At 42.8% G+C, this 144179-nt stretch overlaps 3 protein-coding genes and 2 pseudogenes across 24 annotated transcripts; 3 read left to right on the forward strand and 2 right to left on the reverse strand.

Annotated features, from left to right (window-relative positions):
• Positions 1 to 15264: 15264 nt before the first annotated feature.
• On the reverse strand, positions 15265 to 15832 carry LOC307052222 (large ribosomal subunit protein uL30-like; annotated as a pseudogene). The gene has a single exon. The product of its transcript is annotated as a large ribosomal subunit protein uL30-like (transcript).
• A 12270-nt stretch (positions 15833 to 28102) lies between these two features.
• CBY3 (chibby family member 3) lies at positions 28103 to 30106 on the forward strand (the record flags this gene model as incomplete). The annotated part of the gene is given in 4 exon segments (XM_079702854.1): positions 28103 to 28152; positions 29425 to 29500; positions 29504 to 30028; positions 30032 to 30106. Coding segments are annotated over 4 exon segments (726 nt in total).
• A 24753-nt stretch (positions 30107 to 54859) lies between these two features.
• On the forward strand, positions 54860 to 63387 carry HNRNPH1 (heterogeneous nuclear ribonucleoprotein H1; the record flags this gene model as incomplete). 20 transcript variants are annotated; one of them, XM_079703743.1, is made up of 12 exons in its annotated part: positions 54860 to 54970; positions 56273 to 56428; positions 56638 to 56781; positions 58271 to 58409; positions 59362 to 59540; positions 59620 to 59691; positions 59747 to 59880; positions 60030 to 60165; positions 60549 to 60608; positions 60701 to 60790; positions 61451 to 61547; positions 62641 to 63387. In XM_079703743.1, the coding sequence occupies 12 exons, from the start codon at positions 54874 to 54876 to the stop codon at positions 62753 to 62755; spliced, it is 1419 nt and encodes a 472-aa protein (XP_079559869.1). The 20 variants fall into 20 exon arrangements, with proteins under 20 accessions (XP_079559869.1, XP_079559858.1, XP_079559873.1 ...); XM_079703732.1 differs by having other exon boundaries at positions 61451 to 61543; positions 62637 to 63387; XM_079703747.1 differs by having other exon boundaries at positions 60701 to 60760.
• Positions 63388 to 65660: 2273 nt separating this feature from the next.
• On the reverse strand, positions 65661 to 120748 carry RUFY1 (RUN and FYVE domain containing 1; the record flags this gene model as incomplete). Its single annotated transcript, XM_079704025.1, has 18 exons — positions 65661 to 65807; positions 66950 to 67027; positions 68741 to 68789; positions 71828 to 71922; positions 73833 to 73962; positions 74649 to 74768; positions 79957 to 80054; positions 87941 to 88108; positions 88508 to 88624; positions 89361 to 89462; positions 93568 to 93637; positions 96346 to 96411; positions 99501 to 99562; positions 104401 to 104524; positions 105919 to 106020; positions 109681 to 109798; positions 111191 to 111364; positions 120475 to 120748. The coding sequence occupies 18 exons, from the start codon at positions 120746 to 120748 to the stop codon at positions 65661 to 65663; spliced, it is 2094 nt and encodes a 697-aa protein (XP_079560151.1).
• A 14239-nt stretch (positions 120749 to 134987) lies between these two features.
• LOC307052736 (CCR4-NOT transcription complex subunit 7-like) lies at positions 134988 to 135846 on the forward strand (annotated as a pseudogene). Its single transcript has 2 exons — positions 134988 to 135308; positions 135462 to 135846. The product of its transcript is annotated as a CCR4-NOT transcription complex subunit 7-like (transcript).
• The last annotated feature ends 8333 nt before the right edge of the window (positions 135847 to 144179 follow it).

Genomic DNA, 144179 nt, shown 5'->3' on the forward strand with positions numbered 1-144179 from the left:
GACAAAAATAAATAAATAAAAATTAAAAAAAAGAGAGAAGCCACCGCAATGAGAAGCCCGTGCACCACAACAAAAAGTAGCCCCCACTCGCTACAACTAGATAAAGCCTGTGTGCAGCGACAAAGACCCAACACCACCAAAAGTAAATAAATTTATTTAAAAAATTAAAAATAAAATTTAAAAACTGCTGATTCAGTAGACGTGGGCTGGGCCCAGTGGGCTAGGACTTCACATTTCTAACGAGTTCCAGGGGATGCAAAGGCTGCTAGCTCAGGCATCACACTTTGAGAACCACTGATTAGGGTTTATGAATAATCAATTTGTGCTTTGTTCTTCAGTTAATAAAAGCACTTTCACATAGGCACACTGTTTCGCATAAACCTCCCTTGAGGTATTACTCTAATTTTGCTTTACATATTAATAACAAAGACTTAGTAAAATGAAAATAACCCAATCATTTACTCATTATCACAACCAATAAGAGTCAAAGAATTCATATCCCATATTTCTATTACGCTAGACAAAATGTAGTTGAATACTGAGGAGGTGTGATAGAGACAGGACAGGAAGACTAGTCAGCAAGGGTACTAAAGGGAGTGGTCTGGAATAGGGGATTCAGGTAGGGTTTAGTGAGGGAAAGTGCAACTGCAGAACAGCTAGCCCTGGTTGGTGGACCAAAGATCCTGAGAAAGGAGGCATCTGTGTGGGGGAGGCAGAATGACCCAATGAAAGGAAAACAGTTTTCAGGTAGCAGAAGGCTACCATCCCTGTCAGGAACAACAAAGGGATAGGGAGTCTCCAGCAAACTTCAGGAAATGCACTTTGCTCCACCACCATTTCCCCTACACCCTGAGTTGCAGGACCCAGTTTTTCAGAAGTCTTAGGCACATATCTGTTAACTTTCACATCATCCAGAGGGTTGTTAAAGCTGTGGAGGAACCACTACTGCCAAACCATGGTAAACCGATTCTCATAGCTGTGCACTGATGATCCTAAGCCACTGCTAGTTTTACATATGCTATTTCAACATTTGTAATTTGCCAATACTCCCGAGAAATTGCTATAGCAAACAGGTCTAGTTCCAAGAGCCACTATGAAGCCAGCCCAAACATTTCAAGTTTTGTTAAAGACCTGGTCACACTTACAAATAATTCAAGACAATATATTTTAAGGTGATCTTAATTCTCTGCTTCATTAATGAAAACCCAATATTACCAAGAAACAAAATCCACCCTCTTTTCAATCCTCCTACCCACACTCCTTATATCAAATGGAGTCCAAAAAGGATGTTGCACTATTATGCTTTACAGCTGAAACATAGGAGAAATTTTAAGTGATCTTGGGTTTGACAATGAGCTTTCAATACAACATCAAAAGCAAGATACATTATTTGCACAGTATATCTTTTCCAATTCTTTTACTTTCAACCTTTTTGTACCATTATTTTTTGTTTTTTTAATAAATTTTTAAAAATTAAAAAAAAAGGGCTTCCCTGGTGGCGCAGTGGTTAAGAGTTTGCCTGCCCATGCAGGGGACACGGGTTCAATCCCTGGTCCAGGAAGATCCCACATCCCGCAGAGCAACTAAGCCCATGCGCCACAACTACTGAGCCTGTGCTCTAGAGCCCTTGAGCCACAGCTACTGAGCCCACGTGCCACAACTACTGAAGCCCGCGAGCCTAGAGCCCGTGCTCTGCAACAAGAGAAGCCACCGCAATGAGAAGCCCGCACACCGCAACGAAGAATAACCCCCACTCGCCGCAACTAGAGAAAGCCCGCGCGCACCAATAAAGACCAAACACAGCCAAAGATAAATAAATTTTTAAAAATAAATAAAATAAAACAAAACAATGAGATACTATACACCTATTACCATGGCTAAGATAAAAAAAAAAACTGGCAAGGATGTGAAGTAACGGGAACTCTCATTTCACTGCTGGTGAAAATCCAAAATAGCACAGCCACTCTGGAACACAGTTTGGCAATTTCTTACAAAGCTAACTATAGACTTACCACAGGATTCAGCAATCATGCTCACAGGTACTTGCCCAACTGATCTGAAAGCTTACGAATGCACAAAAACTCGCACACAAATGTTTATAGCAGCTTTATCCATAAGCACGCAAAACGTGAAGAAACCAAAATGTTCTTCAGTAGGGGAATGAATAAACAAACTGCAGTACACCCATACGATGGAATATTGTCCAGAAATTAAAAGACGAGCTATCTAAAATGAATCACTTTGCCATACAGCAGAAATTAACGCAACATTGTAAATAAACTATAAACTATACTTCAATTAAAAAAAAATGAGCTATCAAGCCAAAAAAAGACTTGGATGAATCTTTAATGCCTATTGCTAACTGAAAGAAGCCAGTCTGAAAAGGCGACATGCTATAGAATTCCAATTAGATCACATTCTGAAAAAGGCAAAACTCTAGATACCAAAAAAAAAAAAGTCAGTGGTCGTCAGAGGTTTAGGGGAGGGGGTCAGGTTGAATAGGTAAGCACAGGGGACTTCCTTAGGCAGTGAAACCATCCTGTATGATGCTATAATTATGGATACATGACACTATCCACCTTTCAAATCCCATAAAACTTTATAGCACAAAGAATGAATCTTTATGTATGAAAAAAAATTTTTTAATATATTTTTTAAAACATTTTTTTTATTTATTTATTTTTGGCTACATTGGGTCTTCGTTGCTGCATGAAGGCTTTCTCTAGTTGCGGCGAGGGAGGTTACTCTTTGTTGCGGTGCACAGGCTCCTCATTGTGGTGGCTTCTCTTGTGTGGAGCATGGGACCTAGGTGTGCAGGTTTCAGTAGTTGTTGCACGCAGGCTCAGTAGTTGTGGCTCGCGGGCTCTAGAGCACAGGCTCAGCAGTTGTGGCACACGGGCTTAGTTGCTCCATGGCATGTGGGATCTTCCCGGACCAGGGCTCGAACCTGTGTCCCCTGCATTGGCAGGTGGATCCTTAACCACTGCACCACCAGCGAAGCCCCATGTATGAAAATTTTTAAAAAATCATTGAAGAGGTTGAGTGATCCAAGGATGGCACACAGGATGTGACAAAACAATCTAACTGTATTATGAATATACAAAACAACCTCACTGAACGGGGTGGAGGGGAAAGATGTTAACCTAAGTAACTCTGGAAATGAGTGGAGTCTGTAAAACCAGACTGTACAAAAGCACTGTTCAAGTTGAGTAAGTTGTTTCACATGAATATACAGGTTAACAATTCGGATACTGCTATATATGTATATCAAAATTTAACAACTCAATAAATGGATTGTGGGAGCCACTTTCAGTGTTGGGTGTGTGAATTTTACAGATAAGCAAGGGAAAGAGGCTAAAATAATCCTCATGGTAATGGGCGAGAGAGACTATAGTATGAATTCATGTTTATCTTAATATACAGAGGGTTACACAGAGAAGTATTTATAGATATGTGTATATATACCAGTTAGTATACACACATATATTTCCTTGCTCTGTCAGCTAAGAGGGCATACAAGAAACTGCTACACCCCAGTAGCAATAAATACACCCAGTAGCAAGGACCTTGGTTTCCAATATCATCTCCAATAAAAGGAAACAGTGTTCCTTGGCTGACTCTAGGATTAGGGCAGGAAATATACAAGACGAGCCTGGAGCATCTTGTAGTGCCACAAAGGGAAGTGTTCAAAGCAAAAACAAAACACCCACAGTGATGGGGGCTATGTCAAAGGAACACAAGAAAAAGCAATGGCCAAAGCTGGAACAATACAAGCAACAAAATAAGTGGTACTGGATTATACCTCAAAGTATAAAATAAATGCCCATGAATCTATACAAATATATTACTGAGTAAATAAATAAATGAGGAAGAGACAAATTTCCCATGAAGAAACATTCCAAGTAACGGATGTATATACTCCACTGTCAAGGAGGTGGAACATAACCCCCCACTCCTTACGTGTGGGCTACACATAGTGATATTGATATCCTTCCAAAGAGCACAGTATGGAAAGGGGGAAAAACAAGAACTTTACAGTGGAGAAACCTAGCAAACACTACCTCAGCCAGGTGATCAAGGTCAACATCCAAAGTAATAGGTCATGTTGATAGTATGTACCCTTGATACAATGTGATGAAAACAGTACTTTAACCTCTGTGGTCTTCTTCCCAAAAATCCATATTCCCTCTCATCATGAGAAAAACATCAAAGAAATCCCAAGAGGGACATGCTACAAAATAATCTGACCAGTAGTCCTCAAAATATGTCAAGGTCATCAAAAAACAAAGAAAATCTTAAAAACTGTCACAGCCAAGAGGAGCTTAAGGAGACATGATGACTAAATGTAATGTGGTATCATGGAACAGAAAAAGGGCAGCAAGTAAAAACAAAGGAAATCTGAATTAAATATGGGCTTTAGTTGGTAATTATTCATCAATATTGGTTCATTAATTATAATAAATGTACTATACTAATGTTGTTAGTAATGGCAGAAACTGGGTATGGGTTATATGGGAATACTCTGTACTATCTTTAAAATCTTTTTGTAGATCCAAAACTATTCTGTAAAAATTCGTTTATTGTTTTTCTAAAAAGATGTTCCATTATTATGCACCAAATGTGATTGATTTGCCAAAAACCAGTTATTGGCAGAATCAGGATCAGAGGCCAAGTCTCCTGTCTCCCAATACCTTACTTGGTAGTTCTATACTGGTTTTGTCTTAGAAACACAAAATGATTTTTCGCATTTTTAGTGTCTAAAAAGATTTCAGAAGCTTTTTTCTCCCTTTAAAACCCTTCATTTGGGGACTTCCTTGGTGTCAAACTGGTTAAGACTCCATGCTCCCAATGCAGGGGGCCCAGGTTCAATCCCTGGTCAGGGAACTAGATCCCACATGCATGCTACAACTAAGAGTTTGCATGCCACAACTAAGGAGCCCACCTGCTGCACATAAGACCCAGCACAACCAAATAAAAATAAATAAATACTAAAAAAAGAAAACCTCTTCATTTGTCTTAACATTTACAGACTCCTAAGCAGAGAGTGTATTTCTCTGTTGTCACCCACTATTTCTAAGATTATCAATAGGAAATACGTAACAAGTAGCTCAACAACAAAGCAATAATGCTTTTAAAAAACAAATAGCACATCTCCCCCACCCCCAACTTGCCCAAAGCCACAGAGCAAGTGATTCCTAGATCCAGAATGCTCAGGAATAAAGGTGAATAAAGAAATTAGGTACCTTTAAACCGAGTAACTTTCCAGCAGTAAATAAACATTTACCACATTTTCTAAGTTTCTTCTACTTCACAGTTCATGCTCACTAAGCTACATTAGCTCCTCTAGTACAAGATTTCTCATATTCCTGAATGCCATTATAGCAGTTTCTCCCATACTTTTACTTTCTGCTTGAAAGCCATCATTTTCTTGGAGCACTTCATTTCCTGGTTTTCTTCCAAGAGCCATTTTCTCGCTCTAATTTTTTTATCACTGCAAGACTGTTACTCTACAGCAGTGCCCCTTTGAGCTAGGGTGCAAATGCTGGGTGGATGTCTAACTCATGACTAAGCTACTTAATGCCACAAACTGTCTCACAGTAGGCCCATTTAAATTCCTGTCTTGGCCAAATTACAAATTACTTACAGGCATAGACTTCCAGGAGAGCCAGCAATTAAAAATCAAAACCACGAACAAGAAAATCTTTTAATATTTATGAGTCTACTAAAGTGAACTTTTCTTAAAAATACCTCAAGTTATATGTAAATTTGAGTTTTGTGTGGCTTTATCCGAAGATATTCCTTAACTAGAGCAAAGGCTAAGTCAATAAGACCAATACTATGAGGGCCAACACTATATAGTCCAAGTTCTGATTTCTGTTGATCCAGAACTTGATCTACAAATAAAACTTACAATTTCTAGGCTCTAGAGAAGTGAACAGACTGCACTTCCTTCAAATACTCATCAATAAATCCCTCAGCTGGACTTATCTTTTTTTTTTTTTTTTTGGCCGCACAGCACAGCGTGCAGGACCTTTGTTCCCCCACCAGGGATCGAACCCAGGCCCTAGCAGTGAAAGCACCAAGTCCTAACCAACGGACCACCAGTGAATTCTCTCAACTGGACTTTTAATAAATGCTGGGTGGCAGAGTTCAAGGCTGTTTTCTGGCAGTCACAAGACTGAACTGTCGGAATTCTGTGTTACAAAGTGTTAAAGGAGAATATATCTGATGCACATCAGAAAACCCAGCACATGTTAGAAACTAAATGAATGTTTGCTGAGAGTGTCAACTAGTTACCAAGGATTAAAAAAAAAAAAAGTCTGACTTTCAGGATCAATCTATATAGGGTGTCCTTAAAGTCTGGAAACATAAAAAGTATTTGCCCATGTTTTCAGAGTTTATGAATATTCTGTAGTATTAGTTCTATTAATCAAATGTTGGGGGTTTTGGGGGGATAATATCAAAATAAACTCATAACCTTTTAACTAACTAGGAAAAAAATGAGCATAGGTATGTTAGTACTACTTAACGCTCTAGCTTGAGTATTTTCCTTCTATTAAAAAAAAGTCAAAAAAGTAAAAATTTCAAAAATGAATTAGTGTCATGATAAAATTGCACATAACTATGTACACACAAGGGCATATAAAACCTGGAGAAATCTGAATAAGGTCTGTAGACTGTACCAGTGCAATTTTTACCTAGTTTTGATATTTTACAATAGTTATCTATCTATACTACTATTGGGGGAAGCTGGGTGATGGGTACAAGAGACCTCTCTGTACTATTTTGCAACTTTCTGCGGGTCTATAATTATTTCAAAATTAAAAGCTTCTTTTAAAAAATTTATTACTGGATCAGTATAGAAGGTTCTTTAGACTTGATCAAAGTTGTCTAGAAAACACCTTTAAGTTCTAAAGAATAGAAGTACAGAGGAAGACTCAGAAATGAGTTGGATTAGAAATACGAACCTCTTACTCCCTTCCTTCCAGTTAATAAGTGTTTTGTTTTTAATAATAAAATATAATTATCAACCTATATCCAAGTCAGAGAAGCTCTACCCCCTGGGATCACATAGACAAATGTACACAAAGCCAAGAAAACAGGAGCTAAACATATGCACATTTGTAATATACATTTATAAATAATATAAATGATTTCTGACTTGTTTCTCAGTTTCCCAAGGACAGAGCAAAAAGCCCAGTTCTCAAAATCTGAGTCAGAAGGATTCTTCAAGAGAAACTAATCTACTCACTTTTAATGTTTCAGTTCACTCTTTTAACTTTTCAAAGAGTGAATTTATCTTGAATTCTAGAGATGGAAGTTTTCTATTTTAAAAACTGATGATTCAGAAAATGAACTCCTTATACAAAAGGCAGTATGGTGTATGTGATGGTGTAAACTGTCAAGTCAGAGAAGGCTGGGTTCTAGACTTTCCTGATCCTCTTTGTGGCCTTGGTCAGCTTATTGAATTTCCATGAGTCTTTTTTCCCTATTTTATAATGTAGCTAGTAGTATTAGTGGCTCGAAGGCTTGCTGTGAAAATATAAAAAGATAATACAAAGTCTATCAGAGTCCAGTACTTCATAGGAGTTCCCAAATGGTTTATTCTTTGATACAAAATTAGTACAACCACAGTGAATACATTTTCAATTCCCAGAATGGGCCAAAAGGTAACTGTGCCCGTACACCTCCTATATTTCAACGAAGCTGAATGATTTTATGTAACAAGAAACACTAGCTTTCCTCTGATTATATTCTATGATTTCGTCTTTAACTCTTCCTTGCAACGGTGTACATACAATTATAGCATTTGGACAGGGAAATATCCCTATTTATCTGTGATTTTCTTTTTTCCTGCTCTGCCACCAATTTTCTTTATGAATTCTCCCAAATTTAACTTATTTTTGGTTAATGATAATTCTGTTCTCAGCACACATTCTAAAAAAAGTCCATATTATTTTCCTATACACATTTAATAAGGTACATGAGACTTCAGCTGAACACAAAATATTCTATTTAACGGAAACAGACACATTCTGCATTGAATGTTAACAAATCCAAAACTGATCAACTTTATGAATGGGCAAGCGCTAAAGAAATATTATATTTGTCACCTCTCATTGGCAGAATCTTTATGCTCAGTAAGGGTCCATTCAGAAAAAAAATCTTTAAAACAAAGGGAGGCTCAAATTAGTTTTAAATTAAATTTAAACTTTAATATTTTCAAGTTAGTCTCGTTTTGCATCTATTTTCTTAAAAGATATTGGTCTACGGTTTTCTTATGAAGTCTTTGTCTGGTTTTGGTATCAGGGTAATACTGGCCTCATAGAATGAGTTGGAAAGTGCTCTCTTGTATTTTTGGAAGAGTTTGTGAAGGACTAGTGTTAATTCTTCCCTAAGTATTTGGTAGAATTCACCAGTGAAGCCATTTGGTTCTGGGCTTTTCTTTGTAAGACTTTGCTTCTTAAAAGTAGTTAGGAAATTTCACCTCTAATTCCTTTAATCCATGAGTAATTAGAAAGAGGAACAGAAGGAATCCCACAGAAGGGATTATTTGTCTCTTAAGAGGGCTGAGGAAGTTCCTTTCTATTCCTAGTTTGTTGAGTGCTTCTATCATGAAAGGGTGTTGCACTTTATCAACTGCAATGATCATGTGGTTTTTGTCCTTTATTAATGCAGTATATTACATTCTTTATTATAGTTTGGTGAACCAACCTTACATTTCTGGGACAAATCCCACTTGGTTGTGGTGTATAATTCTTTTTTTTTTTTTATAATTTTTAAATTTTATTTATTTACCTTTGGCTGCATTGGGTCTTCGTTGCTGCACGCGGGCTTTCTCTAGTTGCAGCAAGTGGAGGCTACTCTTTGGTGCAGTGTGCAGGCTTCTCACTGCAGTGGCTTCTCACTGCAGAGCACAGGCTCTAGGTGCTCGGGCTTCAGCAGTTGTGGCCCTCAGGCTCAGTAGTTGCGGCGCACAGGATTAGTTGCTCCACGGCATGTGGGATCCCTCCAGACCAGGGCTCAAACCCATGTCCCCTGCATTGGCAGGCAGATTCTTAACCACTGTGCCACCAGGGAAGCCCTATAACTCTATATGTTGCTGGATCCCATTTGCTAGCATTTTGAGGATTTTTGCATCTATTTTCTTAAGGGATACTGTTCTATGTTTTTCTTTTCCTGTGAAGTCTGTCTGGTTTTGGTATCATGGTAATATTGGCTTCACAGAATGAGTTGGGAAGTGTTCCCTCTTCTATTTTTTAGAAGAGTTTGTGAAGGATTGGTGTTAAAACCATTTGGTTTGGGGCTTTCCTTTGTGGAATTTTACCTCTTAAAAGTAGTTAGGAAATTTCACCTCTAATTCCTTTGATCCATGAGAAATTAGAAAGAAGAACAGGAGAAGTGGCCTAGCTGGTGTTCTAGGTTTCTGGGGTTGGGGGGGGGAAGATTTTTATTTTTTGGCCACGCCGCACGGTTTGTGGGATCTTAGTTCCCCAACCAGGGATTGAACCCCGGCCCCCTGCAGTGGAAGCGCCAAGTCCTAACCACTGGACTGCCAGGGAAGTCCCAAAAGTGATTTTTTTAAAAAGGCAGTGTGTAATAAAAAATGAGAGGCAGTCTTTCTTTCATGTAGGCTATCCATTCATCTATTAATATACACTTTTTTAAAAAATATTTATTTATTTATTTATTTTGGCTGCAGCAGGTCTTAGTTGCAGCATGCAGAATCTTCGCTGCGGCATGCAGGATCTTTTAGTTGCGGCATGCATGTGGGATCTAGTTCCCTGACCAGGGATCAAACCCGGGCTCCCTGCATTGGGAGCACGGAGTCTTAACCAATGGACCACCATGGAAGTCCCAATATACTCTTTAAAAATGTTAAGTCTTACCTTAGGTTGTCTAATTTAACCCTCAGAAGAACCCCAGGAAGTTCTATCATCCCCATGTGACACACGACAAAACTAAGGCTAAGAGAAGTTACATAAGCTGTCCAAGGTCACAGTTAGACATAGAATATAGAATAGTGTTATGAGCAGGAACTCAGAAGTCACAATCCCTAATCGGCTACTTAATAACTTCAGGGCCTCAGTTTCTTCACCTCTAGAATGAGAATAACAACACTATGTACTTTTTAGGATTGTTATATAAACAAAATGCATGTTAAGTGTTTATGTCAGTACTTGGCTTACAGTAAGTGCAACATTAGCAGCGATTTCTACTATTACTAGGTATTGCCCAGTGACACCATTTAAGTTTTGATGGTTCTAAAACTCTGAGTTTTAAGGCAATAAGAAATTTGAAGTCTTAGATTGAAAAGGAACCACTTAAAAGGAATTTGATTCCAGTCACAGATTACCATTTTAATACTACTACTTTCTGTCCCTGTGACATTACTACATGTGCATCTAGTCAAAAGACAGAAGCACTTAAAGGGCGAAAAAAGTACATAAAATTCAAAGTGGTCTTTATTGTAAATGATCATCCACTTAAAAACAGATATATACTACTGCCTAGTTTACAGTTTTGAATTTTGCTTTTCACTGACAGGAACATTAAAATCTATTTTTCCATAGCACTTTCTTTTCTCCTATAAACTAAGTAGGTTTAAGATGTGGATATGCAAAACATTGCTGAAGATTCTAAATTATTTAAAAAACAAACTTCTCCAAATAATTTTCACAGCTCACAGTTAAGCTTAACTTAAAGGCACATCTGTTTTAGTTAACAAAGCATTCAACCTGCACTTTACTGACAAAGTTCTACGGTAAGCTATATAGGTTATAACTATGTTCAGGCACTTTTATTATTTCCTAGGAGTTGTTATGAGCTGCCAATTCTTCTATTTGCACCGTTCATTATGCCATTCAAAGTAATTTCATGTTCACCATCTTATTTGTCCTCCTGGTAAGGTATCCAGGGCACTCTTCATTCCCATTTTAAAGAGGTGGAAACCAATGTAGTTCATTAAGCTAGTTACCATGTTAGGCCTGGAATTCAAGTCTCTTGAGCCTGCATTTATGCTTACCAACTGTCACTTCATCCCCTTAAGCTATCTCTCAGGGCAAAGTGAACACTGTAACTGAAAGGATGCAAGAGCATGATTGCCAAAACTGCAGCAACAACTTCCCTCAAAACGTTTACCCCTCGAGGTCCTTGAAAGATAATGTGCTAGTTGAAACTGCTGAGCTAAGATAGTAAGGTAGGGAGGGATGCTAACACCCATTATCAGAGAGGTCAGAAAATTTGTTTGTTGTGCGACACATTTACTCCAATACAAAGTTCATTCTGGCCGTCTCATAATCCAGTTCCCCCGCTTATTTGCTTGGGTACCCTGGGTGGTGCACAGAACTCCCCACACCATCCTTTACCTCTGCTCTAACTATAGCAAATGTACAATTCAGCAGTGATTTTATTCATGGCCCTTAAACAGCACTGTCAAGACTGAGATACAGAATGATTTTAAGATCAATACAGTTCCTCCCTTAAAAAAAACTAAACCAAAACAAATCAAATCCTCCCCCCAACCCACCAACTCTACTTATTAAAAAATTAAGCAAAATGTTCCATTTCCTAAATTAGAGGAAAAGAGCCTAACTGTGGCTCACCTTTGTCCTCCCAACCTTTTAATATTCAGCTCAGTTTAACTTCCTTCAACCAGCATTCACTTGTGTCATGCCCAGCAGTTAATCCACTAAATCAGTTTCTTCCTCCCATTTCCATAAATGTGACTTTACGTCCCAGGACTTAACCAACTCAAAAAGTAGGATGCTGGTGTAGTGGACCAACATCATTCAGACCATAACAATTTATTTCAATCGTTTATCAAGCAGTTAAAGTCCTTTTTTATACACAATTTAATTCTAACAACTCCACCAGGTATTATATCCATTATTTGGAGAGAACTGGGGCACAAAGGGGAAGTAAACTATCCAAGTTCACATAGCAACAAACTGCTGATGAAGGACTTGAATCAGAGCTTAGCCTTAACAACTACACCAAGTCTGCCTCAGCAGTAATTCCAACGTGATCATAAAATTAATCGCATGACCTTGAGCCAATCATTCAGAGCTCTGGGCCTCAGTTTCCTCCACTATAAAACCACCTGCCCACAGAGAGCTTTTGGGAGCTTTCCTGCTTTAAAAATCCTGTGAATTTACTAGCTTACTTATTCCCCATCCCCGAATAGATGTAAATGTTAGGACTGAAATTTTTCAACCACTGCGTGTTCTAGCACATTCTCCATACTCGTCGGGCTGCCAGAGTCCAGTCTTCACTTTGTGGTTTTAATTTTCAAATACTGAACCTGTAATGCTAATCCTGAACACTCTCTCTCGGCCCACTATCACCCTTCCCCACTACTAGGGATACCGACTAGGCCCGGTCCTATTCCAGACCTTTACCCGGTTACACCAGAACACCTCGCAGCTTCACAAGCAGCCAACAACACGCTTAAGAAAGCCCTAGAAGGAGAAGTTAGCTTTCCCAGAGGTCAAGAGAGGCTCTAGGGCACCTGCCACGCCTCCCGACCCCGCCGGCGCGGCTTGGGCCCGGCTCCCCAACTCAGGCGGCCCAGGTTCGGGCCTCGCCCTTCACGGCCCGAGCGTCCGCCTGGGCCTGAGCTCTCGAAACCCGGCCGGACCCCTCGGCCCCGGCCACACCCGGCTCCTCGGGCCCTCGGCCGCGGCGCCGCGTACCCAGGCCCCCAGGGGTCCTCACAGGCCCGAGAACACGATCAGGCCTCCCGTCTCACCTCGAGCCTCAGGGGGACCGCCGGCGGCGCCCGCGTCTCCTCCCGCCCGCACACCCGGCCCCACGCTGCAGTAAAGACAGCGGCTGAGGCAGCACAACCGTCACGTGCTGCAGAACCAAAAGGCCTTGACTGCCGCGACCGCCGCGCGAGCGAGCCCCACTGCACGAAGCCCGGCCCTGCGTCCGCCCCTCGCTCCTGACTAGCTGCGGCCAGCGCTAAATCCCGCCCCCCCGCGCAAGCTCCGGGATTCGGTTGGTCGATGAGACCATCGCTCTCTGCACTTTCCCATACGCCCCCTAGGGCTATTCTTCGTGGAGAGTGGGGATTGGCTGGGAGTGAGGCAGGAAGTGGCCGTTGGTTGGGCGGGAGGGAAGGGGTCGGGCTGCGGCGGAATGGAGTACCGCCCGGGGCGCGCGCCCTGAGGCGGGGCCGGCCGGGCCGGCGTTCTCGCGCCCTATTGCTCTCGTTCTTTATTGGGCCCGCTGCCCGGCGTTGCATCCCAGTCTCTGTGGTTCCGACCCTTCCTGGGCCTGGACCTGGGTCTCGGGGTCTGGCATCACGTTTCCTTCTCTGGAGGGGCAAATGGCAGCTGGCAAGAAGGGGTGGGAAGTCCGGTGAGATATCGGGAAGGGCCTGGTCCCCAATGCAGCGAGTGCGCGGCGCTGACGGAACCCGTCACGGCTCCTTAAGTCTGACCTGAGGTCGGCTGCACCACGCTGTGTAACCAGGCGCCATCGTTCCTGCAGAGTCACTGCTCTGGGCCCAGCAGCCTGAGGCCACCCTGTTACCCAACATCAAATACAGTCCAGAACACTACCCTCCAAGGTTATTTCAACTTTCAATTTGTGATGTTTCCTTAAGTAACATTAGACAAAGAGGGCACAAAGACACACTGACAACAGGATTGAAAGAAAAGGATGGTGCAATGGAAAAATTTCAAACACACCACAATTTTTGTAACTCACTTTTAGCACATCTTCAGTTTTCAGTATACTGAGAACCTCAGAAAATGGAAGTGGTCTATGGTTTTTCTAGACCTTTATAGGTCCTGGTCTCTGTCTTCCATTGGTTTGGATACCCAAAGGCTGAATGCTAGGCTGGGAAAAACTAGACTCAGTAGGCGTATCAACTACCCCAGGAGCCAGCTTTATTCCCTCCCATCTGGAAGGGAAAATGAGAAGTCAAGAGTTTGGTATTCTCCAACTCTCATCCCCCAAATTTGTGTTAAAAGCATTTGCTTCCTTTTTATGTGGGGAAGTGGATTTTCGAGGCAAAATGATGTTCTGGATGTCACAGTTTCCAAACAATGAGCTTAAAGTGTAGTTACAGGAACTGTATGTGAGCAAAAGAGCTACTGCAGCAAAGGTAACTGCTAAAAGATGGTGGTACTAAAGAGAATTTAATGGGATTTTGAGTTGGGAGGAACTGCTTTCATCTAGAATGGACAGGGAAATAGGTAAGACTTGAGCTGGGCCTGGTAGGATATGCAGGATTTCTATAGGTGGAGACTTGGAGAAAGGCTTCTTTGGATGAGGGAATGGCATATGCAAAGGCAGAAAAATGGGTATTGTGTCTGGGGACACCATGTATGAGAGTATTTTGGCTGGAGAAAGGTGTTCAAGAAAGTAATAGGAGATCGGTCAGCTCCAGAGTTGGCTTAGGACCTAGCCAAGGAGTCTGTAGGGAGATAGTTTAAATTCTAGGTTTGGGTTATGATTTAGATATTTAGGGAAGCTTTTTTTTTTTTTTTTTTGGCCACACCACGTGGTGTGCAGGATCCTAGTTCCCCAACCAGGGATCAAACCCGCCCGGCAGTGAAAAAGCGGAGTCCTAACCACTGGACCGCCAGGGAATTCCCTAGGGAAGCATTATTTTAATATTATTCCAGGGCAGTGGATAAGAATCTGCCTGCCAATGCAGGGGACACAGGTTTGATCCCTGGTCCGGGAAGATCCCATATGCCAAGGAGCAACTAAGCCTGCGCACCACAACTACTGAAGCCCGCGTGCCTACAGCCCATGCTCTGCAACAAGAGGAGCCACCGCATGGAGAAGCCCGCGTGCCACCACTATGAGGCTGGTTAGGAAGCCACTTCTTGAAGTTGATTAAAGAGCAGAATTAGGGAATGACAGGGTGTATAGAAACAAAAGCATTGAATGTTGATGCTGAAGAATGCTCCACTGGATTTAGGAGGCTAGGGAAAGAGAAGAACCAAAGGCAACGATGAGAGTATGAGCCGGAGTGACTGGTGGTAAAGTATAGAGCCCCTAAAAAAAAGGAAATTCAGGTTTAGCTGATCTTGGGAATCCTGGGTCTGGGCCCAAGACAGAGCAGGACTGTAGGTCCTGCCAAGAATCTTGGAATTCTAGGGGTTTTTCTGCTAAAGCATAATGTTCTTAAGAAGAAGTTGAGGACAAATCCCTGCAGAATGAGTTTTTTATTTTTTTATAGTCTGAAATCAGTCACTGTTTATTAACTGACCAGATTACAAAAATAATCATGGTAGACACACCTCAGTTCATCCATCTAACAAGCCTGTTAGATCTGTTGATCTGGGCTCCTGGAGAAGATAATTTGAAGGGCCACAGGAAGCTGTATTTTCCAACAGTATGGATCTCATCAATAAGATCCTCCATGTAGATGATGCCATATTTACCAAGGGATGGAGCAAAGTGTTATCTGTCAGGGCAATTCTCTTCTTGTTGATTTTGCCATAACAATAATTGTAGATGCATTCATTTTCTGACTTCAGTTTCTGGTACCCCCATGAAATATGGTTCCACAATCCTCAAGTGTTAACTGAAGCCTTGCTGAGCTTAACAAAGGTGCCATTGAAGATGCAGCGAAAACGAAGAAGCTGTAACACCTTTCAGGTCTCTGGGCTCACACCATTGATACCTGTGATCCTGATGAGGAATGCCCATGTGGGTCCAGCAGGTACACCAAACTTGCCCGCTTTTCTTGTCATCCTTGCCATCTGAATCTCAGTTCTATCTGCCTACATTCCTTGTGACAGTGATTAGCTTTTTCATAGATAAGCTTCCTCCTTGCCTTTTGAAGCATCTTTTGGGCAAACTTCTTTCTCAGGCACTCGATCTCAGGCTCTGTAAAATCCCTCCACTTGTTTCTTAAGGCTTTTCCTTCTCTTCTACACCCACCATGGTTCCAGCTGGAAAAAGGCATAAGATCTTTTCTTGCTAATGCAAAAGGTACTTTGAGGTATTGGAGTATGTCTTTAAGAGAAATAATCATTTTATAATTCTTAGATGTCGAACGTGTGGGAGATTGGGTTGAATGTATTTTGACCTTAAAATCTGCAAGATGATTTTCAAAATAAATTATTTATATTCATTTAAAAATGCACATATGGGAACTTCCCTGGTGGTCCAGTGAGTAAGACTCTGTGCTCCCAATGCAGAGGGCCTGGGTTCGATCCCTGGCTGGGGAACTAGATCCCGCGTGCATGCGTGCCGCAACTAAGAGTTTGTGTGCTACAACTAAGAGTTCAAATGCTGCAACTAAGAAGCCCGCATGCTGCAACTAAAGATCCTGCATGCTGCAACAAAGATCCTGCGTGCTGCAACTAAGACCCAGAGCAACCAAAATGAATAAATTTTTAAAAAAGCTTAAAAAAAATAAAAATAAAATAAAAATGCACATATGCTTTGGCCCAGCAATTCTACTCCTGGGAATATATCTGTATCTATATCTAGGTTTGATAGAATATTCACATGATGTACTTGTGTTTAAAAATATACACAATGATGTGCATTGCAGCACTGTTTGTAGTATCCAAATCCTAGAAACAACCTAACCACCATCATAGAGAACTGGTTAAATAAAATATAGCTCATCCATATAATGGTTCTGCATTGGAAAGCATTCAGTGAACACATATGTGTATAGATATGATTGCCAAGATTTAGTGTTATGTGAAAAAGCACTGAGAAAAGTATGTTTCCTTTCATGTTGCCAAGGGAGCTATATTCTCATGGATATAAGCTTGGACAAACAAGCTTTCTGGAAAGATGCATGAGAAACTGCTAAGAGTGGTTGATGCCCAAGAGGTGGCTAAGACTTTGGAAATGGAAAGGAGATATTTTTATAATGTGTATGTTATTTTTTCAATAAGTAGTCAAATTTCTGCTTTTGTGCTTAGATTTTCAAAAAAGATAGAATGTATATTAAAAACCCACCGTAGGGCTTCCACCGCAAGCCTAGAGCCCATTCTCCGCAACAAGAGAAGCCACCGCAGTGAGAAGCCTGAGCACTGCAATGAGGAGTAGCCCCCACTCACTGTGACTAGAGAAAGCTCGTGCGCAGCAATGAAGACCCAACACAGCCAAAAATAAATAAATAAAATAGATTTTTAAAAAAAGTAATCTTTTGATGTTCCGACTACCTGGTTTTTGTTGCAAAACTCCCTATATATCTTGATTCCTACGTTACCTCTTTGGAGCAGTCCCTCCGAGCTATCTGAGAGGCTATCCCCTGGGCTTAAGTCCTCAGCAAGCCCACCAAATAAAACATAATTCTCAACTTTTAGGTTGTGCAATTTTTTTTTTTCAGTTAACAGACTGCTCTTCAGCCACTGTCGCTGGACCTCCTTGTACCACCTCCTGGGTTCAGATCTCCTGTTTCCTCAACTCCTAAACCCCACATTTTAAAAATTCAACTTTATTGTACAGTTCCATGATTTTGGTAATGTACAGCACATACCATGTAACCACTACATAATGAAGATATAGAACATTTCTATTACCCCATAAGTTTCCTCTGAAGTTCTTTCTTTTCCCCCGACACCAAATATGTGTTCTCTTCTGACACCACTTCTGTCAGTTCAATTCAATTTTGACACTAACTATCCAGTTAGTCTCAGACACCACAGGTTTAGAGGCTAAGACTGCCCCCACATCAGATGCCCAGCTGCAAATGAGGTGCACAGGCTACCCACATGTCTGCTTGACCAGCTACAAATTTGCTGGTTCCCATGACCCCTCCCTTCAGGTTCAGTAATTCAAGAGAATAACTCACAGAACTCAGGAGAGTGCTTTACTTGCTATCACAGGTTTACTAAAAAAGCTACAACTCAGGAACAAATGGAAAAATGCATAGGGCAAGGTATGGGTGTGTATGTGTGTGAATGTGCAGACCTTCAGTACTCTCTCTGGGCATGCAACCTCCCAGCACCTGCATGTGTTGACCAAGCTGCAAGCTCTCTGAACACCATTATTTAGGAGTTTTTTATGGAGGTTCCATTAGTAGGCACGATTGATAAATCGTTGACCATTGGTGATTGTACTCAATCTCCAGTCCCTCTCCCCTTCCTAAAGGTCAGAAGTGGAGCTGAAAATCCTACTCCTCTAAATCACTTGTTTTGGTTTCTCTAGCACCCTTATCCTGAATTGATCAAGGGGCCCAGCAATAATCACCTGATTAGCATAAACTCAGGTGTTGTTGGAAGGGGACATCATCATAATGATATGATGATATGATATTCATAATGATATGAAAAACAAAAGGCACTCATCACTCAGGAAATGCCAAGGGTTTTAGAAGCTCTGTGCCAGGAACCCAGAATAAAGACCAAATGTATATTTTATTATACCACAGTTTCCTCATATCCATTCCCATTCCGTCCCCACCACCAGCATCAGGCAAAAAATTGATCTGCTTTCTGTTACTGTAGAAAAGACTGGTCATTTCTAGAACTTAATATAAATGCAATTATATAGTATATAATGTTTTGTATCTGGCTTATTTCACTCATATTGTTTTGAGATCCTCATCTGTGTTGTAAAATGTATCAGTAATTTGTTGCTTTTAATTGCTGAGTAGTAGTCTATTGTACAACTATGCCACAGTTTGTTTATCCATTAACCAGGTAATAAGACAACTGGGCTGTTCTCAATTTTTGGCTATATGATATACAACTGCTATGGACATGGTGTACCACTCTTTGTATAGACATATATTTTATTTTTCCCTTAAAACCCAACATTTTCACTTTTTCTTGGTTTACTACCTCAATTAATAGTTACATCTATCCCAAGAAAGACTGTGTAGTAATTTTTTTTGAAATCTTGCACATCTAAAAGTGTCTTTCTTCTACCCTCACATAGTTTTTTTAACTTTATTGAAATATAATTTACATCCCATAAAGTTTTCCCACAGTAAGTGAATGATTCGTTGATTTTTAGTAAATTTATAGAATTGTGCAACCATTACCACAATCCAATTTTAGAATAACTCCACCACCGAACTTCCCTGGTGGCGCAGTGGTTGAGAATCTGCCTGCCAATGCAGGGGACACGGGTTGGAGCCCTGGTCCGGGAAGATCCCACATGCCGTGGAGCAACTAAGCCCATGTGCCACAACTACTGAGCCTGTGCTCTAGAGCCCGTGAGCCACAACTACTGAGCCCGTGTGCCACAACTACTGAAGCCCACGCGCCTAGAGCCCGTGCTCCACAACAAGAGAAGCCACTGCAATGAGAAGCCCGTGCACCGCAACGAAAAGTAGCCCCCGCTTGCTGCAACTAGAGAAAGCCTGCACACAGCAATGAATACCCTATGCAGCCTAATTAATTAATTTTTTTTAAAAAAGAATAACTCCACCACCAAAAAGTTCCTTTGTGCCTATTTGTAGTCAATTCCCAACCAACCCAAGGCAACCATAGAACTGCTTTCTCCCGCTATTGATCTCCCTTTTCTAGATATTTCACATAAATGGAATCATTATCTGACTTCTTTCACTTAGCATAATGTTTTTGAACTTCATTCATGTTGTAGCATGTATCAAGAATTGATTCTTTTTCCATTATTGAATAATATTACATTGCATAGGTATACATTTTGTTTATCCATGGCCACGCCGTGCAGTTTCCAGGGATTGAACCCAGGCCAGGTCAGTGAAAGCGCCAAATCCTAACTACTGGACCACCAGGGAACTCCCTGTATACAAGTCTTCATATGGACATGTTTCCATTTGAGTAGTACATAGGAATAGAATTGCTGACTTGTATGCTAAGTTTATGTTTAACTGTTTGACACTACTAAATTGTCTTCCAAATTGGCTGCTGATTTTACATTTCCCATGTAGGAGGATTTCAGTTTCTCCACATCATCGCCAATAGCCATTTTAGTAGATATAGAGTAGTATCTCACTGTGGTTTGCTTCAGATTCAGTGAGCCCCCTCTGGCAGTGAAGCTGTTGGTTTGTGCAGCCTCCCCAGGTCTGGGACAGCTAGCTTGCTGACCAAGCTGGGGGAATGTTAGCAGCCTCAGACAAGAATGCCACAGACTCTCACTATTCTAACCAGAGTTCAGAAGTTTTTCATGGGTAAATGCTTCTCAATTTCTCATTTACTTTTGGTCAATTTCCAGAGCCCTGAATCTATAAAAAAATCTTTTTTTCCAGTTTCATAATTGTTTTCTGGGGAGAAAATTTGCTGACTACTTTTGGTTGAAGATTTTTTTCTCTGTATGTTTTCGCTGTTTCCTGTTTGCTTGCCTTGGTCTCTATGTTTTACATTGCAAGGGTTTTTTTGTTTTGTTTTTGTTGTTTTTGTTTTTTGCCTTGTCTGCACATTGGAATTACCTGGAAGGCTTTTAAAATCCTAGTGCCCAAGCTGTACCCCCAGAACATTACATCAGAATCTCTGGGGGAGGGCCCAGCCATCTGAGAATCAAAATAATTAAATGAACTATAAACCACTGAAAAAGAGAACTGTAAACAAATTTTAAAAAGGAGAAGAAAAATAGAATTAATAAGTCTATACCTGTAAAGAGAAAACTTACACTCCTCTTGTGTTTCTTTTTTTAAAATAAATTTATTTATTTTTGGCTGTGTTGGGTCTTCATCGCTGCACGTGGGCTTTTCTTTAGTTGCAGCGAGTAGGGGCTACTCGTGGTTGTGGTGCGCAGGCTTCTCATTGCGGTGGCTTCTCTTGTTACAGAGCACAGGCTCTAGGCACGTGGGCTTCAGTAGTTGTGGCTCACAGGCTCTAGAGCGCAGGCTCAATAGTTGTGGCGCACGGGCTTAGTTGCTCTGCGGCATGTGGGCTCTTCCCGGACTAGGACTCGAACCTGTGTGACCTGTATTGACAGGCGGATTCTTAACCACTGCACCACCAGGGAAGTCCCCCTCCTGTGTTTCTTCTTTACTGTCACACTACTACCACATTCACATCACTTCCTACACCAGATGTGTGGGAGTTTTCCCCATGCCAAGCAATTCTGTGACACCAGCTGGGTGTCCTACAACTTAATTCTGACACCTGGAGATAGCTAGTGTCAGATCCCACAGGTTAAGGGCTTAGTTGTGTAAGACTGACCCCACTTCAGATGCTAATCGCAAGAATTGGATCCTCAGCTTACCCGCAATTTCTGTCCAACTTGGCTATAAATCAGAGGTTTCCATGACTTCCTCCCCCTTGGCTTCGATTATTTGCTAGAACAGCTCACAGAATTCAGAGAAACACTTACATGTATCAGTTTATTAAAGGATATGATAAAGGATACTGATGAGCAGCGAGATGAAGAGATACACAAGGCGAGGTCCGGGAGGGTCCCAAGCACGAACTTCTGTCTCCGTGGAGCTGGATGTGTCGCCCTCCCAGTACATGGCAGTGTTCACCAATCTGGAAACTTTTTGAAACCAGTGCTTAGGGGATTTTTATGGAAGCAGGATCAATCATTAACTCCATTTCCAACCCCTCTCCCCTTTGGAGAATGGGGGAGGGGAGGAGGGGCTGAAAGTCCCAAGTGTCCAATCATGGCTCTGTCCTTCTGGTGAACAGCTCCTATCCAGGAGCCCACCATGAGTCACTTCATTAGACCAAAAGACACTGCTATAACGCAGGAAATTGAGGGATTTAGAAACTGTCAGGAACCGGGGTCAAAGACCAAATATTAGAACAAAAGATGTGCCTAGTGCTCTTAACACCTAGGAAATTACAAGGGTTTTAGGAACTCTGTGCCAGGAACTGGGGGCGGAGATATAGATATATATATATATATATATTTTTTTTTTTTTTTTCTCTCTCTCTATTATCTCACCATACCAGCAGAGGAGAAAGAAGATCTCTTGCTTAGAGTAGAATGCTGAGGGCCAACTGATACGTATGTGCTAGTGTTGGAAAAGCATGATTTGGCAATCATAAAGATTGGATCAGGCAAGAGTCACCAGTGGATGCTAACTTTAGTGGGAATTTTGAGGAACAGGACATTTAAATGGTCTTAAAAGTGTCTTCCCACAGTAGGGAAGGTTCCTTTGCAACACTTAAATGCAATACCTATCCCTAGATGGGATTCTGTACTAGAGGGAAAAAATGCTATAAAGGACATTCTTAGTAAACTGACAAAATTGAAATATGGATGTTGTATTATATCAATGTAAATTCATAAGGTTGATAACTGTACCTGTGGTTACATAAGAGAATACACATTGAAGTATTTAGGGCAAAGGACTATGATGTATGTAAGGTTCATAAATGATCAAGGAAATAGGGTAAAATGCTGAGTGTAGGGGAATCTAGATAAAGGGTATAATGGTGTTCCTTGAACAATTTTTATTAAAAAAAATTTTTTTTCCTTGCACAATTTTTAAATTTACAACTTAAAAAAGAAAAAAAAAAAAGTTCCCTGGTGGTCTAGTAGTTAGGATTTGGCGCTTTCACTGCTGTGGCCAGGGTTCAATCCCTGGTCGGGGGACTGAACTGAGATCCTGCAAGCCATGCAGCGAGCGTGGCAAAAAAAAAAAAAAAAAAAAAAAGGTCAGGCTCTCACAATTCAAGACAATTGTTCAGAGTTGTTCAGATCCTACAGAGCCTATTTTGGAAGTTAGAAGCCCCCAAATAATTCTGTTTTCTGCAGAAAGCCTCAGATTTTCATTTAAATGATAACAGGTACCTGTATAAAAAGGAATATTCAGGACAACTATATATGGGCTAATCAAAATATTAACCCACCACACATTCTTGTTTAAATGTCTATAAACATAAGCCAACCTATTTACAGCTGTTACACAAATATAAAACCCCAATAAATTTATAAATTACCTATAAAGCATTTAAATTAACATTTCAATAGGACAACAAAAAATGTTTTTCTGCTGAAAATAAGTGCTATTTGACCTGTGATCTGCTCCCAGTGCCCTGAAGCAGATGTTTCCAAATTCAGCTGGCACACACTCTGTACTGTGCCATGACGCACATTCTAAGTCCACTTTTCACTCTTCAGAAGACTGAAATCTTCCATTCTCAGGGGAACTCAGTGCTCTCATGCCTGTCTGCTTACCTTCCCTTCTGGTTAGCCACCACCACTCAAACCCAAATGCGGACTCTCAGGTTCCAGGGCGCTTCCTGGTGGCTATCTAGAGCAGATAGAACATCATCAACACTTTTTTCCAGTTATTTTTTAAAACAAAATTTAAACATTTTCTATAGAGTATTGCAGATTCCAAAGAACATGCATGTAACTAATTTTAAGGCAAAATGGCTTGGGAACAGCATGGGTATGAGAGAGGAAGCAATAGCAACCCTTAGACCACCACTGTGGTTACCCCTCATGCTGCATCCCACCCCTACTGAAACCACCAAGCCCAAGAGGAAGGCTGAAGGAGAGCTAAAGAAGAAAAAGCCCAAGGGAAGGATGAACCACATAGGGGATGGGCATCCTTTCATGCATCCTAAAAAGGCACTGTGCAGAAAATGGAAGTACCGGGTGAAGCGTGTGCATTTTGTATAACTGTGTTCTTCTTGTGTTCCATGCTACTTGAATTACTGTTTTTATCAGGTCTTATACAAATGCAAATATTTGGTTTTTTTTAAAAAAACTATGTTAGCACAGAGAACCCCTCATTGTTTCAAGGAAGGTTAAATATCACTAACAGATTATCTTACAAGCTGGATTGAAATGGTCATGAGGGTAAACAAGATTTTGCTTCCTTGGTTTTGGAACTATTCCTCTTGGTTGCCAAGAGAAGGGATCCACTGACATTTACAGCCACCATGGCTGTAAAGAAATGAAAATTCTTTTTTAAGTCCTCTCTCCTTTCCTCTGTGCCATCAGAATGAGCTTTACATCCTTAAACTCAGACCTGTTGGGACCTGGCACTCCTTTCCTCACAGGCTCCAAATCTGGTCTTTTCAGTGACATTTAGATGGAGTCCCTCAAAGGAGCCAGGAACCATTGTTATTGACTGTGCATTTTTAAATTCTACAGTTTTCAGGACTTCCCTGGCAGTCCAGTGGTTGGGACTCCGCGCTTCCACTTCAGGGGTCATGGGTTTGATCACTGTTAGGGGAACTGGGATCCTGCATGCTGCACCGTGCAGCAAAAAAAAACAAACAAAACTAGTTTTCATTAAATTTCTTCAAAATCAAGGTCCGTTTGTGAAAGGAGTTAACATGTTAAGTGGGAGTTATTCCTCCTCTAAACTTTTCCTTTTCAAATCATCAAAAAAGACTTCCTTGGGTTTTGTAGCTTTTCCGCTTTTGTAGACCATGGAAATAGGGAAATTGAAAGTTGCTGAATACCATTCCTGATGATCACTCAGGACCTTCCTGAAATATCATGAGTGTTAATGAAAAGTAGCTTTAATAACATAGACACAATTGGGGCGGTGGAAGAGGGAGTGAGAGAGAGAAGGCGAATGTGTGATTGGCTGGGTTAAAATATTCCTGGGCTCTGATTCCATGTCCATTAGACAACCTTCTGAGGGCTGATTCAAGCTTATCCTGATGATAAGAGAGAGCTTTGAACAGTGAGCATAAAGGTTTATTTGCGGAAACTGACATTCTAATTCTAAAATTAGGATAGAAATTCAATTACATGGAATTGAAATTATATGAAAATTCCAAGGACCTAGAAAACCAAAGCAGTCTTAAAAAAATTGTTTGAAGATTTACATTACCAGACAAAGACTTACTGTAAGCTACAATAATTAAGAAAATATGGTATTGGTACAAGAATAAAAAGAACAATAAAGAGAATAGAGAGCCCAGAAACAGTCATGCATACACAGTCACATGATGAACAATAAAGACATAACGGCAAATAGTGGGGAAAGGCTAGTCTTTATAAATTGACAACCATATGAAAAGAACACTATCAACAAAAATTAACTCAAAATAGAACACAAAATGTAAAGCTAAAATGGTGAAACTTTTAGTTTGGCAAAGCGTTCTTTAATATGACATGAAAAGCATGACCTTTTGAGGGTCAAAGTAAAAATTGATAAATTGGACTTTATTAAAAACTTTTGCTTTAATAGGCAAGCCATAGACTGGGAAAAAATATTTGCAAAACATATCTGACAAAGGACTTTTATCTAGCATTAAAGAACTTACACTCAACAAGACAAACAATCCAGTTTAAAAAAGGTCAAAAGACAAGAACAACTTCAGCAACAAGGGTAACAAATAAGCACATGAAAAGACACTCAACATTATTAGCCAACAGAGAAATGAAATCAAAATCACAATTTAGACACACCCACTAGAATAACTACACTTTTTTAAATAAACTTATTTATTTATTGGCTGCGTTGGGTCTTCGTTGCTGTGCGTGGGCTTTCTCTAGTTGCAGGGAGTGGGGGCTACTCTTCGTTGCGTTGTGCACAGTCTTCTCATTGTGGTGACTTCGTTTGTTGCAGAGCACGGGCTCTAGGCGCGTGGGCTTCAGTAGTTGTGGTGCACGGGCTTAGCAGTTGTGGCTCGCGGGCTCTAGAGCACAGGCTCAGTAGTTGTGGCGCACGGGCTTAGTTGCTCCGCAGCATGTGGGATCTTCGCGGACCAGGGCTCGAACCTGTGTCCCCTGCATTGGCAGGTGGATTCTTAACCACTGCGTCATCAGGGAAGCCCATAGAATAACTAAAATTAAAAGGGTTTACCATACTAAGTGTTGGCAAGTATGTGGAGGAACAGGAACAGAAACTCTTTCAATGATGGTAGGGATATGGTACAACCATTTTGGGAAAACCCTGGTAACTTCATAAAAAGGTAAATACACCTACCATATTACCCAGCCATTCTACTCCTAGGTATTTATTCAAGAGAAATTAAAGCACGTGGCCACACAACGAGTAGTACACAGATGTTTATAGCAGCTGTATTTGTAATAGCCCCCCAAATGGAAACAGCCCAAATTTCCATCAACAGGTGGATGGAAAAACAAATTGTGGTATTTCCATATAATGGAATACTACTCACCAAAAAAGGAATGAATTGTTAATAAATGCGACAACATGAATGAATTTCAACTTAAAATAATTATGCTGCAAGAAGCCAGCGCAGGGACTTCCCTGGTGGCGCACTGGTTAAGAATCTGCCTGCCAATGCAGGGAACACGGGTTCGAGCCTCAGTCTGAGAAGATCCCACATGCTGCGGAGCAACTAAGCCCGTGAGCCACAACTACTGAGCCTGTGCTCTAGAGCCCACGAACCGCAACTACTGAGCCCGCGTGCCACAACTACCGAAGCCCACGTGCCTAGAGCCCGTGCTCCGCAACGAGAAGCCACCACAACGAGAAGCCCACGCACCGCAACAAAGAGTAGCCCCCGCTCACCACAACTAGAGAAAAGCCCACGTGCAGCAACGAAGACCCAACGCAGCCAAAAATAAATAAATTTATTTTTTAAAAAAGCCAGTGCAAAAATAAAAGTACATACTAAATAATTCTATTTATATAAAATTCTAGAAACTAATCTATATAGTGATGGGAGCAGAGGAAACTTCTGAAGGTAATGTGTATCTTCATTATCTTGATTTTGGTTATGATTTCTTACATCAAATTATCCAAACATATCAAAGTATACATTATAAATATAGAATATATGTAGTTTATTGTGTCAATTATACCTCAATAAAACTGTTACAGAAAAAGGTTTCCCAGAAGGTGGCACTACCACTTGGCTCTGCCCTATGTTGTGAGCTCCCTGGAGCTGGGTGACCCCTTCTAGAGCCATCAGGATGCTGGACTAACTGGGAGGCCCCTGCAAGAGACCCTTGGGGTCAGGAAAGCCAAGTAAACGTGATGGCAATTGATTGGGTGTGGCTGGCGAGTAAGGCTGACTTCATTTCCTTCCACAGCTCAACACAGCATTTGTCCTTCAAACGAGCCCAACTCCTTTGTACCTCTAGCCCCTGTCTTCATGTAGCTGGTCTCTCATCATTCAGGTCTTAGTATGAATATCAAGTGCCTTCATCGAGTTCCAGGTCTAAATTGGTTCGTACACCTCATTTTGTCCTAAAGTCACTTTCTGTATTTCTCTATTTTCTTCATGGCATGTATCACAATCATAAATTCTTATTCATTTAGTTACTTCCTTTCATTTAAAAAAATTATTTATTTTTATTTCTGGCTGCTTTGGGTCTTCGTTGCCGCGCGTGGACTTTCTCTAGTTGCGGTGAGCGGAGGTTACTCTTCGTTGTGGTGCGCGGGCTTCTCATTGTGGTGGCTTCTCTTGTTGCGGAGCACAGGCTCTAGGCACGCGGGCTCACCAGTTGTGGCTCGCGGGCTCTAGAGCACAGGTACAGTAGTTGTGGCACACGGGTTTAGTTGCTCTGCGGCATTTGGGATCTTCCCGGACCAGGGCTCCAACCCGTGTCCCCTGAATTGGCATGCGGATTCTTAACCACTGTGCCACCAGGGAAGCCCCATTTCCTTTCATTTTTATTATCTATTCTCTTCCTCCCCCTTTTATGCTGCTGACATCCTACAAATCCGTTTACTGGGGGTGCACCCACCCCATAGGTGCCTTAAGTGTTGGCTGACAACTCACAGTTGCCCCTGACAATGACTGACTGAGGGCTGGGTGGGGGAGAAGAAAGGCACAGAAGATTGGCTCCCTTGCAGTAAGGAGACCTAACTCTGTGGCACAATTTCTACAGTTCCCCGTGGGATCTGGCTAGAGCTAGTGTCCACTTGAGGCCACATTCCGGCTTAGCTTTAGCTCTTTTCCCTGCCCTGTCCTGCTTCCCTTACTCTCTTCTCCCAAGAACACTCCCCCAGTAAATCCCTCAATAATTCTTATCTGAGGCTCTGCTTCTAGGAAACCTGACCCATGACACCCTTGGTTAGCTTCATGAGGGACTATTTTGTTCAATCCCCTAGAACAAATTCCTATCTTAGGCTCTGCTTATGACCTTCTCCCCCTTAAGAATGATAGCTTGATGACGGAAGATCTTCCTCATGTTGGAAGAACAGTGTCTGGAACACAGAAGGCACTCAATAAGTGTGCTGAATGAATACAGGGGAGAGCCCAGGGGTCTGTTTTATAGCTTAGCTGATCTGGCCTAGAGGCATTGTTGAGTCATAGCCGGTAGACAGCAACTGAGTGGTTCAGGGATGTGGCCAGGCCTGGGACAGCAGCTTGGCACCTCCAAAACATCCTCCAGGTGAGGTACAACATGTGAGGATTATCGGGGAAGGATCCTCTGCAAAGATGCAACCTCAAGGGTGGGCTGGGTTCTAGCCTTGGGCTTCCAAGAGACATGTCCCTGAGCCAGGTCTAAGGGGTAGTACTGCCCAGCTATGTGTGAGGAGTAAGTGTGTGTTGAATTAATGAAGGCATGACAGAGGGAACCCTGCCCCAGGGTTCCTTCTCTTTTCACTCTCCATTGGGAGGAGAGGAATTCAAAAGAAAGCATACAGTCTTCTTTCTCACACAACAGAATCGGCACGTACAGGAATGGGGGGAGAAGGAGTATGGGACATGTCTGTTATCTGGACTTTAGTTTCCTTGAGCATGTAGTCTGCTTGGGATAAAAGTCACATCCAGTTTACGCAACCCCTGTTGGCTCAAGCCCTAAGCATAGGTCCTAGCCCATGGCACATGCCCCTACTGGACTGACCACACCAGACTGTGATCTACACGCACACATCTGGCTTCCCAGCTGGACCAGGAGCATCTTGAGGGCAGGCACAGGCTGTGCTGGCACCCTCTACCCAGACCAGGGCCTGGCACAAAGCAGATGCCAGTCAGTTCAAGGTTGTAAAATAACTGAATGACGAAGGCAGTAATGCTGTTGGGTATGCTAGACATCCACCAGATACTTTTCAGAATGCAGATCCAGCCCTGGCTTCCCAATGCTTCAGCAGCGCCCTCTAACCCACAGAAGGAAGTCTAAACTTTTAAGCCGGCCTGTACAGCACCCTCATATAGTGCCCTGGTCCCCCTTTCCAGCTTCCTCTTCTGCTATTTCCAGCTCAATACCCTACACCAATCCTACCCCAAGCTCTTTCTCACATGTGCAACATTCGAGCCTTGCCTAGCTCTTCACTCTGCCTAGGGGCTCTCCCTTATCCACCCCCAATCTACCTGTCCAATTCCTGTGCATCTTTTAAGTACCTACTTGTCTCTGCTATCATTCCTTCCTCCCTTAAGGGCCTGTTAACCCCTTCCAGCAGCCACCCAGCACTCAAGAGAGCAGGGTTCTGGCCCTTCACCTGCCTATCTATCACCAAAGCCTGACAGAGTAACCTTTGGGGAAGGGGGTTTCGGGGAGACTTCTGCTAGTGCGAGTGTGCAGGGATGGACTCCTCAGTGGCCAGCAGCTGGCTAACCCTGAGCGCCAGCTGCGGGCCTGAGCCCTGCCCACCAGGCCTCGCGGTTTGAGGGGGCAGCTCGTCCAAGCAGGTTGCTCACCCAGACTCTTGCTCCCCAGCAGTGCCCCTGGCTCGCCTTTATCATTCTGGACATCGAGGCTTGCGAGGCAAGGGAGCAGCCTGGGTCGCCTGCATCCTTGAGGTTCTGCTCCGGGTATCCGTGCGCCCGACGAGGTCCACACAGCCCTTACCCTGGAGGCCTTCGGGTGCCCGGCCTCGTGCCACGCGAGCCGCCTGTGGGAGCAGCTGCGGCAGTTCTGGGCCCACCATTTCTCGCGGCGCTTCTCGCCGCGTCGCCCTCCGCTGCGCCGCATCTCCTCCATGTCCACCTTCTACCTGCTGGACCACCCTATGCGCCAGGCAGAGCTAGGCCTCAGCTACGGCACGCCGCGCACGCGCCTCAGCGACAAGACCTTCGTGTTCCGCGGCGGCCGGTGGACCGCAGAGCGCCAGCCGGTGCGGTCGCGGCCACAACTGCCCTCGCCAACCACCTCGGGCTGGAAGGCGCAGGTGCAGCGGATCAAGACCCAGGTGCTGCTGGAGGAGAACAACTTCCTGAAGCTACAGCAGGAACTGCTCATGGACATGCTGACGGAGACCACAGAACGCATGCACCTGTTGGAAAAAAAGATAGACGAGGCAAGCACTGCCGCTGCGGCGCGCGCATGACAGAGGAAGATGCGCAAGCGCGAAGGCGCGTGCGGCGTGCTCCTGATCGAGCCGCTGGCCCCAGAGTCGCAGTGACGCAATAAAACCCGTGCGGCGCATGCGCACCTCGCTCCTCACCTTAGGCCCCGGCGCGTTCCTGTGGCCCCTCGAGTGCCCGGCCAGGAGAGGGCTCCGGGTGTGCGGGGGGTCCGCTGCGCGCCTTCAGGGACCATCACTCCGGGCCTGGTGTGGAGACTCAGCCAGCAGCCCGTCTCGGGAGGGTGCGATAGGGCGGTGGAGAAAGATGTTTGCAGCCCGTTGGGAACGCGGAGTGGGAAACAGGCTTGCAACAGTGCAGCAGGGGGCGGGGATGGCAGGCGATGAGAGGTAGTGGCAGCAATGGCTTTCTTGGCCCAAGAGACGGAGGGCAAAGTCCGGGAGGCAGGAAAACCTGGGCTCAGGGATGGAGGGTGCGGTTGGGCGGGCGGGTGGGGTCGGTGACCTTACAGTTGGCCTTTCCCTCCCTGAGGCGCTCCCGGGAGGGGTTTCAGCCTGAGTCCAGGATAAAAGTGTATTTTACGACCTGGAAACTGTTTCCCGAAAGAATCGCTCGAAACTTTGAGCTCTGCCTCCCCCTCCTGGCTGTGTGGCTTTTGGCGAGTCGCTTCTTCGTTGCGGGTTTCCTTTTCCTCTCTCTAGAATTATGGGTCGGGGATACAAACAAGCACTGTCCAGAGCTAATCCAGCGCACAGACAGGATTTGCTCGACCCACTTTATTTTACAATTTTGCATGAGTTGCCAACATTTAAGAGTTTGGAGATTTCACATTAAAAATCCAAATTTCCCGTGTTCTCCTGAAAACCCGGAAGACTCAGCTATGCTGGACCTTGGTTTTGCCCAGCAGCAGTTGCCTGAATTGTGGCTGTCAGCTCCTGCTCAGCTTCACTCCTTTCCTCCTATAGGTGTCTGATTTTGGATCTCCTTCTATATCCGTTCTAGATCGATGCTCTCTCCTGGGGCATAGGGAGCCCTGTGCCCAAGGTATCATATAAAGTGCTTTTGGTGAGGGTGTTGTGAGTGATGTGGCTGCACAACAAAGGTGATGACACTGGTCCTTGCAATCTGTAACCATTCCTTGGAATGTAGACAGACCCTTTCAGCACCCAGTGAAACTTAAGTCCGGTAGGATTCCAACACATTTTCCTAGAGCCATGTGAAAACTTTGAGAGAAGTGGGTGTCCTTCTTCAGCCTAACTTGCTTTCAGGAGAAAGACTAGGGATTACTAAACCACTACTTAAAATGTGACCTAATTAAATCAGCAAAACAACACAAAACGTCATTAGGCACTATGCTTAAAAACATTTCTTTTGAGCAGTGCTCTTTTGTATTTTAATAATTCTATATTAACATGGATTAAAATATTTTTAAATAGTTGTAAAATATAATTTCCTTTTAGAATAACTTAGAAAATAAAAAATGTATAGAAAAGGAAATGAGAAGGGAATCAAAACAATACCTAGAAAGAAAACAAAATAAGGCACTGATGGAGAAATTATACTAAGTGAAAGAAGCCAGATGCAAAGGACCACATATTGTATGATTTTGTTTATATAAAATATCCAGAATAGACAAATCCACAGCCAGGGAATGTGGGGAGGAAGGAGTGACTACTTAACAGGAGCAGGGTTTCCTTTTGGGTTGATGAAAAATGTTTCGGAGCTATAGTGGTAATGGTTGTACAACATTGTGAATGTTCTAAAAGCCACTGAATAGCACACTTTAAAATAGTGAGTTTAATGTGAATTTTACCACAATAAAAAAGATTTTTTTTAATGAGGAAAGTGCTTTACATTAAAACATGAGATAAAAACTATGTGGTATGGGGAAATAGCAAAAATCATAAAGGTGATCCAAGAGTACCTAAAGTTTAGGGAATATTGCTTTGGCCAGAGCACTTGCAAACAAATAGTTTATTTTCTAGAACAGAGAAAAGTATCTGCTCTGCCAGGTCAGCAGCAGATGGGGAGCCCCATGTTTAGGGAGGGGTATCCAAGTGGATAAAGGACCCAGATCAAATGGGGCAGAATGGTATTTTAAGATATCTGACTTTGTTCTCTCTGCTCTGGAACTTCACCCCCTGACTGAGGCAGCAAGCTCATTGCCCCGGGGGTGGGGGTGGGGCTGTGTGTGTGTGACCGAGCAGAAAGTAGGAACAAAGAACTCTTTGTGGCTTTTACCTTCTACAGCTCAGAACCCTCTGGGGAACAGAGCTTTGAAAAAATATTTTTTGGGCTTGAGGAGGGAGGTCAAAAAGGCTGTAGATTTGTCTCCAGCAAGAGGAAAGATGAAGGGAAATGGAAGTAGAGATCCTGGTAGGTCTTCCATCTTGGAGAGAAGTCCTTTCTTGACCCTACATTACTTTCCAGCTACTGCCCCATTTCTCTGCTTCCCTTTATAACTAAGCTCCAAAAAGTTGCTTATATTCACTGTCTTCAATTCCTCCCCTCCCTCTTTGCTCTTAGTTCCCCTCAGCTTTGGATTTCTCACCTCCAAGTCTCCCCAGTCTGCTCTTGTCCAGGATGACATTGACTCCAGTGTTAAGTCCTTTGGCTAATTCTCCATCCTCATCTTGGCCCATCAGCAGCATTTCATGCAGTTGACGCCTCCTCATCTTCACTTGTCTCCTAGGACACTACACTCTTCTGATTTCTCTCCTACCTCACAGTTGCTCCTTCTCAGTGTCTTGCTGATTTTACTTCCTTCAGGTGTCTACTTAAATGTCACCTTTTCAGTGAAGTTTTCCCTGATGATTTTATTTAAAAGAGCATGCATTCTCCCCACACCCAACCAAACCAGCACAACTTCTCCTCCTTTCCTGCTTTGTTTTCTAGCATCTGTCACCATCTGACATGCTATGTATTTTGTCAGTCTCCCTCCACCCCCTCTGCCCCAATTAGAGTGTAAGTTCCATAGGGGTTTTTTTCTGTTTTTATTTTTTTTCTCTGTATCTTAGTTAGAAAAGTGCTTAACGCTTACTAGGCTCTCTCCAGATATTTCTAGAATGAACAAAGGTCTATAAGAGACAGGCACCTGAATCCCAGGAGCAGATGGTGTTAGGCCTTTGGTATTGTCATAGGTATCTAATCCTCTAGGAGGCAGGGAAGGTGTATCAGATGCTTTTGGAACTTTTGGTTGCATCTGATAAGCCCACCTCTGATTTTAGCCGCAACTATGGTGGATGGCTCTGCGTATACTGTCAGTGCCTCATTTCAAGTGTCTACTGTGGGTTTCTCGGCCTTTCTGCTTCAGGGCTTTCTCCTAAGCCTCAGGAGCTCTCTCAACCCACAGACATAGCCTGGGAGTGCAGGAGAGTTAATGCCTTCTGGGGCAACCTCCAGTAGAGGACAGAAACCAAAACACACTTTGTTCAATTTTCCTTCTACCATTTTCCTCACTCCCCCTCTCTCAGTTCGAGGAATCATCTACCAGATAAACTGCACCCAAGTTCTAAGCTCAGGCTCTGATTTTATGGGGATTCAAGCTAAGGCAGTTAGTAGGAAGTAGCACTAGAAGGCAGGCCATAGGGAAAGGAATCTAGAACTAGATCACCCCCCATTCAGAAGGCAACAAAGACCTCTCACCACTGTTGGTGAGAAGGATGGTAGTAACCCCTAGTGTCCTGAAGCATAAGACCCTTACCTTTGGTGGATTGGAATGAGATAGAAATTGAAGGGGAAGTTTGGCTCATATAGTAGCTTTGGCACTCCACAGATATGGAGGCAGCTGTAATTACAAGGATTATGGAGGTGGTTAACTTTTCTAAACTGTCTTAGAAGCTTTGAGGAAGAATGAAAGGCTCTTCTTAGCCCACTCAACTGAGGGCATGATGTGAAAGCTGGAAAGTCTCCCAAGGCAACATGTAAAGAACTGCTCACTTCTGCTGCCAGGAAGCAGAGTGTGCTGAAAATAAGGCTCAAGATTTAATCTAGGGCAGTAGAGCTGCAGAGAAGACCCGTGCATCCTTAACAATTTTCCTGTACTAAAGTCAAGCGTTTTAAGGGGAAGGAACGGGACCCTAAGGCCTGGCATGGGGATGTTTGGGTGGATATACCTAAGAACCTTGAGCCCCCAGAGCCCCTGAACCCTTCTGGCCAGTAGCAGCTGCTCCTTCCCTTGATAGAGAAGAACAGCTTTATTTTTCCTGGAGACAATGCAGCGATCTCACCTGAGGTAGATGTCGTAAAATGATGCTAATCCTTCTGAAGCTCCACCTCTCATTGCCTCTAGACCAATAACTAGGATCGAGCCTCAGCATAGCCCAAGCCGTGAAGCACAGTCCCTACTCTAGAAGGAAATAGACTGATCATCCAAAAGGTTGCAGGACATGTCTAACCGCAGGACCTCTGGGGGAACAGACATGGGAGTGGATCTAGAGGGTGGGGGTGTATATAAGACTGGGTAGGAAGTTGATTGCAATGGAACATTTCCCATGACTCAAGACTAGAGTTCTGCCAAGGACACGTGGAGCTTGTCCTAATGTGCTACTAGATGACTCTGGAAAATTGGACACGATGGTGGCCTAAGGTCAATGAGGTGGAGATGACAGAATTGCCTTGGCTGAGTTTAAAGAAGGTTCTGAAGGCTACAGGGAAGTGGGAATATTAGAATGGGTTTATTACATGAGACCAGAAGATTCACCATTTGATTCTGTTCTCTGGGAGATGCCCAGAGGATGCTCCTTTGGCTAAAGCAGTAGGGAATATGACAGTGAGGGGGGGGGCATTGCATCATTGAGAAGGTGTTCATGGCTGTCCCCGGTATGCCAGGGTTGACAGCAGGACGTGCTGTCATGGAACTGGGCTCCCTAGTGTCATTGGGGATGATGGGATTCGGGAATGGCAGTTAACCATTCTGGATGGTGACATTTACAGATCAGAAGCCAGGAGGGCATTCTTATCGTACTTTGCAGCAAGAGTGGAATGGCAACTTGGGGGGCCTTGCTTCTCAGAGACCTGTGGTAATGATGATAATAGGCCACAGTGTTGTTAGGGGCAAAATAAATGGGCAACCAATGGAGGCAGAGAATAAGTGATAGAAAAGGTTGGGGAACAAGGATGAGAGACATGCCAGCAAAGACAGTCTTGCTATTAAAATGCCTTACTTAGTATTAGGTTAGCATTTAGATACATCCTAGGAAAGGTAGGTGAGGAATGCTCCAAATAGACTGAAGTTAAGTTTCCACCACTGCAGCAGAGTGGCAGGTTTGACATACAAATTGAGTTATTGAAAAGCAGTTAAAAACCGTGTTTCTTGAACACCCAAGAACATGGAGCAAGATCTGTACCAGCCACAAATACCAACAAGGAGACAAGGCAGTGTGAGATGCTGTTGTATGGCATGCAGAGAAGTGAATGTGACAGTGACTAACCAAATTCAGACCTTTTGTGGATGTCTCAGTTCAGGCTGCTGCAACAAAACATCATAGACTGGAGGACTTATAAACAACCGAAATTAGTTCCTCACAGTTTTAGAGGGTGGAAATCTTAGGTCAGGGTGCCAGCATGGTCAAGTGAGGGCCCTCCTGCCGATGGCTAACTTCTTGTGTCCTCACGTGGCAGAGAGCAGAGGTGGGAAGCCAGCTCTCTGTGACTCTTATAAAGGCACTAATCCCATCATGAGGTCTCCACGTCATGATCTATTCTAATCCTAATCATCTCCCAAGGCCCCACCTCCTAATACCATCACATTGCAGGGGAGGGTTTTGACATATGCTATGGACACATTCAGTCCATAACAGGAGGCAAATCCCAGAACTGGAATCAAGCTCAGCAGGTAGCAGGGATGAGACCAGGACCTCTACCTGCAGCCACAGAGCTCTGCACTTAACTCACCCCACCAGTCCAGGTGATAAATGGCAGCAGGGACAGTAACATGGGCCAGTAAAAATGGTCAGTGGTTTCACTTTTGCAAGATGAAGAGAGTTATGGGGATGGATGATGGTGATGATTGTACAACAATGTGAATGTGTTTAATACCACTGAACAGTACACTGAAAAATGATTAAGATAGTAAATTTTATGTCATGTATATTTTACCATAATAAAAAAAAAGAAAAAAATGATTAGTGGTGACTGTGTAGAGATTGGGGTCTAGAATAGAATATTAGCCAGAGGAGCATAAGAAGCAGCACAACTCTTAAGAGGAAAAACAGACTGTATCTGAAAAACAGTATGTGTCCACAAAACAACCTGCAAATCCCAGGACAGAAGTGCTTTCGAAAATACATGTAGGATAAAAGGGGAGAGGAACAGGATGTGACTGCTGAGCGGGTGTAGACAATGGTCATGTGTCCAGGAGAGCCAATGCATTGGCCTTGCGTTGGTTAGGTTGGGGCTGTGCCCTCTTGCCTTTTGTAGGGCACCCAGCCGTCTGGTGGTAGCTCATCTGGGGTGTCTCCCAGAAAAGCACCTGCTTCCCCTGTGTCTGGCCAGGACAGTGCTCACAGCTCCGCCCCATTTCTCTACTTTCCTGTCCCCATCTAGCTTAGCTCTGAACAGCTTCCTGCTGTCACTTACCGTTGCTCCTGCCTCACCTGCCAGTTCCAACACATGTGTCTCCTCCCTCATACTCCTGGGGCCACTCCTACCAGGACCGACCTCCTCACCTGGTCAGTCTGGGAGGCTGTCTGTGCACGGCCTTGCCTGCCTTTGATTCTCAGACATGTCTAGCACAGGGACCAGATCACTCAGAAGCCTGTGCCCATGGTGTTCCATGTGCATCTGCACACACGTGGGATGGGATCACCACAGAAGTCCGTGGCGACCAGAGAGGATGGGCAAGGACTAAAGGCCCACATAGCCTGCTTGGTCACCAAGAACAGTGCTGACAGGGGAGGAAGGGGGCCTTGCATGGGATCCTGGGAGCAGGAGTGGCCTAGGGCTGGACCAGCACCAGCTGCCTCTGGAGCACAGTTCGGGAGCTCTGGCTCCTGCCCCCTTGGGAGCCAGCGCCAGTGGTGTGTCTGCTGCTTTCTGTCCTCTCCTTATATATTGCACCTACAAAAGTTTAATAAAACTGTAGTATCAATATCTTCAAATACTCAGTCTGTTTTCCACTGGTCTATGTCCAACCTAGCTCTAATCAGCCAGGGCTGACATGAAGTAAGGGAAGTAGGGTCATGGGGCTTCTGTGCGTTCAACAGGGTCTGGGGATGGGTTTGGACTCTTGAGATCCATGTCCTGGGGTCATACCAGTGGTCCCACAGCTCTCCAGAGAGAAAGCACAAGGCCAGTCAATGGCTTGGGGTGTGGCCTGTGTGTAAGCCTAAGAAGTAAAAGGCAGGTGGGAGAGTGGAGCCTAACCCTCGAGCCGTGAGCAGACCTATTAAGAGACTTAAGAGATAGATCAGCTAGTTACAATGCATGGACATTATTTGGCCCCTGATTTTCAAGCAAACAAACTACAAACAAAACAACAATAGGACTTTCCTGGTGGTGCAGTGGCTAAGAATCCGCCTGCCAATGCAGGGGGCACGGGTTCGAGCCCTGGTCCAGGAAGATCCCACACGCCGTGGGACATCTAAGCCCGTGTGCCACAACTACTGAAGCCCGCGCTCCTAAAAGCCTGTGCTCCGAGACAAGAGAGGCCACTGCAGTGAGAAGCCCGCGCACCGCAACGAAGAGTAGCCCCCGCTCACCGCAACTTAGAGAGAGCCTGTTGCGAGGAAACGAAGACCCAATGCAGCCAAAAATAAATAAAATAAATAAATAAATTTTAAAAAAGAAAGAAATTTCTAATTAGATAGATGTCCTCCAAACACTTACAACATCCATTGTTTTTAAGTATTGTTTATTATCTCATCCATTTTTTGTAAACAATTAACTGCACATATTTAAAGTGTATAAATAGGGCTTCCCTGGTGGCGCAGTGGTTGAGAGTCCGCCTGCTGATGCGGCGGACACGAGTTTGTGCCCCGGTCCGGGAGGATCCCACATTCCGCGGAGCGGCTGGGCCCGTGAGCCATGGCCGCTGAGCCTGCGTGTCTGGAGCCTGTGTTCCGCAACGGGAGAGGCCGCGACGGTGAGAGGCCCGCGTACCGCAAAAAAAATAAAAATAAAAATAAAGTGTATAATTGGATGAGTTTTGACTTATGTATATACCCATGAAACCAACAACACAATCAAGTAATGAACATACTCATCACCCCCAAAAGTTCCTTGTGTTCCTTAGTAATTCTTCCCTCCTACCCCTGCCCCAGGACAACACTGATCTACTTTTTGTCATTATAGATTAGTTTCCATTTTTTAGAAATTTCTACAAATGGAATTATTCAGTATGTACTAAAAAACAAAAACAAAACCCTAGTTTCTTTTGCTCTGCATTATTATTTTGAGATTCATCTATGTTGTTGTATACATCATTTCCATTGTATGGAAACACCACAATTTGTTTATCTACTCGCCTTTCGGTAGAAATTTGGGTTGTTCCTAGTTTTTGGCTATTATAAATAAAGCTGCTATGAACATTTGTGTACAAGCCTTTGTGTGGATGTGTGTTTTCATTTCTCTTGGATATGCTAATTCTGTGTTTACATTTTTGACGAAGTCAGGCTATTTTCCAAAGCAGTCATTTTACATTCCCACCAGTAGTGTATGAGTTCCAATTTCTCCACATTCTCATCAATACTTGTTATTTTCTGTGTTTTTTTTTTATACCCACCCTAGTGGAAGAAATCTCAAAAATTACCATCCATACCCCTCTCACGCTATGCTTACTAAGACTGCAGAGAAATCAATTCAACTAACTCTATATTGATTAAATTTTAAAAAATTGTGCACACTTTTACATGTTTCCAGAGAAAAAACCATGAAGCAAGGTGTATACAGATATGTCTAGCTACACCCTGTGCCTTCTACCCTGATCATTCCTCCCCATCTAGGTAAATGTTTATATTAAATTTTTAAATTTAAATTGTTTCTACTGAAACATATAAAGCACATATATTTGCATTTCAAGGCCAGTTGCATTGACAAGTCCAGTCAATGGCTTGGGGTGCGGCCCGTGTGTAGCCTAAGAGGTTACTGTGTGCAGTCACCTTTCTCGGTTACTGCAGCATACAGTAAACCCTGTAAACCCTTTTGTATGGTCAGGCCACTCAAGATGGCTGTTCTCTTGCTCTCTGTACACTCCCTCCTCGACCAGTCCCTGCTTCACATACAGCCTACTCACATGCCTATCCAATCCTCTTAATCAAAGGGCTTAATTAGTAACCGCCTAGTGTTTGTCCCTTACCCCATCCACTGGTTTCCCTGGTAACTGATGAGCCAACCTAACGTCAACTCCCCCTTATAAATGGTATCCTCCTCCCCCCGCCCAGGAGCGAAGATTGCTGCCCTGTCTTGCCTGCCATCTGCCACCCACAGTGGGGTGCCACTCCAGGACTCTGCTTCAGACTTGTAAGATTCCCTATCCAATAAATTGTTGATGTCTCTGGGCTCTTTCTTTAGTCTCACAGCTGGGCAATTACAAGGCTTGGAGTCCTGTGGGTTACAGTCCAACACCCTTACTTTCTTCACTGAGTGACATATCCTGCAGGTCGCACCTCAGCAGGACATAGAGATACTCCTTATTCCTTTTTATAGCTGCAGTGTATCCCACTGGGTGAGTGTAGCACAATCTATTTCACTATGTATTCAATGTTTGGATTGTTTCTTGTCCCTTTTAAAATTGTGATGAAATACATGTAAAATTTATCATCTTAACCAATTTTAAGTGTACAATTCAGTGGCATGAAGTACATTCACCTTCCTGTGCAACCGTAACCACCATCCATTCCCAGAACTCTTTTCATCTTGCAAAACTGAAATTCTGTACCCATTAGACGACTTTCCATTTCTCCCTCCCCCCGATCCCCAGACCTTGGTACTTCTACTTTCTGTTTCTATGAATTTCACTAAGTACCTCATATATAGTATTTGTCCTTTCGTGACTGGCTGATTTCACGCAGCACGATATCCTCAAGATTCATCTATGTTGTAGCATGTGTAAGAATTTCCTTGCTTTTTAAGGTTGAATAATATTCCATTGTATGGCTGCACCGCATTTTGTTTATCCATTCATCTGTCAGTGGATATGTGGGTTGCTTCCACCTTTCGGCTATTGTGAATAATGCTGCTATGAACATGGGTGTGCAAATATCTCTTTGAAACTCTGCTTCTAATTCTTCAGGGTGCATTCCCAGTGGAACTGCTGGATCATATGGTAATCCCATGCTAACTTTTTAAAGGAACCACCATACTGTTTTCCACAGTGGTTGTATGATTTTACATGCCCACCAACACTGTACAACGGCTCCAATTTCTCCACATCCTCACCAATACTTGCTATTTTCTGTTTTTGCTTCGTTTAATAGTCATTATCCTAATGGGTGTGAGGTGATCTCTCATTGTGGTTTTGTATTTCCTGTAATTAGCTAATGTAATTAATATTGCAGTGAAGAGCCTAGTGCCATGAAAATCCTTGTGCATGAGCTGGGTGCTCAATCTTGCTCATAATAACAGAAATACAAAATGAAAGTGTACTAAGATGTTATTTCTCACCTGTCAGATCAGCAAAAGCCCAAGTTTTTCCAACATATTTCGTTGGCAAGGCTGTGGGGAATCTGGCACTCACATGAATTGTTGGGGAAAATGCAAAAATGGTACAACCTGCTGGGTATGAAGATTTGACATGTAGTAAGATTGCATGTGCCTTTACCCTTTAGCCAGGCAATCCCACTTCCCGGAATCTACTCCAAACTCACACCAACTTCCCCCTAGTATAAAGGGCCCTGAGATGAAGGGCTTGGTAGTTATTGTGAGTGGTTCCCTTAGGGGAACCTTGCTTCCTTTAGGTCCCTTTCTCAGGCGGGGTTCTGAGCGCATGTGCACCTCTTCAGACTCTCTTACCCTCGCTCACCTTTATTCCAGGCCCCACTGGGAAAACTTCCTGGGCAGGCTTTACACAGGTACAACTGGACAGAAGCTCCCTTTAGACCTGTGCTGGAAGAGGGGGTCAGGAGCCAATGGATAAATTCCTTTTCTCCTTCCCAGCAGGATGGTTTGGAGACATTTCATGATGTGCCCCAGAATGTCCTGGGGGACTGAGGAATGAGGGGTTATTTTGGTGCTCACATTCCTTACGGTCACCTGCTAAATCAATACCCCATAGGCTCTGCTTTCAGGGGCACCCAGGCCAAGTCAGATACAGAACATACACTCTATCAAAATGATACAAGCTTATAAATGTGTCAAACAGTATGTTTAGTATTTAAGGAGCAGGGGTCCTTATCCTAACCCAGTGCAATTCCACAATGGTAACAAGGGATAATAGTTTCCAACCACTTTCAATGCACTAACAGGGAAAGGACTTCCCTGGGCTGAATCAAGTCCCCAGGCCCAACCTAGCTTCAGGCTTCGGGTGGGAGCGTGGGGATGGGGCACCCCCTGCTGGTTACATGGAGTCTGGAGTGGCTTTGCCTCCTAGAGGGGCGGCACCTTTCTGGCTCTGGGTAGGGCTCTGGATTGGTTTGCACGTTGCTGCTCCTGAAACTTCTTTGAGATTCTGGGCGACTCCTCCTCCTCGGGTCCACCAGAGGCCTGAGGCTTCTCCCTCACAGCAGTCCTGGAGTGTAGTCGCACCTTCTTCACAGGAGCTCGCAGCTCCTCAAGTGTTCCTTTTGGCCAGGTGGCTCTCCCACTGCTTGGAGTGGGGGAAGGGGCACAGGCTTTGGACATGTCCTGGAGTCTAGTTCCACTCCGCCCACTCACTGGATCTCTGACTCTGCACATCTCTGAGCCTGTTTCTTGAAGACTTGGGATTGTTGAGAGGCCCCAGTGAGACAGAGATAGTGAAGTACCCAGCAATGAGGTCTGGTCCTGAAATAGTCATTGAACCCAATGGCCTGCACTTTCATAACCTCCCTCTAGTCTTTCCCAACCCTGGCCCCCCAGCTTGTGACCAGCCCTCAAACGCTGGTTCCTCTGCTCAACTGGAAACGCCCGACCCACTCCCTGTCATACCACTCCAAGTGACTTTGCGTAGCCCTTGGGCCTGACCATGGGCTTCGCTTTTCTTTTATAGTAGCCCAGGGTCATAGGGAAGTCTTACATTTCTCACACTCATGTGACTCAGAAGTAACTCAACACTAAAATAATGATTTATCAAATTCTAGGCCAAAACACTAGAGTCTTATCAGTTGGGAGACTTAGCCCTGAATGGGGAAAACCCAGTGGGGAGGGTATGGAAAGTGAGAAACACAAGGGCTTTAGTGTAACGTGGCTGTTATTGACAAGGCCATGCTCTCTGGCGATGCTGCCCTGTCTCCTGACTGATTGATTGATTGGGACAGGGTATTCACTGAGGTGAATGGTTCAAAAGCTAAATGAAACTTAGCAATGCCACAAAGCACATGCTCTGTTTTTACTGCAAGAGGCATTTCCTCTTCCATGTGTGTTTATAAACACCCACCTAATTGTTCACTGATACTTCTGGTTCTTCTCTTTCCAGGCTCGTAAGATTTCATTCCTGGTGTCAACTGGGGAAAAAAAAAACCCACCATACAAAAACAGTGAGTTTCAGTTTTATTTAGGGACCCTTACTGAGGACTATAGCCTGGGAGATAGCCTCTCAGACAGCTCTGAGGAACTTCTCAGAAGAGGTAGGGGAGGAACTAGTATATATGTGAAATTTTTGACTGGGAAATATAGTCATGCATACATCTTTTTAAAAAAAACTTATTTATTTATTTATTTGGCTGCACCAGGTCTTAGTTGTGGCATGCGGGATATTTAGTTGCATCATGTGGGCTCTTAGCTGTGGCATTTGAACTCTTAGTTGCGGCATGCATGTGGGATCTAGTTCCTTGACCAGGGATTGAACCCGGGCCCCCTGCATTGGGAGTGGGGGAGTCTTAACTACTGGACAACCAGGGAAGTTCTCAAGTTAAAAATTTTAGTGCTTTTCTATGTATGGGAAGATGCAAGAATCCGGGGTCATTGAAATTCTTCCTTAGATCTGCATCTTAACTGTCTAGGAGCCATATATCCAAGACACAGAATTCTTCACCGTTTTTCTCCATACTGAATTCTCCTCAGTGCACACTGTTGGTGGGCGACTGCAGTGGGTTGTGACTTAACCCTTTTTTTTATAAGTGGATGTTGGGCAAGACTCTTTGTTCTTTTATGTTTACATTGGCCTCCTGAGGAAAGGTTTGTCCATGTGACTTATTTGGTTAATGAACTGTTGGTAGAAGTATACGTGTCATTTCTGGGCAGAAGACTCTAAGGGCCAGAGTGGTGGTTCTGGATGGTGGAGGATCCCTCAGCCTAAGTCATTGAAAGAGGCAAAATGGAGCAGACCCCTGATCTAAGATGGACATGTAGTATGAGCAATGAGAAATCAACTTTTCTGTGTTGAGCCACTGATATTTTGGGTTGTTATTGCAGGATAACCTAGCACATCTTGACTAATGCATTCTAAATCCTTTCTGAAACAAAACAGTACAAACTAGAAAGCCAGCAGATTATTTCCCTTGAGATTGTGAGCCCTGAGAATACAGAATTTATTCTTGAACAATGGATGGTAGGTCAAAGTATCCTCAAATCCAAGCACATCTTTTTCTGAGCCCCATTCCTACTAAAGGGAAGCCGAGCAAACTTGCTCTTTAATGGTGACAGTCTCTCTGGATTTAATTTAGTCTTTGGGGTAATTCCTCAGTCTTTCAATTTTTCTTCCTTTCCCCCTTCTTATTCTGTAGCAGACACTGGGTTGCCTGCATTATCTCTATTCCCTGCTTCTTTGCCTACAGAATTGTGACGGTTTGGGTTCCACCCTTGGAGAAGGTACCTGTTATCGTGGTTCAGGGATAAATCCTGACTTGTCTAAGCCAATTATGGCAGAGCCATCTTCCTGCCCTTGGTGGGTTGGGGCTGAGAATGTGACCAAGTTCTGACTATGGAGACAGACAGGGGAGGTATTTGCCTTGGGGCTTGTTTTTTTTTTTTTTTTTTTTTTGTGGTATGCGGGCCTCTCACTGCCGTGGCCTCAGGCTCCGGACGCGCAGGCTCATCGGCCATGGCTCATGGGCCCAGCCACTCCGTGGCACGTGGGATCCTCCTGGACCGGGGCACGAACCCACGTCCCCTGCATCGGCAGGCGGACTCCCAACCACTGCGCCACCAAGGAAGCCCGGGGCTTGTTTTTAAAAAGAGACACAGGTTAAGAAACTGATTTTGTTATCCAAACATTCTCCCAAAGGAAAATCCAGGCTCAGATGATTTCACTGGTCAACTTTATTAAAGTAGAAATAAACCCCAATCTCATACAAACACTTGCAGAAAATAGAGTAGTGAGGAACACTGAAGAAACTCTTTTTCTGAGGCCAGCATTACCTAGGACAGAAACCTATGAAGTCATTACAAAAAGAAAATTGTAGACCAATAGCCCTCATGAATACAGACTTAAATATCCTTATAAAATATTAGCAAATCAAATCCAACATTATATAAAAATATAACACATTATGACCAAGTAGGATTTATCTCAGGGATGCAAGGTTGTTTTAATATTTGAAAATCAGTCAGTGCATGCTTCTCTCACTCTGCATCCTTGCCAGCCCTGGAGATTACAGATCTATAAGTTCTTATTCAAAATCCTCACATATGTTTCAGAATGCAGAATTTTTTGTATTTTAGGAAATTCTATGACACTCCCAGCAGGCTCTGAATCAGTATTTCCTAATCAAACTCATTAATGGTTTTGTAGCAGAATATAAGAAATATTCTCACCAAGCAAGATGAGTCAATGCTGCAAAGAGCCTCAGATTAGCTCAGGTTAAGTCTTGCTGCTAAATGAACTGGCCTCAAACTTACCATCTTTCTGGTTTCCAGGACTTTATGAATTTTGGATTGGGGATAAGGGATTGTGGACACAAATCGTTCTTTAATTTTAGCCCATCCTGCTGCTGCTTTACTTTGCATTTATCTGACCACTTGTTAGGTTGAACCCCTATTCGTAAGCTTTAGACCATTTACATATCCTGTTTTCTTATTGGTCTGTTAGAAATTGTAGGTACTTTTGACTTAGGGCTTTTGAATTTTTGTCTTTCACGTATTTTATAAATATTTCCTCGGCCTATCATTTGTTTATATATTTTATCTTCTACTAGGAAAACTAAAAATTTGCGTGCAGTCAAATGTATCTTTTTTTTTTTTTTTTTTTGGCTTTTTGGTTTCCAGACTTAGGGAGGATTTTCCATGCCAAAGTATTATAAATATGCTTGTTTTTTTCTTCTGCTATCTGGTTTTATATTTAAATATTTAGTATGAAATCTTTAACACGTCAGAAAAGTATTTTGGTGTTTTGTGTTATTTCAGAGCAAGGTTTCTAAACCATGGCATTACTGACATTTGGAGTCAGTGCTTTGGTGTGGGGGACTATCCTGTGCATTGTAGGATGCTTAGCAGCATCTCTGGCCTCTACTCACTACATGCAATAGCACCCCCCAGTTGTGACAACCAAAATGTCACCAGACATTGCCAAATGTCTGTTGGGGGTAAAGTCCCCCCTAGTTGAGAAAGACTGGGTTGGAGCCCAGCTTTTGTTTCTTTTCCCCATAATCATGGCCAATAATGTCAGCACCAGTCATCAAATTAATCACCTCTTTTTCCATCCAACATATATCTGCAGCTATTTCTGAATTCTTCTTGTCCTTTTCTTGGCCAGTTCCACTCCACTACCATTCTTCTATTCACAGTATTCTGGGATCTACTCAGGCATTTGTTCTTCCAATTGAACTTTAAAATCATTTAAACCAGCTCTAATCGCACGGTATAGCTAGACTCTCTTAACACAGTCTTAAGAAGTAGTGGGCATACTTGTCTTGATCTGGATTTTAGTGGAAACGACTTTGATATTTCCTTTTAGTTTGCTTTATACTTTTGGTTTTTGATAAATAGTATTTTCATATTTAAGTATTTTACTTCTATTCCTATTTGACTTATGATTTTATTAGGGATAGAGATCTATCCATCAATTCTATCTAGTGAGTGTTTATGGATTTTGGTAATCATATGATTTTTCTTCTTAATTTGCAAGAAAATGAACGATCCTTTTTATTTCCTGAACTAAACCCTATATTAGTTTCCTGATACTGCTATAAAAAATGACCACAAATTTAGTGGCTTAAATCAACACACGTTTATTATATTAGTTTCTAAGAAGTGTAGGCTGGTATTGCATTTGCCCTCAATCTTCTCTGCATTTCTAGTCTTGCTTCCACCCTTTCTGCTCAACCTAAACTGCTCTTGCTAACGGCACTAGAGACCTAAATTCTGGGGCCTCCGTTCCTCTGTCTTCTGAGTCCTCTCACCATAATTTGATGCTGTTGACCACACTGTTTCACCTGAAACCCTGTCCTTTTTTTCCTTTGTTACCCTAATGATTCCCAGGTTTGCCCATCTTTCTGGCCACCCCCTTTCAGCCTCCTTTGTTGTTTTCTCCCATTCATTCACTCATTCTTTCATTGTCACAAACTCCCAATCTGTCATGTGTGTGATACCTTGTGTTGGAATCTCTAAGATCCTCTTCTCAAAGGTCAGCCCCTTTATTCATTCCTAAGGTTTTCAATATCACCTGTATCCTGTGACATCCAGATATTACATCCAGCTTAGATTACTCATTTTGGCTTTAAACTCATAAAATGCCAGCTGCTTATATGACACCTCCACTTGGGTATCTTGGAGGCATTTCAAATTTAACATGTTTAAAATGGATCTGACATGCCCCTTCCTTTCTGCCTGCCTGCAGCTCTCCCCATCCTCACCCACTCCAGTGCACTGACCTTCACATGTCCTTCTGCCTCCTCTCCCTAATCCATCTCTCATCCAACACTTACTTGTTCATGCCTACTACACGCCAGGCACTCCATCCAGTGTTAGCAATATAACCAACATTCTAGTGTGGGGAACAGGAAACAAAAAGTAATTACATAGGGTTTCCCTGGTGGCGCAGTGGTTGGGAGTCCGCCTGCCGGTGCAGGGGAGGCGGGTTCGTGCCCCGGTCCGGGAAGATCCCACGTGCCGCGGAGCGGCTGGGCCCGTGAGCCACGGCCGCTGAGCCTGTGCGTCCGGAGCCTGTGCTCCGCAACTGGAGAGGCCACGACGGTGAGAGGCCCACGTACCGCAAAAAAAACCCCCAAAAACCCAAGTAATTACATAAATAAATAAGTTAATCACAGAGTGCAGAAACATTGTGAAGGAAATGAATAGAGGAATTTGATAGAGAAAGACCTGAAGAAGGAGCTAGTGAGGATGAGCATTTGGGGAGAGAGCTCCAGGCAGAGGAGACACCATCTGCAAAGGCCTACAGGTGGAAAAGAGCAGAAAGGAGGTCAGTGTGGCTGGGGAGTAAAAAAGGGGGAGGAAAAGTAATGAGGTGCTGGAGAGGTACACAGCATCACATCATGCAGGACCCTGAAGACCACAGCAAAGAAAGGACTTAACTTGAAGTGCAGTGAGAGCCACCGAGGATTTAAAGCAGGGGAGTTACATGATACGATTTGCAGTTTTGAAAGATGACTCTGGATAATGGTTATGGGGTTTCTTTATGGGGTGATGAAAATGTTCTAAACTTAGAATGTGATGGTTGGACAACTCTGTGAATATACTAAAAAAAAATTGTGTGGTATGTGAATTATATCTCAGAAAAGCTGTTGGCAGGGAAAAAAATCATTCTGACTGTGGTGAGGGTGACCAGATAAATGCCAAGAGTATAGCCAGGGAGATCAAATGCATTCATCAGATGACAGAGGGATGATGGCCATGGGTACAAGGCAGGGTGTGGTGAATGTCATATGGGGTGGGGGGAGGAAGGAGGATTCCTTATGAAACTATTCCCAGCACAGAAGCAAGAATAATCTTTGAAGGATATAACTTGGATCGTGCCACTGTGCACCTTGACCATTCAGTGGTTTCCTTCTGCAGGTAGAAGCAACCCCTCCCTGCCCATCTGGCCTTGGGGCTGCCACTCCTGCCTTGGAGTCTCCCAGCCTCAAAGCCTCCCCTCTGCCAAATCATTCTCTTCTAACCAGGCCCTGCCACCTGTCAAATCCCAGTTTAAGTACCACTTTCCAGAAACTTTCTCATCCCCCAAATTACATTAGGGGCTCCTGCACAGCACTTGCCAAAATCTGTAGTCATGGACTGAATTGCATATTTCTTCATTTTTTGTTCATCTCCCCCTCTAGGTTGCAAGTTCCTAGGGTAGGGATATTTTCTCCTGTGATCATGCCTCTAGGGCTCATCCCAGAGCATGGCGTAGGAATTGTACTGGAACATTTGTTGGGTGAGTGAATTCATGAATAGAATGCATATGTGAAAGCTAGTAAGCAGTGGGTGAAGGAAGCTTCCAAAAGGAGAATGAAATTAAAAAGACTCAAAAATGTAAGGGGCAACCCACAGAGTGAGAAAAAATATTTGTAAATCATATATCTGATAGGCGATTAATATCCAGAGTATATAAAGAACCCCTAAAACTCAACAACAAAAAAACAAACAACCCAATTCAAATATAGACAAAGGACATGAATAGACATTCTCCAAATGAGATATGCAAATGGCCAATAAGCACATGAAAAAAAATGCTCAGTGTCTCTAATCATTAGGGAAATGCAAATCAAAACCACAGTGAGATACTGTTTCACACTTTTTAGGACAGCTACTGTCAAAAAACAAAAACAAAGCCAGAAAATAGCAAGTGTTGGTGAGGATGAGGAAAGACTTGGAAGCAGCGTGAATTGCTGGGAGGAATGTAAAATAGTTAAGGTACATATCTAGGAATGGAATTGCTGAATCATATGGTAATTCTATGTTTAACTTTTTGAAGAACTGCCAAAATGTTTTCCTTACAGGCTGAAAGAATGGAAAGCAGGAAATCAAACAGATAGTTGCACACCAAAGTTCAAAGCAGCACTATTTACAATAGCTAAAAGGTGGAACCAACCCATTAATGAATTAATGGGTAAGCAAAATGTATTATATACATACAACAGTGTTATTCAGCTTTAAAAGGAAGGAAACTGAGGACATGGATAGACCTTGAAAACATTATGTTACGTTAAATAAACCATACACAAAAGGATAATTATTGTATGATTCCACTTATATCAGGTACTAGAATAGGCAAATTCCTAGAGACAGATAGTAGAATAGAGGTTACCAGGGTCTGGGGGACAGGACTGGGGAGTTAAGTGTTTAAATGGTACAGAGTTTCAGTTGCAGAAGATGAAAAAGTTCTAGAGATGGAGAGTGGAAACATTCGCGCAACATTGTAAATGTACTTAATACCACTGAACTGTACGCTTAAAAATGGTTAAAATGGGGCTTCCCCGGTGGCGCAGTGGTTAAGAATCTGCCTGCCAATGCAGGGGACACGGGTTCGATCCCTGCTCTGGGAAGATCCCACATGCCGCGGAGCAACTAAGCCCGTGTGCCACAACTACTGAGGCCCACGCACCTAGAGCCCATGCTCCTCAACAAGAAAAGCCACTGCAATGAGAAGCCCGCGCACCTCAACAAAGAGTAGCCCCCGCTCAACGCAACTCGAGAAAGCCCACGCGCAGCAACGAAGACCCAACAGATCCAAAAATAAATAAAACATTTTAAAAGGTAAGTAATGACACTAGTCATGAGTACATTTTGAACACATGGTCGAAGGATTCAACCACAGTGAGTGTCCCAGTTGAAGCTTTGGGAAATCAGGGCCAATACCCTGAAGGTTGAAAACCAATGGTTGTCACATTCTGCCTAAAGGAGATGCGCTGAGAGAACCGAAGAGGGCGTGTTAGGATCCCCTTTCCAGGTCACCCCAGCAGCTGCCCTCACTCCATCAGGAGCGCCAGCCCCTCCCCTCAGCCGCGTCGCCGGGCTGGCTGTGGGGACGCCTTTGTTTTTCTATTTCACTTCGGAAAAGTACGTATCAGAATTCACACTGAGCGGTTTAAATGGTTTCGGAGCCCTCACCAGGTGTCAGAGGAGCTCTTATTTAAGACAACCATGATTATGCAGCTGAAAGGGCCGAGCCATGCTGCACCGGGTTGGGATGGGCTTGGGACTCTGTACCCAGGTTCTAACCACTGAGCCACCGTCGCTGTGCTTCCAGTCTCCAGCTTCAAAGTGGGGTTCCTCGGTCCTCAGCACGATCTGGAGGCAGCTGATGCCGCGGTGCTAGGAGGATGGGAGGAAACCCACATTCAAACGTTCTCAATCCTTACTACTCAGAAAATTTTAAAGTTTTATAGCTACAAGTAATGTGTTCAGCATTAAAACAATTTAAAATACAGAGGAGAGTGAGTTCCCTGGCAGTCCAGGGCTTAAGAACACACACTTCCACTGCAGGGCACAGGGGCCCAATCCCTGGATGGGGAACTAAGATCCCGAGAGTGGTGTGTGGCCAAAAAAAAAAAAAAAAAAAAAGAAAGAAAGAAAAAGAAGAAAGAGAAAATAGAGAAGAAAAAAAATTTTTTATATATGTATAAGATTATACATATATCTTTTCCATATACGTATAATTTTTCTTTATGTATGTGTGTAATTATATTATATTTCCAGGAGGTTGAACCATACCGTATTATTGCTTCATAATAATGCATAATAATTATTGTTTCATTTTTTTTCTCAATGAATATTGTAAACATCTTTCCAAAAATATAATTCTAGTCACCATTTTTAAAAGCTGCAAAGTATTGCATTATATAGATCAGTTTTTCTCAACTTTTTTTTCCTATGATTGTCACCCAAAGGAACCTTTTTAGACAATTTGTTTCCTAATTCCCACGTGAAATGTTAATAGCATAGATATACTGTATATCTTTTTAGGTACCATGGCCAAAAACCATTGTAATAGCCTAGATGTATTCATTCTTCTCCCCACAATCAAGAACCAATTTTGCCCCCTTGGGAGGCTATATTGACCCCGGTGACAATGTATGATAAAGTTGTACTATAATTTATTCAATACACCATTAGACATTTAAGTTGCTTTTAAAATTTACCTATTTCACGCTGTGATGAACATTCTTACAAATTTAAATCTGTGCAAAAGTAGATGTGGAATGTATGGGTCCAAGGTAATGCATATTTTTAAGACCTTGAATATACATTGCTAGTAGCCCTCTAGTGTACCGATTTACAGTCCAATGGGCATGGCACTTCCCTGCATTCTTTCCAGCTCTATTATGACTCTTTTTAGTGGTCATTACTTTTTTTGTGTCAGAGCCACGTGGCTTGTTGGATCTTTGTTCCCTAGTTGTGGTGTGCAGGCTTAGCTGCCCCGTGGCTTGGGGGATCTTAGTTCCCTGACCAGGGACCAAACCCGCGTCCCCTGCATTGGAAGGCGGATTCTTTACCACTGGACCATGAGGGATGTCCCGAGGTCATCAATTTTAAGACACACCATGTTTTCTGTACCACTTATAAAAAAATTCCGCCAATTAAACTAGGACGCGCCACTGGTTCTTAAGGCACATCTCTATTTTGAGAGGTTAAACTGAAAAAAATGTGCTTCAGAATTGGTGAAAAAGATAATGAATAAATGTGCTTCATCTCTGTATAGGAAAGGGCTTGCTAAGCTTAAAGACAAACTCAAAGTATCCATGGCTTTGACTTCACCAAAATGAAATCCTCTGTATGTCTAAACATTAAAAACAACAACAATTAAAAGGTAATCAAACAGAAAAATGTTTGGGGCAATTATGGCCAAGGTAATAGTCTTAATAAAGACCAAAAGAGCACTGGAGAAAGAAGCTGAACTGACAATTTATATGAGAGAATCAGCATTAATTGTATATAATTTATTCTATTTTACTAATAATCAAACATGCAAATTAGAGATATGGTTTTTCTCAGTATTAAATTAGCAAAGATTAGAGGAAAGGAAAATTTCAACGCCAGCAAAACAAAGGGATACGGAACCCTCACGTGCTGCTGAGAGTGTTGTCAAGTGCGATAACCTTTTACTCTAAGTAGCCCTAAAAATATTCAGATTCTTTCGTTGAATAATTTTACTCCTAGAAATCTATCCTGAGGAAATTATCTAATATTTCTATGATGATTATACATTACATCTACTTATTATGGAAGAAAATCCTAGAAAACTTTAGGAAAAATAAACATCTTAGGGACTTCCCTGGCGGTCCGGTGGTTAGGACTCTGCGCTTTCACTGCTGAGGGCACGGGTTCGATCCCTGGTCGGGGAACTAAGATCCCGCAAGCCAGGCTGCCAAAAAACAAACAAACAAACAAATCTTAGAAGTGTAGCCGTGTTGTTAAAGGGCGAAAACATGATATACTGTGTATCTTTTTAGGGTTTTTTTGGCCACGCAGCTTGCGGGATCTTAGTTCCAGGACCAGGGATTCAACCCAGGCCACGGCAGCGAAAGCGCCAAGTCCTAACCACTGGACCACAAGGGAATTCCCGAAAACATGATTTTATAATGCACTACCAAGGGGATCAGGGTTTTTCCCTCATCTAATCAGAAACTAGTGTTCTTAGGTCATTTATTTTTTTTTGCCCTTGCCCTGCAGTTTCCGGAATCCTAGTTCCCTGAAAAGGGATGGAACCCAGGCCCTCGGCGTGGTGTCCCAACCACTGGACCTCCAGGGAACTCCCTTCTTAGGTCATTTAATTAGACCAGAGCTCTCAAATGCTGTAACCTATTAAGAAACCTTGAGAGATATCTTTGTGATGTCCTGGAGAGATAGCACCCAAGAGCAAAAACTGTTTTTGCTTTTGAGTCACTCAGAGATAGACCTTCAATCTGGAAGACTTGGGAATTCCCACATCTTGGTGACTTCAGCCAAAATGCCCTCTATTTCCTCTAGCTCTTTTTGCAATTGAGGGCAAGGAGCATCATTCACCATGCTTGTCCCGTCTGAGTCCCCTTCACACCAAGCAACAGAGTTTTCCTTTTCAAACAGGTCCTATTGCGCCCTGCTGAAGACCTGCCAAAAGCCTTCTCGTGTGCTTTGAGTTATCACACTTGCCAAGGCCTAAATGGCCTTTCAGGATCGGGCCTCGCCTACCTCTGCGACCTTATCTTGGATCATCTTCTCCCTGTTCCATTGATGTCCTCTCCAGTTTTCTCAAACCTGTTAAAACCGGATACGACTTCCAAACAATTGTAGGGGCGAAAACGTGCTTTACTTGCATCTTCCCGTGGTGGCACTCAGAGAGGCCTTCGCTGTGGTACCCCTGTGTTTATTGCATGTGTCCACCAGGCCGAGGTGGGGAGGACAGCCGGCATCAGACAAGGGGAGGACTGGAAGGCTATGGGAATGGTCCCAGTTTCCGCAGTGCTGCCGGAAATCACGAACATCACTAGTCTCGGGCCATATGCGCACGTGGGGTGACCCTGGAGTCTTGCCGAACTGAACGCCCCCACCTGGGGAATAGACATAACGGTATCTACTTAGCTTTGGGAGAATTAAGGGGGAACCGGCTTGGGAGAGCGAAGTCCGGCGTGCACCGGCAGCTCACCCTGCGCTCACGAGGCGCGACGGGACGCGCATCCGGCGCCCCCGTCTCGTGCGAGCGCCCAGCCGGCCGACCCCGGGGCGGGGCAGCGGGGGTCGCAGGGTGGGAGTTCGTTAGGGCAAAAGCGGGGTACGGGACTGGGGTCCGGGCCCCAGGCCCAACGGCGGCAGGTAAGGGGCAGTGGCAGCACGAAGGACTTGGACAGGCTCACGGCGCCGCGGGGGTGGCTTCGGGTGCAGGAAGTATGCAGTCCCGCAGCCCCCAGTTTGTCACGGGATGGCTCTAGGGAGAAAAGGAGTATAGGCGGCGCGAGGGAGGGGAGCGCTTGTACTTTCAGGTCTGCTAGGACTGCGGATAATAGGCTAGGGACACCTCATCACAACCCAGAGCCCGGTACGGTTCCCGTATGGAACTAATTGCCGCCATAACCCTTCCCCCTTCTGGCGGGTAAGTCGAGCGAACGGTTTGAAGGAAGACGCATGCGCGTGAAACTCAAACCGCTAAGGCTCGAATAATCGCGGTAAGGCGCAGGCGCAAAAAAGCCCGGCGGGTTTAAGGAGGGGGCGGGGCTGACCCAAACACGCATGCGTATAATAATTTACTGGCGGGAGGTGGGCCGACTCATGATATTACGCATGCGCCCGAGCTCTGCGTGACGCAAGGGGGCGGTGCGGGAACCTAGCTGCGCGTGCGCAGAGCTTGTTCAAAGGGCCTTATTTAGGTTGCGCAGGCGCCCGCTAGCCATTTCTTCTCAGCCGCGCCGAAGTTGTGTGTGCAGGTGAGTGTTTGGTGTTCCGTATTTACCACCTAGCGGCCCCCGACGATGCCAGTTTTGCGAGGACTGCTTGTCCCAAGGTCTCTGTAGAGGCTGCGGGGGCTTTAGCAAGGTGCGGGCTGCCGTTAGACACCAGGAATGGTTCGCCGAGTCGTGGCAGGGCCGCTGAGGCCTGCAGGCCGCGCCGACTCTATTGTGTGAGATGTCGGAGGAGGCGGAGCGGAAGCGGTCGCCGCCATTTCCTTGCCTCCACGCTGGCGCTAGGCCGGGTGCCCCCTCGGCTTGGGGCACTGGTACCTGGTGCGCAGAGCGGCTTCGGGGACCCGGCCGGTGGCCAACTGGGCGTTCGGTGTTGGAGTCGCCTGGGTCGGAACGTCCGCACGGGCTCGAGCTTTACGGAGGCGCCGCCGGCTGGCAGGGCGTTTCGAGATCGGAGGGCTGTTTAATTTTAACATTTCTCACTTCTGATCCTCATCCCCGTCTTGCAGGCTGTTTCGACGCCAGGACCCCCTAAGACGATGATGTTGGGCACCGAAGGCGGCGAGGGATTCGTGGTGAAGGTCCGGGGCTTGCCTTGGTCTTGCTCGGCCGACGAAGTGCAGCGGTTTTTTTCTGGTGAGTCTGAAGCGGAGGCGGGAGTTCAGCCCGGGCTGCAGGGCGGGCGGGGAGGCGGTGGCGGCGGCGGCGGCGGCGGCAGGGTGGGGGGTGGGGGTGGGCCGAGCTCAGGGCGCCCCCTGGTGGGGCGCGGGCGGCAGCGGTTCCCGCTGTCCCGCTCGCGCCCGGCCGGCCGCTGTTACGCAATGGAAATTGCGAAAGCCCCGCCCGCCCGGCCCTCTTCGGGGAATGCGGCCTCTCTGGCGGATTTTTTTTTTTCTTTAAGTACTAGTCATTCTGTGGATGTCTATTAGAAAGGATAAATGGGGATAGATGGGATTTCCCCTTCAATCTTGAGAACTTTGCCCAGCAGCTGAACAAATACAACACCTTTCCGGTTTTGGCGTTTATTTGAAAAGGGGCATTCTGCGTTGGAAGGATAAAATGTCATTTCTTAATTTCAGAGAATTTTCCTAACCAAGATTTTGTAACTGAAGAGCTCTTTCTCATAGTTCTTGATGTGGCTCACTTTACAGTTGAGGACACTGAAGCCCAGGAAAGTTTTCTTGCCTGTGTAGTTTTTTACCCAGTGTGTAGGTTTCCTGAATAACGTCTGCCAAATGTCCTTGTTCTCATTATTAGTGTAAGATTAGATTGAAAGACATATTTGGGAGAAATTTACAGGTTTTGGAAGGATATTTGTAGTATTGACTTACTATCTGAATTTAGCGTGTGTAACGGAAAACGACCTGTAAAACAAGAACCAAGTACACTGGAAGCCACCTTGCAGTGGGCAAGACTGGGTTTGGCTTCAGCTGTGCGACTTGGAGCATTTTAGCTTGGTAACATTGATCCCTTTTCAGGTGAGTATTGGCCCTGCAATTCGGATTCGAGCAAGAAATTGTAATGTTGCTGCTAGTAAGGTGAAACTGTCAGATACCCCAAATCAAAACTCCAAACCACGTTTATTCAGAAAATGTCATAAAATCACAAGGTCCAGACTTAAAAGTTTATTGAGGAGTTATAAAAAGGATGTTTAATGGACACTTAAGTAGTGAGGACTTGGAGATAACTTCATTAAGAAAGTGCTTTGAATATTGGATTTTCTTGATGGATTGGGAATATATTTAGGGAATAAGAAAGTTTGGTCATGAGAGGGAAAGTGCTTAATTACTGAAAGAGACACCGTAGGAGTTAGTAATACCTTGCTTATTTTAGGCTTTGCAAATGCTCTGCTTTGTAGTGGGGGTGTGTATAGGCATTTCATCACCCAGAGGTGGTTTTTAGTTTTAAATTCTGTATTAACGGTTGTTTTCTTTCCAGACTGCAAAATTCAAAATGGGGCTCAAGGTATTCGTTTCATCTACACCAGAGAAGGCAGACCGAGTGGCGAGGCTTTTGTTGAACTTGAATCGGAAGATGAAGTCAAATTGGCCCTGAAAAAAGACAGAGAAACTATGGGACACAGATATGTTGAAGGTTTGATTTACATTGCCCTAGTAACAGTAAATAAAACATTAAACAAATAGAAATCTATCTTACCCCTTCTGAATTTTAGGTATTTGACCGCATGGAAATGGTCATCTAAGAGTTTATGGCAGCTCTACCTAGATTATCTAAAGACCCAGGAAGTCTGAACTTGGTTTTCTAACTTTCCAAAGTTGACTAATTCTAAGCACCTCTTTCAGTATTCAAGTCAAACAACGTTGAAATGGATTGGGTGTTGAAGCATACTGGTCCAAATAGTCCTGACACGGCCAATGATGGCTTTGTACGGCTTAGAGGACTCCCCTTTGGATGTAGCAAAGAAGAAATTGTTCAGTTCTTCTCAGGTATGTAGTCCTGTTTGTTGCTGAGCAGTGAGTTCTGGCTAGCCTCTGGCAACATGTGATTGAATAGACCTTAAGTTGAGTAGCTTAGATACTTAAACAGGTTGTGAGTATATGAAGATGAATTAATGTTTTCTTTTTCCTGGAGACCTTCAAATAATTTAAGCCCATCTTAAAGGTGGATTGATTAAGTACTTCCAAAATGCTAACTGCCTATATTTAGTATTGTAGTTCAGAGTAGATCTTTGAGGATTGTCCTCAACAACTTAACTACTTTTCTCACATTGCTGTACAGCTAAGTACTTCAAGTTAAAGGTAAGATCCCTTAACATTAGATTAGTATGTTAGGTTGTTGTAATTTATGGCAAGTGTCTATATTGTAAGAGACACTGGGTCATGGGACCAGAAATTCTCTAATGATCTCATTCTGTTTATACAAAAAAAACTTACGGAAACAATTGGTTTAGCCAGGGAATTAAACTTACTGAAAGTCAATCTAATATAAGTGTAGGTTAAATGTAGTCTTAATATCTGAAGTACAGAAAGTGTTTTGAAATTGTTTTGGGCCTAAAGTATTTGAATGTTTAGCAGAATGTCAGAGCATATGTTTTAAATATTGTTGCTTAATATTCATGTTGTGATAAACTGGAATTAAGAACAAGAAATCCTTTCATGGTTTAGTGTAGTATGTGCTAAAATCTTGACTTAACTAGATACATATCAAGTCCTAATATTTTGCCAGAATTTTTGCAATCAAGTCTGTTTTTATTGTTTTTGTCTAAATTGGTGAGAATTGAATGCTATCTGTCAACATCGTTAAATATGAACATAATTTCATATCTTCTAGGAAAGTGCTTTAAGTCCTTTTTGTAAGCTTGGGAATGTTTCCACGGAAAGGATTTTTCATAGACGGAATTTCCAGAAGTGAATCTTACTACTGTTAGAGCATAAGAGTGCATGATTGTGCTGTGTTAGATCAGTTGTTTGTTGAAAGCTTAGATTGTATGTTTGTCAATTATATGACTAAACAATGTTTCAATTTGTATATTGAATGTTTAAATATGTAATTTCTTAAAACTGAAGTTCCACTAACTTTAAAACATTGCAATATGAAATGAGGTAAAAGGTGTATCTTGAATTTAGTAAAACTGTTGTCTTTAATGCTTGAAAATTTGTTAAATTCTTGTATAATTTTCAACATTAAGTTGCATAGATAAATAAGTGTTCTTAATTGTTGAATTCTTAATGCATCCTGTGTTCAGCAAGTTTTTTCTTACATACCATGTCATGGGATGTGTTAAGAATTGAGTTAATAGTTTGTTATAATGGAACTTCATATTACTGCAATGAATTTTTAAAGAGTACTTGTTGAAAGCATACCGTTCACCTAAAGTTAAAATTCTGGTGTATTTAAAGCTATAAGAAGAATCATTTCTGGGCTTGTGATGTTAATATTGCCCCCCTACTGGGGTTATTTGTCCTTGGGTTGAAGGGTTGGAAATCGTGCCAAATGGGATAACATTGCCGGTGGACTTCCAGGGGAGGAGTACGGGGGAGGCCTTCGTGCAGTTTGCTTCACAGGAAATAGCTGAAAAGGCTCTAAAGAAACACAAGGAAAGAATAGGGCACAGGTGGGGATGGATGGTTGGTTGGATTTGTCACTTTTCTTATGGTAAACAATTAAATCCATATTCTCTCTGCTTAGAATCAAGGAAGAAAATCTGATTCCTAGTCCCAATTACTTGATATTTTGCTACAATTTTCAAAGTTCTCCTATGTCAAAGTCCCATAGTGCTTTCAGATTAAATTATAGGTTTGAAATTGTCCCCAGTTAATTTGGTCTACTTTACAATTTTGTAGGATTCCTAATTAACCCCCGTCACTGGAGTTGAGAGACTATGGTTTTAAAAATGTTAATGCAAACCTGGCTTTAGCTGTAATAACTCCACCTAGTAAATTAATATTACCATAAGAAAATGTGATACTTTCTGATCTTGTTTTTAAAGTTGAAATGCAACAAACTTTCTTGCTGTATAAATGTTTTCTGCATATGTATTAATAAGCATAGCTTTCAAGAAATTGTCACAAAAGGTTTTATTCTCTTTGCTTGTGACTATTTTTCATTGAAGCATGCGCTTACCTATGCTGATTCCTACTAAAAGCATAGGCTGGGGTATTTATTGGCAGAAGGAAATGTGCAGTGTGGGCTAGACTGTTGGTGGAGGCTGGCTTTTTAGCTCACTTGCTATACATGATGCCAATGGATTTAAGACATGAAATGTTGAAAGTTGAGTGGAATTCTTTCCCTCCTAAGACATTTATTTACAGTACTCCTCTCTACCCCTAAGGTTGGGCTTTCTGCCTCAGAGGAGTGAATTTTTTTTCTATAAAGTTTACATTAAATCTTAAAATTGAGTGAATTTCTGGTCATTGCCTATACAAATATAAGAAATCTGGCTTTAAATATTAGTCAGTTTCATGGCTATGACTACATTGTTTTCTTGTGTAACTGAATACCTGTATGAAATGAACTAATGTTTTCTCTCCCTTCCCCACTCCCTTTCCTCTTGAACAATGCTTTAGGTATATCGAAATCTTTAAGAGCAGTCGAGCTGAAGTTAGAACTCACTATGATCCACCACGAAAACTTATGGCCATGCAGCGGCCAGGTCCCTATGACAGACCTGGGGCTGGCAGAGGGTATAACAGCATTGGAAGAGGAGCTGGCTTTGAAAGGATGAGGCGTGGTGCTTATGGTGGAGGTATGTGTATTGCGCAGGTGTCACGAGGTCTGTTCTTTATGTGACTTATCATTTAGTGATTGTACTTCTTGCCTTTCAGGTTATGGAGGCTATGATGATTATAATGGCTATAATGATGGCTATGGATTTGGGTCAGATAGATTTGGAAGAGGTAAGGTAAGAATTGAATTTCTCATCTGAGGGATACTTAACTCTTGTTCATCTAGACCTCAATTATTGTTTTTCAGGAATGTCAGATCACAGATACGGGGATGGTGGCTCTACTTTCCAGAGCACAACAGGACACTGTGTACACATGCGGGGATTACCTTACAGAGCTACTGAGAACGACATTTATAATGTAAGTGTAGGATAAATTCATAAGTTGTATGTCTCAGTATAACAGTAAAAACATGGTTCTTATTCTACTTAAGTGAAGCAGCATGTTAAAGTTTTGCTTCCTGTAACAGTATTTGACTTGATTCATTCTCTGAAATACCTTATATTTAGTTTTTTTCACCACTCAACCCTGTGAGAGTACATATTGAAATTGGTCCCGATGGCAGAGTAACTGGTGAAGCAGATGTCGAGTTTGCAACTCATGAAGATGCTGTGGCAGCTATGTCAAAAGACAAAGCAAATATGCGTAAGTGTGATTTAAGGATCTTCAGGTCTCTTGTAGGTAGTTGTGTGACTAATGATTATGATAAAGGAATAGTAAGGATGAGAAAAATTTGTAATCCAATAATAGTGTTCTATGGGATGTTTAAAAAGTGTGTGGGTTTTTAAAGTTAGTATTAAAAATTTTGTGATAACACTAAGGTATATGCTTAATTGACAAAGCAATTTAGGTGAATGTTTAAGACTGCTTTTTGAAACTTGCATAAAGTAAATCACCTGAGAGAAGCAGCTAGAATTTTTTTTTTTACTAAAAGTATTTATAGTTCACAGATCTACTTAAAAGAACTAAAAGTGCTTATCTTTTTCTTTCACCAACAAACATTTTCAACTTTTTTTTTCTCATTTCAGAACACAGATATGTAGAACTCTTCTTGAATTCTACAGCAGGAGCAAGCGGTGGTGCTTACGGTAGCCAAATGCTAGGAGGCATGGGTTTGTGTAAATATCACTTTAGTGTCTTTTTTTTAAGCTAACCTTGTATGCCTTTTCTCTCATTTCAGAACACAGATATGTAGAACTCTTCTTGAATTCTACAGCAGGAGCAAGCGGTGGTGCTTATGGTAGCCAAATGATGGGAGGCATGGGCTTGTGTAAATATCGTTAGTTTTTTTAAAAACCAAAACATTTATATCTGTATAAGTTAATTATATAAGTTAAGTTAATTTATATATAAGGAGTTTAGCATAATTTAGGCAAAGAAAAGTTTTGATTTGAATAGTATGTGTGCCTTAAATCGTTGTTACATAAAACTGTTAGATAACAAATTAGTTTGAAGTACTTTGGGGGAGGGAACTACAGAAAGAAACTAGTTGAATTGTCTATAAGTATGAAGTATAAATCTAAAAGTAATATTTAGCAAAAAGCACAGGATCAAAATTTTGGGGCATAATCAGGTGTTCAGTGATACCTATGTATTGACCTACCCTTAATATATCGAATTATGGGGGAAATCCCACTAAATCCAATTAAGCATAAGGTCTTGTCAAAATGCCTCTGCTTACGGAAACGTGGATTCAGTTCTGCTGATGAGTATTCTGTTGGCCTTGTGGTTTATAAGTGTTTGACTAGCTCAAATGATGGATAGAAAGGTAGTCTGGTCATAGACAGTAGGCAGAAGGAGGGCACAGAGGGTTATATGTAGTGATGTAAGATCAAGACTGGAAAATAATAGATTTAGAACTACAAGCCCGGTACCACCAGGTACCACATTACATAAGGAACAAGGTTCTAATGTTCTCTTAACTTAACAGCAAACCAGTCCAGTTATGGCGGCCCAGCCAGCCAGCAGCTGAGTGGTGGTTATGGAGGCGGCTATGGTGGCCAGAGCAGCATGAGTGGATATGGTAAGTGTGTTTTTTTATATACTTGAATAAGTTTCAGGCAGGTTTCTTTAGTTGGGAATATTCAGGCTCCTTTTTGGAGAAATGGGGTTATTAAATGTATGCTCTTGTTCCTAATTGTTCAAATAGCTTAACTTTCAGAATCATTGGGAGGGAGAAGTATTCTATGAATGCAAAATAGTCATTGCAACTTTGAATAATGTCGAGCCAGAAAAGATCTGCCTCCATTTGTTAAAACATTAAGTAAAATTGTTCACTTTTTCTGTGTTTTTGTTAGCAATAAATCCATTTTAGATGGAGGGAGAATTTTAAATAATAGAATGGTGGTTGGGTTTAGGACCGTATTTACTAGTCAGTTAACCTAGGATTGGTTTTATTAATTAATTTTTTCAATTGGTCTAAAGAATGGTGATTTTGGTATTATAGTCTTACCCTACAAAATCCTTTTGCAGACCAAGTTTTACAGGAAAACTCCAGTGATTTTCAATCAAACATTGCATAGGTAAATATTTTCTCAAAAAGTATAATTTAAATTCCCAATAGCAAATACTGATATGTTGTAGTAACACTTTCTATAGCAGTCAATGGCTCTGATTTAACTACATGGAGGCTGCCATTTTGGGCACAGTGAGTTGCCTTTAGTCCAACTTCGTCGTCTCACTTCTTGCCCGCCATGAATAGGAAAAGCAAGAGATTGCCCCTGTGCTCCCTATTCATATATGCCATTCGATGGACACATTGTGAATGTTTACGGTAAATTTTTTTTTAAATGCTTTGTTTAGCTTTAAAAACAACATGAAGTAATTTTGCAATTTTTGAAAAACACTAGTTTTCCTTTAAACTTAATTTTCCACGTTGATCCTGAAGCATCCAATTAAATGGTAGCACAAGAGTCTGGCAAGTTGGTACTGCAGAGAAAAGGGGTTAATTGAGATTTGTTTGGAGTCGGGAGTCCCTTTTCCCAAACATGCTTCTCGCCACTTGGACAGCAGCCATTTGTACTCGTATACTTTTTAAACTTTTTCTTGGAATGCTATATTTTAGTTGACTGATAATCTGATACTTATCCTGACTTGTCAAATTGATCTCTTTGCAGGCAGCCAAGGAGCAGTGAACAGCAGCTACTACAGTAGTGGAAGCCGAGCATCTATGGGAGTGAACGGAATGGGAGGGATGTCTAGCATGTCCAGTATGAGTGGTGGATGGGGAATGTAATTGATCCTGATCACTGACTCTTGGTCAACATTTTTTAAAAGAAAAACAAAACTTAAGTTTTAACAGTTTTGCAATACAAACTTGTGATTTATGCTTACTCTAAGTGGAAACCAGGATTGTTTTAAAGACTTAAGGTTCAGTATTTTTGAACACAAACATTCATTTAGGATGTAACTAGGTTGAGTAATCTGTTACTGTTAATTTTCAGCTTTTCTCAAGTTAGTTATATTGTAGGATGTACTTAAGCAGTAGGTGTATTTAGGTTAAAGCAGTTGAATTATGTTAAATGTTGCTTACACCACATTACATTGAACACTGCTTGGATGCGTTGTTGAGAGACATGCTTTTTTGTAAAACTATAGGAGCTGTGTCTACAATTAAAAGTGAAACATTTGGCATGTTTGTTAATTCTAGTTTCATTTAATAACCTCTATGGCACGTAAGTTTAAGCTTTTTTTTAAGTTAATGGGGAAAATTTGAGACGCAATACCAATACTTTAGGATTTTGGTCTTGGTGTTTGTATGAAATTCTGAGGCCTTGATTTAAATCTTTTCATTGTATTGTGATTTTCCTTTTAGGTGTATTGCGCTAAGTGAAACTTGTTGAATAAATCCTCCTTTTAAAAACTGCACTTTGTCTTACCTGTGCTTCAGTGTCATGTGGACTGTTTTTTGGTGATCTATTCCTGCCTGGGGCGTAGGTGAACAGTGGCCCACGTCTCTGGCTGTGGCAGACAGGCTCGGCAGTTGTGGCCGTTTTGTAGATGTCTTCAGACCTCTCTTCCCTCCAGTGCAACTGAAGGTAAACGTAGCTCTGGGGCCCTGTGGAAGAGCTTGTATGTCTGGCCTGGCTGCACAGGATCTGATCTGAATTGCCTTTGACTTGCTAAGCACTTGCACAAAGCCAAGGGGGAGGCAGAAGTCTCCTCACTGCATGCGATGCATGTCCATGGAAGCCTTTGAGCATGGCTGAGGGAAGTGCTGGAGGCAAGGGGTGGCTGACTAGAGCTGCCCCTTCCTCGTCTGATGGCATCTTTTGAATTTTGCTTAGATGTGGTATCTTCTAGAAGGAGCTAGCTCATAGAGAACTTCCACATTGAGGTTTCAACCTTTATTTTTGCCTCATTCCTCAAGATCAAAACTACTGAAGTGTGACATTATTCCATTTATTTACAAAGCTTCTGAAGTAGAATACCGAGTTGTACTTTAGGAGAACAAATGATTCGTTTATATCAGTAATTGAAACTATTATTGTAGGTACGAACTCAATGACATTTGCTAGGAAAGTAGTAAGTTATTAAAAGTGTAGTTCTAGGATTCCCTTCAGATACTTAACACTAGTTTGGGAATTGCCACTCATTCATCATCCCTCTAATAGAAGAAGTTCGCTGTATTGAGGTTAGAATAAAGAATGTAGGCTTGTGCTGTTTGAAGCCACGTGTACGTTTTTACTTGCTGTGACTGCTGAAGGTTTCCTCTTGGGTGAGGTGAGTATGGTGAGTGTACTCTGAAAAATTGCTTGGAATGATAGTCGTTATTTAGACTGTAGATGGCAGCACTGCGCGAAGGTATGCGTGAAGGGCCCTGCAGTCTGCCTGCCCTGCCACAGGCTCTCTGAAGGCTGGGTGCATACCTTCAGTTGGGTTGGGGATACAGGAGTGTTGTACTTGATAATTTTTTGGGGAGGCACTGTTGAGCATTGGTGTTCAGCTACTGCCCCTGAGATCTTTACTGAGTTACTCCATGTCTGGGGAATTGGACACAGGAGGGTTCCTTCCCCTGGTCCTCTAGTTTTCCCCAAGGAACATCTTTGTTGAAAAACATGCCTTATTGGAGGAAGAAAAGGGACTAGAATTAGAAACTTGAAAGAACCTAGAAACATTGTGGTTCTTTGGAACCTTGTGAAAATCTGTAGTTTGAAATGAATGCAGCTTTGGAGCTGGGCACACAGTTTTGGAGGCTGGCCATACAGATTCGTGTTTTTCTGTAAGATGTTAGGAAAAACTCGTGAACTTTTTGGCCAGCCCAAATATATAAGGGAACAACTTTTGGGCTTTGGTGACAGGTACTTTCTCTGTGCTTGTTGGACTCAATGGCCCAACTTGTCCTTGGCTCAACTGGGCAGAGCAGCCTGCACCCCGGAACACAACAGGCTCAGGTCTTCACCTCAAATGCAGCCGCCCTCACCAAGGGCCTCTAGTCCTGAAATGGGGGTTGCTCTGGGCAGCCTGTGAAGCTGACACAGCTCCTTCATTTTCTGCACCAGCATGAAAAATAAATGATTTTATTGCAGGGCTAATGATCAGTATTCACGAGTGTGAAACAGCAAATTTCTTGACTCTATGAAAAATAAATGATTTTACTACAGGGCTAATGATGGATATTCATTCACAAGAGTGTGAAACAGCAAATTTCTTGACTATGAAAAATAAATGATTTTATTGCAGGGCTAATGATGGATATTCACAAGGGCGTGAAATTGATTTCTTGACTCTGAAGCAGGGAAGGCATGCTGGGGCAGCGGGAGGGAAAGGAATTGATTACTCACGACACTAGTGGGTCTGCTGCAAAATAGGTTAATTCTTTGGAAACTGAAAAATGACAATAGCAAAATCATGAAGTTATATCTGAGCCAAAGCCAGTGGTGTCAAAGGAGAAGAATTTCAATCCAGAGGAGCTGAATCCATAAAATTTGGAAAGCAGAGGCGCGCAGCTTCTGGTCCCGCGTGTTGTGTTCCAGAGTGCCCGCAGCCCAGGCGAGGATCTTGTTCTCTTGGAAAACTAACCTCCCAAGCCCCTGGCCACCTCGAGACCCAAAGAGTTTGGCACTGCTCTGAGGCTGCCCATGCCCATGAAGACAGGCTGGCAACTGGTCCAGAAAGCAGGCCCTGCTGATGCTCCCCCCTTAGGAGCCGGTGGAGGAGGAGCAGCGCTGAAGGAGCAGCGTGTGGCAGCTGTCGCACACACGTACTGGCTTAGGGTAGGAGGGCAGGGCCAGCTCATTACTGGAGCATGTGTTGCAGAAGATGTGGCCACAGTTTCGGCAGTGGTGCTAGAGGATGGAAAAGAACTCACGCTCAGAACATGCTGAGCTGCCTGGGTCTGCCCACCCGCTCTAGTTCATCGACCTTTAAAAAAGTTAAATGCTTTAAAACCCCTCCCTCATGTATCAGTGAGGCTTGTACCAATTTGGAATGGGTTCTTGTAGACCTCTTGTTTCTACATCTATGTTCCTGTAAAATCCACGGAGTTTTGGAGGGGTGAGTTAAGGTTCTTTTCCCTTGTGTTTTATTGGACTTGACAGCTCTTAACTCACTGAGTTGGTAGTCCGTGCTACTTAAAGAGCCCGGGTTCATTCTCTGCAATTGCTACATTCCATGGTGGTGACCCAAGGTTTCTTTAGCCAGCCCCTCATGAGAAGGGCATCTTGCTTTTGTAAACAGGGCTGCTATTTGAACCTTGGGCACATGGCAGACGCCAAGACAAGGACCTGTGTGTCCCTCTATAGATCACTTCTGCCAACTGCCCCCCATTCCCCCAGTCAGGCTAGACAGTGGACCTTGAACTGGGCCATTCAGTGTGGGGAGCCTTAGAGCCTATTTTGTGTGAGATCTATATCCTACCCCTGTCCTGCCCAACTGGTCAATAAAGGCCCTGTCAACCCTGGACCAAAGACTGGGCTCAAAAGACCTAGACCTTCTGTTCCCTGGACCAAAGACTGGGCTCAAAAGACCTAGACCTTCTGTTCCCAGAACCTGAAGGCAGGCTACACAGGCATTCACTGGGGGCAAGTGCCCTGCCCAGATTGCCAGTTACCTTTTGGTGCCACCTGGATGCCTGTCCTGAGACTTAAATTGCCCATAGGTTCCCCATAGATTCTGTTTTTGCCTAACTTAGATTTTGGTCCTATTGCTTCCAGAGAATTTTCAGTTGATATACACACCATTTCTGCAAACAAGCAGCCCCAACTCCCAAATGATTGAGAGGACTGTGATGGAGACAAGGCCTGTAACTTACCGGCTGGGGTCCCTGAAAGGGGGCAGGCTGGAAGGTCGTCTGCATGGGCCAGCAGACCAGTGAGCATGAACACAATGCAGTGGGCCTAGTCCCACAGGCCAGAACCAGAGGAAGGAGAGCCCAGGCAGGGCACGAACTCAGCCCCTGGGTGAGTGAGTGGAGGGCTACCCCACATACCTTTCTCCGGGAAATGGAAAACTCCTTTTCACACTGCTTACAGTGCGTGGCTTCGTCGTCTTTCAGCCAAGTATGGCCCTGAGGAGGAAAGAACACCACAGAATCCCACTTCACGGCCTGGTTCCTGGTGAACCTTTAGCTGTGTTCATCCTTCAGCCCAGCATCTGCTGTCCCTTGCTAAGAGCACCTGGTCTGCGTTTGCGGGACTGCCTCTTCTCCACTAGAAGGGGCCTCACAGGACTGTCCCCCACCCTGACCACAGCTGGAGCTCATGTGCTGCAGCCTGCCTGCCCTCTGGCTTCCTGGTCTCCACAGGTTGCCCCCAGTCCTCAAGCCAGATTCTCCAGCTTTCCGTTAACCTGAGACTCACCCACCCCCTTTCCATAAATGCCCTGTGGCTGAGGTAACCAGAATCAGGATCTGGTTAACTCCAACCCTGGCTGAGACATTATCCAAGGTGCCTCCTGAACTGGCAGGAGGAACGGCCAACCCTGTCAGCCAGACTAGAAAATCTGTGACAACAGTCCCCACCGTGAGACAAGGCAACGTGCTGTGGAGACAGGAAGCCCTTCTCCACACACACTGACCCCCAGTCCTCAGGGCATTGTGGGAGGCAGATGTCTGTATTCTGCCCAGGAGCCAACTGAGGCTTAGAGAGATGCCTTTTTGGGGGTCTTCTAAGGGAAAGCTAGGATATGCGATTTATTCAGCCTCAGGGACTGAGGTGGCCAGGGGTCAAGGGCCCTGTGTACTTTCACGGCTCCTTGGCTTTTGTTGGCCATCACTTTCCTGATGACACAGAGAGATCTTATGGTTGGGAGCTGCAGCACCGCACCCAGGGCTTTCAGCCTTGCGTTCACTAGTCCATGCAGCTCGAGTCCCATTTTATGATTTTTATCCTCCCTCTGGCACTGTCAGCTGACGTTTTGTGCACACTTTCGTGCAGTGCAGGGGATACAAAGATAAACAGCTCACAGCAATGACATCCAAGGAACTTTCAGTCTACAAGGGAGGGTACAGTAAACCGATGTTAACTGCAAGTCCAGGCTGCTGTTAGTTGCTGTGACAATTTGCTGCTTCTGACCCGAGGTGCCCTGGTAGAGACATTAGGATCTCTGCTCTAGCATTCGCTGAAGGGTGCCTCGTGAAGAGGGTGTTTGTGCACTGCTGCCACAGCAGAGCTGAGGCTGAAGGCTAGGAGCTCCTGCACCCTCCTCTCCACTCTCTCAGCCCCAGCAGGCCAGCTTGGTACTGCACGGGGTCACCGGGACCACATGTTCCTGTTCTCCTTAAGCTGTGTGTGCCACTCTGCCCTCCCCAAAATGGTCCAGAAACTTGGCCCAGCTCAGGGCTTAAGTGGTTCCCAGAAATGGCACAGGGCACCTTAGTGGGCCAGTGTGGCCTCTGGTCCCTCACTTGGAGGGAAAGGTCTTACTCTCACTATTAAAATAAAAAATACCTGGATCTCTTTCTGCCACTTTTCATTTCCTTCATTAGGGTACCTATGATCTAGGCCTAATGTCAAACTATAGCTGACAGCAGAGAAACCAGAACCAGAGAAACTTGGTTCCAGCTTGGGCCCTGCCACTTGCAGCATCGTCATCTCAGCCAAGTTACAAGGCTCTGAGCAGCATTTTCTTATCTATAAATAAGTGACAATAACCACCAATCAACCACACATTCTCACCTGATTTTTGTGAGAAAACCTAAGAGCACGCTAGGATATTAGCACGAGCTGACTAATAGCTACGAGTAGTGATTCTTATGTTAATAACATTAATAATCCAGTACCTTCAGTGCCTTATTTACTTCTTTGATGTCTTCCATCTTCAGCTTTGACCTTAAAAAAAAAAGAGAGCGAGAAAGAGAGAGATTCATAGCCTCACTAGAGGGGCTTTCAAACTCGAAGTAAACCCACAAAACCTTTTTGGCTTTGTGAAGTCAACAAGACTTGTAAGAGAGGAGTGTGATAACGCGAGTTCTTGTAAAATTATTTCTTTCCACCTTTTTATAATCCCAGAGTCATCTCACTATTGGCTCAAGTCTGGCGCAGTCTGCAGCTGAGCCTGTGGACTGAATCTGGCCTAAGAACAAACTGTTGAATTGGCAAGGATTTAAAAAGGCTTTGAAATAGCTGCAAGCATTTAAAAATTGAGAATTATCTCATAAAAGCCCATGTTTCTGGCTTCTCTGGGCAACTATTCCTGAGTGTGACACGTGCTTTAAGTCGGGGTGGAGGAGGGGGGCGCGCCCGTATCAGGCGTGGGCTCCCCCATGGCAGGAACCTGAATCTGTAGGCCTCTCACCAGCCCCTTTCCCGCTGCCTGCTCTGTCTAGAAAGGCCAGGCTCAGGGGGCATGATTGTTTGTTCTTGTTCCATTCTTTTTAAAAATATTTATTTATTTATTTGGTTGCACTGGATCTTAGTTGCGGCATGTGGGCTCCTTAGTTGCAGCTTGCGGGGTCCTTAGTTGTGGCATGCGAACTCTTAGTTGCGGCATGCATACTAGATCTAGTTCCCTGACCAGGGATTGAACCCCGGCTCCCGGCATTGCGAGTCCTAACAACTGCGCCACCAGGGAAGTCCCCTTGTTCCATTCTTGTTAGTGCAAGAATAATTCCTTAGTTCTCCACATAAAAGACAGGACTGAACATTGTCTAAACTGGAAGAATTAAACCAGATAAAACGAAACATATGTATTTGTCAAAGCCTTTTTTACAAAGCTGAGATTAGCTTAAACTGTCACTGGATTAGCCTAATCTAAGTGCCGGAGAGGCAGGCCTCTGAGACACAGGCTAGACTTCTAGGGAAGGATTAGGAAACCAAACATCAAGGCCTTTAAAAGAAAAAACCTGTGGCCTTCAGGAATGCTTGGAGGTGCTCCTTCCGTCCCCTGACTGGCTGCAGAAATAGGCCAGTGGGCTGACAGGACCAGAGGCTGTCTGGGATGGACAAGGTCAAGATGGCAGCCTCAACATATAAGAACTTTCCTGGGAAATACAATTCGAAAAGAATCCAGATGTTCCTGAGATAACCTGGGCAGCTGTGCCTGTAGCTGGTGGAGGCATGTGAGGACAGGCTTCTCTGTCATCTGGTGTTGGCTTGTAAAAAGAAGGGAGGAGGGGAGAAAGCACTAGCCTTGCCGTGGTATGTATCCCCGACACGGCAGCACCTACACAACCGGCTGTGAAGGACGTTCTGAAGCTGGGTCAGGCAGCAGTGCTGGGAGGCTGCCAAGTGCAGGGGTGCGTTTTCAAGACCAGAGCCTGTCCGCTTTTCTGAGGCCTGTGGCCTACTAGGAGTGTGTCTCTGACTCTGTTTGCTGTCTGTCCAACATGAAGAGGACAGGCAGGAGAAAAAGTGGGGCTAGCCGCCTGAGAAGGGGGGAGGGCACCCCGAGGACACCTCCCTCTCCGTCTGTCTAAACACCACTGCAAATCCAAGAAGCCAGCACCACGCCAGCCGCCATATCTGGTTCTCATTAGTCTCAGGGACGCCCTCAGACCTGGCCTGTGCTCTGAGTGTGGGGTTGACACCTGGCCTTGCTCACTCTCCAGGAGCTCTCCCCACGGTGGGGGTAGCAACGGCACAGGGCACTCGGCCTGAGAGGTGGCAGGCAGCCCTCAGGGCACAAGGGACCAGCAGCCCTGAGCTGATCTAGAAAGATATGGTGAGTGGGAGAGGATGGCGAATGGGCAGCATCTTCATGTCAAACTATTGAAAAGACCACATTCCCACCAGAGTCATAACATTTTCCTTTCTTGTTTTTCTTCATACTTTTGTGGGCCAGCTCAGAGCACTGCTTGAAACCTTCCAACTTCCCAGACAGAAAAATCCTAAGGTTGTGCACATGTGTGGACTACTTTAGTGTGTTTCTGGTTTATCCTCACGTTAGTTCCTATCTCTGGACCTTTTCTGGTCACAGTGTCTTCTGCACTGGGCCTGAGCCCGGGCTGTGCTGCTCACTGTGCCTGCATCAGGACTCAGGTGGGAGCAGTGAGTCAACCTGGGGTCTCTGTGTGAGTGATGGGGAAAGAGGAACTTTCGTTTCTCTGACGGACAGCTCTGCTGGGTGCCACACTGCCCCCGTGGGGGCCAGACCCACCTGTGAGGTAAGTGACAGACAGAGCTGGGAGGTAGAGACTGATTCCTGATGACTTTTTTTTGCTTAAGCAAGCCAGTGTGAGTTGGGTATCTGTCACTGGCAACCAAGAGTCCTGACTCGAAGAGAAAAAGCTACACACTGGGTTTAAAAATGCAATCATCACACAAACGGGCAAGTTCCACAATCTGCAGTGTGACCTATCAGACTGTCCAGAGCAACCTGGCAGGACTGGCACACCAGGGAGGACAGCTGTCCAGTCGAAGGGGAGACAGAACCAGCAGGGTCTGCACTCCTTCAGCATCACCCATTGGAGACAGACAGACTCTGCTAGATGTGAGTATCCAGTCTCAAGAGAGGTTCAGTGGTCACCATACTTGCACTGTGGCAGGCTTACATTCTCAAGCCATAGTCCTCCCTCTGGAGCTAAACACATAACCCTCTCATCACCCATCTTGTTCCCTTGGGACACAGATACTAAGTTTGTGAACATGAGGGTTCCAAGTCACTAGCAAAGGATATTCTTGATGAATCAATTAACCCAAACCAGTGCTGTGTCCCTGGGGCCTGACTTCCTGGGTTTGGTGGGGGTGGGGGTGGGGGCTGTCACCCTTGAATAGCTGGCAGGCCTCCTTGACTGGCCTTCCCTCCTCTGACAAGAGGACACAGGTTTGGGACTTGAGTGATGCAGTGGGCAGGCTGGTGTGACTCTCCAGGGGGAGGGAGGCCTAGTGGCCCTAATGGAGGCGGCAGACAAGGGGAGTGGGGTTCTTACTGGCTGAGGTGCAGACCCATTTCCTGGAGGGCTTGTTCCTGCTCGTCACAAACCTTCTGTAACTCTGTCTTCTCATCCTGGAGCTCCCGCAGCTCCTAAAGTGAACAAACCAGGTGCTTGACACAGACTTGAAAGTCTTTTTTTTTTTTAAGGTTTAGTAATCATAGTGACAAGCAGGTTGGAATGTTTTTCTTTTTTTTTTTCTGTTGTGTTTTTTCTTTTCTGGCCACTCCGCGAGGCATGGAGGATCTTCATTCCCTGACCAGGGATCGAACCTGTGGCCCCTGCAGTGGAAGTGCCAAGTCTTAATCACTGGACCGCTAGGGAAGTCCCTGGAATGATTTTCAAGAGCAAGAAACAGTTTTGTTGTATTAACCTTCTTCAAGACAGGGTTATTTCATAGGTTCCCTCATGTTTCACCAGAGTGGGCAACTGGAAGGTGAGCGCTTCAGGAGTGGCTCTGCAGTGCAGACAGTGACGTGGGGCGAGAAACGTTCAAAACAGACCCTCACAGTGCAAAAAAGGCTTTGTCTATCTGACTTTCTATGAAAAGACAGATTTGCATCAGGGCAAGCTAGTTTAGGAATAAACTTTTTCGGAAAGGGCTGGTCAAAATTTCCTGAGAATGAATGAGCAAGGCTGATGAAGGCCAAGATCTGGGATCTCTTTCATGGCCCCGAGAGTGGCAAGCCCTTCTGGAGGCCCCGAGCCATGGAGTGAAACTCGCTGGGGGTGATGCTGATGACTGTTTGTGATCTGGGGCCAGCACACCTTGAGGACACAGGCTGGCAAGGGCAGAGACAAAGACCCAGAAAAGTAACTTGGGTTTTCAGGGCTGACCCCGGGGCAGCAGCAGGGCTTAGGCCTGAGGGGTGGCAGTTCCCCCTTAGCCGCTCCTGGGCCCTGTGCTCCAGAGCCTGTTAACACAGGCTCACAAGGGCATGCTGAGGCTTCCCAGTGATGTTAGACACATTGTTTTGTTTCTTTTGCAGGGGTGTGTAATTCAAATCTTAGATCAAAGTATTTTGAAGTAAAGGGAGGATGTTCCATCATGCGGCAGAACTTTCTAGAAGTCCTCTCCTCCCACCTCCGAGCCGGAGTGGCTCTTGAGGAAGCTCTCCCCTCCCTAGCAATCCCCACACTGGGCCTAGCAGGCTCTCTCATGAGGGGCTCTAGGTACTTTCCAATGGAAATCAAAGGGCATTTCTCTCAAATTGCAGCGGTACCCATTACCGTGCTCAACAAGACAAACTCTAGGTCTGGAACGGCCCCTGCTGCAGGGATCTTCCTCCAGGGAAGGTGTGGTGCAGGACGGCCGCCTGAGGCCTCTGCTCAAGCCCTCCTTCCTCTGCTATCACACCTCAGCCACACAGCCCTTCTTTCTGCCCCTTTGCTGCGACAGACCCTCACACGTCCTGGTGGCTCTGCATGGCTGGCCCTTGTTCAGCATTCAGTTGTCTGCTTAACTGTCACTCTCTTCCCAGGCCACCCACCACGCCAGTGTGGGGACATTTTCCTGTTTTACTCTCTTCACTGTCCTCATTACCGAGTCTCTCTGGTTTGCTCACTGGATTATGATGCATCTTTGCCTTTTCCTCCTAGAGCAGATGTGGAACAGTCTCCCAGGCCTGGAGCCGGCTGGTGCACAGCGGGGACCGGCCCTGCAGCTGCGGATTCACGAGTCACGCGTGTGGCTCACTTGCCCACTGGGAGACTCTTAAGCAGGAGTTTCTGCAGATGCTAGAAGCTCTTTTTCTCCCCAAGACAGTCTGCCTTACCTTTTTTTTTTTTTTTTTTTTTTTTTTGTGGTACGCGGGCCTCTCACTGTTGTGGTCTCTCCCGTTGAAGAGCACAGGCTCCGGACGTGCAGGCTCAGCGGCCATGGCTCACGGGCCCAGCCACTCCGCGGCACGTGGGATCCTCCCGGACCGGGGCATGAACCCGCGTCCCCTGCATCGGCAGGCGGACTCCCAACCACTGTGCCACCAGGGAAGCCCTGCCTTACCTTTTTTAATCCTTCTACTTGCTGTAGCTCTGCTCGGAGTAGAGAGGAAGTGTCTTTCTCATGCTGTAATTCTCGCTGAAGAGCCTGTCTTTGCTCTTTTTCCGATTTCAACTCTTTCTCTAGACTTGAGCTGTTTTCGCAAAATGAACTTGAGTTAGTCTCACTGAGAGATTTTCATGGAGGTCCACAATCCACAACCCAGGTCACCACTCAAGAAACGGGGGATTCACAGGAATCTGAATTGCCACGTGAGCATCTAGACCTTTCAATGAAGCATGGAAATAAGGCTCCCTCTCCCGCAGGGCCATCTGCACCGCCATAGGAAAGACCAGGAACATGTCATGGAAAGCAGGCACAGGCACGCACTTGACAGTTATGCGAATGGAGAGGGAGGAAAAGAGCTCTAACACTTGGGGTCACACACACAGAACCCTCTACTGAGATGGAGACCTGAGGAAAAGAGACGTTTATTCTGCAACATGTATCCTGCTTTTTCCAACCCAGAGCCAGCTGACAATGGAGGATATTGGGGGGTTGGGGGCAAAGAGAAAGCTACAGAGGGGTAGGAAGTGAACCGCAGCTAAATCCTGACACCCTTCTCACCAGCTGAGTAGCCCTGGGGACTATACTGAACCCCCTGCAATCGTTTTTCTCATCCGTGAAACAGGGAATAGACATCTCTTCTCTCATCTGAATCCTAGCCTTGCAGGGGCCACCTCTGAAGTGGACATGGGGACACTGTCTGCCCCAGTTGGGAGATGGCCTTCCCAGTCCTTCCCGCACCGCTCAGCCACCTGCTGCCGCCAGGGCTCCTACCACTGCTCGAGCAGCTGGGAGAGCTGCTGCTGCAGAGCGCTGCTCCTCCCGCCGAGCTCCTGCTGCAGCTTGTGGCTCCGCTCCTCGGCCCCCTGCCTTGCCCTCTCGGAGTGCTGTAACCTAGACCAAATGAACCCAATCTTTGTAAGGAAAGGATCATTCCTCACATTTACCATATAATTTTTGCATATTCTTGCTGGCTTTCTTTTACATTTAAAAATTAATATATGGTAAAATTGACTCCTTTTTGTGACTAGTTCCTGGAGTTTTAGCATAGGCATAAGTTCATATAACCATTACCACAATCCATTCTACCAGGTGATACAGAATAGTTCCATCACTCCACAAAACACCTTGGCACTGGCCCTCTGAGTCACACCTTCTCTCCACCCCTAATGTCATATACATGAAATTATACTTCATATAACCTTTTGAGACTGGCTTCTTTTAGCATATCTTTGCGATCAATCCAAGTTTTTGTGTGTATCAGTGGTCATTCCTTTTTATGGCTGAGTAGAATTTCATTGCATTGATGTACCAGTTTATCCATTCATTTGACGAAAGATATCTGAGCTGCTTTTAGTTTTTGGCAATTATGAACAGAGCTGCAATAAGCATTTGTGTACAGGTTTTTGGGTGAACATGAGTTTTCATTTCTTTTGGGCAAACAGCCAGGAGTGGGATTATTGGGTCATATGGTAAGAGTATGTTTGGCTTTTTAAGAAACTGTTTTCCAAAGTGGTTGTACCGTTCTGCATTCCCACTGGTAATGTATGACTGTTCCAGTTGCTTTGTAGCCTCTCCAGCACCTGGTACTGTCATTATAAAAATATGTAGCTGTTCTAATAGGTGTGCAGTGGCATCTCATTGTGATTTTAACACGCACTTCCCTAATGGCTAATGATGCTGAACATCTTTTTTTTTTTTTAACTCAAGTATTGTTGATTTACAATATTGTGTTAGTTTCAGGTGTACAGTAATTTGGTTATACAATACATATATATGTATACATCTATATTCTTTTTTTTCCAGTTCTTTTCCATTATAGGTTATTACAAGATATTGAATACAGTTCCCTGGGCTACACAGTACACCTCTGGTGTTTATCTAGTTTATATATAGTGACGTGTGTCTGTTCATCCCAACCTCCCAATTTATCCCTCCTCCCTTTCCCCTTTGGTAACCATAAGTCTGTTTTCTAAGTCTGTGAGTCTCTTTCTGTGCTGTAAATAAGTTCATTTGTATCATGTTTAGATTCCACATGTAAGTGATATCATGTGTTTGTCTTTCTCTGCCCGACTCACTTACACTTAGTATGATAATCTCTAGGTTCATCCATGTTGCTGCAAATGGCCTTATTTCATTCTTTTTTATGGCTGAGTAATATTCCATTGTGTGTGTGTGTGTGTGTGTGTGTGTGTGTGTTTATGTATCTCACATCTTCTTTATCCATTCATTTACTGATGGACATTTAGGTTGCTTCCATGTCTCAGCTACTGTAAATAGTAGTATTGCTATCAACATTGGGGTGCACATATCTTTTGAAATTAGAGCTTTCATCTTTTCTGGATATATGCCCAGAAGTGGGACTGCTGGGTCATATGGCAACTCTATTTTTAGTTTTTTAAGGAACCATCATATTGTTTTCCATAATGGCTGCACCAATTTATATTCCCACCAACAGTGTACGAGGGTTCCCATTTCTTCACACCCGCTCCTGCATTTATTTGTAGACTTTTGATGATGGCCATTCTGACCGGTGTGAGGTAATACTTCATTGTAGTTTCAATTTGCATTTCTCTAATAATTAGTCATGCTGAGCATCTTTACATGTGCCTATTGGCCAACTGTATGTCTTCTTTGGAGACATGCTTATTTAGGTGTTCTGCCCATTTTTTTTTGTATTGTATTGTATTTATTTATTTATGGCTGTGTTGGGTATTTGTAGCTGCACACAGGCTTTCTCTAGTTGCGGTGAGTGGGGGCTACTCTTTGCTGCGGTGTGCAGCCTTCTCATCATGGTGGCTTCTCTTGTTGCGGAGCATGGGCTCTAGGTGCGTGGGCTTCAGTAGTTGTGGCACACGGGCTCAGTAGTTGTGGCTCCCAGGCTCTAGAGTGCAGGCTCAGCAGTTGTGGCACACGGGCTTAGTTGCTCTGCAGCATGTGGGATCTTCCCAGACCAGGGATCAAACCCGTATCCCTTGTATTGGCAGGCAGATTCTTAACTACCAGGGAAGTCCCTTCTGCCCATTTTTTGATTGTGTTGTTTCTCTGTTATTGAGTCATTTGAGGTGTTAGTATGTTTTGGAAATTAAGCCCTTGTCAGTTGCATCATTTTGCAAATATTTTCTCCCAGTCTGTAGGTTGTCTTTTCATTTTTTTATGGTTTCCTTTGCTGTGCAAAAGTTTGTAAGTTTGATTAGGTCCCATTTGTTAATTTTTGCTTTTATTTCTTTTGCCTTGGGAGACTGACCTAAGAAACCATTGCTACAATTTATGTCAGAGAATGTTTTGCCTATGTTCTAAGAGTTTTATGATGTCACGTCTTATATTTAAATCTTTAAGCCATTTTGAGTTATTTCTGTGTATGATGTGAGGGAGTGTTCTAACTTCAATGATTTACATGAGGCTGTCCAGCTTTCCCAACACCACTTGCTGAAGAGACTTTGTTTTCTCCATTGTACATCCTTGCCTCCTCTGTCAAAGATTAATTGATGTAGGTGTGTGGATTTATTTCTGGGCTCTCTATTCCAATGATCCATATGTCTGTTTTTGTGCCAATACCATGCTGTTCTGACTACTATAGCTTTGTAGTATCATTTGAAGTCTGGAAGGGTTATGCCTCCAGCTTTGTTCTTTTTCCTCAGGATTGCTTTGGCAAGTCAGGGTCTTCTGTGGTTCCACATAAATTTTAGGATTATATGTTGTAGTTTTGTGAAAAATGTCATGGGTAATTTGATAGTGATCACATTAAATCTGTAGATTGCTTTGGGTAGTATGGTCATTTTAACTATATAAATTCTTCCAATCCAAGAGCACAGGATATCTTTATATTTCTTTGAATCATCTTCGATTTTCAATTTCTTTTATCAATGTTTTGTAGTTCTCTGCATATAAGTTTTTCACCTCCTTGGTTAGGTTTATTCCTAGGTTTTTTGTTTTTTTTTTTGCAGTATGCAGGCCTACCACTGCTGTGGCCCCTCCCGCTGCAGAGCACAGGCTCCAGACGTGCAGGCTCAGTGGCCATGGCTCACGGGCCCAGCCACTCCGCGGCACGTGGGATCCTCCCGGACTGGGGTGCGAACACGTGTTCCCTGCATCGGCAGGCGGACCCCCAACCACTGCGCCACCAGGGAAGCCCTTTTTTTTTTTTTTTGATGCAATTTTCAACAGCATTTTTTTTTTTTTTTTACTTTCTCTTTCTGACATTTCTGAAATACAACAGGTTTCTGTATATTAATCTTGTATCCTGCTACCTTGACAATCTTTTCATGTGCTTATTTGCCATCCATATGTCCTGTTTGGTGAAGGGTCTGTTTAAGTCTTTGGTCCATTTAAAAAATTTATTTATTTATTTATTTAAGGCTGCACTGAATTTTAGTTGTGGCATGCAGGATCTTTTAGCTGCGGAATGTGGGCTCATAGTTGTGGCATGCAGGCTTCTTAGTTGCGGCATGCATGTGGGATCTAGTTGCCCAATCGATCCCTGGATCCCCAGTTCAATTCCTGGATTGAAACCAGGCCCCCTGCATTGGGATCGTGGAGTCTCACCCACTGGACCACCAGGGAAGTCCTTCGTCCATTTTAGATTGGATTGTTTGTGGAGTTCTGAGAGTTCTTTATATATTCTGGGTATAAGTCCTTTGTCAGATATGTGATTCTCAAATTTTCTCCAAATCTATAACTTGTCTTTTTATTCTCTTAAGTGTGTCTTCCACAGAACAAAGTTTTAAATTTTGATAAAGTCCAATTTATCAAGTTTTCTCTTATGGATCGTGCTTTTATGTCATGTCTAAGAGCTCTCTGTCTAACCCAAGGCCACAAAGATTTTCTCCTATTTTTTCTTCTAAAAGTTTACAGTTTTAAGTTTTACATGTAGATTTATGATCCATTTTGAGTTCACTTTTGTATAAAGGTGTGAGGTCTAAATTGAGGTTCATCTTTTGGTGTATGGATATCCAATTGTTCCAATATCATTCACTGAAAAGATTATCCTTTCTCCATTGAACTACCTTGGCACCTTTGTAAAAAAATCAGTCACCTGTATTTGTGTGAGTCTATTTTCTTTCTTTTTTTTTTTTTTTTGTGGTACACAGGCCTCTCACTGTTGTGGCCTCTCCCATTGCAGAGCACAGGCTCCGGACGCACAGGCTCAGCGGCCACGGCCCAAGGGCCCAGCCGCTCCGCGGCATGTGGGATCCTCTAGGACTGGGGCACGAACCCGTGTCCCCTGCATCGGCAGGCAGACTCTCAACCACTGCGCCACCAGGGAAGCCCTGTGTGAGTCTATTTTTTGACCCTATTCTGATCCCCTACTGACCTGACATTTACTTATTTATTTTTAAAATTTTTATTTTTTGGTGCAGCATGCGGGATCTTACTTCCTCAAGCAGGGATTGAACCCGCACCCACTGCAGTGGAAGCACAGAGTCTTAACCACTGGGCCACCAGGGAAGTCTCTGACCTGATATTTGTTTATCTATTTAAATTTATTTATTTATTTATTTAAATTTTATTTATTTATTTATTCTTTTGGCTGTGTTTGGTCTTCATTGCCATGCGCAGGCTTTCTCTAGTTGTGGGGAGCAGGGGCTACTCTCTGTTGCAATGAGCGGGCTTCTCATTGTTGTGGCTACTCACGTTGCGGAGCACAGGCTCTAGGCGCACAGGCTCAGTAGTTGTGGCTTGTGGGCTCTAGAGTGCAGGCTCAGTAGTTGTGGCACATGGGCTTAGTTGCTCCACGGCATGTGGGATCTTCCTGGGCCAGGGCTCGAACCTGTGTCCCCTGCATTGGCAGGTGGATTCTTAACCACTGCGCCACCAGGGAAGTCCTAACCTGATATTTAAATCTGAGCTCACTGGATAGTTCTAATCCCCTGAGAGGACAATGTGATGTAGCCCTAAGGTTGATTAAATGAATACATGCTTAGGCAAAGCTGGGGAATCCAGTCCCCTTGCTGGGCAGGACTACAGACCTGAAGGACAGTCATCCTAACTTGTCTGTACTTTTGAGAGACTCTGAGTAAGTCCCCAGGCCCAGATAATGCCCAGCACCTTCTAGGGAATATCTGCCAAGGGAAGTGTTTACCTTTCTTCCATTTGTTTCATGCTGGACATAACTTGATTGGTTTTTTCTTCAAAAGATGTGATGGCTTCATTCTTCTGTTGTAAACTGCTCTCCGCATTCTATAAAAGCAAGGAAAGAGGGTTATTTTCTGCTTCTCCCTCACCCCACTGCCTGCTCTGGATTACAAGTGGGTTCAACTATTCTTGTACTTTTTTTTATAATACTTTCAAGAGCGTTTCATTAATTGCTGCTCCTCCCCAGAGCCCTGGAAGACAAACTGGGCCAAGGCCCCCATGTCATCAACATAAAGAAAGGCAGAGGGGGAATTTCCTGGAGTTCCAGTGGTTAGGATTCAGTGTTTTCACTGCTGTGGTGAAGGTTCAATCCCTGGTTGGGGAATTAAGATTCTGCAAGCCAGCCGGCCAAAAAAAGAAAAAAAAAAAAGGCAGAGAGGGAGATACTGAAGCCTTCTGTTTGAACAGTCCAGGCCCCTTTTTGAAAAGGAACTTCAGAGTCAGATCTGATTCAATGTTACTGAGTCTTCTCATGTGTCAGGCGCATCCATGAGTTCACCTGACTCTTGCAGAGTTCTCATGGTGGGCGTTGTTAGCCCCTACTTCTCTGAGCAAGAGAGGGAGGCTCAGAAAAAGAAAGCACCTGGGAAAAGGTTAGAGCACAAATATGGTGCAGCTCGGCTCTTACTCACAACCATGTGACTTTATGAGTCCAGGCTTTTAACCATGGCAGATGCTGAGTGACTAGAAGGCAGCAAAAGAGCAACATGTTTCTGTGTGCCTACAAGAGACACTCTTAAAATACAAGGATACAGAAAGGCTGAAGACAGAAAGAAGTCCTGATAAATTCTTAAGAATATATAGACAGTAGTGTCTGGCTTTAAAGTAATAAAACTAGACATAAGGAACAAAAGAATAGCTAAACACCTCATAACTGGAAATGGAATAGCATATTACTAAAAACTATTGAGGTAAAAAAAAAAAAGAATAAAAAAAACCAGAAGAGAGATTATGAAATACTTAGAGCTGAAAGACAATGAAAACACTCTGCAATATTTTACTATATTGAAGATGCACCCTAATTTTATATACCACTATGAAGGAAAAGACTGCTACTTGAAACATGTCATGCCATTGACTATAAGATGCATCTTGATTTCAGAGATGACAAATGTGAAAAACATGCTTTTTAGGTGAAATACTTCTGTCAAAATTTGAGGGCCATAGCTAAAGCAGTACTTTAAATAAAATGTTTAATGAAATTAAAAAAGATAAAACAGATGAGCTAAGCATGTATTTCAGAAGTTGAAAATGAGCCACAGAGCAAACCCAAAGAAATAAGAAAGAAAATAATAAAAGTGAGGGTAGAAATCAATGAAAAAGAAATCATAACAATACATAATAAAGAATATTAGAAAAAAAGCTGGTTCTCTGAAAAGATTATGAGAACAGACACACCTCTGGCAAGACCGGATAAGGAAGAAAGACAAAAAATGCAAAAAGAAAATGCTGAATAAAAGAGATTTAAAAATTCTGCAAAAGAATGTTATAAACAACTATGAACTAAAACATTTGAAAACCTAAACAAAATAAGATACATTTTGGAAAAAAATATAAAAATGTACCAAAATTGGTCTGAGAAGAAATGGAAAATATGAATAAGCCAGTAAACATTCAATAAAGAGAAATGGTAGTCATAGTCTCCCTGCCCAAAAAGCCCAGCCCAGATGAATCCTACAACATGGGTGTGTTCTCAAAACTTTTGGAGAATAGACACTTTCTATCTTATAAGCGTTATTTCAGAGAAAGAGAACAGGAAACCTTATTTTATAGTACCAGTCCAACCATGATTCTGAAGCCAAATAAGGCTAGTAAAAGGAAAGAAAGAGGTCTGTCTCATATATAAACACACAGATTATATATAACATATTAGCTAACTGAGTCAAGAGTATATTTAAATATATCACAATCAAGCAGGAATCCAGGAACGTAAATGTATAAATTGCCACATAAATAAGGGAGAAAAAGAACAGGACTATCATAACAGATGAAATGCAAAGAAGCCCAAAACATTTAATAAGGTTCAATATTTATTTACGAGAAAAACTCTGAGCAAACAAGAAATGAAAAGAACTTCCTTAACTAAGTAAAGATTATACATCAACCATCTATTATTATTATTCTTTTTTTTTTTTTTTTTTTTTTGGCAATACGCGGGCCTCTCACTGCCGTGGCCTCTCCCATTGCAGAGCACAGGCTCCGGACGCGCAGGCTCAGCGGCCATGGCTCACGGGCCCAGCCGCTTTGCGGCATGTGGGATCTTCCCGGACCGGGGCACGAACCCGCGTCCCCTGCATCGGCAGGTGGACTCTCAACCACTGCGCCACCAGGGAAGCCCCCGTAAGCATTATTCTTGATGAAGAAATTTTTACACGCATTACTTTTAAGATCAGGACCACAAGTCTGCTTACTATTCCTACTACTGTTTAATGTAGTCATGGAGGTCCTGGCCAATGCTAAAAGAAACAAAAAAGAATGAGGAGTACAAAACCTGAGAGTGAAGAAATTAAACTGTCTTTATTTGCCTATGATATGATCAATTACATCTAAAACCAACAGGATTAATAGACAAACTATTAGAACTAGGTGGTGAGCAAGGCTGTCAAACACAAGATCAACCTATAAAGCACAAAAGCACTTCTCTACATCAGCAAGACCTCACTAGGGGATGCAGCCAAAATATGGCACCCAGCACACTAGCAACAAGAACTAGACAGAATTGAGGAGTTCACCTAGAGAAAATGCAACTCTTAGGGAATAAAAAGGACAAAAAGAGAGTAAACTATAAATTCAATGCAATTTCCATTTAAGAAATTCAGCTGGATTTTTAAAAAAGGAAATGTATACCTTATTCTAAAATTTTTATCAAGAATCAGACTATACTACAAAGCTACAGTAACCAAAACAGCATGATACTGGCACAAAAACAGCACATAGATCAATGGAACAGGATAGAAAGCCCAGAAATAAACCCAAGCACTTATGGTCAATTAACCTACAGCAAAGGAGGAAAGAATATACAATGGAGAAAAGACAGTCTCTCCAGTAAGTGATGCTGGGAAAAGTGCACAGCTACATGTAAAAGAATGAAATTAGAACATTTTCTAACACCATATACAGAAATAAACTTGAAATGGATTAAAGACCTAAATGTAATACTGGATACTATAAGACTCCTAGAGGAAAACATAGGCGGAGCGCTCTTTGACATAAATCAGAGCAATATTTTTTTGGATCTGTCTCCTAGAGTAATGGAAACAAAAGGAAAGATAAACAAATGGGACCTAATTAAACTTATAAGCTTTTGCACAGTAAAGGAAACCATAAACAAAATGAAAAGACAACCTATGTAATGGGAGAAAACATTTGCAAATGATGTGACTGACAAGGGATTAATTTTGAAAATATACAAACAGCTTATACAGCTCAATATCAAAAAAAAAAAACAAACAACCCGGGCTTCCCTGGTGGCGCAGTGGTTGAGAGTCCGCCTCCCGATGCAGGGGACACGGGTTCGTGCCCCGGTCTGGGAGGATCCCACATGCCGTGGAGCAACTAGGCCCGTGAGCCACGGCCGCTGAGCCTGCGCATCCGGATCCTGTGCTCCGCAGCGGGAGAGGCCACAGCAGTGAGAGGCCCGCGTACCGCAAAAAAAACCCAAACAAACAACCCAATCAAAAAAGGGGCAGAAGACCTAAACAGACATTTCTCCAAAGAAAACATACAGATGGCCAATAGGCACATGACAAGATGCTTAACTTGCCTAATTAGTAGAGAAATGCAAATAAAAACTACAGTGAAGTATCACCTCACACCAGCCAGAATGGTAATCATCAAAAAGTCTGCAAATAATAAATCCTACACTGTTGGTGGGAATGTAAATTGGTGCAGCCACTGTGGAAGACAGTATGGAGGGTCCTTAAGAAACTAAAAATGGAATTACCATATGATCCAGCAGTCCCACTCCTGGGCATATATCCGGAAAAGACGAAAGCTCTAATTCAAAAAGATACATGCACCTCAATGTTCACAGCAATACTATTTACAATAACCGAGACATGGAAGCAACCTAAATGTCCATCAACAGATGAATGGATAGGGGCTTCCCTGGTGGCACAGTGGTTAAGAATCCGCCTGCCAATGCAGGGGACATGGGTTCGAGCCCTGGTCCAGGAAGATCCCACATGCTGCGGAGCAACTAAGCCCATTCGCCACAAATACTGAGCTCTAGAGCTTGCGTGCCACAACTACTGAGCCCGTGTGCCACAACTACTGAAGCCCGCGTGCCTACAGCCCATGCTCCACAACAAGAGAAGCCACTGCAATGGGAAGCCTGTGCACCGCAACGAAGAGTAGCCCCCACTCGCCTCAAACAGAGAAAGCCCATGCACGGCAACAAAGACCCAACATGGCCAAAAATAAAAATAAAAAATAAATAAATTTATATAAAAAAACAGATGAAGGACAAAGAAAATATGGTATTATATACATTGGAATGTTATTCAGCCATAAGAAAGGAAATAATGCCATTTGCAGCAATATGGATGGACCTAGATATTATCATACTAAAGTGAAGTCAGACAGACAAAGACAAATATCACACACAGAATCTAAAAAAATGATAAAATGAACTTATTTACAACACAGAAACAGACTCACAGACTTAGAAAAGAAACTTATGGTTACCAAAGGGGAAAGGGGTGAGGAGAGATAAATCAGAAATTTGGGATTAACAGATACACACCACTATATATAAAATAGATAAATAAGGACCTACTGTATAGCACAGGGAACTATATTCAGTATTTTGTAATAACCTATAATAGAAAAGAATCTGAAAAAGAATCACTTTGCTGTACACCTGAAACTAACACAACATTGTAAATTAATTATACTTCAATTAAAAAAAAGAAAAAAGGATAAACGTTTACAAATAGATAAGTCAATCAAAAAAAGAAGAGGGAAAAAAGGGGGAAAGGTGGGCAGGCTTGACCTACGTTATGGGTCGAGTGTGTCCGTCCCAAATCCATTATGTTTAAGTCCTAACCCCCAGTACCACCCAGGATCTTATTTGGAAAACGGGTCACTCACTGCAGACATAATTAGTTAAGATGAGGTCACACTGGAGTCGGGTGGGCTCCTAATCCAATATGACTGGTGTCCTTATACAAAGGGGAAATGTGGACACAGGCATGCACACACAGGGAGAAAGCTGTGAAGATGAGGGCAGAGATGGAGGTGGTAACTTCTCCAAGTGAAGGAAACCCAAATATTGCCAGCAACCACCAGAATCTAGGAGAGACGGATGGGACTGACTTCCTCACAGAAATGAGGCCTAGAGGCCTAGAGGCAAGAGGATGGGAATAGGGGTGGGGGATAAAAGGAAATAAGAAAACAGGAAGGGTGTCTTATTATAGTGCCCCAAACAGAGGGATATGACTGACTCAACCTTCTGCATCTGAAGCCCAGAGGGAGAAAAGGGTACGAAGCCAGAATTCCAGCAGCACCAGAGACGGACTTGTGTGTGGTGCTTCCCCAGGGAACCCAACGTATGCTGTGCTGACTCAGCAGCCAGGGTTTTGGCGCTGTCAAAGCAGATGTTGTGACCCTTGTTAGTTATGGCAAACATTTAGTCAAACTGTTGCTTGCCCAAACTTGGAAGATGGAATCCACGCAACTGTGCCAGGGCTCCAGAATGCTAGGATGTGCAGTGGGGCTTGCCATGTGAACAGGTGCTATAAGCAAGGGGTTTGCAGGGAGAGATGGACAGGGATACAGAGGCCAAAGGTAGGGGCCTCACAGGTTAGAAAAGTCAACTGCTTCTGGACTCAGAAGGAAGAGAGAGGACTGAAGAGTGAGCCATATGGCCCTGTGACATCCTGCAGCGAAGATCAGAGTAGGCTGCTTTCCTCATGCCTCAAGCTGTTGTTCCAGATGACTGGTCACTGACATGAGAAAGACTGACAGAGCAAAGAAACAGAGCAGGTGTGGGAACTGTGTTTACTCATAACAAACTACAGTCACTGACACACGGATCAAGTGGACGCAAGCAGACCAGAGGCTGTGACAGAGGGAACTGGATTGTCCAAGAAGCCACCAGTCTGGTCTGAAAAATATCTGACTGTTGGATCCCTTATACAACCTCCAGGCCAGTAGACTGACACTGGCAAGAAGCTGGCCGTCAAAGCTGTGTAGCCCACTCCACGAGAGCCCACTTCCCATCAGCCATTGAAGATGGTGGCCTCAGGGGCCACGGAGGTCAGCAGACATGCTCTCTAGAAGGCAGAAGCGGTAGCCAGACATGCTAAGAAATGAAGTCCTCAGTACCCCAGGCAGCCTTCATGGTTCCTGCCCATAGGACACAATGACCACCAAGGGCCAGGGACTGCCAGGTGTGTCCCTTGTTTCCTCTTTCCCAATAGGCATTTCATCATGGTTATCCTGTTTCTGCTCTACCAGTTCGTCCTGGGCAGGACAGGCTAACGTGACTGACAGATAGTCTTCTAGTTGGAACACAGGCCCTGTGGGCTTGAGGGAGAGTGCTGCCCATCACCCAGGGTTGTGGACTCTGAGGAAGCAGGGCTTGTCGGTAGCTCTGTGGGGTCGACTGTGGTAGTGACGACTACATCTCCCCACACCTACTTTCCCCTTCACCTGGCCTGCAGTCCAGAAACAACAGCCCCAGGCTCCCCTTGCAGCCAAGCCTGGCCATGCTGACTAGCCCTTTCCTATGTGATCGGAAGAAATGGTGGGTGCAACTGCTGTCTCACTGTTTGAGAACAAATCCCTGGCTCTGGACTTTTGCTCTTCTCTCCACTTCTGCTGGCAAGAATGGTGACAACTCAAGTGGCCTTGAGAGCTGGAGCTGCCACTAGTCTGAATCCCTGAATGACCGTGGGGAGCAAAACTGCTGGTCTGCAATGCTTTAAGCTATTATAGTAGTTTAGTTTCTCCTAACGTGTATTAACAACATGTCTATATGCCGACCAAAACCAGAAGAAAACATGAAAAAATTAAAACAGATAATTTGTTGGGAGGGTAAAACTATTTTCTTCCTTTTCTCTTTTTGCTTCAATTTTCATTGTTGCAATTACAAAAATATTAATTACGTAATAATTTAAAAAAAGACGGACAAAATAGCACAGTTTATTTGAACCGTCTGCTCTCACATTATCTTTGACATAGATGTTACTACTAGTAAGACTGAAACCACTCTATGGAAAAGGAAGTGGGGCTGTTTCGGCAATAAAATAGGAAAGAGAACTTCAAAAAAGGAAAAGTTTTGAGGACACAGAATGGTATCCTTCTGGGTAGCTTCTGGGCAAGAAAGTGTTGCAGTGTTTAGATGCCGTCTTTCAGCCTCTGGCGTGACCGGTTCCTTCTGGGCTAGCTCCCCTGGACCACTCTGAAATGACCAGGGAGGTGATCTTGGAGACTCAGCAAGATTAACTTATTGGCAAAGCTTGAAAAGGCAATACTAACTAATATCCTTAATCCACTTCTCCATCTCTTGGGGCAAACAATTAGTACCTGAAGTAGACAGAAACAGACAGCAGGGGGACAGTGAATGTATGAGAGGCAAAGTTCAGGTTTAGATTCAAGAGACACAGTTCAGTTTTCAGCTCTATTTATTAGCTGTGCCACCAGGGACATGTGACCTAGACATTTGATTTTGCCTCGTCACTTATATTTCCCCCCATTTTATAAACTTTTGTCAGGGATTGCCGGGAGACTCAAATAAAATAAATGCAATAACATGTAAGATGGCCTAGGACCAGATTTGCAAATACTAGGCCCTCACAGATGTGTCTACTCTCTCCTTCTGCGGAAAGGATGACCCAAGACTGGAAAGGCAGCACGTGACAAGCTCTACCACTGTAGACAAGCAGCAGGAAACCGGGTTGTGATGTGGACATAAAGCCAAGTCCCACCTGAACTTTGTGAAACATCTGTAAGTTAATTGCTTTGACTTCCTCCAGCTGCTGGCGCAGGGCAACCAGAGTGTCCTGCTTCTCGTGGGTGTCCTTTTCTAGTAACTTCATTGCGATTTCCATCTCGGTTTTCATTCCAATTTGTAGCTCCAGTTCTTTTTCTAGTTCCTTAAAAGGATATTAATAAGGAAAATATTATTAAAGTAGATCACAGAAATGAACTTAACTGATGTTGTATCTTGGGCAGTGCTGAAAATACACGGAAGGTCAGAATAGGTTAGGGAGATGTAGACAAGTCTGTCTGGAGCGTAACTAGATTAAGTTTTTCCCCTTTCCTCATTTTACAACGAACACTGGCTCTGCATCAAGTCAACAGAAAGCGGGTAGGTGGCAATGAGGAATACTTCACGAGTGTTTGTTTTCACATGTTAAAAACTTCACTTGCATAAAAACTCACTTGTTTTTTAAAAGCAGGTTGAAGCACGTGTGTGCAAAGTGCTGACAGAAGTAACATAGAGGGAATAAACTGAGGAATCTTTTTGGTAACTCTCAGGCTCGCAAACTCACCAAACGGGCTCTCTTCTCCTCCTTCAGCTGCTTCCACACATCATTGTACATTTCATCCAGACCTTGCCGAGTCTGCTTGTAAGTCTCCAGCTCAACTTTTGTATCCTGTTTTGTTATCTGTGATCAAACAAGAGCACCAGAGGAATGGTTTGCTTACAGAAGCAAGCTAACTACAAAGTATTTAAAAATATAACATATATATTTTTTAAACAGTAGCATAATTTCTATTTTTTTAAGCATAATAGAGAAAGGCTAAAATTTTAAAGGTATTTTGAAATATCTTTGAACATGAAGGATGAGAGCAAGCCAATAGATTTTTGAAAAGGTAGGTGCAGAAAACAATTTAATTTTCTTTAAAATAGAATAGTCGTTCTGAGTGGGAAAGGTCCCCATTCAGTATTTATCTAGCACATTTTTAGCACTGGGTGAATTTTGAGGTGAATCAGATATGGTCTCTACTCTCAAGTCATCAGGTGAGACAGCTGCAAGCCAGCAATTCTACACAACAGTAAGCGGATGCTATAATGGAGGGAGGTGCAAAGAGCTATGGAAACACGGGAGAAGAAGGGTCCAGGCCTACTGATGGGTGCCAGAGGCAGCATCACAGGGGACCGGGCTCATAAGAGAAGCTGAAGAGGGAATAGGGACTTTCACTCGCAAAGGTCCAGAGGCAAGGGACCAGTGCACTTGGGAAACCCAAGTGGTCCAGGTGGCCTGAGAGTGACACGGAAGGGCCCTGCGGCAGGATGTTCTGGTGTCAAACAAGGCATCTTTGCACGTTCTGAGCTTGAGATCTCTGATGGACATGTCTGAGTGAGGAACATGCCGCCCAACTGCAAGGGCTACTTCTCACCTCTACGCTTTTTTCGCTTTTCTCACGAATTAATTCATTTTGTTCTCTTAATTGTTGCTGTTCTTCTTGAAGTGAACAAATTCGGTCTGTTGCAGCTGAAAGCTGATTAAGAAAGATTTTTAGATTTCTTAACATCAAAATGAATCTTACTGTTCAAATTAAAAGCTAACATTTGGCATCTTCACAATTGACAATGTATTTTCACATATGTGATATTTTATTTTTGATCCTTGTTTTGAATAGGTAATACATTCACATGGTTCAAAATTCCAAAGATATAAAAACATAAACAGTAAAATCTCTCCTACCCCTGCCCCTAGCCATCTCTGCCCTCCCTATTCTTCTTTTACAAAAATGATAGCACACGACTTCACGTGGGCAAAGATTTATGGACACAAAATATTAGAAACAGCTTAAATGTCCAATACTAGAAATGGTTGAACAAATCACAGTAAAAGCATAAAACAGAAATATGTAGTTATTAAAATACTTACAAAAGCTTTTAATGACTTGAGAACATACTTATGATATAATAAAAATAAAAAAGCAGGTTATACAGTATGTTCTCACGTCCAGTTTAAAGAAAAAGACTTAACTATGTTAAAAATCCTTAAGAAGAAAAACAAAAACAAACAAACAAAAAAAGCTTAAGAAAAGATGGGGACTCTATATACAGCTGTCACTTAGCCAAGGGATTATGGGCTTTTTCCCCCCTGATTCTTCATTCTTTTTAGTTTTTCTAGCCAATGAGCAAAAGGATATCTTATCACTAGAGAGAGAATTAAAGAATCTGGGAGAGGAATCACAACCAAACCATTAAGATGTGCCTGAGGAAAACATCTTCCTTGCCCTGAACGAGTTAACGTAGTTTAGGGAAAAGTGTATAGGAGCAGGTGCCTTCATGTACTTGCTGAGGAGAGGCTAGCAGGAGACGTGAGTTAATACCCCAACCAACCTGTCCTTTCCCAGCCTCTAGCCAGCCTGGAGAGAGAAGGTGAGGCTGGAGAAGGAGAAAGAAGCCAGACATTTGCCCTCGATACTTGGCTGTGCTCTTTAGCATCATTCACTAACAGGGGGCCCTGAAGCACTGAACTCCTCACCTCCTCTTGATCAACAGCATCTAGGTCCACCCAGACTCAGAACCCAGAACTGGGGTTTCTAAACATAACTGCTGTGCCCAAGTAAGAAACTTTAAGGCTTGAAAGGAGGTGTTAGTTGCTGCAATGGAAGAAGCAGGCAAAAACCATAAGCTAATTCCCATCCTACTCTCTGAAGACATAGAGAGCACACCCTGAAGTGAGAGATATACTTTTCTCTGAAGTACATTTTCTATTACATCTGTTTGCCTTTGAAGGAAAAATAAGCCAGTTGTTCAGTTTCAAAAGCTAAACTAGACTTTCATTCAGAGCATGCCACCTCCCCTCAGAATGGGAGAAAATATTTACAGATGAAGCAACTGACCAGGGATTAATCTCCAAAATATACAAACAGCTCATGCAGCTCAATAGCAAAAACATAACCCAGCTGAAAAATGGGCAGAAGATCTAAATAGACATTTCTCCAAAGAAGACATACAGATGGCCAAAAAGCACATGAAATGATGGTCAACATCACTAATTATTAGAGAAATGCAAAACTACAATGAGGTATCACCTTACACTGGTCAGAATGGCCATCATGAAAAAATCTACAAACAGGGCTTCCCTGGTGGCGCAGTGGTTGAGAGTCCGCCTGCCGATGCAGGGGACACGGGTTCCTGACCCGGTCCGGGAAGATCCCACATGCCGCGGAGCAGCTGGGCCCGTGAGCCATGGCCGCTGAGCCTGCGCGTCCGGAGCCTGTGCTCCACAGTGGGAGAGGCCACAACAGTGAGAAGCCCACGTAATGCAAAAAAAAAAAAAAAAAAAAAAAATCTACAAACAATAATTGCTGGAGAGGGTGTGGAGAAAAGGCAACCCTCCTATACTGCTTGTGGGAATGTAAATTGGTACAGCCACTATGGAGAACAGTATGGGGGGTCCTTAAAAAAGTAAAAATAGAGCTATCATATGATCCAGCAATCCCACTCCTGGACATATATCTGGAGAAAACCATAATTCTAAAAGATATATGTACCCCAATGTTCATTGCAGCATTACTTACAGTAGCCAGGACATGGAAGCAACCTAAATGTCCATCAACAGAGGAATGGATAAAGAAGATGTGGTACATATACACAGTGGAATATTACTCAGCCATAAAAAAGAATGAAATAATGCCATGGATTGACCTAGAGATTGTCAGACTGAGTGAAGTAAGTCAGACAGAGAAAGACAAATATCATACAATATTGCTCATACGTGGAATCTAAAAAAGGGTATAAATAAACTTATCTACAAAACAGAAATAGAGTTACAGATGTAGAAAACAAACTTACGGTTACCAGGGGGTAAAGGGCGGGGAGGGATAAATTGGAAGATTGGGATTGACATATACAAACTACTATATATAAAACAGATAACTAGTAAGGACCTTCTGTATAGCACAGGGAACTCTACTCATTACTATGTAATGGCCTATATGGGAAAAGAATCTAAAAAAGAGTGGAGATATGTATATGTATAGCTGATTCGCTTTGTTGTACACCTAAAACTAACACAACATTATAAATCAACTATACTCCAATAAGAATTATATAAAAAAAACAAAAACAACAAAGCATGCCACCTCATCTGGGAGAACAAAGAGTGAATCCGCTTGTTCTAAAATCAACTAAGGGGACTTCCCTGGTGGTGCAGTGGTTAAGAATCCGCCTGTCAATGCAGGGGACACAGGTTCGAGCCCTGGTCCAGGAAGATCCCACATGCTGCGGAGCAACTAAGCCCGTGAGCCACACCTACTGAGCCCGCGCACCACAACTACTGGAGCCTGCACGCCTAGAGCCCGTGCTCCACAACAAGAGAAGCCACCGCAATGAGAAGCCCCTGCATCACAACGAAGAGTAGCCCCCACTCGCCGCAACTAGAGAAAGCCTGTGTGCAGCAACGATGACCCAACACAGCTAAAAATAAATAAATTAAATAAAATAAATAAATTTAAAAAAAAATAAAATAAAATCAACTAAGGTCTCCTTGAGTGCCTCCACATGCTAAGTGTTGGGCAAGGCACATTTATGTGGTATTAACCTAATTTAATCTTTACAATACTATTGTAAGTGTGTTGAATTATCACCCAATTTAGAGATGAGGAAAGTGAGGCCCAAAGGCCCTGTCCACCCCCCAGGTGAATTCGAGTCCTTCAGCTCTCAGTGCGATGAAGTCTCTCCCACGATGCCCATCTTTGAGTTTCTTTGTCCTGTTACAAATCTGAGCTCCTCTCCTGAAAGCTGTTCAGGCCTGGCCCCTCAGGAGGGCGCAGGAGGTGTAAAGTGAGCCTTACACTGGGTCTTCCATTACGAAGGGGTGCTCTGCGACTCTCCTTTCGGCTGTAACCTGCCTCCACACCGTGGGGGGGGGTCACTCTCTGGCCCCCCTCACAGCCCTCTTCCTTCCCAGTGAGACTTGGTGGGGAGGGTCGAGCAGCCAGGGACCGCTACCTGTGGAAAGCCTCAGAAAGGCTGAGCAACCCCCCTCCTGCTAACAGGAGACAAGATGGGTCCACCAAGGAGACTGCCGGGCAGCTGGCAGCAAGCTTTCTTCCTCGGCCTCAGCCCTCCTTCTTCCTGTCCTTTCATTCTCTCTCTTCCTAGTGAGAAAGCAGAGAAAGACCACACTGTGGGGAGACTGGTTCCAAGCTCCTGAGAGGCCGAGACTCGGAAGGGGGGGCAAGGGTACTTTTACCCCATAAAAGAGCCTGTGCCTTCTGGGCAGCCGGGAGACACACTACATCATAGGAAAGGTGGGAAAAGAGGAAGAGGATAGCACGTTCACAGAAGGAGTGGGGCTTTTCCAACTAGGACTTGTCTTCTACTGGACCACTGTGAGGTGATAAAACCTAAGTCACTTAGAACTGGCTCATGATCCATTGCACTGGCTCATGGGAGCCCCGGCCAGGGCAGAACACGGACATTCTGAGGATGTGAAATTCTGAGAATGTCTGTCCCGTGTGCAGCTCAACCCAAGGTTAGCACTTCCCATTCCTACCAGTGAGAAGCTCTGGTCAGATATACCAACCATACCATTTCTCTTCTTGGGTCATTCTGCTTTAAGAATTTCAATAAGTTACAAACCTCTTCTTGAAGCTTTGAATTAGTCTTTTCCAACCCTTCTATCTTGGTTTGAAGATCCCCAACTGTGCAGCTGTATAAAAGAAAATATTAAGTAAATGTGAACTTATAAAAGCTGACTGTTTTCCCAATCTGTAAACAATGAGAATAGAGATTCCTAGATTTCCTATATGAAATGGAGAGTCAAAGGGTCTCCAATTAACTCATAGATGAGAATTCTAAATATATATGTATGCAGTGTGTGTGTGTGTGTGTGTGTGTGTGTGTATTATTTTTACTGAAAAGTTTTTAATGTTTGATCCAAATATGCTACCCATTTCTTGTTTAGCCAACTGGAAAGAAAACACCATTTCCCCCAACTCAATATATGGGAACCAAAACGCACTGGGCAGTCATATATCTAAAGTAATATTCATAACAAGATATTGGTACTTTTGGGTAGTAGGATCAAAGGTGATTTTTAAATCTTTTTTACACTGTCCCATTTTTCACATATTCTTTAAGTATATGCACGACTTTCATACCGAAAAATACGTAAAAAGCTAATGTAGACTTGACAGACAACAATAATAACCACAACGATAATAGTAGTAGTTTTCTTTTTGGACAATGTGTCAGACCCTGTTTGTTCTAAGCACTTTAAATGCATCAACTCCCCACAATTCTGTGATGCAAATCTTATTGTTAATCTGTTTTACAGATGAGGAAAACATAACTTTATATTGAGAAACTCACTTAACTTCATACCCCTATGAACCCAGGTGGTCTGGCTCCAGAGCCTGCACTTTCAGGCAACAGACCCTACTGCCAAAAACTGGGGCTTTTTGCCGGTGAGGGGTGGTACCAAGATACAAACCTGACAAGGCTAATGAGCCAAGGTTCAAGAATTGGGTGGGAGGGCTTCCCTGGTGGCGCAGTGGTTGACAGTCCGCCTGCCGATGCAGGGGACACGGGTTTGTGCCCCGGTCCGGGAAGATCCCACATGCCTCAGAGCGGCTGGGCCCGTGAGCCATGGCCGCTGAGCCTGCGCGTCCGGAGCCTGTGCTCCGCAGCGGGAGAGGCCACAACAGTGAGAGGCCCGCGTACCGCAAAAAAAAAAAAAAGAATTGGGTGGGAGAAAAATAAAAACACAAATTGACACAAAATGAAAAAGTCAACAAAACAAAACATATGGAAGGAATTACAAGTTTTAAGAGGGTGCCATTTTCAATTCTGTACCAACTACATAACTCAGAAAATATCAATAAAATTTCTATTTTTCCTTAGAAAACATAAATTACCAAAAAAGATATATCCTCATGAGGAGAAAAGCTAGATGAATTAACAGTTAAGGAAAAACTGAAAAGCTGGCAAAGTATTGCCTCCATACAGGCTTTGAGCTTCAAATTTTCAAGGAGCAAATAATGCTCATGAACTAGAAGGTGTTCTCAGGCACAGAAACAAGGCAAAGCTTCCTGATTCATTTTGTGAAGCTGCATAACCCTGATACCATGCCAGAGGGGAAACTATGGAACAACTATGTTAGGTTACATGTTAAGAGAATGACTAAATTATTAAAGCTATGATCAAGTAGAGTTTATCCTTACGAAGAAATCCATTAATAAACTATATTACATCAATAGATTAAGGGATAAAAGTCATGATTAACTTAATGGATGCTAAAAGGCATTTGATAAAATTCAACATCTATTCCTTATAATGGCTCTCAATAAACTAAGCATGGATTAAGAATCTCACTCTCAAAAAAAAAAAAAAAAAAGAATCTCACTCTCAAAATAATAGCCAGCGTCACACCTCAGGAAAGCTCAGAGCAGCACTACCCTAGGTATGTCCTTCAAACACACTAGCTCCTTTGCCTGTTTCATTGGCTTTGGGGGCCAGAGAGGCTGCTCCCGCAGAGAACTGCTAATGTGCACAGTGTACTCTCTAAAGAGGGTTCAGAGAGAGAATTATATTTCCCAAACACGTCAGGCTGAGAATCTCCATCCATTCTCCATCAACACCCGTAACAACTAGTGTTTCATGAAACACAGGAGCAGCTTTCCAATTAAAATGAAAATTCAAGATAAAGATACCTGCTATCACTATTGAATTGCTCTCAAAGGTCTAGCCCAGGGCTTCCCTGGTGGCGCAGTGGTTGAGAATCTGCCTGCCAATGCAGGGGACACGGGTTCGAGCCCTGGTCTGGGAAGATCCCACATGCCGCGGAGCAACTGGGCCCGTGAGCCACAGCTACTGAGCCTGCGCACCTGGAGCCTGTGCTCCGCAACGGGAGAGGCCGAGAGAGTGAGAGACCCGCGCACCGCGATGAAGAGTGGCCCCCACTCGCCGCAACTAGAGAAAGCCCTCCCACAGAAACGAAGACCCAACACAGCCAAAAATAAATAAATAAAAAAAAAAAAAAAAAAAAAAGGTCTAGCCCAGTGGTTTTCAACCCCTTTCTCCTGCCCAGAACGTTGGAGGGATGTGTGTTGATTCCCAGCAGCAATAATGCTTCCCATGCAGTGATTTCCAACTAAGTTGCGGTGGGCTAAGGGGTGGAGAGGTTTCATTTATTACTCTCTAATTTGCATAACTACACAGAACAAAAGATCAAAGGATTCCCCAAAGCTCTTTATCAAGAAATCATACTTATACAGTCTGTATACATGAGCACTGAACCTTTTTTCTTGGTTTGGAAAAAAGTTAGATATAAATATATGGCAACTCAAAAAGGTTCCATGAGGCAGTTATCGGGCACTGAGAATGAACTGCAACACTGGAAAAAGGAGGGAGTCCTACCTTAAGTGCCGGTTAAGTTCTTCCACATAATTTTTTTGATCAAGTACATCAGTAATTCTTTCATGCCTTTTAAAAAGAACATAAGAAGAGAGAAATTCTTTTTACTCAGGGTTAATACTTTGTAATTGTCCCCCAACCTTCCAGTCACCTTGTAGGAGTACCAATGTCATCAGGAAACCAAGAGATGGTCAGAGCTTAGTAATGTCTGCACGGTCCTAAGTGAACTAGCAAGGCGGGCTAGGAAGACATGGGACACACTGGAAACAGGATGCCTGGAGAGGAGCCTCCCTGCAGACGCTCCTCCCACCTCTCCCCTAGCATTTGAGAAAGCCACTGGCATGCAAGGTAGAAACACCAAAAGCCAGATGTAAATGGCTCTCCAGTTAGGAGATAAAGCAGCCCTTGTTATACTGAAGGAAAAGAAGCTGCCTCAGAAAAGAAGACCACAAGACTCTTGAAAACACAAAGCTGATCAGTCTGGGTTAAAAAAAAAGACTCTGGGAACTCTTTGGCGGCCCAGTGGTTAGGACTCCGCGCTTTCACTGCCAGGGGGGTAGGTTCAATCCCTGGTCAGGGAACTAAGATCCTGCAAGCTGTGCAGCATGGCCAAAAAAAAAAAAAAAAAAGCAAAAAGCAAAAACACAACACAACACAACAAAACAAAACTTCATACCTCTTTATGCAAAAAAGACTTTATCATTTTAAAGTTAGGCTCCCCCCACCAATTTCTTTACGTACGTATGTACATAAATGGGATCATGTGACCCAGGTTCATGCCACAGGTGCTGGATTTGCTGGTCAGTGCAGTCATTTTTTTTCTTTTACCTTTCTGCCCTTTACATAGCTCTCCCAGGTAACACATACTGATAGCTTGTTGAGTATCCTATGTGTATATAATCATAATATCTATCTATATTTTTACATATAGTATATGCAATTAAAATATAAAATATATATTAGAGAATTTGGGGGTTTTAAAAAATGGGATATATATACTTCTCAGTATTATACTTTTCTCACTCAATAATACCTGGGGAAATTCCTCTAAATCTACTATACAGTAGGTCAAATTTGTTTTTCTTTCATGTCTGTATAATACACAGTGTGGAATACTTCAGATGTTCTGCAATTCATTCAATTGCAGATGTCCCTAGGTATCCACGGGGGACTAGTTCCAGAACCTCTGTGGATACCAAAATCTGCAGATGCTCAAGTCCCTTATACAAATGGCATAGCACAGCTGACCCTCTATATCTGTGGGTGCCACATCTGCAGGTTGAAAGACTGACTGTATTCCCTTAATAGTGGATAATCAGTTTATTTCCAGTTCTTTTTGACATTAAGAATGTATTTTAAATTTCAAGTGAGTAAATCCTTGTACTGTGGGTGCATGAAGCATTAATGGGATTCCCGCTGGTCCCTTCCTTGGTAAGGTGCACTGCCAAGGCACTGAGAAGGAAGAGTTCTCATTACAAAGACATATGAAAGACAGGTAACAGATGTACGTGGTAAAATATTCAAACACAGCGCAAGGGTTTACAGTGAAACTCCCTCCCATGCCTGTCTCCTGACCTCTTCTCCACAGGCGGCTGTGTTTTCAGGTCGATGTGCCTCTCTAGAAATGATCCATGTATATGGAAGTACAACATATAAATATGGGTGTATGTCTTTTTTGTTACAACATAAATGGTAGCATGTTATATAAATTGTTTGCTTTTTTTTCTTTTCTTTTTTTTTTTTTCCAGGATAACTTCTTTTAATGCTCTTGTTAACAAGGATGAGGTAGAACTACAATGTGCCATGAAGAGACACCCAAGACACAGTAGGATCAAAGAATAAGTCTAGTGGCAACTTAACTATATAATAGTACCTTTCCATTTACATCCAAACCATAAAGCAAATTACACTACCAACAAATATATACCTGCAAGGCAGTAAAGAAAGGCTTGGAAGGAGTCATGCATGAGTAGCTTCCTCTGAAGAAGCAGGGGGAGTGGGACTGAGATGGAGACGAGGGGATAGTGTTAATGGGGAAATCTGCCTTGTACTCTCTATTCTTCCACAGATCCTAATTCCCTAAACAATGGGAATAGGAATGTATTACCACTGTAATTAAAAATAGCTAAATAAAAAATAAAAATTCAAACAACACAAAAACAAAAGTAGCATTCTTTGTCAACAGTTACATGAAAAGATGCAACATCACTAATCATCAGGGGAATGCAAATCAAAAACCACAGTATGCTATCAGGTCATACCCGTTAGAATGGCTATCACCGAAAAGACAAGAAGTAATAAGTGTAGGCCAGGATGCAGAGAAAAGGGAACACTTGTGCACTATTGGTGGGAATGTAAATTGGTGCAGCCACTATGGAAAACAGTAGGGCAATTCCTCAAAAAATTAAAAAATAAAATTACTAAATGATCCAGCAATTCCACTTCTGGGTATTTATCCAAAGAAAATGAAAACTAACTTGAAAATGTATATGCACGCCCATGTTCACTGCAGCATTATTTATAACAGCCAAGATAAGGAAACAACCCAACTGTCCATCAATGGATGTGGTATATTCATATAATAAAATACTATTCATCCATAAAAAAGAAGGAAATCCTACCATTTCTGACAACATGAGTGGACTTTGAGGGCATTATGCTAAGTGAAGTAAGTAAAACAGTGAAACACAAAGACCTTATGATCTTACTTATATGTGGAATCTAAAATAAACACAAAACTAAACCCACAGGTACAAGGACTGGTGGTTGCCAGAGGTGGGGGGGTGGGGGAGTGGGTGAATGGGGCCATAAGGCACCAACTTCCAGTTATAAAATAAGTAAGTCCTGGGGATGTAATGTACAGCACGGTGACTGTAGTTAATAATACTGTATTGCATATTTGAAAGTTGCTAAGAGAGTGGATCCTAGAAATTCTTATCACAAGAAAAGAAATTTTTTGTAACTATGTATGGTGATGGATGTTAACTAGACTTATTGTGGTGATCATTTTGCAATATATACAAATATCAGATCATTATGTTGTATACTTGAAACTAATATAATGTTATATGTCAATTATACCTCAATTTTAAAAAAGGAGCATTCTTTGCCAGAATTTCATTAAAAACGTGACGAACAGCATACAATACAGAACTTACTCTTTGCCACCATCAAGATCCTGCACATCCTTAATGTAGAGAGAAAAATCGATCACTCCAACCTGATCGAAATAAAATGTACCAGTTTAAGTGAAAAATAACTTTTCGCACTTTCCACAAACCTTAGTCTTTAAAATTCAGGGTATTTACCTTCCTATCTCAGGATAAAACAATAGGATTGTTAGGATAACCTGACAATCAGTTAGGTTAACCAGCTTAAAGCAGCAATCAGTCAAACAAACAAACCAAAAGAAAAATAACCCCATTACCTTCTAGAAGAAAAACTTACAAAAAATCAGAATTTAAGGGAAGTTTTACCACCTAGTTATGATTTGTTTCTTGCATTTATTCAACAATCAAATTGTTGACAAAGATCAACAAAGTTCTTTGGGTACAAAGTAATAAAAAAAAAAAGAGACCTGGATCTCTAAAGTGGTGACCTTAACTGATAACTCTGACTTCTTCCCCCAAACTGGGGTGAAAAGGTCCAGTCAGTATTTCAGGGAAAATTCTCTGCTGCTGTGGGGAACTAGGGGCTCCAAGACCCCTCAAAATCTCAAAGTCAGGGGCTCTGTCCAGAAATAAAGCACTTCAGAGAGAGTGAATGAGAGCCCTAGTCTGCCACCATCTGCTCTAGTGTTAAGTGCAGCCATTCCTTTGAAATATAGGAAAATTGGGTCCATCAATAGAGAAATATTTAAATCAGTCACGTTATAGCCATATTGCAGAACCCTATGCAACCATAACAAAGAATGCAGAGAATGAATATGTAATGAAATGAAGAAAGCTCCAGGATAAAATTTTAACTCAAAGAATACTATGTACGGCATTAACTCCTTACAGTAACCTCCCTTATGTTAAAACCAAAGCTATACATGATGTTTTCTGCAACTCCTCTGTTGCGCCTCCCACCAATCTATATTCCTGACACTTGAACCTGGGTGGCCAGTAAGGCCTGTCTTTATGAGCAGAAAGCAGCAGAAAGGATGCTGTGACTTCTGCAGCTAGGTTCACAAAGGCAGTACGAGCTTCCTCCTGGCTCTTTCCCTTGGGCATATACCTTTGAAGTTCTGAGCTTCCATGGGAAAAGTCTGGCTAACCTTGAGGCACCACGCTGGAGACCATGTGGAGAGAGCACGTGTAGACAGAGATGCCCAAGAAGCCCCTGCTTCTCCAGCCTCAGTTCCCTGAGCCTTCTCAGCCCAGAGGACAGAGAGTGAGAGTGCATATGCCTTCAGCCACTCCAGCCCCAGCCACCAACTACCCGTGATCACAGGCGTGCTTAAGAGTCACCTCAAATATGAGGGACTGTAATCATTTATGTGACTGTTAATTTGTTACACTGCAACAGAAAACCAGAAAAGGTTTAATTAAAAACAAAACCTATGTATACATAAATGCATAGGAAAAGTAGAAACAGTCCCTCAAATTTTTACCATTGTCTGTGGGGACAGGACTGGGACTGAATGGGGAGAGAAGGGGAGCTTGAATTTCACTTTTCACTTTACATTCTTCTGTAATTGCTTAACTTTTTTTCAACAAGCATGCATTTCTTTTGTGATACAAAAATAATTAAAAAAGAAAGATATATTTGACTGGAAAAAAAGCAACAACAGAAGGAATGAGAAAGAATACCCAAAGTAGACATTAATGGACTAGGAAACAAAGCTCTCCTCTCAAAGCAGAAGTGATGTGTAAAAGCAAGGCCTGGTTCTTCGAGCTCAACACAGTAGACAAATCTCTACCAAGTATTACAATTTAGAAAAGTGAGATTTTAAAAAGCTGTAAGAAAATACTCTCATGCAACTAATAGGTCTGAATGAAACAAATGATTTCTGGAAAACTATAAATGACTAAAAATTTTTCTAAGACTTAGGAAACCAATAAATTGACCAAAGCTATGCAAAAAATTAAAGTGGTCAAAGCATGAGGACCAGAGAGCTTTTGCATAAAGCTGAAACTGTCATACCAGCAAGTTTTAACAAACCTTTAAAGAAAAATAATTCCTGCTCTAATACACTGTTGTGGAAAACAAGAAAGAAAAGAATATCATCCAGTTTATTTTACGAGGTTATACAATCCTGACACTGAAAAGTGACAAAGACAGTATAGAAAAGGAAAATTCAGACCAGTGTCACTTTTAAGGAGAAATACAAAATTTCCAAATAAACCACAGACATATTAAATCTAGGAGTATACTAAAAGAATAACGCACGATGACCAAGTAAGGTTTATTTTATGATATCACAATAGGAAACCTAAGAATCAATTCAATTATAATTATGGGTTAAAAATGGATATGACATCTCAATAGACGCCAAAAAAGGTATTTGATAGCATTCAATATTCATTTTTAAATAAAAAATATAAAGTAAGTTAGAATAGAACAGTACTTTCTAAACATGAGAAAGAGGATCCCTCAGGGTGCAATAGCAAATACTCATACTTTATGGTGACATACAAGAGGTATTAAAGATAAGAATAGGCCAGGGGGCTCAATCACATCTATTACTTAATAAAAATTCTAATTAAATTTTTATTTTGGAATCTGACAAAATGATGTTCAAGGTCACCTGGCAGAACGGACAGCCTCAACTATATCTGAAAAAGAAGTACAACAAAGTAGGCAGGAGGTGAACTGCCAGAGCATAAAACACACTATGTGGCTTTGGTAATTAAAAGACTATGTTAGGGCTTCCCTGGTGGCGCAGTGGTTGAGAGTCCGCCTGCCGATGCAGGGGACACGGGTTCGTGCCCCAGTCCGGGAAGATCCCACATGCCGTGGAGCAGCTGGGCCCGTGAGCCATGGCCGCTGAGCCTGTGCTCTGCAACGGGAGAGGCCACAACAGTGAGAGGCCCGCGTACCAAAAAAAAAAAAAAAAAAAAAAAAAGACTACGTTACTGGCATAGAAATAAAAAGATCCAGAGACTAAATAGAGAGTCCAGAAATAAGCCTCAGAGCATAATGGATATTTCAACACATGATAAAGGTGGAATTTCAAATTAGTAGGGAAATAATATTTGATACATGATATTGAGAAAACTTTACTAGTACTGTAGTAGTAGTTTACTACTGTACTTATATAAGAAATCTAGACTTCTACTTCACACTATGTCAAAACGAATAACAGGCAGATCATTTAAATGTAAAAAATATACATGTAATTTAAAAAATTAGGTTAATTTTTAGACGTTGAAGGACCTTCTAAGCACAATACCTTAGAAGGTATAAAGGAAAAGTCCATTAAATATGACTGCCAAAAAAAAAAAAAAAAAGTCTACAGGGAAAACAAGCCCCAAGACAGCAGAAAAAAAAATTTATAACAAATATTCTGACAAATGGTAAATATCCTTAATCAATAATAAAGGAGCAGAAAAAGGTGGAAAACTCAAAAAAATGGGCAAAGGATATGAACAGGTGAACCACCGATGGCAAATAAAACATGAAAAAATACTTTATCTTCCTAGTTCTCAAAAATATAAATTTGAGATGAAGAGTTATTTTTCTCTCAGATTAAAAGAGACCAAGAATGCTCACATGTCATCACAACACTCATGCAGAATGTGTACACTCTGACACAGCAATCTCAAAACTTATCCTAAGAAAATAAACAGACAAGAGTAAAAAGAAGTATGAGGATGTTTATAACACTATTGTTATAACATGGAAACAACTTACATTAATAAGTATTGGTTAAATAAATTATGGTACATTCATAAAATGGATTACTATGCAGTTGTTTAAAATGGTTTATATCTCTTGACATCAAGAGCTATGTGGAACATATTATTAAATAAAAAAATTGCAAAATGGTGTGCTTGGAATAATCATATTTTGGTTTAATGAAAAAAGAGAACTCCAAACATCTGTCTCTGAAATATAAATACACACATACACCTTCCTTCATGTGCTTCAAGGATGTATCCTGAAATGTAACACTGAATTAGCTCTTTCTGTGTAATGGGATTATAAGTGATATTTCAAAAAAAACTTCTTTGTATGTTTTGGAAAATATTTAACAGGCAAAAACAAGAAAACTACTAGGAAAAAAAAGAAAAAAAAAAGAAAGAGAGGAGAGGTTACAATAAAAAAAGCTGACCTGGTCACGGAGGGATTGGGGAAGCTTTAGATTCATGTCCAAACATGTAGTGGGAAGAAGCCTGGGCCACTGCCCAGTTACAGATGCCCTGAAGAGGTGGCGGTGAGGGTGGGGCAGGGTGTCCTGATTTACAGTCCCTGCCACCACGAGTTTAGGCCTCAGCCCTGGTCAAGAGGGTGTCCCACCCCATGGGGCACTCTGCATCTTACTGCCTACTTTCATTTGTGCTCCATTTTACCATCTGACTTCCCAAATCTCTCCTGAGTCTATTTTCCCACTCCCCATGCAGCCTGGGGCTTCCAGACTTGTCTGCTCAATGTTTTTGCTTTCCCTATTCTTGGCTGCTTCTAACTCATCAACTGGATGGTTGCTAGCTTGATCTTTTTCAATCCCAGGCCTGATCATTTCAGTGTACTGCTTAAATACCTCCAAAGGTTTTTAAGTTCCAAAGTTTCAGGGACAAAAACTAAAGCCTCTAACATGGCACTGATGGCCTAACAACTGGGCCAGCCTCCACCTTCACTTCACTCATCGAGCATCCTGTGTTCTAGCCATGGAGCACTGTTTCCCGTTCCCAAACATGCCATGCCCTCTGTGTGTGCCTCTGTGCCTTTGCCCAAGCTATTTTTCACCCTACCCCAAGACCTTCGCCAGCTGCTCTCCACTCCGGTCCAGCACAGCACCTTGTACAGCCCTGTGCCAGATGCCCCTTCCTTAGGTTCAGCATGTGTCTGCAGATCCTACGTAAAATCTCTGGCCCAAACAAGGCATTCGATCTGGAGTCAAAATTCCCATTTTACCTGAGAATCCAAGTCTTCTCCTTTTAAACAGAGGTTGGCATCAAGCACATTGAGTCCCACCAGCAGACCAACAATCACCATCCCTTCTTCCTCCATCATTAATGCCTCAGGCTCATAGAACTCACTGAAAGAGATTGATACAACAGGAACACCTTCACCACCCTTCTCTTGGACCTACTCTGCCTTTTCACCTCTCAGCTCATGGCCTGGCTGCCAACTTCATCAGGAGCCAGAGGCTCCCTTGTGCGAATTCCCTTCTTCCTTCTATTTCCTCTCTCACTTTAAGTGCTGCTATCTCTTCTCTGGCCTCTCCTCTCTTCCTGTGGATTAAAATGGACTCCTCCTACCTCTGGTCTAGGGTTAACACCTCTGTTTGGACCCTGGAGCCCAGTCCTCCTCATCTCTTGGCTCCTGTGTTCCTGAACATAACTCTGCCCCTCTTGGTCACCCTGGCTCCTTCTTTTGTGTTGCTTTAAACTACTTCTACACGTACATTCATGTCAACATAAAGTGGAATCCCACAGCCTCCCCCACCACCCATCCAAGGATAAAACTCTTCCCTCTTCCCTGTGTCCCATGGAACAACACTGGCTGCTTTTACTTCCTTACCTCCAAGTCACCTCAGCCATTACAGTGAGGCTCCATCCATTACTGCTCTGGTCACCAGCGATTAGCTAATTTACCATCGTGTGTGTGAGTACATGAGAACTTATTATCCTAAGAATTAGTTGTTTAGAACAAAATCTGTACCTCAGAGTTACTCAGTATAATGGTACTCAAAGAAGAGTACAAAGTACATGAACTATTTGAAACCAGTATTTATCATGAAAAAACATGTTCAATAATAAGCCATGACTTGAAAACAATGGAAAATTTTGGGAGACTGTAAAAGACATTTTTATGTCAGTTAGATAAGAGAATTATCTCTGGAGAGATTTGTTCCTTGTAAATGATCATATCCTGGAGAAAATTCCTCTTATAATGGTTACTTTTGTTTATAGAGTTATAAATGTAAAAAATGAACCCAGTCATAAATTTCAGAGATAGACAGTTCGTCTTTACTGATGCCAAGAGATATAAAAGTTTACAAACTGAATGTGGAATCCTAAAACAGGTAATCTAGATATGTTCCCTTACAAAAAGCAGGGTTTTATACTTTAAAATTGCCCACTGAATCTAGTTCAAGTCATTTTCCCCCTATTATCATCCAGTCAAATACCATTTTGTTGAAACTTAATGGAGTACGCTGTCAGGGTGCCTAATCTTAGGTATTTTTGAAGAACTATCTTCGAAATGACTTCTCAAAATGAAAATATACATCTTCATTCATAGAGACTTTCAGAAATCAGTGCTCAAAAAATAAAATACTGCTATTTTAAAACTAAGCCACAGAATAGTTACACTTAATAATTTGAATAAAAACTGTACATTATACATTCTTGTTTTAATTCCGAATGATCTACAGAACTGTGTTCTAATTACGAAGCAAAAGCTAAGCAAAGATAGGTGATGAAATACCTTAAGAGATGTTTATTGTCTATAAGCACTTTCAGATAATCTGCCAGTTTCTTCTGCATGAGTGCAAGATAAAGCCAAGCTCGGCCCCTTCCCACAGCTGTCCTGGAATTCAAACAGAGAATCAAACTATTATGACATAACAATAATAACAACAAAAAACAAAGGGAAAAGAACCAACTTAGCCAAGGAGAAACACATGTTCACGCACACACATGCTTGTGAATGCAGAGAACGCTGTAATAGAGCTGCCCTGGGGGCTGGGGGAGCGCACTGTCTGGTAAGGCTGAGGAAATGGCTCACTGCATTCTTTTGGGTACTGTTTGAAGTCTGTATCATGGGCATGTATTCTGCATCCCCCCCCAAAAAAAACAGGAAAAAAAATTTAAGCCACAAACATCTGATTTCTGGAACAAATACAATTAGACAAAACTTTGCATGTGTTCATAAAATTTCACAGGGAGTCAGGAAATACCAGGTTAGATTGTATAATGGATAAATTTTCTTTCAAAAGACGAATATAGAACGTAGTTATTAAAGGGTTGAAGTCTCACAAGATTTCTAGGGCATTAGCTCAAAGGTACAATTTTATTTCTCATGTGGTAAAATACACATAACATAAAGTTTACCACCTTACCCATTTTTAACTGTACTGTTCAGTACTGTTAGGTACATTCATGTTGCTGTGCAACCAATCTCAAAGGTGTGATTTTGAAAAGATCTGTTTTAAACATTATAAGAAAAAGAAAGGCCTCCCAATTGTGGACCTAACATTATATAAGGAAAAAAAGATCCTGTTCTAAGCAGAGTAACTGCATTTGTAACACCCAAGAGAGTACTAGAGGTACTGCTGTAATCAATATCAGCCTCAAAGGGTCAGAGGGCGCCTAACTTAATCAATACAAAAGACTGGATTCCCCCCTTCTCCTTTCAGTAAATGTTGTAAAGCCAGAGTAAAAAAGAAAGAAAATAAAGTAGGAAAAAAAAAGATATCTGATGTTGGCATGATAGGAAAAATGGACACCGACATGTGCTGCTTGGTGGGAGTGCAAACTGGTACAATTTTTCTAGCTGGCAATTTAATGACAGCAGGTTATCAAAATTCTACATCTAGTAACATAAGGAAATAATTTAGGAGGTACACAAAGACGTATGTTTGGGGGTGGTCACCACTGCACTGTTTGGAAAATGAGAATTTGAAGACAAGCACAAAGAGCAAAGTGGGAGGAGCTATACAAAAATGATGTGGATGACTATTATGGCAAAAGGTTTAAAATATAATATTAAATGGGAAAAAAAGCCACAAAACAGTATGTACAGTTTAATACTTGATTTTTTTTCCCAGTTCCCCACCTCTGTACAATATACTGCTCTTAGTTTAGGTTCACTTCCAAAACATTTTTATGCATATGAAAATAAATATAAATTCTATTTTTCTCTCCTTTTTACAAAAAAATTAGTATGCTATGTATGCCGTTCTGCAACTTGCTTATTTCACTGAATATCTGTCATTTTGAAATTCTTTCCAGACACAGGGAATTTTTCGTTCATTTTTTCATAGCTTTAGAGCATTTCAGTATTGGACTGCCCTATAATTTATTTAGCTGGTTTTTATCTAGGCTGTTTCTAATCTTCCGCTGTTACAAATAATGCTGCAACAGGTATTTCTGTACATGTGTCATTTTCATGTACGAGATAAAACTCCTAGAAGTGGAATTGCTGGGTCAAAGGGTAGATGTATTGGTGGTTTTTGTGGATAGTGCCAAACTGTCTTCCATGAGAAACCGTGCAATAATGAAGCCACTGGGGGAGGTGGAGGGGAATAAAATCTTATTTATTTGTCTGTCCGACTATGCACTGAAAGGATCTAGAAGGATACTGACCACGATATTAATTGTAGTTTTTTTCCTGAGTAGTAAGCTAACAGAAGCGCCTTTTTTGTTTCTTAATTAAAAGTTGTCATAAGAAAAAAGGGTTTTTTTTTGGTTATTTTGTTTTTTTAGAATTTATTTATTTAATTTATTTATTTTGGGCTGTGTTGGGTCCTTGTTGCTGCACGCGGGCTTTCTCTAGTTGCGGTGAAGGGGGGTTACTCTTGGTTGCGGTGCGTGTGCTTCTCATTGCGGTGGCTTCTCTTGTTGCAGAGCACAGGCTCTAGGCATGTGCGCTTCAGTAGTTGTGGCGCATGGGCTCTAGAGCACAGGCTCAGTAGTTGTAGCGCACAGGCTTCGTTGCTCCACGGCATGTGGGATCTTCCCAGACCAGGGATCGAACCCGTGTCCCCTGCATTGGCAGGCAGATTCTTAACCACTGTGCCACAACTGCTGAGCCTGCGCTCTAGAACCCGCGAGCCACAATTACTGAAGCCTACGTGCCTAGAGCCCGTGCTCTGCAACAAGAGAAGCCACTGCAGTGAGAAGCGCGCACACTGCAATGAAGACCCAATGCCGCCAAAAACAAACAAACAAACAAATAAATAAATAAATCAAAAAGAAGAACGGAAGAAACAAGGCAGAAGACGTAGGAGGCTCATGAGGGGGTCACCAAATAAATATATGAAAGGTTGTCGCCTGCTAAAGGTTTTCACCTTAGGTGGTATAGGCCCAGAGGGATGAACCAGGGACAGAGACAGAAGGTTTAAGTCCGATGAATGCACAGGGCTCAGCAACGATGGAGTTTAGTGGGATTTAGAGGGTTTCAGAGACCAGCAGACCTGTTGTTTTCTTCCTGGTTCCACCACTCCCTTGTCGAGGGACCTTGAGCAAGTTACTTAACTACTCTGAGTCTCAGTTTCTGCACTTGTAGTTGGGGACACCAACAGCTTAGTCCCTAGGGATTTGTGGAGGATAAAACGAGCTAATGAAATGTCCTTAGCACAGTGCCTGGCACACGGCAGGCCCTTAGTTAATGGTGGTGGCTATTATTATTATCTAAAAATGGAATCAGCTGGCTCTGCAGGAGAAGGTCAAACAGAGGCTAGACAGCTGAGTCCCCTGTGAAAGACTCTGCCGGGAGAACTTTTGCATTGGCCTAAGGATCTCCAGGGCCCCTTCTCAATGCAGACTCCACGATACACCTTTTCATGTTCCATTCAGTTTTTGATTTTGAGCCTATACATAGGGATCCCAAGGGCAAACCCAGATAAGGCAAATGATTCATTAGTGCCAGCCTTTCCAGAAATGTGTCTTGTCCTGGAATCTAAAATCTGTTCCAAACTGTATTATTCAGAAAACTGCCCAGGTGCAACTGTGAGTCTTTTTTTTTTTTTAAAAAACATCTTTATTGGAGTATAGTTGCTTTTTAATGGTGTGTTATTTTCTGCCTTATAACAGAGTGAATCAGCTATACATATACATATATCCCCATATCTCCTCCCTCTTCCACCCTCCCTATCCCACCCCTCTAGGTGGTCACAAAGCACCCAGGTGCATCTGAAGCAGCAATTCCAGGAGTGTAACAACCCTTTTTCCTCCTGTAACTGCTCTTTGGGTGACAACACCTTTTCACTATTTGACCCTGTACGACACGCAGAAATCACCGTCCCCATTTTAGAGAAAAGGAAACTGAGGCTCAGAGAGGGGCAAATTTTCTCAAGCTTATGTGGAGAATGAGCAGCAGAGCTGGGACTAAAGTCTAAGTAGAGTGTAGCTTTTGCTACAATTTGTTCTAAATTAGAAAACGCTTTATCAGCAAGGAATAGAGAAATTGATAAATACAAGGAAGTTTTCTTAAAACATCACATTGATGTAACTACTTCTCACTCACTTTAATTCTGGCAGATTTCTGACACTAGTGGCTATATCTGATGCTTCTGGACAAAGTTTCTCCACCAGCTCCAAAGGACCAAAGAAAGATTTATTTTGGCCAATAAAACTCTTCTTAACTAAAAGGGAAAACAGAAGTGTTATTCATAAGAACAGGTTGCAAAATGTCTTCAGGGTCCCACAGTCTCTCTCCCAAAAGCCAAATGAATGCTGTGGAGCTGCACTGCTTACTCCTTCTGATTCAGTCTTGGGGACTGGGAGAGGCCAGGTACCAAATGAGCTCTCCCTTCCTCGAATGAAAGGGTTTCTCTGATATACCCACTAGGCTCTTTCTTTCAAGTATTTATTGACCATGAAATAAAACAAATGCTCAAATGATCACCTGTGAAATCCTTGCCCTTTCTCCCTCCTATGCCAAAGTCAATTCTTGATTTCAAATCATCGCCACCATGATGCCAAAGTCAATTCTTGATTTCAAATCATCACCACCATCCCTCATCTGAACTGCTGCAATAATCTCCTAATGGGTTTCCCTGCTCCTAATACCGTCACCTCCCCACCTTTCTAATCTGTCCTCCACATAGCTGGAAGTTCTTTTACAAATGTTAAGTTAGATCTTGTTTTTCCCTTGCTGAAAATCTTCTAAATACTCTTAGAATAAAATCCAGCTCCTCACCTGACCTATAAAGGCCTACGTGATCCAGCCCATCCCAACTGCCCTGACCTCACCTCCTCCTTCCCAGCATGCCTCAGTTACTTGGTGTCTTCCTGAAACCAAGGTTGGTCCCACTCAGGACTTCGCACCTGTTTTGTTCTGTCTTTCTAGGAAGGCTCTTGCCCCAAACATTTGCAAGGTTGACTCCTTCTTCTCTTTTAGGTCTCAGCTCACATTTCACCCCCCCAGAAAGACCTTCGCCTCTCACCCTAGCTGAAAGGTTTTTCCCTTGATTCTCTATCATTTAACCTATTTTGCATCCCTGAATTTGTAGCATTTTGTAATTATGTTTGCTTCTGAGTTTGTTGTCTGTCTCCTCTTCTAGAGCTGTGCTGTCCAAGGTAGTCACTAGCCACAAGTGCTACTGAAATGTAGCCAGTGCAATTGAGATGTGCTGTAAGTATAAAACACACGGTGGATCTTTAAGCCTCAGTGTAAAAAAGAATGCAAAATATCTCATTAGTAAGGTTTATACTGATTATATGTGTCAAAATGATAATATTTTGGCTATATTGGGATAAATTACTAAAAGTAATTTCATCTGTTTCTTTTCCGTTTTTTAAAACGTGTCTACTAGAACATTAGAAATTACACATGTGGCTTGCATGGCATTTCTATTGGGCAGCGCTGCTCTAGAATGTCGCGTCTTGTGGGTAGGGACCTTGTTTCTCTTGTGCACTGTTTGTTTTGTGTGCACAAGAACAACACCAGCACCCAGAACAACGTTTGGCATTGATGATGCTGGGAAACAGCTAGCCCGAATTTTTCAAGCCCCCGAACCCGCCCTCAGGCTCACCTTTCAGCCCATGTTTGAGGCAGTGCTCCATCACTACAAAGAACTGCTGCAAGGGGGCATGGTCTGCATCCAGGCTGCGGCCCAGGCTCAGGGCGGACTGGAGCAAGACCTTGATGCTGAGTTTCATCATGTGCATCAGGTTGACACGCTCCTCCATCATCTGGCACTTGGAAACTGGAGGACAGAAGCGGGGACAGCTTCGTTAGTGGACTGAGTGTAGCCCAGGGTGAGGAGGCTGGACGCGGAACAATGGAGGGAAGACCGGCCAGGCGGTCTGCTCGGAACGCGGACGTGCGGGTTAACCGGAGATCGCAGCCAGCCGGGCCCTGACCCCGGGAGGTCACAGCCGCATGTGGGCGGCGGGGGACGTGGGTCAGACTCTAGGGGACTCTCCCAGGTAGCTCAGCGCGTTGCTACGGCGACGACCCTACCAAGACTCACCGCGAATGGTTTCTCCCACGCCCCCATTCCATTTTTGACTAATGGAAGGGCGCAAACTCCAGGAAGCCCTGCCCCAAGCAAGAAGGCTTGCTGGGAAAGTGCTCCTCCCCCTCTCGTTCCTATTGGAGGAGTCCAGCTCGAGGCCACGCCCATGGAGCTCACGGGCGCCATTTTGACTTTTCAGCCGTCCGGACGGAGGTAGTGGCTTCCGGGGTTGATTGTGTTGGTCCGCACACCCGCCACGGGGCTTTCTGAGCCGGTTGTTTTGCCTGATAGTGCCAGCCGGAGCCTTCGGGGAAGCATCAGTTTCTCAGTAATGGACTCAAATTTTCGTTGTTACCCATCTTTCGTCCACAATTAGTGGACAATTCGAGTTTTACACTTCTTTTGTAAATAAAACCGTTAGAATAAAATGAACTCAGCCGCTTTTCAACTCCATTAACCTTGTCACTTTGAGAGTAAAAGTTTGTAGTCAATATCAGATATCCATGACAAATTCTTACCAAGTGTCATCGCAAGCCCAGGAAACTGTCACTCGAGAAATTAATAATATAGACCCCAAACTATAACCTACTCCCGGAAGGAAAAATATCCCGGGCCAACGCGCCCCTCCCTCCGCACCTGCGCCATCGTTCGGTCTTTTAAATGGATTGGGCGTGGGGTGGGGTGGGGATCTTATTGTTTTAGTTTGCAGTTGTTCATTACAGATGTTAAGCAGCTTTTCATGTTTGTCTCCTATTATTCCTTCTATGAATTGCCTGTTAAATCTTTTAACTTTATTTGTTTGCCTTTGTTTTATTGGTCCGCATATTCTGGATATTAATCCTTTGTCTACCTGCTTTATTTCATGGGCAGTAAATAATATGGACATATAAATAGTTAAAAGAGCATATATATGTGTAGGTAAATCGAAAAGAATGATATTATGACTGTGAATTTATAATACAGGTATTAAGTAAATATGGTTGAGACTAGAGACAGCCTGGGACTGAAAATTCTAAATTCTCATCAAAACCCAAGAGGACAGCTGCTGGGAAAGAAAAATCGGTCTAAACCTTTCATCATGGTGTGGAAAAAGAAAAGTGGACTTTAAGTAAGCATTTGGGTGGGAGTGGTATAATTATTTTTAAATTTTGAGAGAATCCTATGTATTACATTTATAAATTTGAAAAGTTTAATAAAATGGATGACAGGCAAAGGGAATAGAAATTGTAAAACCCCAACAAGAAGAGGGAGAAATCCTGAATAGACCAATAACCACAGAAGCAATTTGTAAAGATTTATTTGTAAAGAAGATACCAATCCCCGGTCTAAAAAGGAAGTCTAGTGTTGTTCGAATGGGAATACGTACGCAGGAAGTCCTACGGAGGGCTAGGCAGGCCCAGATATTTTAAGGAAGTCGATTTCTAGATCCTCAAGTTTCACAGGCACTCTTTCTTCTTCCACTCTACAGAAGAACCACAATTCACTCCTTGTCCCATATCTTCCTCTTTTTAAAAAAAATAAACGTATTTATTTATTCATTTATTTAATTTTTGGCTGCACTGGGTCTTCGCTGCTGCACGCGGGTTTTCTCTAGTTGCTGAGAGCGGGGGCTACTCTTTGTTGCGGTGCGCAGGCTTCTCATTGCAGTGGCTTCTCTTGTTGCGGAGCATGGGTTCTAGGCACGCGGGCTTCAGTACTTGTGGCTCATGGGCTCTAGAGCACAGGCTCAGTAGTTGTGGCGCATGGGTTTAGTTGCTTCACGGCATGTGGGATCTTCCCGGACCAGGGCGCAAACCCGTGTCCCCTGCAGTGGCAGGCGGATTCTTAACCACTGCGCCACCAGGGAAGCCCCCATATCTTCCTCTTGATGCACTGACCTGGGGTGCAGAAAGTCTAACACCAAATGAAGGTGAAACCTCCTTTGATGATTAATCAAGTCACCCAAAACATGAAGAGCTTCCAGTCTCTCATTGCTTTGTTGAACTTAAACTTGGTCTTGGGAGAGAGGGTTGGTCTCCAGCCCTCTGCTGGGTATCCTGAATTTAGAGAGTTAAAAAAAAAATTTCCCCCACAAATATGAATATATATAATTGTTTTCAGTCAGTCTCAATACTCATCCCTTGGATGTGCCATTAACTTGATGGACACGTTCAATAAATTAAATGAGCCAAACTGCAGCTCCAAGTTTTTGATGAAAATGGATTTCAAGTACATGTAAACTAACTTTTAAATAAATAATTAATTAATTAATTTTGGCCATATGGGACTTAGTTCCCTGACTAGGGATCAAACCCGTGTCCCCTGCAGTGGAAGTGTGCAGTCCCAACCACTGGACAGCCAGGGAATTCCCTAAACTAACTCTTTTTGTCAAAAAATATTGTATTGGCAAGGTGTAATGAAATAAGCAATGTTTAGATATCCCCAACCATTTTGAGTGTTCTGAGTTAAACAAAGTGAAAGAATTATAAGGCATAATTATCATCTGATAAGTCTTGATAAAGCCTTTTTTGGGAACTTCCCAGAGGTAGAGAAATTTCTTTAATGTGACTAGGTTGCATCCTTTTGCAAGTAAGGTGATTTTCATTTGAACAAAATGAATATTTCAACAAAAATGAACAAAATTTTGACATTAGATCAATGTGATTTGGGGCATATAACTTAGGAGTTCAAAGATTGAACAACATTACTATAACAAAACTGTCCATTTCATACCTGAGTCACTTTGCTGTACAGCAGAAATTAACACAACATTGTAAATCAACTATACTTCAATAAAACTTAAAAAAATGTTTGGTAGAATTTACCAATGGGGAAAAAAAACCTGTCCATTTCTATTTATTATTTATATGAGCCAGATTTCTCAAGGATCACATCTATAAAAAATCAAAAAATAGGAATAAAATTGATTCTGAGTCCTATCACATTTTATCAGTAAATATATATTTATTCATCTACAAGTACATGCTAATGAAAAAACCAACACCAGCTCATGAAGAGAAGTAATTCCAAGAAAAATTTATGTATAATTACTTATAAAATTATATTTATATTCCTTTAATTAACTTAGCATTACTAATAATTCTAATGGTAATTTGTTCCAGAAGAAAAAGAAATTTTTTAAAATTAATTAATTTTATTTATTTATTTTTGGCTGCATTGGGTCTTTGTTGCTGAGCACAGGCTTTCTCTAGTTGTGGCGAGAGGGGGCTACTCTTCGTTGCGGTGTGTGAGCTTCTCATTGTGGTGGCTTCTCTTGTTGCAGAGCATGGGGTCTAGGCACGTGGGCTTCAGTAGTTGTGGCTCACGGGCTCTAGAGTGCAGGCTCAGTAGTTGTGGTGCATGGGCTTAGTTGCTCGTGGCACGTGGGATATTCCCGGACCAGGGCTTGAACTCGTGTCCCCTGCATTGGCAGGCGGAGTCTTAACCATTGCACCACCAGGGAAGCCCAAGAAAAAATATTTTATACACTCAGCTTTAGTCACAAGAAAAGTTTATTACACTTTAATTAATTTACATATTTTTTTCTGAGATGTATGATAGGATGACCAATAAAAAAATTTTAAACATACGTAAGTGGATTGGAAATTCAAGTCCAAGGAATAAAAGGGAAAAATGTAAAAATTTCAAATATTAATTAACTTGTTATTTATTTTTAAGATGGATGGTAGTGTTATCAAATCATTAAGGTATTTATATACCACTTGATACACTTAAAAGAATGATATCATGGTTTTATTTTAAAAAGTCAATTTTACAATAAACCAGAAAATGTATTCTAAACTTTAAAATTATGATGAAGAATTTTATGTATCAACTTTAAAAGCTGAAGTTTTTTTTTAAGGGGTCATGTGAACAAAAAACGTGAAGACTAGTGCTTAAGGCAGTGGCTCCTACCATCGTTCCTGGGAACACAGCAGTGTTCTGCAGCCATCTCATCCATCCCCTGGTTGGGTTAGTCACCTATTCCCATTTGAGCTCAATTTAGGGTCATGGAAAATTGGAGCTGGAAGGATCTTTAAGCTGTTTCATCTCTCAATTTTATTAGCTTTGTGACCTTGGCTAAGCTGTTCACATCTCTAAGCTTTGTTAATAATAGTTCAACACAACACACAGAATGTCACAAAATTCTACACTTATTGAATTGCCAAGTAAATGGTCTGATCAGGGATCTCGACCTTGACTGTTGTAGAGGGGCTGGGCCTGTAACATAAAAGAGTGACCCAGTGAGAGGACAAGCTGGAGAGAACGTGCAGCCACCTTCTTGCTGGAGGAATGCTGATTGATCATATGTGCCAGATGGGAGTTTTCAGGAGAAGCTGGTGATCTGGATTTTTATGGAAAACCTGGTAATTGGCTAAAAAAAATTTAAATGCTTATAAAAGCATTTAAGTATAAACTATGCAGGATAGAAAAAACTGCAACTACCAGCCACAAACATCTCAAAGGGCTGCTCTATACCTTTGGTGTAGACAATAAGTATTCACTTCAGGGAGTGGATTCTACAGATGTTTTTTTGGTTTTTGATCGGGTTCTGAATTATAGAGAATTAACTAGATTCTTTATAAATTTGAGTTTTAGTTTTGATTAGCCCTTTGGTGTCTTGAAAGATCTTATAATACAGTATGGTGTTACCCTGTACTAACAATGAAGAAAACCACTTTACAGTTTCCTAATTTTCCAGAATTTTCACTTATCTCAATGGCTAACTTAAGGAGTTCAGCAATGTGAAATGAAACAGTCATTGTACTTCATTTCGGAAGGAGCAATATCACTTGTGCAGAAGTGCTCTGACACATGGAAAAAAAATGTGTCATGGAAGACAACAGAGAAAGGTATAACACATATCACCTACCTAATGCCAAATATATATCTAAATACTTTTAAAATTAAAGAATGACTTCTTCAGTGCATTTTGTTATTCATCCTTTAGGACAGGGGTCCCTATCCACTGGGCCACGGACCGGCACTGGTCTGTGGCCTGTTAGGAAGTGGGCCACACAGCAGGAGGTGAGTGGCGGGTGAGTGAGTGAAGTTTCACCTGTATTTACAGCTGCTCCCCATCACTCGCGTTACCACCTGAGTCCTGCCTCCTGTCAGATCAGCGGCGGCATTGGATTCTCATAGGAGCACGAACCCTACTGTGAACTGTGTATGCGAGGGATCTAGGTTGCATGCTCCTTATGAGAATCTAATGCCTGATGATCTGAGGCAGTGATGCTAGTGCTGGGGAGTGGCTGCAAATACAGATTATCATTAGCAGAGAGGTTTGACTGCACAGAGACCATAATCAATTGCTTGCAGACTCATAGCAAAACCCTATCAGTGAGTGGCAAGTGAAGACAAGCTCAGGGCTCCCACTGATTCTGCATTATCGTGAGTTGTATAATTATTTCACTGTATATTACAATGTAATAATAATAGAAATAAAGTGCCCAATAAATGTAATGTGCTTGAATCATCTGGAAACCATTCCCCCCACCAAGTCTGTGGAAAAATTGTCTTCCATGAAACTGGTCCCTGGTGCCAAAAAGGTTGGGGACCACTGCTTTAGGAGGAGGCATTACTTTAAAAAGCATGATGTAGAACCCTGTGTGTGTATACTGTGGTTTGTGTGAAAACTGTGTGTATAGAGATGAAAGCACATGTTACATGCACAGACACTCTGAAATACAATAGGATTGGGGACAGTTTCTGGGAAGGAGGACTTATTCTACATTGAGTGTCCTTTAGTACAGTTTGATTTTTGTTTTTGTTTTACCATGTGTATTACCTTTAGAAAAAATACCAAAAAACCAAACAAGATAACTACAGAGAATGCAATCATTGTGGCAAGTTGTGCTACCAGACCCCACGTGGGATAAGATTTTAAAACAAGTATTCAAAGCGTTCCACATTCCATGACATTCCACAGCTTTTTCCTTAAACCTGTATCACCAAAAAAATTTTATCTGGCAAGAGTGCTGCTCACATTCAGTCTCCGCTCCTTCACCACTCCCTCTGAATAATCTCTGTTCTCACTGCTTTTGTAAGCAGATAAGCAGATCAATGGAAAAGAGATGAAATGAGCCAGCCCTGACTGAAGTGGTGGCCGCCATTTTCTCCTGACCTGCTTTTCTGAGGCCTCTGCAGCGCATGCTACCCAGGATTCAGTTCCTTTTCCCCATCCCCACTCCTGTCCTACCTGATGGCTTCAAATCTGTGTTACTCTCGGAGACCAGCCACATAGCTCATCCCAGGTGTTCCCCACACTTCTGCCCTCAGTAAGCCATGTTTACAATTTTCGCCAGATTTGAGTGGCAGTTATTTACTTAATATTTTCTTTAAATTGACTAATTAAAAATCCATATGTATATATTACAGCATTTTACTTATAAAATTATTTAAAGGCATCAAGGCATTGAGGTGATGTGACTAAGAGCACAGGCTTGAGAGGCAGCCTGGCTTGGTTCAAGTCCTGGCTCTGCCATTTCTAAGTAACTTTGTCAAATTACTTCTCTTTAATGCAGTTTCCCTCTTTATAAATAGGGGATAATAACGGTACCTACCACGTGGGGCAGGCTATGTGGGAGGAGGCATGAAGTCAACCTCTCCCCCCCATGGCCTTAAGTGACAGCAATTTCCTGCAGGGTTAGTCCCTATCTGGTTGGGTGGGTGAGAGGCTGCTGCCCAGTGCCTGCCTAATGTGCTGTGGCGCTGCCAGCCCGGGGCAGGCCAGTGCATACCTGGCCCCACCCTGAAAGTCAGACAGCATAACTCCAACCCTCCCTGCGGCAGCACTGGTCGTGCACTGTGGTCAGGGAGGGGTGGGGAGAAGCCCCAGGGCAGTTCAAGTGGACCAGAGCAGCGGAGAAACTGTCCCAGGAAGACAGTGGAAGATGGGACCACACAAAAGCCCGGCTCCAAGGCCTCCACACATGCTCCTTTGTCCCATCAGACTTCACTTAATACAAATTCAAAGATAAAATTCGTAAGAATTTCTATCATGGGGCACTTCTCAGTACCTGGCCCTGCACAATCACACTGATTACAGCCTGCATTGATTGCACATCATGAAGCCAGTTCAGCGATCACCTAGGATTATTGTGAAGATTAAATGAACTAATGTATGTACAGACCTAAGACTAATATCTGGCACCTAGGAAGCACAATATAAGTGCTAGGTATTATTTATAGCATTACCATAAATAGAAAACAAGTATTTTTCAAATATGCATTTGTTCAACAAATATTTATTATTCTGTGCTAGGCACAGTTCTAGGCACTGGCACATTTTACTTATCACCAAACAGTTAACATGTATTATTTGCTTACTAAGAAGCCTCCAGAAGACCCCATGCCTTGACTCTCAGGACTGACCACCAATGGTGGGCATACAGTCAAACACCCATTGATGTGTGTAAAGGTAGCGAGCTAGTGGCAACTAGATTCCTGAGTCAAACAGGCTCCTTCGTTACCTTCTAGTCCTACTTTCTATCGCCAAAGAAATATTGTTTTCTATCTCAAGTCAGATTTTAAACTTTACTCATTAATCTTTCTTAACCAATGAAACTGTCACAATTCACTATCCTGGTGCCAGTGCTGACTTCTACATCAAATATACATTGGACAGGATGGAATCAAGAAACCTCAAAGGCAGGGACTTCCCTGGTGGTCCAGTGGTAAAGAATCCGCCTTCCAATGCAGGGGACGCTGGTTGGATCCCCGGCTGGGGAACTAAGATCCCACATGCTGCGGAGCAACTAAGCCCGCACGCTTCAATGAGAGAGCCCTCATACAGCAAACCACAAAGCCCAGGCGCCCTGGAGCCTGCGCGCCACAACTAGAGAGAATCGTGTGCGCCTCAATGAAGATCCCAAGTGCTGCAACTAAGACCTGACGCAGCCAAAAAAATAATAAAATAAAATAAATATTAAAAAAGAGTACTTGTGAAAAAAAAAAAAGGAACCTCAAAGGCACACTATAATATAATGCTTCTTAGAGAGCACGCCACAGTCTTTAGTGAACTCTGCCCCGCAGCACGTCGTGTGATGAAAATCTTCTCACTGCACAATCCAATACAGTAGCCACTAGCCACGTGTAGACTACTGAGCACTTCAAATGTGGCTGTTGTGACTGAGGAACTGAATTTTTAACATTTAAACATCACATGTGGGTAGTGGCTACTGTATTGGTTGGCACAGCTCTAAATATTTGGCTTTACAGGGCTAAGTCACACTCTAAATATCATAATCATTTAATGTTTCCATTCTTACTCATTTGCTGAAACTCTGTTATAGATGACAAAGGCTTAAAAGGACTATAAGAGATCATTGGGTGAATCACAAAATTCCTATTTAACAGGCTGGGATATGTGATGACTCTTCTGCATGACACAGCTAGTTGGCTGTAGAGCTCACCTGGAACCCTCAACCCCTTAATTCCGCCTTGGTGCTTTGACTCCCCGGTGAGTCGGGATGCGCCGTCAACAACTGGAGGTGTGAGCCAGGATGGCATTTTGAGATTTAAAGCAGAGAACAGTACTGTTTCATTTCTTAAGTAAGTCCTTTAAAAATTAATAAGGACTACCTAAGCTTAAACTCGTACATTTTAAAGTGTAAAGTTCACCAGTGAGAATAAGAATGCTGCCTGGGGAACACAACTAGAAGTGAAGTCGCCCCAATCTCAGGCCACCCACACCCACGTATTTATCTCGGCATGGACACACGGTATAAAGAAAACAGACGAGTAGTTAGGCGAGTTAACAGGATGGTTTTTTAACAACCTGTCTAACAGGATGAGTCGGTTAAGCACCCTTGCCAGCCTCGGTCCCACCAACAGTCCCACAGAAAGCTCGTGGGTCGCGCCCAGCCGGAGCCTACCTGCGCGCGCCGCGCCGTCCGCGCCGCCGTCCGCGGCGCCCAGCCCAGCGGCCGCGCGGAGCGCGCTCCCGCAGCTCGCCGACAGGTTGCCAGTGGCCTTCCGCGCCAGGGTCAGGATGGGCGCCGACCAGCCTTCCGCCGCCGCACGCGGCTTCGCCACCCTCCGCAGTTCGCCTGGGCCCGGCAGCTGGCTCCGGTCCACGATCTCAAACTCTTCTCCCGGCTCCGGCCCCGGCTCCTGCCCCGCCCGGCACCGGTCTTCCCCGTCGGCCATCTTGGTCTTGTCACGTGGCCCCGGCAGGCAGCGGAGTCGGCGCGGGCGGGCGCTTTGCCCTTGCTGCTAGTTTTTCGTGTTCGCGACGGGCCTTCCTCTTTATCGCCCTCCTTTCTTTTCTGTCATTTTAAAAAAGCTCGGGAAAGTGCAAATCATAAGAAGCACCCACGTTCTCATCACCTGGGAGGACTTGTTTTCGTGGATGTTATTCTTGGGCTTTCTCCTTTTGTTGTGGTGCATCCAACCTGGCTTGGGCACAGCCCACATGGCCGTAGTTTTTTTTGTGACACTATTTCCTCTTTTTCATTTTCATTTCATACTTTACTTCTACTTAGTGATTTTTCTGCAGCAGTTTTCAGAACAAGCCCTAAAAGAGCGGGTAAGGAAACTGTGGGACAGGTGAGGCAGGAAAACAGGACTTTTTTTTTTAATAGCTAAAATCTACAACTTGTTAGGAAAGAGCACCCTGTGGTGGGCTGGGAATCAGAAGATCCGGACTCTGCTATTAATTAGTTAAATGGTGATAATAATAATAAAACCAATTAAATAAGGAGCACATGGCAGACGAGAATAATTGTGATGACTATCTGTTACTCAACTATGTGGCTTGGGCCAGACGCTCGCAGCAACTAGAGAAAGCCTGCGCGCAGCAGTGAGGACCCAACACAGCCAAAAAAAAAAAAAGTAAGTTGCAGATTTTAGAAATCAAAAAATTTTTACATTAAAATTTGGATATTGGCCTTCTCTTGAGACATAAGTCTTTTGCAACTCAGTATATTCTCTGATGGCAACAAGCTGGTGGATTGGATGTTGGCTGCCCTTTTTTAAAATTTTTTTAATTAAAAAAATTTTTTTATCAGAGTGTAGTTGATTTACAATGTGTTAGTTTCAAGTGTACAACAAAGTGATTTCGTTATACATATATGTATTCTTTTTCAGATTCTTTTCCAATTTAGGTTATGACAGAGTATTGAGTAGACTTCCCGGTGCTATACAGTAGGTGCTTACTGATTATCTATTTTATATATAGTCGTGTGTATATATGTTAATCCCAACCTACTAATTTATTCCCCCACTTACCCTTTGATAACCATACGTTTTTTTGTTTTGTTTTGTTTTTTTAAATTTATTTTGGCTGCGTTGTGTCTTTGTTGCTGCATGTGGGCTTTCTCTAGTTGCAGCGAGTGGAGGATACTCTTCGTTGTGGTGTGTGGGCTTCACATTGCGGTGGCTTCTCTTGTTGCGGAGCACCTCTCGGCACGCAGGGCTTCAGTGGTCACAGCACGCCGGCTCAGTAGTTGTGGCTCATGGGCTTAGTTGCTCCGTGGCATATGGGATCTTCCTGGCCCAGGGGTCGAACCTGTGTCCCCTGCATTGGCAGGCAGAGTCTTAACCATTGTGCCACCAGGGAAGTCCCCATAAGTTTGTTTTCTGAGTCTGTGAGTCTGTTTCTATTTCGTAAATAAGTTCATTTGTATCACTTTTTTAGATTTCACATATAAGTGATATCATATGATATTTGTCTTTGTCTTACTTCAATTAGTATGATAATCTCTAGGTCCATCCATGTTGCTGCAAATGGCATTATTTTATTTTTATGGCTGAGTAATATTCCATTGTATATATGTACCACATCTTCTTTATCCATTCATCTGTTGATGGACATTTAGGTTGCTTCTATGTCTTGGCTGTTGTAAGTAGTGCTGCAATGAACATTGGGGTACATGTATCTTTTTGAAGTATGGTTTTCTCCAGGTATATGCCCAGGAGTGTGATTGCTGGATAATATGGTATTGGGTTGGCCAAAAAGTGCCTTCGGTTTTTAAGTAAAAATAAAAGACACTTTTTCATTTTCATCAAGAACTTTATTGAACAACATATTCACCCGTTTGTTCCACTACCCTCTGCCATTTTTCAGGCAACTTTGTAATTCCATCTTCCCAAAACTTTTATCTTTTTGAGCAAAGAACTGTTCCAGGTACCGTTTACAGTCTTCCAGGGAATTGAAATTTTTTCCATTAAGAGAATTTTGTAAAGACCGAAATAAATGTAAATCCGAAGGTGCAATGTCTGGTGAATACAGCAGATGAATCAGAACTTCCCAGCCAAAATGTGACAGTTTTTGCCTGGTCATCAAAGAAACGTGTGGTCTTCCGTTATCCTGACGGAAGATTATGAGTTTTCTGTTGACTGATCCTGGATGCTTTTCGTCGAGTGCTGCTTTCCGTTGGTCTAATTGGGAGCAGTACTTGTTGGAATTAATCGTTTGGTTTTCCAGAAGGAGCTTATAATAGAGGACTCCCTTCCAATCCCACCATACAAAAACATCACTGGGCTTCCCTGGTGGCGCAGTGGTTGAGAGTCCGCCTGCCGATGCAGGGGACACGGGTTCGTGCCCTGGTCCGGGAAGATCCCACATGCCGCGGAGCGGCTGGGCCCGTGAGCCATGGCCGCTGAGCCTGCGCGTCCGGAGCCTGTGCTCCGAAACGGGAGAAGCCACAACAGTGAGAGGCCCGCGTACCGCAAAAAAAAAAAAAAAACAAAAACAAAAAAAAAAAAACCACACAAAAAAACACGTCACCTTCTTTGGATGAAGACCGGCCTTTGGTGTGGTTGGTGGTAGTTTATTTCACTTGCCCCACGATCTCTTCCAATCCACATTATTGTACAGTATCCACTTTTCATCGCCCTTCACAATTTGTTTTAAAAAACAGAACTTTTCCATTATGTTTAAGTAGAGAATCGCATGCGGAAATATGGTCAGGAAGGTTTTTTTCGCTTAACTTCTGTGGAACCCAAACATCAAAGCGATTAACATAACCAGGCTGGTGCAAATGATTTTCAATGCTTGATTTGGATATTTTGAGTAGGTAGGCTATCTCCCGCGTGGTATAATGTTGATCTCAATTAATGTCTCTATTTGATCGCTATCAACTTCAACTGGTCTACCTGACCGTGGAGCATCGTCCAGTGAGAAATCTCCATCATGAAACTTCACAAACCACTTTTGACATGTTCGATTGTTTCGAATGAAGTTAAAGACAACTAAGTGCTACTAGAGCCATCTTATAGAAAAAACCGAAAGAACATTTTGGCCAACCCAATAGCTCTACTTTTAGTTTTTTAAGGAACCTCCATACTGTTCTCCGTAGTGGCTGTACCAATTTACATTCTCACCAACAGTGTAGGAGGGCGTTCCCTTTTCTCCACACTCTCTCCAGCATTTACTGTTTGTAGATGGCTGCCCTTTTAGAAGCCAGGTTCTTCTGGCATCTTGGTCTAGCTCCTTTAACTAGTTTTTATGATCTGTCTGGTCCCTGGAGGCCAGTTATTTTCTGTGGGGAGAGTGGGGTGGGGAGTGACTGAGGAATTTGTGGGCTTGCTGTTTGAATTTTCACAATGTTTGAGGGGATGCTACTAGTCTTTACTGGAATAGGGTAGACGGGGTATTAGGTAGTCTGGAAGAACTGTCTGGATCCTTCATTACTTTCCAGTGTCGCTGGACAATCATGTAGGTGAAAAGCTTGTTTATAATGATCAGAGGCTGGAACTAATTCCATTTTGCATAAAAATGTAAACTTTTTGGGGGGAGTAGTTTTAATATTCTGTCGGGCTAGGTTATGCTGCAGTAACAAATAACCCCCAAATCTTCGTGGTTTAACATAACAGAAGTCTTTTTCTTATCGAGATATTGAATATAGTTTGCTGTGCTATACAGTAAATCATTGTTATTTATCTGTTTTATACATGGCAGTGTGTATCTGTTAATCCCATACTCCTAATTTATCCCTCCTCCGCTGCTTCTCCTGTGGTAACCATAAGTTTGTTTTCTATGTCTGTGAGTCTGTATTTGTTTGTACATAAGTTCATTTGTACTATTTTTTAGATTCCACATATAAGTGGTATCATATAATATTTGTCTTTGTCTGACTTACTTCACTTAGTATGATAATCTCTAGGTCCATCCATGTTGCTGCAAATGGCAATATTTCACTCATTTTTATGGCTGAGTAATATTCTATTTCATATATATATATATATATATATATATATATATATATATATCTCACATCTTCTTTACCCATTCATCTGTTGATGGACACTTAGGTTGCTTCCATGACTTGGCTATTGTAAACAGTCCTGCTATGAATATGGGGTACACGTATCTTGTCAAATTAGAGTTTTTGCCTGTTCTGGATATATGCCCAGAAGAGCACTTTAACAAATGTCTTCTGTGTGGTTGGACCTAGTCCTTTTCTCCTCTCTTCTCAGACTTGTTTCTCGCGTCTTGGATTTCATTGGTCTGCTGCCTCCTGCTGAGTGTGATTCCTTCTTCTGCCCGTTGCCATCACTCTCATTTTAAAAAAAGTCTTTTGGAGGATTCTCAGACTCCATCTCTCAAATCAGGCCCTGCCTGTCTATGCCCAGTACCACTGCCTGAATGGATTCTTGCCTGGTTTGTAGTCACTCTCCAGGACACCTCCTTGTGCCTTGCAGTTTTACTTCCTCCATCTGTTCTAGACACCTCAGCCAAGCACTTCCAAGACCCGGGGCTGATCCTTTCACCTTCCTGCTTTCAAATCTCCCTTTGCTTCCCTGTGGCAGGAGGCTTTGTCTTATCTATGTGCTGCAGTTGCAGATTGCTCATTTTCTCCTTGGTGTGGACTAGAGATTGAGTTTTGCAGCATCCCAGGATGTTTGGGTGACTTGATTGAGACCAAAGTGGTAGCCAAAGAGATGGACCCTGTGGCTTCATTGGGATTGTGAGTTGGCCTATCAGTAGGGAGCACTTTACTAATTTTGTCTCATATGTATATATTTTATACACTTTGATTTGCATTTCATAATCTCGGAGAGTTTCACTATCTGGACATAATTGGTACCCTGGAGCCAAGAATGGCCAATTAAGGTCAAATCATTTTTCTGAACAATGCAATATGAAGCACACACCATTGGCTATGGTCTTCTGCCATAAGTGTTTACCTACAAACAAAACAAGCTTTTAGAACAGCACTGTCTGGTAGAACCCTTGGATGTAAATGTTCTAGATCTGTGCTGTTCTGTACGGTGGCCAGGAGCCACAGGTGGCCACTGAGCACTTGCAATGAAGCTCGTGTGACTGGGTTTTAGGAAACCTAGGGGAGAAAGGAAGAAGGGAGACAGCACCTGTAGTAAACAGTGAGACACTCCTAGAAGGCGCAGCATCCCCTGGACCAGGTGGAACGGGCAACCCTGATGAGACTGGAACTACCTGCTGGAAAGACTTCTTTTTGTCAGTTGGGAACATTTGAATATGGATTGCATATTAGATATTATGGAATTCTTGTTAATTTTGTTCAGTGTGATAATGGGTTGTGGGTATGCCCGAAAACGCCTTTATTTTTTAGAACTGATTTAGAGTATCAAGTGGTAACACCTCATGACGTCTGTAATTAACTTTAAAATACTTCAGCACAAGAAAATATTTGGTGCAAACATGGCAAGATCTTGACAGTTTTGAAATCTAGGTAATGAGTATGGGAGAGTTATTATGTATTCTACTTTTCTGAATGTCTGACTTTTCATAATAAAACGTAAAAAGATATATAAAAAAGTGAATCCATATGAAATAGAAGCCAGTGTTTCATCCAGACTGAAAAATCCTAGGGAGTTCCCTGGTGGTCCAGTGGTTAGGACTCAGCGCTTTCACTGCCGTGGAGCCGGGTTCAATCCCTGGTCGGGGAACTAAGATCCCGCAAGCTGCACAGTGTGGCCACAAAACAAAAGGACTGAAAAATCGTCACAAAAGCCTTGATTGAGGTTTTATTTTGAATAATGAAAACAAAAATAAGTTACCTTTATCATATATTTATCAAAATTTGGAATGTGTTTGCAACCATGTGCTATTTTTATAATGAGTAAAGAATGAACAAGTGCTAATTTTTTTTGCACAATTTTTCTGAAGAAAATCACATTATATAGCTTTATTCATTTCACATCTGACTCACAGTGGAGTCAGAAAGAGGGTCCAAAAATATTTAGGCTTCATATTTTTTCTCAAGGCCTCTTTAATCCTGCAATAGATAAACCATACCTTATTTTGGCTACCTTTTCATTTTATTTGTATCTCTTTTCATGTAGCTAGTACTCAAGCTACTTGGCCCAAAGTGGAAAAGTAATTATCCCATTCACCATGCTGTCGTCCTTCTAGATATTTTTGTGGGATGTCTCATATGAAAAAACAAGCTATTTTGCAATATTATTACTCTATGTTTGAGCCCATCTAAGCTCACTCTTCCCTTTTAATATGTTCTAAATTTACTATTTTTTTCAACCATTCTGTTTTGAAGCACCTGTTGGATCAGCAGCATTGGTTTTCTTTTCTGCCGATCTTATGTGTCAGTGGCTTTGTGTGGGATTGGGTGGGACTTGAGCATCACTTTTGTTTACTCTGTGAAATCTTGCATCGTGTGCAGATTTACAGCTTCACTGTACAATTGATTTGCATTGTAGACATCTGACACTCAGCTAGAGACTGGCTAGCCATTGGCTCAGTACATGAGGTATGATGCTTTGGGGTTCAGCAGGAAATGAGCTTTGAGTAGGGATGGATTTTATAAGTGGTAATATATTTTATAAGTGATAATATTAATATACTCATTAGTGAATATTTTAACATTATCAAGACTTCTGCTTCTCTGAATGGCCTTGTAACTGCAGGGACTTGGGTAAAATATCCTCAGGTGATGAGTTTAGAACTGTAGAACTTGTTGCGATGGTTGGTTATAACTGAATGAGATGTAGGTGCTGTTGCTGAGATGGCATCAAAGTATGGCAGTTGAAAGGGTAACCAACTGAAAGGAAAACTCAGTATTCCTACGCACAGTACTTCTGACACTAACTGCCCAGAGTTAGTGCAGATCCCACAGGGTAAGGGCTCAGTCCTACAGGACTGTTCCCTCAATTCAGATACCAATCTAGGCCTCCAGTGAACTGAGTCCCCCTAAGACTGATATCATCATTAATGTACAAACTCAGGTTGTCTCTCCAGGGCAAGATAAGCTAACAGACCCCCAAGCCATGGACCACCTGGCTAGAGAATTTCAAACTGGAGACATCCTGACCCCTGAAATTACGATTAAGAAATGTCACAAGACGATGATTAATCCCAGCTTCTTTGTCTTCCCCTTCAAAAACACCCCCAACTCAAAGATCAGGTTGGAGTGGATCTGAGGCTTGTCTCCCACTCCCTTGCTTGATGCCCTGCAAATAAACCCTAACTTTGCTGCAAACCCCTGCTGTCGGAGTTTGGCTTTCTGTGCTCTGGGCATAAGAGCCCTTGCTTAGTGACACAGGTACTTCTGACTGACCAGCTATAAATAGGCAGTTCCCACAACCCCCTCCTCAGGTTTCATAACTTGCTAGAATGACGGAACTGAGGAAAATGCCTAACTTAACTATTACTGTTTATGGTAAAGATATAACTCAGAAACAGCCAAATGGAAGAGATGCATAGGGCAAGGTATGTGGGAAGGGGTTTGGTTGGAGCTTCCATGCCCTCTCTGGGTGCATTACCCTGTCAGCACCTTGATGTGAACCCTATTATTTAGGGTTTTAATGAAGGTTCAATTACATGATTGATTATTGACCATAGGTGATTGAACTCAATCTCTAGCTCCTTCCCCTTCCCAGGAGGCGGTGGGGGTGGGGTGGGCATGAAAGTTGCAACTCTCTAATCACAGGGTTGGTTCTTCGGGCAACCAGCCCTTATCCTCTAAGGTTCACCTCATTAGCATGAACTCAGGTATGTTTGAAAGGGGCTTATTAGGAATAAGAAAAGATGCTCCCATCTCTCTTTCATTCAGGAGATTACAAGAGTTTTAAGAGCTCTGTGCTGGGAACCAGGAGCAGAGATCAAATATAACTTTCTTATTATGTATCACAGTTATTTTATGAAAATAATCTTGTATTAATTAAAAATAGATAGCTCAGTTATAAAAAAGTTAACCTGAGCATTTGCATAATGAATTTGCATAATGTGTCCCTAAGGGAGAGAGCCCTCCTTATGTCAATGAGTGACCTGTCCTTTCCCTGCTTGGCACCTTGCAGTCACCATGGAACAGTGGAGAGAATCTTGAGTGCAGCCCAGCTCATGCTTTCAGAGGAAATACCAAGGGCCAGAAAGGTGGACTTTAAAGCCCCTGCCAGGTACTTCAAAAACAATGGACTTTCTGTTTTGTTAACATTTTTCCATAACAGATCATATAAATTTACCTAGTACTCTCCCCTGGCCCACATTTTATTATGAAAAAATTTAAACATAGAGTACGTATAACACCATTTCTATGTATTTATCCCTGTGTCCATCCATTAATCCAGCTTATTTTTTGATGTACTTCAAAGGAGATTCCAGATCCTAATACTTAAAAAACCTTTTTATCTAGAAATAATTTCAATCTTAAGAAAAGTTGCAAAGAATAAAGATAGCACAGAGTACAACTGTGTATCCTTTACCCAGATTCACCTGTGGTTAACATTTCACTCTATACGCGGTATCATTTGCATGTGCTGTCTCTCTATCTGTATTTATATACGTACATTTTTACCCTGAACTTTTTTGAGGGTATATTACATACATTATGACCTGTTACACTTAAATCCTTCAGGATATATTTCTTAAGAACTGGGATATTCTCTTACATAACCATGGTAAAGTTATCATATTTAACACTGAACATTTATATCAATTCCTAACTTAAAAAAATGATTGTACAGGGACTTCCCTGGTGGTCCAGTGGTTAAGAGTCCACCTTCCAATGCAGGGGGCGCGGGTTCGATCCCTGGTTGGGGAACTAAGATCCCACATGCTGCGTGGCAACTAAGCACTTGCTCGGCAATGAAGAGTCCGTGTGCAGCAACAAAAAAAGATCCCACATGCCGGCAACCTGATGTAGCCAAATTAATTAATTAATTAAAAAAATTGATCACACAACATAGTATGGATGTTATTGAATGAAAGTTTGTGTGCCTGATGCACAGTGAGGCCAAACAAACTGAAATGTTGGAGTTTGCAGCAGAGAAAGGTTTATTGCAGGGCTGAGCAAGGAGAATGGGTGACTCCTAAACTCCTCAGAGTGTTTCAGCAAAGCATTTTTAAAAATTATTTTATTTTATTTTATTTATTTATTTTTGGCTGCACTGGGTCTTTGTTGCTGAGTGCAGGCTTCTTCTAGTTGCAGCGAGCTGGGGCTACTCTTCCTTGCGGTGCACGGGCTTCTCATTGCGGTGGCTTCTCTTGTTGCAGAGCATGGGCCCTAGGTTCACGGGCTTCAGTAGTTGTGGCTCCCAGGCTCTAGAGCGCAGCCTTAGTAGTTGTGGCGCATGGTCTTAGTTGCTCCGCGGCATGTGGGATCTTCCCTGACCAGGGCTCGAGCCAGTGACCCCTGCATTGGCAGGGGAATTCTTAGCCACTGCGCCACCAGGGAAGTCCTCAGCAAAGCATTTTTAAAGGCAAGGTGAGGGAGGGGCATCCCAGGGTATGTGATCAGATCGTGTACAATCCTCTGATTGGTTGATGTAACAAGGTGGTTAATGTTATCAATCCTTAGGCTCCTGAAGTTCTGGGGACTGCTATGTGCTCATGATCATTAAGTAATTAATTGCTTCCATTCCCTGGTGGCTTTAACATCTGAAAAACTAAGGAAATATTCATCATGTGCATCAGATACTATTATCTGGGTACTTCAGAGAGGAACTAAAGCAGAGGATATGGGGGAGGGGTCTGTCCCCATAAGTTCCAGCTCAGTTACATGGAGGTATCTTCATTTATTTTATCAATTCCCTGTTGTTGGATATGTGTATAGTTTCCTAATTTTCAATATTTAAATACCACTCTATCTTTGTGTACTTATCTCCTAGATAACTTTCTGGGAATGGAATTTTGGGTCAAAATATTAACATTAAAAAAAATCTTGATTTGCAGTAGATTGTCAAATGAAGATTGTACACTTCTACCAAGGAGTTATGAAAATGTTCACTTTTCTCCATCTTTCCGATACTAGATATTTATCAACCTTTAGAAAAGTGGGCCAATTTGATAAATGAGAAAGATGTCTCATTTTAAGTTGCATTTCTTTGATTATTAAGTATAGATGCACTGTTAATTGCATCCCCAATATCAATTCCCTCTTCTTTTTTGCTAATTGAATGCTGATTTTGTTAGTAGGCTAAGCCCTACACGGGATACTCATGTTTATTACCTCCCTGGTAGCCAGGGGTGCCATGCGGCATAGTTCTGTCCAACGAGCTGTAACTAATGTATTGGGGCTTTTGGGAAGTCTTTTGCTTTTTCTGATAAGTGGGAAAACCTATAACATTTACCATGTCTGTCTATGTATTCATCAGCTGATGATCCATTTCCTTTCTCTTTCTTTCCTGCCTTGAATGTAGACATGATGCCTGGAGCTATGGCAGCTATTTTGGCATCATAATGTGACAAGCATGAGGGAATAGTCAAGTAAATAACTCTATTTGTTTAAGCCACAGTAAATCTCTTACTTGCAGCTGCAAGTATTTCTAAGTGATGTATAACTAGTGAACCTGAACTTCAGTTTGTGTGCTAGTTGCACAGTTTGTTTACTGCTGTATGATAATCCTTGGTTTGCCTGTCTGGCTCCTCTCTATAGTGGGAGCTCCTTGAGAAAAGGGACCACCTGACAATAACACTCACTTCTGTATGGCAGAGCAGACACAAGTTGAGTGCTTATGAAGTGTGTCTTGAAGGAATGAATGATATCATTTAATTCCATATGCAAATTATCTTTATTTATTTATTTATTTATTTATTTATTTTTTGCAGTACGCGGGCCTCTCACTGTTGTGGCCTCTCCCGTTGCGGAGCACAGGCTCCGGACGCGCAGGCTCAGCGGCTATGGCTCACGGGCCCAGCCGCTCCGCGGCATGTGGGATCTTCCCGGACCGGGGCACGAACCCGTGTCCCTTGCATCGGCAGGCGGGCTCTCAACCACTGTGCCACCAGGGAAGCCCTATTTTTATTTTTTAAAATTATTATTTTTAATTTATTTGGCTGCACTGGGTCTTACTTGCAGCATGCAGGATCTTCATTGTGGCATGTGGGATCTTTCATTGTGGTGTGCAGGCTCTCTAGTTGTGACGCATGGGCTCTAGAGCACGCGGGCTTAGTAGTTGCAGTGCATGGGCTTAGTTGCCCTGCAGCATGTGGGATCTTAGTTCCCCGACCAGGGATTGAACCCCTGTCCCCTGCATTGGAAGGCAGATTCTTAACCACTGGACCACCAGGGAAGTCCCCCATATGCAAATTATTTTAAAAATGGATAGTCCAGGATGGATATTTACTTGTTAGGGTAGATGGCTCCCCCAGGTCATTTCCTGAACCAGTATACTCAAACTCTTTGGTCTTTTTACTCCTTTATCAGTATGAGAGATTCTCATTCTCTAAGGCTGTGCCTCCTAATCTTTTTCATATCATGACTCACGTAGAACATGATAATGTTTGTTGTACAACACAGCATTGTAATGGATGGAGGGCTTTTTGCTGCAGAAGTAGCACTTGGGGAGTCAGGCTTCTCCAGACGTCACTGGGTCACCCCTGGGCCAAAAGCATCAGCATCTCTGAACAACTAATTGCCCAATAGCTTCACTAGTCTGGAAGCTCTGCTCTAAGGAGAGGTGAAGGCTTTTCTACTTCCCAGTGAGAAATATCATAAATACTTTAAAATTTATGCCGAAGGAAAGACACACACGACTCTGTAACAAATATCAATGTTTGGCTCCATCTAGAGGTCTAAAATGGAGTTGGGTTTCTAACAGTCCAGGATTTGACAGTTTGCATCCATCCATCCATTCTTACCCACCCACTTATCTTTATCCATCCTCCAATTCATCCATATCCATCCTCCCATCCATCCATCCATTCATCCTCCCATCCAACCTTCAATCCATTCATATCCATTTTTCCATCCATGTAGCCATCACAGTCTACAAGGGCCCTATGTGATCTGATACTTGAAAATCTTTCTGATCCCATTTTGTATCATTATATGTGGATTTGTTAAGTTATACATGATTTTTTGGTTCCTTAAACACATCAAGCTTATTCTTTGCATATACTTTTCTCCCTCTGCTTGGAACGATTTTTCTCCCAGGCTTAGCCTTACTGACTTTTGATCATCATCCTTCGTATCCAAGCTCAACTCAACTTTTCAGAGAGACCTTCCCTAATCACCCTAAAATATATACCCCTTCCAGCCTCCAGTCCTTCTTTGTCACTTCACACAGTTTAACTTCCTTCATAATATTAATACTTACGACGTTTTCAGACATTTTCCTGTTTTTTTGGTATTGTTTTTTTTGGTATTGTTTCCTCCCCTCACTGGAATGTAGCTTCAAGGGAAGCTTATTTCTCTTGTTCACTGCTGTATCCCCAGTGCTCAGAACAAACTACCCCCATATGTTAGTGATTTTAAACAACAAAAGTTATTGTTATTTCATGCTCACATCACACAGCCACCTTGATTGGCAGTGTTGTCCTCTGTTCTTCTCACTTAGAGTTCTCCCAGTTGGCTGAGAGCCCCTGACTCTGGAACTTCCTTTATTACCTCCGCAGGAGGAAGGGAACAGAGAGAAAAGTGACCAAGTGACCTGCTCCTAAAGGCATCCTCACAGAAGTGACCCATGCTCTCTTGCTCATATTTCATCTGTGAGAGTGGATGCATGGCCATGCCTACATTCAGGGGGGTGGGAACAATCCCATCATGCGCCTAGAAGAACTAGAACTGGAGGTGACCAAGACTGATGATTTCCACCTTAGTGAGACAGACAAACAAGAAGTGCCATGAGGGGCTCTGCTAGAAGGGGTAGCAGAGCACAATACCCCCTGATCCACAGAGGAGCCAGTGGTCACCCTCTTGGGCCATGGTGAGGAAGTGCCAAAAAGGATGCACAGGGAGCTAATATGGCCTGCGTCTTGAAAGACGAGCAGTTGCTCACCTCCGTCAGAGCTGGGGGTAGGCAGAGGAAGCAGTCAGAGTAAAGCACAGAGGCCTGTAATAGCTCTAAGACCTGCAACTTGTGAAGAATGGGATGTGGGCTTTGACTGATGGAATGGGTCACAGTGGGTCTGGAAAAATGCCTGAGTGCAGACCTTGGAGGATGCTGATGTTATCCTGTGAGTAACAGGGACAGCGATGCTTGTAAAACAGGGGAGTGACTTGTTCAGAATTGTGCTCTACAAATTAAAGTATGATGTCACGCAGCGTGGTTTGAGGGCCTATGAGATCAAAGACAGGTAGGCCAGTTGGAAGACCATTCATGGTCATCCAGGTGAGAGATGAGGAGATCTGAAATGAGACAGAAACAGTGGGGATTACAAAAAGCGGTCTAATGTCAGAGACGTTTGAGAAGGAGGGTCTAGAGGAATTGGATATTGGTGAGACATGGGTGTGAGGGGGAGGGAGAATTGAAGGATATGCTCAGCTTTCTGACCCAGGTGAGTGGATGTGTGGTGGAGTGGGGGAGAAGAAATTTTCAGTGTGGACATCCAGGTGGAGCAGTCCAGAATGGGGTAGGACGTGTGGACCCAGAGCTCAGGAGAGCCTGGCCGAGTGTGTCTCCTGCCATGTGAATAGTAGTGAAGGAATGCTGGTGTTAAATGTTAACTCCAGCTACTTGTGAAGGGGTGGGGCTGTGGGAGATGTGATGAACCCACTTGAGGCCTTTCCATCAAGGTCTCTTTACCTGCGGGATCACAGGACCGGGTTCTCGTTCCTGATCTCCAGTCTCTCTGGGAACCTTGCATGGACCACAACATCCATCTAGCCCTAGATTTGCTCTTCTGTGCCAGAATGATACCTGCAGTGTGAGTTTATGGAAAACTCACATGGTGATTTTTTTCTTAAAAAAATTACACATGGTTACATGTCTATATGTTCACTGTAAAAAATCAAGACACGAAAAAGCAAAAGTTCCACTTTTTGTCTCCCCCATCCTTCCCTTCTCCAGCAATAACCACTCTTAAAAGCTTTCTCGGGGCTCCCCTCTTCCCCTTGCCGGGCAAGAGGTGTCTCGCCGCCGCTGGGTGCTGTCTCTATGGCGAGGAGGAGGAGGAGTGCGAGCTCAGCGACACAAGTACATAAATAAAGGATAAAGTATTTTACGAAACAAATCTTCAATCAAGTATAACATTTTGATGCTTGGCAGCTAGACTCCTTGTGCCCTCACTATGCCAGGAGCGACTGTAGATCATAGCCAAAGAATTTGTGAAGTTTGGGCTTGCAACCTGGATGAAGAGATGAAGAAAATTTGTCAAGTTATCCGAAAATATAATCAACATTGCTATGGACACCGAGTTTCCAGGTGTGGTTGCAAGACCCATTGGAGAATTCAGGAGCAATGCTGACTATCAGTACCAACTATTGCGGTGTAATGTGGACTTGTTAAAGATAATTCAGCTAGGACTGACATTTATGAATGAGCAAGGAGAATACCCTCCTGGAACTTCAACTTGGCAGTTTAATTTTAAATTTAATTTGACTGAGGACATGTATGCCCAAGACTCTATAGAGCTACTAACAACATCTGGTATCCGTTTTAAAAAACATGAGGAGGAAGGAATTGAGACCCAGTACTTTGCAGAACTTCTTATGACATCAGGAGTAGTCCTCTGTGAAGGGGTCAAATGGTTATCATTTCATAGTGGTTATGACTTTGGCTACTTAATCAAAATCCTGACCAATTCTAACTTGCCTGAAGAAGAACTTGACTTTTTTGAGATCCTTCGATTGTTTTTTCCTGTTATTTATGATGTGAAGTACCTCATGAAGAGCTGCAAAAATCTCAAAGGTGGTTTACAAGAAGTTGCTGAACAGTTGGAGCTGGAACGGATAGGACCACAGCATCAGGCAGTATCTGACTCATTGCTCACAGGAATGGCCTTTTTCAAAATGAGAGAAATGTTCTTTGAAGATCATATTGATAATGCCAAATATTGTGGTCATTTGTATGGCCTTGGTTCTGGTTCATCCTATGTACAGAATGGCACAGGGAATGCATATGAAGAGGAAGCCAACAAGCAGTCATGATATGAAATAGTTCTTTTATTTTTATTTTATTTGAGCTACACACATGCTTGTATATAGGTTTTATCTCTGGTTGAATCCCTTGAACAATAGACATTACTTTTTTTCCTTTCATAGCTCATTTTATTTTCTGCCTTTCAGTACTAAGTATGACCATTCCTATCTCAGATCTTAATAAATAGAAAAGCATTCAGGTTAAATCTGGCCTTAATATACTTGTTAGTAGGCGTGTGTGACAGAGAGTGGGGAAAGCTATTCAGTACATCATATTGAATACTTTGATAAACGTTACTTACTTGAGCTTGGTTGGTTTTTTCCCTTTCCTAAATTAACTAGCACTGACTGTAATTTATTTCCCTGTTTCATGTCTCCCTTCCATTCTGCAGGAGTTTTAGCTATTTGAGATTGTGGACCATCAATTTTGCACTTTAGAGAGTGATTCTGACTCAAATCCTCTGTTTTATCAGCAGTTTTTTTTTCTTTTATTTAGTTTATTGTCAACATACATCAGTTCTATAAAATGAAAAACTATGAATAATCAAAGCATAATCATGAAAATTCAAAGTAGCTATTCAATACAAAAAATACAACCATAAAAGCAGGTTCACTCACGCACACATAGCAGCAGGAGATGCAGCAGATATTTCAAAGGACAGCAAGTGCTTGTTTTTTCTTTTTTTTTTTTTTTTAATTAGTTTCTGCTTTATAACAAAGTGAATCAGTCATACATATACATCTGTTCCCACATCCCTTCCCTCATGCATCTCCCTCCCTCCCACCCTCCCCATCCCACCCCTCCAGGCAGTCACAAAGCACCCAGCTGATCTCCCTGTGCTCTGCGGCTGCTTCCCACTATCTATCTACCTTACGTTTGGTAGCGTATATATGTCCATGCCTCTCTTTCACTTTGTCACAGCTTACCCTTCCCGCTCCCCATATCCTCAAGTCCATTCTCAAGTAGGTCTGTGTCTTTATTTCTGTCTTACCCATAAGTTCTTCATGACATTTTTTTTTCTTAAATTCCATATATATGTGTCAGCATACAGTATTTGTCTTTCTCTTTCTGACTTACTTCACTCTGTATGACAGACTCTAGGTCCATCCACCTCATTACAAATAGCTCAATTTCATTTCTTTTTATGGCTGAGTAATATTCCATTGTATATATGTGCCACATCTTCTTTACCCATTCATCCGATGATGGACACTTAGGTTGTTTCCATCTCCAGGCTATTGTAAATAGGGCTGCTATGAACATTTTGGTACATGTCTCTTTTTGAATTATGGTTTTCTCAGGGTATATGCCCAGTAGTGGGATTGCTGGGTCATATGGTAGTTCTATTTGTAGTTTTTTAAGGAACCTCCATACCGTTCTCCATAGTGGCTGTACCAATTCACATTCCCACCAGCAGTGCAAGAGGGTTCCCTTTTTCCCACACCCTCTCCAGCATTTATTGTTTCTAGATTTTTTGATGATGGCCATTCTGACTGGTGTGAGGTGATGCCTCATTGTAGTTTTGATTTGCATTTCTCTAATGAGTAAAGATGTTGAGCATCCTTTCATGTGTTTGTTGGCAGTCTGTATATCTTCTGTGGAGAAATGTCTATTTAGGTCTTCTGCCCATTTTTGGATTGGGTTGTTTGTTTTTTTGTTATTGAGCTGCATGAGCTGCTTATAAATTTTGGAGATTAATCCTTTGTCAGTTGCTTCATTTGCAAATATTTTCTCCCATTCTGAGGGTTGTCTTTTGGTCTTGTTTATGGTTTCCTTTGCTGTGCAAAAGCTTTGAAGTTTCATTAGGTCCCATGTGTTTATTTTTGTCTTTATTTCCATTTCTCTAGGAGGTGGGTCAAAAAGGATCTTGCTGTGATTTATGTCATAGAGTGTTCTGCCTATGTTTTCCTCTAAGACTTTGATAGTGTCTGGCCTTACATTTAGGTCTTTAATCCATTTTGAGCTTATTTTTGTGTACGGTGTTAGGGAGTGATCTAATCTCATACTTTTACATGTCCCTGTCCAGTTTTCCCAGCACCACTTATTGAAGAGACTGTCCTTTCTCCACTGTACATTCCTGCCTCCTTTATCAAAGATAAGGTGACCATATGTGCGTGGGTTTATCTCTGGGCTTTCTATCCTGTTCCATTGATCTATCTTTCTGTTTTTGTGCCAGTACCATACTGTCTTGATTACTGTAGCTTTGTAGTATAGTCTGAAGTCAGGGAGCCTGATTCCTCCAGCTCCATTTTTCGTTCTCAAGATTGCTTTGGCTATTCGGGGTCTTTTGTGTTTCCATACAAATTGTGAATTTTTTTGTTCTAGTTCTGTGAAAAATGCCAGTGGTAGTTTGATAGGGATTGCATTGAATCTGTAGATTGCTTTGGGTAGTAGAGTCATTTTCACAATGTTGATTCTTCCAATCCAAGAACATGGTACATCTCTCCATCTATTTGTATCATCTTTAATTTCTTTCATCAGTGTCTTATAATTTTCTGCATACAGGTCTTTTGTCTCCTTAGGTAGGTTTATTCCTAGATATTTTATTCTTTTTGTTGCAATGGTAAATGAGAGTGTTTCCCTGATTTCACTTTCAGATTTTGCATCATTAGTATATAGGAATGCCACAGATTTCTGTGCATTAATTGTGTATCCTGCAACTTTACCAAATTCATTGATTAGCTCTAGTAGTTTTCTGGTAGCATCTTTAGGATTCTCTATGTATAGTATCATGTCATCTGCAAACAGTGACAGCTTTACTTCTTCTTTTCCGATTTGGATTCCTTTTATTTCCTTTTCTTCTCTGATTGCTGTGGCTAAAACTTCCCAAACTATGTTGAATAAGAGTGGTGAGAGTGGGCAACCTTGTCTTGTTCCTGATCTCAGTGGAAATGGTTTCAGTTTTTCACCACTGAGGACGATGCTGGCTGTGGGTTTGTCATATATGGCCTTTATTATGTTGAGGAAAGTTCCCTCTATGCCTACTTTCTGCAGGGTTTTTATCATAAATGGGTGTTGAATTTTGTCGAAAGCTTTCTCTGCATCTATTGAGATGATCATATGGTTTTTCTCCTTCACTTTGTTAATATGGTGTATCACGTTGATTGATTTGCGTATATTGAAGAATCCTTGCATTCCTGGAATAAACCCCACTTGATCATGGTGTATGATCCTTTTAATGTGCTGTTGGATTCTGTTTGCTAGTATTTTGTTGAGGATTTTTGCATCTATGTTCATCAGTGATATTGGCCTGTAGTTTTCTTTCTTTGTGACATCCTTGTCTGGTTTTGGTATCAAGGTGATGGTGGCCTCGTAGAATGAGTTTGGGAGTGTTCCTCCCTCTGCTATATTTTGGAAGAGTTTGAGAAGGATAGGTGTTAGCTCTTCTCTAAATGCTTGATAGAATTCGCCTGTGAAGCCATCTGGTCCTGGGCTTTTGTTTGTTGGAAGATTTTTTATCACAGTTTCAATTTCAGTGCTTGTGATTGGTCTGTTCATATTTTCTATTTCTTCCTGATTCAGTCTTGGCAGGTTGTGCATTTCTAAGAATTTGTCCATTTCTTCCAGGTTGTCCATTTTATTGGCATAGAGTTGCTTGTAATAATCTCTCATGATCTTTTGTATTTCTGCAGTGTCAGTTGTTACTTCTCCTTTTTCATTTCTAATTCTATTGAGTCTTCTCCCTTTTTTTCTTGATGAGTCTGGCTAATGGTTTATCAATTTTGTTTATCTTCTCAAAGAACCAGCTTTTAGTTTATTGATCTTTGCTATCGTTTCATTTCTTTTTCATTTATTTCTGATCTGATTTTTATGATTTCTTTCCTTCTGCTAACTTTGGGATGTTTTTGTTCTTCTTTCTCTAACTGCTTTAGATGCAAGGTCAGGTTGTTTATTCGAGATGTTTCCTCTTTCTTAAGGTGGGATTGTATTGCTATAAACTTCCCTCTTAGAAGTGCTTTTGCTGCATCCCATAGGTTTTGGGCCATCGTGTCTCCATTGTCATTTGTTTCTAGGTATTTCTTGATTTCCTCTTTGATTTCTTCAGTGATCACTTCGTTATTAAGTAGTGTATTGTTTAGCCTCCATGTGTTTGTAGTTTTTACAGATATTTTCCTGTAATTGATATCTAGTCTCATAGCATTGTGGTCGGAAAAGATACTTGATACAATTTCAATTTTCTTAAATTTACCAAGGCTTGATTTGTGACCCAAGATATGATCTATCCTGGAGAATGTTCCATGAGCACTTGAGAAAAATGTGTATTCTGTTGTTTTTGGATGGAATGTCCTATAAATATCAATTAAGTCCATCTTGTTTAATGTATCATTTAAAGCTTGTGTTTCCTTATTTATTTTCATTTTGGATGATCTGTCCATTGGTGAAAGTGGGGTGTTAAAGTCCCCTACTATGATTGTGTTACTGTCGATTTCTCCTTTTATGGCTGTTAGTATTTGCCTTATGTATTGAGGTGCTCCTACGTTTGGTGCATAAATATTTACAATTGTTATGTCTTCTTCTTGGATCGATCCCTTGATCATTATATAGTGTCCTTCTTTGTCTCTTCTAGTAGTCTTTATTTTAAAGTCTATTTTGTCTGATATGAGAATTGCTACTCCAGCTTTCTTTTGGTTTCCATTTGCATGGAATATCTTTTTCCATCCCCTTACTTTCAGTCTGTATGTGTCTCTAGGTCTGAAGTGGGTCTCTTGTAGACAGCATATATATGGGTCTTGTTTTTGTATCCATTCAGCCAATCTGTGTCTTTTGGTGGGAGCATTTAGTCCATTTACATTTAAGGTAATTATCGATATGTATGTTCCTATTCCCATTTTCTTAATTGTTTTGGGTTCGTTATTGTAGGTCTTTTACTTCTGTTGTGTTTCTTGCCTAGAGAAGTTCCTTTAGCATTTGTTGTAAAGCTGGTTTGGTGGTGCTGAACTCTCTCAGCTTTTGCTTGTCTGTAAACGTTTTAATTTCTCCATCAAATCTGAATGACATCCTTGCTGGGTAGAGTAATCTTGGTTGCAGGTTTTTCTCCTTCATCACTTTAATTATGTCCTGCCACTCCCTTCTGGCTTGTAGAGTTTCTGCTGAGAGATCAGCTGTTATCCTGATGGGGATTCCCTTGTGTGTTATTTGTTGTTTTTGCCTTGCTGCTTTTAATATGATTTCTTTGTGTTTAATTTTTGACAGTTTGATTAATATGTGTCTTGGCGTATTTCTCCTTGGATTTATTCTGTATGGGACTCTCTGTGCCTCCTGGACTTGATTAACTATTTCCTTTCCCATATTAGGGAAGTTTTCAACTATAATCTCTTCAAATATTTTCTCAGTCCCTTTCTTTTTCTCTTCTTCTTCTGGAACCCCTATAATTCGAATGTTGGTGCGTTTAATGTTGTCCCAGAGGTCTCTGAGACTGTCCTCTGTTCTTTTCATTCTTTTTTCTTTATTTTGCTCTGCAGCAGTTATTTCCACTATTTTATCTTCCACCTCACTTATCCGTTCTTCTGCCTCAGTTATTCTGCTATTGATCCCATCTAGAGTATTTTTTATTTCATTTATTGTGTTTTTAATCGATGCTTGATTCATCTTTAGTTCTTCTAGGTCCTTGTTAACTGTTTCTTGCATTTTGTCTATTCTATTTCCAAGATTATGGATCTGGGAAATAGAATCTTGGATCATCTTTACCATCATTATTCTGAATTCTTTTTCAGGTAGACTGCCTATTACCTCTTCATTTGTTAGGTCTGGTGGGTTTTTATCTTGCTCCTTCTCCTGCTGTGTGTTTTTCTGTCTTCTCATTTTGCTTATGTTACTGTGTTTGGGGTCTCCTTTTTGCAGGCTGCAGGTTCATAGTTCCCGTTGTTTTTGGTGTCTGTCCCCAGTGGCTAAGGTTGGTTTAGTGGGTTGTGTAGGCTTCCTGGTGGTGGGGACTAGTGCCTGTGTTCTGGTGGATGAGGCTGGATCTTGTCTTTCTGGTGGGCAGGTCCACGTCTGGTGGTGTGTTTTGGGGTGTCTGCGGACTTTTTATGATTTTAGGCCACCTCTCTGCTAATGGGTGGCGTTGTGTTCCTGTCTTGCTAGTTGTTTGGCATAGGGTGTCCAGCACTGTAGCTTGCTGGTCGTTGAGTGAAGCTGGGTGCTGGTGTTGAGATGGAGATCTCTGGAAGATTTTCGCCGTTTGATATGATGTGGAGCTGGGAGGTCTCTTGTGGACCAGTGTCCTGAAGTTGGCTCTCCCACCTCAGAGGCACAGCACTGGCTCCTGGCTCCTCAATTTGGGATGATTTGTTGTCTATTCATGTATTCCACAGATGCAGAGTACATCAAGTTGATTGTGGAGCTTTAATCCGCTGCTTCTGAGGCTGCTGGGAGAGGTTTCCCTTTCTCTTCCTTGTTCTCACAGCTCCTGGGTCTCAGCTTTGGATTTGGCCCCGCCTCTGCGTGTAGGTCGCCGGAGGGCGTCTGTTCTTCGCTCAGACAGGACAGGGTTAAAGGAGCAGCCTCTTCCGGGACTCTGGCTCACTCAGGCCGGGCGGGAGGGAGGGGCACGGAGTGCGGGGCGAGCCCGCAGTGGCAGAGGTCGGCGTGACGTTGCACTAGCCCGAGGCGCGCCGTGCGTTCTCCCAGGGAAGCCGCCCCTGGATCCCGGGACCCCGGCAGTGGCGGGCTGAACAGGCTCCCGGAAGGGCGGTGTGGACAGTGACTTGCGCTCGCACACAGGCTTCTTGGCGGCGGCAGCAGCAGCCCCAGCGTCCCACCCCCGTCTCTGGGCTCCGCGCTTTCAGTCGCGACTCGCGCCCGTCTGTGGAGCCCGTTTAAGCAGCGCTCTTAATCCCCTCTCCTCGCGCACCAGGAAACCAAGAGGAAAGAAAAAGTCTCTTGCCTCTTCGGCAGCTCCAGAGTTTTCCCGGACTCCCTCCCGGCTAGCTGTGGCACATTAGCCCCCTTCAGGCTGAGTTCTTGCCGCCAGCCCCAGTCCTCTCCCTGCGCTCTGACCGAAGCCCGAGCCTCAGCTTCCAGCGCCGCCCGCCCCGGCGGGCGAGCAGACAAGCCTCTCGGGCTGGTGAGTGCCGCTCGGCACCGCTCCTCTGTGCGGGAATCTCTCCGCTTTGCCCTACCCAGGTACGTGGGGAGTTTCTTGCCTTTTGGGAGGTCTGAGGTCTTCTGCCAGCGTTCAGTAGGTGTTCTGTAGGAGTTGTTCCACGTGTAGCTGTATTTCTGGTGTATCCATGGGGAGGAAGGTGATCTCCGCGTCTTACTCTTCCGCCATCTTATCCGGAAGTCCTTGCTTTTTCATTTGAAGACCGTGACCATATCAGATACTAGAATGCGTCAGCTTATCAGTGTGTGTTCACCACAAGAGTCAAAATTCATTTGTAAAAATGTTTTTCACATTGAAATTGTTGTAAAAGACACACTTTCCAGAATTAAGCCTCCTCTCAGGCTTCTTGCCAGTTTCTAACACCTAAAAACTAACTGATACAGAAAATGTTTCAAATGTTAACTATTCTGATTCTTAAAGGTTAAGAAAGGATCTTCAAAAATAATTTAAAAGAATCATTGCAAACAATAATACTGGTACTCCCCCAGCCTTACTCCAGCATGGGCGTCTCTGGTTCTGATTCTGCAGCCTTGGGCAGGGCCTTCACCACACTCCCACCACTTTGCTTGCTTCCTTCCCTGGTCCTTCTACTGGTAGCTCCACTCTGGCTCCAGGCAGCTTTGTGTCCAGTGACTGTGCCTGCTCCCAAAGTCTTGGTCTGAAACTCAGTTCCACAGGGGCCAAGGCTCAGGACATGCCCAACACTGGTGAGACTTGGGGGGTTGCTCCTCCAGCCAGCAGACCCCTGTATACTGGTTGCCACAGTCCACATCAGGCCGAGGAACTCTCACTGTCGTCTTCTTTCCCAGCAGCAATTTGGAGAAGATTTTGTAGACAAAGGTCCACGTCACTGCTGGCTCTCTGATTATGTCACTGCTGCTGCCTCCCTGGATGTTCTCTAGACTTTCCCGGGAGGGAGCCCTTGGAGAAGAGCTGGTCAATGAGAAACCTGGGAGAACCTTAGGACCCTATGTTCTTCATGACATTTTTTTTTCTTAAATTCCATATATATGTGTCAGCATACAGTATTTGTCTTTCTCTTTCTGACTTACTTCACTCTGTATGACAGACTCTAGGTCCATCCACCTCATTACAAATAGCTCAATTTCATTTCTTTTTATGGCTGAGTAATATTCCATTGTATATATGTGCCACATCTTCTTTACCCATTCATCCGATGATGGACACTTAGGTTGTTTCCATCTCCGGGCTATTGTAAATAGGGCTGCTATGAAC

Source organism: Hyperoodon ampullatus (assembly GCF_949752795.1).
Source record: "Hyperoodon ampullatus genome assembly, chromosome: 4".
Lineage (NCBI taxonomy): Eukaryota > Metazoa > Chordata > Mammalia > Artiodactyla > Ziphiidae > Hyperoodon > Hyperoodon ampullatus.